General features: G+C 58.3%; 2 protein-coding genes across 8 annotated transcripts; both read left to right on the top strand.

The window, feature by feature from the left end:
* Positions 1 to 11,894: 11,894 nt before the first annotated feature.
* On the top strand, positions 11,895 to 98,201 carry SPECC1L (sperm antigen with calponin homology and coiled-coil domains 1 like). 7 transcript variants are annotated; one of them, XM_052654513.1, is made up of 16 exons: positions 11,895 to 11,972; positions 35,161 to 35,350; positions 39,147 to 39,300; positions 42,749 to 44,385; positions 45,281 to 45,488; positions 56,979 to 57,052; positions 58,205 to 58,380; positions 61,111 to 61,274; positions 62,496 to 62,587; positions 63,996 to 64,086; positions 69,358 to 69,441; positions 71,571 to 71,727; positions 74,128 to 74,230; positions 93,241 to 93,357; positions 95,443 to 95,502; positions 96,525 to 98,201. In XM_052654513.1, the coding sequence occupies exons 2-16, from the start codon at positions 35,198 to 35,200 to the stop codon at positions 96,612 to 96,614; spliced, it is 3,360 nt and encodes a 1,119-aa protein (XP_052510473.1). In that variant the 5' UTR covers positions 11,895 to 11,972; positions 35,161 to 35,197; the 3' UTR covers positions 96,615 to 98,201. The 7 variants fall into 7 exon arrangements, with proteins under 7 accessions (XP_052510473.1, XP_052510475.1, XP_052510474.1 ...); XM_052654514.1 differs by lacking the exon at positions 11,895 to 11,972 and adding an exon at positions 12,693 to 12,881; XM_052654516.1 differs by lacking the exons at positions 11,895 to 11,972; positions 35,161 to 35,350 and adding exons at positions 36,895 to 36,945; positions 37,332 to 37,541.
* Positions 98,202 to 109,594: 11,393 nt separating this feature from the next.
* On the top strand, positions 109,595 to 117,506 carry ADORA2A (adenosine A2a receptor). The gene is made up of 2 exons (XM_052654891.1): positions 109,595 to 109,920; positions 116,660 to 117,506. Exons 1-2 carry the CDS (start codon positions 109,595 to 109,597, stop codon positions 117,504 to 117,506), a joined length of 1,173 nt encoding a protein of 390 aa, XP_052510851.1.
* The last annotated feature ends 9,717 nt before the right edge of the window (positions 117,507 to 127,223 follow it).

Below are 127,223 nucleotides of genomic sequence, written 5' to 3'. Positions count from 1 at the left end.
ATCGGGAGCTGCTCCGGAAGTCTCCTGGGCACCCGGAACTGGGGGGGGGAGGTTGGGAACAGGCCGAGGGTGGGGGCGCCTGCCCCAGAGCAGGTAGAGGGACCGACCCCGCCCCGCGCACACACTCCACGCCCCTGTGCTGAAGCCAGCACGTGGCTGGTTACCCTCCCGACCGTCTGACTTAGAAGACAGAACTGGGGACACCTCTAGGTAGTTTGAAGACGTGCGTCTGTGAAGAATTGCATCGCTTCTTTCTAAGAAGGGTGGGGGCAAGGAGAAAAGAAACAGGCCAAGCTTCCAGGCTGGACTTGCGCTGGGAGAGAGGATGCGCTGAACGAGAGGAGGGAAGCAGAGGCACCGACTCAGGAAAAGGCGTTGGTTTGCCGCACGGTTAGACCAGTCACGCGGGCCCCGTCCGGGTCCCCGGCGGGGCGGGAGGCTCTACCCGCGTCGTGTTGACGGGCAGAAGCTCCAGGCATGTGGGGGCCACGTGCCCCTCCTCCTGTCTGCTCACGGACTTGCTGACACGGGGGACAGAAAAGCCACTGGAAGGTCTTACGTCCTCGTCCTGTATTTATTCAGTCGTACTTTGGACTCGTGGGGAGAGCTGTGGTCCCCCTGGGGGATGAGGGTGTAGCAGAGGTCAGGGGGTGTGTCCTCTGTCCCCGAATGTTCTCTGGACCCGGTGGGTCTCCCGGCCTCCGGCCCCCGACCTCTTCTAGCCTGGCTTCCCGTCCCGTCCAGCCCTGCCGAGGGAACGCACTCTGCCTGGAAAGCCCTGGCCTGGTCTCTGTTTCCCTGGAGCCTTCATGATCTGCACCCATCACGTTGAAACTGGAAAGCCGTCTCTCAGCGTCTGCCAATTCCGGTTCCCTGCCGCACACCTTCCCCTATTTCAGTTTTTTCTTTACTTAGGATGCGCGCTGTTGCGTGGTGGGATGACTTCTTTCTTCCACGGCTGTCGAGGCGTTCCTTCACTGGCCCACCATGGCGGCGGTCGCTCTGAGTCCCCAGGCACCTCTGAAGCCGGTGGGCGGGTGACCGCCTGGGGGCCGGACGTGACCTTCCACGAGGCTCAGTGGCCGGACTCCACCTCGCCGCCCGGGGCCCTGCGTCTGGAGCCCGGCCGCACGCTGGGGCCGGTGGTGGGCCTCTAGGCGGCCGTGTGTCTTTGAGTTCCAGCTCGGCTGCCTCTCCCACCACAGAGGGTGGGGAGGGAAAGACTGCTGACGCTTTCATTAAAGTTCCTTGAGGCGACTTGCATCCGTGGTGGTGGCTGCCGTAGAAACGCCAGGACCAGGGGCACCCCCAACGGGGCCGATGGGTCAGGGCTGGGGGTGGTGTTGGGGCTGGAAGCGGCAGCAGGTGGAGTGGGCGGGCAGGCATCCAGGAGGCCGCCCCGAAGAAGTGGGCACCACTGCGGATGGGCCCGGCCCGGGGCGTCCGCTTGCCCACACGCCGCCTCCCTGCCAGGCGTGGGGCCGTTGGGTTTGGGGTGAACAGCTGCAGGGACACGGGCATTGTCCAGTGCCGGGGGCGGGGGTCCAGCCACGCCCAGCCCAGCCCTGCCCAAGCCCCTCAGCCTCGGTGGTTTCCACCGGTGCTCCCGGGCCCAGCCTTTGGGTTGTCGGCCACAGGGCATGGGTCTTCTTATCTGCCACCAGCCTTGCCTTCAGAAAAAGCCACCCAGTGTCCAGGGAAGCCGTGCCCCCCCATGGAGAAGGGCATGCCAGGTGGGGACCTGCATTGCTGTCCTTGACACCTGCCAACACCTGGAGGCTCCTCCGGGGTGCCTTCCTTGAGGCGTGAGGGTTGGCGTTCGCAGAGCTCCATGGACGCTGTGCTGCGGCCCTCCTGACGCCTGCTGACAAGGAGAGGGCTGCTGCGGGCCCCTACCTCGGATCTGACCCCTGGAAGGCGGTTCTGTGTGTGTGTGCACGCTCCGTTGTGTCTCCGAGACCCCCTGGCCTGTAGCCCGCCAGGCCCAGCCCCTCTGTCCGTGAGATTCTCCACACAAGAACACTGGAGTGGTTTGCCATTCCCTCCTCCGGGGAATCTTCCTGAAAATCTAGTTACACCTCTCTCTCCCTGCCTTCCGGGTCCTATTCGAAACCCTTTAATGAAAAGAAAAGCCCCAATGCGTCTCTCTCATGAGGAATTGATTTGGGGACAAGCTGACAGTTCCCCATTGTTCCTGAGAGCAGGGGCTTTGTCCAGCCGCCCAGGCCAGTGGCACAGCCAGGGAGTGGGGCCGTTGGCTGCTGTGGGGTCTGAGGCCTTAGACCTCAAAGACCCTCAGAGTCAAGCCCTTTGCTTAGTAGGTGGGTAAACGGAGGTTGCACGGAGGCCCCCCCACCCCCGCCGTCTCGGCTGTTTGAAGAGCAGAGACAGGCTGGGGACCCGGTGTCTCCACGCTCCCCACAGGCCAGCTCCCTCTCCTCTGGGCTAGACGTGGCCAACCGTGCTGGCCTCAAATCGAGGCCTGGCATCACACATGGACGCCAGGCGGATGAAGATGGGCAGGATTTTGTGTAGAGACCTCAGAAGAGCCTGTACTCACCCCCCCCCCCAAAAAAAAGGCCCCAGTGGCCTTAAAAGGAATTATTTCCATGATGGGGCAAATGATGGGCTGTTCCCAACAGCTCTGAAAAGATAAACAGAAAAGGCGAGGGGCGACAGACACAGTGGCTGTTGAGGAGGCCCTGATGGCCTCCTGGAGTGAATGCCCTGGGTCAGCGGGCAGGATGGGGGCCGCCCGTCACCCAGCTCTCCTGGGGCGGCAGGGAGACCACAGCAGGCACAGCGCGACCGGCATGCGGCCACGGTCACGGTCCCGCAAGCCGGGGCCCTGCTGCATCTGAGATGCCCCCAGGTTGGGAAGGGAGACTGCTTGGCGGGTGGGGGGGGCGGGGCACGGCTGCTCCTCCGGGTGTCCTCATACCACAGGCCACGTGTCTCGGGACAGACCCTCTGGGAGCCTCTCTGGCCCATTCAGCCAGATCACTGAGGGCCCGGTCTGCACACCAGTTCCCTTCCATTCCCCTCCTGTGGTGGGCCTGAACAGAAACTCTCCCTTGGGATTTTCAAGTCCCTTGGCGGAGGGGAGCTGGGCTGCTGGGATAAGAGCTCTGTGTACGTGCTAAGTTCCTTCAGGAGTGTCTGACTCTGCGACCCCCTGGACTTGGAGCCCGCCAGGCTCCTCCGTCCACAGGGATTCTCCAGGCAAGGCTGCTGGAGTGGGTTGCCACGTCCTCCTCCAGGGGCTCTTCCCAGCCCAGGGATCGAACTTGTGTCTCTTGCATCTCCTGCGTTGGCAGGCGGATTCTTTTACCAGGAGCACCCGCTAAGAAGCGCAGCTGCTGGGGAAGGGTAGATTCAAACGGGATTCTGGCCGAGGGAGGGGCCTGAGGGGCGGGGTTTACAAGGGAGCAGCCCACCCTACCCCCAGGGGCAGGCGTTGCCTGGATGGTGGCTGGCCCAGACCTGCAGCCTCCACCCCCGGGACTCCGGGGTGTGAGGCTGTGACACCTGACTTTTGTCTGTGTTCCCCCGTTAAGACGCTGTACCCCTGAGGGGCACTCCCCACACAGGGTGCTTTACGGTGACAGCCAGGAAGAGACTCTGGGGCTCGTGGGCAGTGCGCGGTGGCCACAGGCGCCTGTCCACCCAGCAGGCTAGCCTCTGGCCCATTTGAGTCTCAAGCCACATGGTGTAACCTCGCCCCTGACACCCACCCCCAACCCCGCACCCCGGGAGTTCCAGACTCCACCGCTGCAGGTGGCTACGGACGGAGCTGGGCTCCCAGCTTCGAGTGCTGAAGCCCTAAGGCCCAGCAGAGGTTGAAGCCCTGATCCACAGGCTTGATGGCTTCGTAAGAAGACGAGAGAGGGCTGCCTGGCTGTCCAGTGGTCGGCTTTCAGTGCTGAGGGCCCAGATTCGATCCCTGGTTGGGGAACTAAGACCCCCAAAAGCCATGAGGCATGGCTGGGGGGTAGGGGGGAGTGCGAGAGACCAGAGCTCCGCGCTGCTCACAGAGGAAAGGCCGTGTGAGGACACGGGGAGAGGCTGCGAGCCAGGAAGAGACGCCCGGGAGGAACCAACCCGGACTGCACCCTGACCTCGGGCTCCAGATCTGCGGGACACCCGTGCGGGCCGCGCGCGCCCCTGACCGCGGTTCTCACTCACGGCTGCCGGGGCCCACCGGACGGAGGCCTTGGGCTCTTCTGACCCCTGGCTGCGGACCCAAGCCTGGGACCCGCGTCCTCCGCGTGCCGCTCCGGGAGCACGGCCCTCTCGCCGGGCCCCAGGGTGGGCGAGGGCCCGCGTGGGCTCGGGGAGTGCTCCCCCCACCCCCGGGCCGGGCCAGGCCAGCGAGCCTCATGGCGGCCAAGCCCGCGGCTCCCGCCGCCCCTCGCCGCACGGCCCACGTCCCTCACCAGGCCCAGGCCAGCCTGGTTCTGGCCGGAACCCCGGGCCCCTCAGGGCCAAGCCGACCCACTTCCGGCCCGATGTCTCTGACCCACTCCCGGCCCCTCTTGCTGCCACAGGCGGGCCTGCTGACCCAGTGTTCAACGAGCCCCCCAGGACGCCTTATGTTTCCTCAACAGGCTGGCCCTTCCTCCGGGTCTTTCCAGAACTCCTCAGAACCGCCTTCGGGGCTTCCTGCAAACGCAGCGTGTTCACACACAGCCCTGGTTTGGGTTCCACACGGGGTAAGGGACGTACTCTTAGGTCCGCCCTCTTTACCCCTTTGCTTAAGGTCTCCCCAGAGTGAAAGCTACACTCACGGGGAGAATTTTTCAAAAAACGGGCTGCAAGCCCCGAGATTGATTCTCAAAGAGACACGGGTGTGTTGGGAGCCTTGGGGTGTGTGCAGGCTTGTCGGGAGGCTAGTTTGCAAGGGGGGCCCTGGCGGCTGAGGGCGGGGCCCCAGGGCCCGCAGGCCATGGCGTGGGCCACTCACATAGGTCCTTGGGCCTCACTCTCCTCACCTGTAAAGCGGGTTTGTTTTGGGGTTTTTTTGGCTGCATGGTGGCTTGTGGGATCTTAGTTCCCCAACCAGGAGTTAAACCCAGGCCCTCGGCAGTGAACGCGCCGAGTCCTAACACTGGACCGCCAGGGAGTTCACTCCTCACCTGTTAAATCGGGATTTAATCTGACACTTCGGCACGGGAGAGGGCCACAGGCAGGCGGAGGGACATGAGTGGAGGCTCAGGCACCTTTCCGTGGAATCCGTTGATCTGGCTCAATATCCTTCTGCCCTTTCTGTGTTGTTGTTTCTCGGGGTCCTCATGGAGGTGGAACCAGGAGGCTGGACCAGAGTGAGTGCTTTCTGTGGACGGGGACCCAAAGTTGAGAGACAGTTCAGTTCAATTGCTCAGTTGTGTCTGGCTCTTTGCGACCCCATGGACCGCAGCACGCCAGGCCTCCCTGTCCATCCCCAACTCCCGGAGTTCACTCAAACTCACGCATCGGTGATGCCATCCAACCATCTCATCCTCTGTTGTCCCCTTCTCCTCCTGTCTTCAATCCTTCCCAGCATCAGGGTCTTTTCCGATGAGCCAGTTCTTCACATCAGGTGGCCAAAGGATTGGAGCTTCATAGCATCAGTCCTTACAATGAACACCCAGGACTGATGTCCTTTAGGATGGACTGGTTGGATCTCCTTGCAGTCCAAGGGACTCCCAAGAGTCTTTTCCAACACCACAGTTCAAAAGTATCAATTCTTTGGTGCTCAGCTTTCTTTATAGTCGAACTCTCACATCCATACATGACTACTGGAAAAACCATAGCCTTGACTAGACGGACCTTTGTTGGCAAAGTCATGTCTCTGCTTTTTAATATGCTGTCTAGGTTGGTCATAGCTTTTCTCCCAAGAAGCAAGCATACGTCTTTTAATTTCATGGCTGCAGTCACCATCTGTATTGATTTTGGAGCCCCCCAAATGAAGTCTCTCACTGTTTCCTTTGTTTCCCCATATATTTGCCATGAATTGATGGGACCAGATGCCATGATCTTAGTTTTCTGAATGTTGAGCTTTAAGCCAACTTTTTCACTCTCCTTTTTCACTTTTATCAAGAGGCTCTTTAGTTCTTCTTCACTTTCTGCCATAAGGATGGTGTCATCTGCATATCTGAGGGTATTGATATTTTTCCCGGCAATCTTGATTTCAGCTTGTGCTTCTTCCAGCCCGGCATTTCTCATGATGTACTCTGCATATAAGTTAAATAAGCAGGGTGACAATATACAGCCTTGACGTACTCCTTTTCCTATTTGGAACCAGTCTATTGTTCCATGTCCAGTTCTAACTGTTGCTGCTTAACCTGCATACAGATTTCTGAGGAGGTGGCCTGGTATTCCCATCTCTTTAAGAATTTTCCACAGTTTGTTGTGATCCACACAGTCAAAGAGTTTGGTGTAGTCAATAAAGCAGAAATAGATGTTTTTCTGGAACTTTCTTGCTTTTTTGAAGATCCAGTAGATGTTGGCAATTTGATCTCTGGTTTGTCTGCCTTTCTAAATCCAGCTTGAACATCTGGAAGTTCTTGGTTCATGTACTGTTGAAGCCTGACTTGGAGAATTTTGAGCATTACTTTGCTAGTGTGTGAGATGAGTGCAATTGTGCGTAGTTTGAGCATTCTTTGGCATTGCTTTTCTCTGGGATTGGAATGAAAACTGACCTTTTCTAGCCCTGTGGCCACTGCTGAGGTTTCCATGTTTGCTGGCATAAAGGAAGCATTTCCGGAGCCCTGGCGTGTGCCAGGCTCTGCCCTTGGGACACTGTCTGTCTCCAGGGCCGCAGACATTACTGTTTACTAACCATGTGACTGCGTGTGCAGAGAATCACAGTGTGCAGGGGGTGCTTACTGAGGCGGGGACCTATTATTTAGTTCTCCAACGTCCCTGACCGGTGTGGGAATACTGGTATTCTTCAGGAAAGAACTGGAGGTGCAGAGAGGTTGAGGGCCACGCTCGAGGTCACGCAGCTGCCCCGCCCTTGAGGGCCACGCTCGAGGTCACACAGCTGCCCTGCCCTTGAGGGCCATGCTCGAGGTCACGCAGCTGCCCCGCCCAGAGTTTGGGCTCGAGTCTGGGGGCCAGCAGAGCTGTTACATAGACCCCTTCTTGCTGGCATCAGTCTCCCTGACTGTGAAGTAAGGGGCCTCTTTCTTTTTCTGGCTGAGCTGGGTCTCAGTGGGAACACATGGGATATCTTCGCTGCCACGTGGAGGACCTTCCGTTGAGGCGTGGGGGATCTGGTTCCCTGAGCAAGGATCAAACTCAGGCCCTCTGCACTGGGAGCATGGAGTCTTACCCTCTGGACCACCAGGGAAGTCCCTAAGAGGGTTGGTTTCATGCTCTCTGATCCTTGTGGGCCATGAGGAAGGGTGGCCACCTTGTCCTGAGTTGGCGTCCCTCCTGTGTCTCCTTTGGACTGCCCCCCGCCCCTCCCCACCAGGCTTCAGAGCATGGCTGCCGGGTACCTGAGTCCCTTCCAGGGCCACTGCTCCAGCTGCGGAGGCCAGGCAGCCCGTCTCGGTCTGCAGACACCTCTTCGCTCTGCTGACAGCTGCACATTTCCTGGGACGCGGAGCACCCCTGGCTCCTGGAGGGGCATGAGCGGAACCCTGGGCTTGCGGTCCTGGCACGCTAGGAGCTGACGATTTGCTAACTGCTGGGGACACCTGTTTTCTGATGAAAACTTGGCCTGTGGGCCCTCCCTGTTTGGCCCCTCCAGCTGTGGAGCAGATGGAGCAGCTGGGCCCGAGTTGGGCGGGCGGGGTTGGGGTTGGGCGTCTGGGGGAGCCGAGTCAGTAGGCGGGGAAACTAGAGCACAGAGCTCAAGGGGGTTCCAGGCTGCAGAGCTCCACCCGTCTCAGCTGCAGCACCGGCAGGGCCTGACCAGGGGGCAGTGTCTGCACCTGAGGCTGGGCATCGCAGCGTCCCAGATCCCGCCACTTGGTGGTCTGGGGCGGTGGAGGCTGCGCCTTGGGAGGGGCTCCCACGGCGACAGATGTTCTGGACAGCCCATGCTGCTGGGCAGCAGCTGCCCAAGTTGCCTGCTCTTTCTGCCCCCTCCGCTCCTGATCAGCCGAGGAGGAAGAGGGGACAAGGTGCGGTGAGGCCCAGCCACAGGCTGGGGTGAAGTCTGGCCAGGTCTGTGCACCCTACCCACAGACCTGTGGCCTCTCCTCTGACCCCAGTGCCCCGCCAGCCCTCCCAGCCTCTCTAGGTCTCCAGGCTCTCAGGCCCTGCCTCCCCATCCTGCACACGCCACGAGGCCAGTCTTCCTGAAGACGATCTCACCGCATGTCACTTCCCAGTCCCAAAGCTGCAGTGACCGGCTTCTGTCCACAATACAGAAGCCAAGTTCGAGGCCTAGTGGGGAAAGTGCTCTCTGCCTCAGATTCTCCTCAGTTGCCATCTCCTCCTGGAAGCCTGCTGAGGCCTCCAGGACACCTGAGCCCCATCTCACCTGATTCCGGACCAAGTTACACGGCTGCCTATCCAGAGAAGGCTGTTGGAGACTAGGGCCCTGGCCAAAGCTGTCTCTCACGCCCGCCCGCCCCCTGCACAGGTGTGCAGACCTGGCTGCTACTCGGGAAATGTCAGCAGCCCCTTTTGCTTTGGAATTTCAATGGCAGAAAAATCTAACTTCGTGGGTTTGACTCATGAAAAGTAATTTGCTGTGTATCAGAAGGTTTATGGGAACTTGACTCCTAATGTTAAAGGGTAATTTTTTTAAAAAAGTAAAATTGTGACTCTTATACAAATATAAAATAAACATATATCAAAGAGTCTACTGAACTCATTCATTAAGTGAGGGAACCAGCAAGATGTTACCATCAGTTGAAAGGAGAACTCCAAGGTCAGACACATTTACAGAATAGAAATGTTGAAATGAACTTGGAGGCAAAACTGGTTTTTCCACTGTGGGGGAGGGTTGTCCCAGGACAAGAATTATTTGTATTGCTATCAATCTTCTACTATATTGCAAAAGAGCTCAAAGACAATATAAGGCCCAGGAAGTGAAAAAGTGAGGGAATGTTAGTGGCTCAGTCCTGTCGGTCTGTTTGTAACCCCAAGGACTGTAGCCCTCGTGGCTCTTCTGTCCATGGAATTCTCCAGGCAAGAATACTGGATTTGTAGCCATTCCCATCTCCAGGGGATCTTCCGGACTCAGGGATCGAACCCAGATCTCCCGCACTGCAGGCAGATTCTTTACCACCTGACCCACCAGGGAAGCCCATAAGGCCCAGAGCCCCCCAGAATTCAGAATCAGATAACAGAAGGGTGTGCGCCAAGAATGCACATAGCTTCCCATTGGCGACACCAGGAATGTTTTTTTCCCGCTTAGCTCAGTTTTCATTCCACAGATAGCTCACAGCTGGAGACAGCTCAAATGTCCGGCAACAGAATAGCTGAAGCACGGTTCGGTAAATCCATGCGGCGCAGCGATACGCGTTCCGCACGCCGTCCATGCGGCGCGGCGATACTTCCGCATGCTGTCCATGCGGCGCAGCGATGCTCCTTCTGCACGCCACAGATGCACGCAACATGGTAGATCATCTTGGCGACTCGATGTTGAATGAAAGAGGGTGACACAGAGGGATACTTTCTATAGGCTGAGTACTGTCCCCTGAAGACACCAGTGCTTCCCTGGGACCTGTAAATGTCAGCTTATTTGGAAGGGTCTTTGGAGATGTGATAGATTAAGGATCATGAGATGGGGGGGGGGGGGGGGGGGTTTATCCTGGACGATCGGCTGGGCCCTAAACACCATCTGAGTGTCCTTATGTAAGAATCAAAGGGAGGGTTCACACAAACACAGCAAAGACCATAGTCCAAGGCAGAGGTTGGAATGAAGCACCAACAAGCGAAGGAGCATCAACGAATGCAGACAGCTGGCAGAAGGCAGAAGAGACAAGGGCCTTCCGAGGAGACTCAGCGCTGCTGACTCCTAGGGGTCGGACTTGCCGCCTCCACAACTGTGAGATGACACGTTCCTGAAGTTGTGAGCCACCCAGGTTGTGGTAACTTGTTACTGCGGCCCTTGGAAATCAATACGATAGAATTCCACTTGTTTAAAGTGCAAAATCAGCCCATATTCATCCTGAGTTAGAGGTCAGAGTGTGGTGACCCTTGGGGAAGTCGCAATGTTGGCAAGGGAGAGGGGAGACCTGGCAAACAGCCCAACCTCTTTTTCCTGGCCTTCAGATTCTTGTATTTCATTGAGTCGTATACTTATTTTGCATACTTTTATATTACCGTGTCTAGTATATCAGATTAATCTTTTATATTAGAATGTTTCGTCCTCTGTGCAGTTCTTACAGGGCTGGCGTTAGGTCTAAATGATGTTGAGACCTGTTTGAACTGTAAAGGCCAAAACGGATGCAACGTGAATGCCCTTCACAGTCACCAGGCATTTGCTGGCTGCTGGGCATCATGCCAAGCTCCCTTCATGCATTATCCCACTTAATCCCCAAAACCCGTAACAGCTCCCATTTTGTAGATTAAGAAACTGAAATCCAAAGACAAATGGTTAGAAAGTGAGGAAGCCAGGATTTAAACCCAGGCTGTCTGGTGATGAGGACCGTGACTCAAGTCCTACACACATGTTGAATTATGTCCAGGCTATTAAGCCATCGTGCCTCTTCTGATTTTTTTTTTTAAAAAGGTACAGACCATGTATAGTAGGCCATCAGGGAAGCCCATAGCAGACTACCATTTGTGCTATACATAAAAAGAGAGTCGAAAGAACCAATCAGGTTATTTTGGATATTTGCTTATATTCATAAACTTTTTTTAGGATATGAAGAAACTCAATGTATTTAGTTGCAACTGGGAAGAGGAACTACAGCAAGGGAGTTGGGGTGGAGAAGGAGCTTTCTGAACTTTTAAACATGTGAATGGATCAGAAATTTACTCAGAAGCAAAAAGAAACACAGATTTTATGAATGAAAACCACCAGAGCATTACGTGAACAACTTTACGCCAATGGCTTTGAAAACATGAACACTTTCCTGCAAAACTATAACGGTGTAAAAAATGATACGGGAAGACAAAGAAACTGTCTAGACTTAGAACGGTTAATGCTGTGCTTAACCGTGCACCCCATCTCTTCCAAGACCTCCGGGGAGTACCGGGAGGGCAGGGCTTCTGTTTTCCTCACTACTGTCCAGCTCAAGCCCAGCACTGTCCCTGGCACGCTGTAGATACGTGCTGGACCTCCGGGCTAAGCCGAGCCTCGGGACGGGATCGGGGGAGCGCTCAGGCATCACTCGGCCACGCTCCGAACAGCCTCCAGGAGCATCCACCACCCCGAGCGCCCGCGAGAAGCCTGACGCATGCGCACCGCTGCCCGAGGCCAGTCGGGTGGTACGGCGCCGGCGCGATTCCGGGCCGGGGGGAGGGGGGACGCGAGCCGGGCCGCGCGGGCGGCGCCTGCGCAGCGGCGCGCGTGGGCGGGGCCTGCGCCGCGCCTGCGCAGTCCGCGGCGGCCGTGGGGGGACGGCCCGGGGGCGGGCCCGGGGGCGGGGGCGCCGTGAGGGAGGCCGGGCCGGGCCGGGCGGACGGCGCCTGCGCAGCGGCGCGCGTGGGCGGGGCCTGCGCCGCGCCTGCGCAGTCCGCGGCGGCCGTGGGGGGACGGCCCGGGGGCGGGCCCGGGGGCGGGGGCGCCGTGAGGGAGGCCGGGCCGGGCCGGGCGGACGGCGCCTGCGCAGCGGCGCGCGTGGGCGGGGCCTGCGCCGCGCCTGCGCAGTCCGCGGCGGCCGTGGGGGGACGGCCCGGGGGCGGGCCCGGGGGCGGGGGCGCCGTGAGGGAGGCCGGGCCGGGCCGCGCGGGCGGCGCCGCGGGGTTGGCCGCCGCCCTGAGGCCGGACTCAACGGATTCGGGCCGCGCCACCGGGCGAGCTCGCCGCCCGGCCCCAGCCCGCGGAGCCAGCGAGCGAGCGAGCGAGGCGGCGGCGCGCGGTAAGAGCCCGCTCCGGCCCCCTCGGCGCGCGCGGCGGCCGGCGCGCCTCTTGTCGGCGCCGCCCGCGCGGCCCGGCCCCGGCGGCCCCGCGGACCCCGGCGGCCCGCGCCTGCGCCGTCCCCTCCCGGGCCCCCGGCCCGGCGCGCGCCTGCGCCAGCCGCTCCCCGGCCCCCGAGCCGCCCCCGGCCGCCCTCCCCTCGCGCCCCGGGAGCGGCCGCGGCCACCGCTCCGCTGGCCGCCCAGCCCGCGGCTGGCTCCCGCGCCCCCCACCTGCGCCCCGCTCTCTGCTGGCGGGGTCAGCCCGGGGCGGGCGGAGGGGTCCTTGATTCTCCAAGCCCGGTTCATTGCCTCCGGCTGAACGTGAATACCCCTGTGGTGTTGCCGAGGACGTCTCTGCGCTTCCCGCAGTCCGGTCATTGTGTGGCTTCAGTGGTTAACGCTTAAGACATCAGAGTTGGTCTCTGGGCAGCTCCCCTGGAGGTAGATGAGTTGGGAAAAAGAAACCAGCGTCCACATAGTTTCGGCCTGCTGAACAAAACCAAGGAAGAATCCCTGGGACCAATCAAACGCAAGAGAATCTGGGTTTGCTGATGCCCTCGGTAATTCGCCGGCAAGCACGCGAGGACCCGAGGGACATGACCATAAATTCGTCGTCCTGTATCGATTATGGGGGAAATGTCTTTTTTTTTTTTTTTAACTCATCTCCAGACATTGATAATGTTTCGTAAATTGCAAGAGATGCAAGAAACTACAGATAACGTTTGCTATCACCCCGGGAGCTGCATCTTGAGATGAAATCAGAGCCTGGGGGCTTGGTAGATACAGCAATCAGTACCTATGGATAGTTTATCAAATAAAAACATCGATGAAGGGTGTACGCTGTGAGGAGAAGTGGGGTATTGGCCTGGGTAAGATTTTTTTTTTTTTTTTCCCCTGTGAAGAGATAGCTGGTCCGCTCAGTTTTGTTTCCTCCCCTTTTCTCCTTTGATTGATTGCACTCCAAGCAGTCTTTAAAGACTCAGCTTGAGACAGCTGCAGGACGCTCTTTGCTCTTTAATTGCCTGTGCGCATTCTTGGTGTGTAGCGATCTTCTTGACATTCGTTTTTAGTGAGACAGTGACTGTTGGGCCCTGGTAAAGCGTTATCACTGCGCACCTTGGCAACAGTCCAGATACCCGAGTGTCCAGTCCCGCCTCATAGCGAGTGGAAAGTGATTACAGCGGCTGTGGTTAAGGTGAGGCCTGTATCAGAGTTTCTGTTTTAAACTCAACTTCGCGGGGTGCGTGTCTGCCTTGTGTCCTCCTGAGTCGGGATGTCTGAGGCGGAGGCTCCGTTTATAGGTGACTTGGCCCAGCGCATCTTGCGTTTCAGATGCATGTGCGCCTGGTCCGTCGTGTCTGCCTCTTCACGACCCCGTGGGCTGTAGCCTCCAGGCTCCTCTGTCCGTGGAATTTTCCGGGCGAGGATACTGGCATGGGTTGCCGTTTCCTCTTCCAGGGGATCTTCCCGACCCAGGGATCGAACCCCTGCCGCCTACATAGGCGAGAGGATTCGTTACCACTAGCGCCACCTAGGAAGCCCGGGTTTCAGATGACTCGGATGATAATACTGCTTCGGTTCAAAGCAGTTGTCCGGGTGGGGTTTCATAATGTGTAAGACCTGGTGTGCAACCACATACACACTTAAATCGCGCGGCTCACTTTTGCACGGTTACTATGCAGTAGAGGAAAGTGGCAAGGTGTCAGTAGGCGAGGTGAACTCTCTCTGTGGCTTTGGGCAACTCAGTTTTCCTTTCAGGGCATCCTTTCTCCATGTGTGAAGGTGGGATTTGGAAGTGGAGATGGAAAGGCTCTGCTTGAGGTGTCAGTTTTAATGTTCAGGGGCTCCTTGCCTATTTAGTCCTCTTCAGCCAGAGGTAGAACTGGGCGTTCTCACCAGTTCCATGACATTGTGGTCCTTCCTTAAAGATTGGAGAGGCGCTGTGGTAAAGCTGGTGTGAATAAACCTGAGGCTCTTGGTCAGGCTTCAGTGTATTAAAAGCAAGAACAATACAGAGAGTTTTTTGTAAAACTAAATTTATTCAATTAAAAGACTGTTCTTTCTAAACCTGTCATTTTCTTGATGTTAAAGCATCTTTTCTGGTATGATGGTGATAGTAAATGGTGGTATATGGGATGGTAAATGGCAACTACAAGGTTTGCATATCACAATAAGATATTTTTAGAAAAAAAGAGAACCTAGAATCTATTGTTTTGTTATTGCAGTAAGGGAGTTTAGGAAAAAGTTCCTGGGGCTTTTGGTGCTAAGAAGATTAAAATATAGATTACTGTTTAAGAGTAAAGAAGAGTTTACTTTGTGGGACTTCCTTTGTCACAATCCACAGGCTAGTAAGAAGGCTCTGTTATGTATTAAAGATGCTTCTATTCTGATCACCCTTTCTACCAGATATAAAATGTCAGGATGTTTGTGGGTGTGTGTGTGTAAGCCGAGGCAGGGGAATTCCTCCCGGTGGTTGGAATTGTTAGTATTGAATAGACTGGCTGCCGAGGTAAAGAACCCCTGTGGGGATTCGCTGTCAGCTGGGAAATCTTTCAGTATCGTGGCCCCAGTCTTTTGCTGTGAAACACCATGACCCTCAAGAAATTAAGCTGTGCTGATGGGAGAAGTGGCTGGCTTCATCTGTTTTAAAGGGGATGTGTAACAGATGACCTTTGTGTCCATGAAATCTTAAAAATTTTTAAAGATTTAAAAACTCTTAACAGATTTAGAGTAATTGTAATTTTTTTTTGTACTTACAAAACTGCAGTGTATAATGTGTATCAGACATGCATTTTTAAAGGTCTCAAAATATTATCTCTAATTCTTGAAATGCTCATTTTCGCCTTGGAGGACGGACTGCTCTCACTCACCTCTTGAGTGCTCCAGTTTCGGAGGAGAACGCGGTAGCTCTGTAAAGGACATTCGTCCACAAGAAAAGAGGGCAGATGAGTCTTCCTGACCTTTCCTCACGTCCTCATTGTTGCCCTGTCTTTATTTTTTTGGTTAAACCCTGAGGTTTGCTCCTGCCTGTCTTTCTAAAATGTTAATCTGCTCAGAGTTACTGCCCCTCCCTGGCACAATTTGAAATCCTTCAATGCGGGGGCCCCCGCCGGTACTCACAGTCAGATCTGTCTGTAGCTTGGTATCACTAACCATGCTCCCCCTCTGCCCCCGCCTCTCTTTAGCCTTGTTGAGCTCTTGGTCCCTGAGCTCTTGCCGTCTCCTGCTGGAACGCTCTTCTTTCACCTCGTCCCGCAAAACTCAGCTCAGAGCCCCTGGCCCTGTCTCCCGAAGGCCGGTCCAGCCCCCTCACCTTAGGGTTTGGCCCCTGGTGTCCGACGCTGAGCAGGGTGCAGAGACCCTCAGGCCTGGCCCCTCCAGAGGTCCACTGGCCTTGCCAGCCCTGCGATACCTCCCAGCCACGAACACCAACTTGCAGAGTCTGTTTAACTGCGTCTTAGCGTCTCCTTCAAATCCAGCTTCTTGATGGAGGAGACTCCGTGATGTCTGTTTCACCAGCAGAAGTGAGGCGGGCATCGTCTTCACTTGCTGCCTGTGTCTCCTTTCCCCCTCCTTGTGCGCCTTCTGCCTTGTGATTCTTTAAAATCTGATGTTATTGAATGGTAACATTTTAAGAAATGAAGATATCAGATTTCAAGTTTGTCTTTTGTGCATATAGTCCAGGGAAAACGGGAATGTTAAAGGGGAAAAAATACTTTATCTCTTAAAAAACAAACAAAACCAAACCCCATATTGCACTTTTCAAAAGAACTGAGTATACAAAAAAAAAAGGGAAATCCTGATTAAGTTTAGAAAACAGGCAAAGAAACTGGCGGCAGGGTTAAAATTTGTCAAGAAATACTTGTTAAAAATGAAAGTTGTCCCTTTCTTCCTCTCTCCCTTCTCGTGTACTTGGAGAAAGTCCCAACTCAGCCATTTTCCCGGGACACCTTGTCCCCCAGGAAGTCCTGAGGCAGTTTGTTAAAGCTGCTTTTTTTCCACAGCAGTCACAACTGGACTCCTTTCTCCCATGAGGGACCCCTTTCCTCCCACACAGGAGACGCCAGTGTCCTGAGTCCCACTCCTTTCTTTCCCTGGAAGCATCTCCCGGTCACAGCTTGTTGTGCTCACCAGGCCCAAGAGTTCTTGAGCAGGAGATACTGAGTTTTCTCCTTGCACACTTTTTTTAAAAACAAAAAACAAGACCTTGATGGGTTTGTCTCAGTCTTTCCCTGGCCTCACAGCTTGCCGGATCTTAGTTCCCCAACCACAGATTAAACCTGGGCCCCCAGCAGTAAAAGCACCAAGTCCCAACCACTGGACGCCAGGCGGTCCCATGGTTCAGGTCAGTCTTCACTCTTCCGTCCCGGCCTCTCGCTCTTCTCTCTCTGGCGTCGGCACTTTCTGCAGACCCATCAGGCCGTCACGCTTACTCAGCTGCGCTTCACCTCTCGTGTTGCACATTCTCTGCTGGACTCTTCAACCCTGGTTCCTTCATTTTCCTTCTTTTTTTTTGGTCGCACTGCAAGGTTTGCAGGCTTAGTTCCCTAGCCGAGGGTGGAACCTGCCCCCCTGCATTGGAAGCTCAGAGTCGTAACCACTGGACCACCGGGCGGTGCCTGGTTGATTCCGCTTTGGCTGTTACGGATAATGCTGCTGTGAACCTCCACGTACAGAGTTTTGCGTGGACAGGTATATTCTCTTAGGAGTGGGATCGCTGGGTCATGTCGTAGCAACGTTGAGCCTGACGCGTTATCACCAACTGTTCCCCACAGCTGCTCCATTTCACAGCCCCTCCAGTCCCCTGTCTCGTTCTGAGTTCTCCACTTCCTGATCAGTGCATGGGTGTTCAGGGGGTACTTTTAGAAACACGGGACATTTTTGGTCCTTCTGCTTTTTCTTTTTCTCACTCACTTGATACTTTTGGAAATTCTATTAAATTGGCTCGTACCATCCTGATGCATTATGATGAATGGCTTCATAGTATTGGTAATATTCCGTAGTGTAAATATGCTGTGTATTCACTCAGCTCAGCAGATAGTAAGAGGCTGCTCTGTGTCAGGCACCGATTTAGGCTCGGAGGCGATGAAACACGATGCCCTGTGCTCTTAGAGTTCACTTTCTAGCAGGGCTGGGGGGAGACATCAAGAGATAAATGGGCAGCACAGCCCAGGGTTTTACCAGGGCAGGCTGAGTGTGGCAGCTTTCTGAGGAGCGCCTGTGAGCTACCAAGGCTAGACAGCCCTAGATGTTGTCGCAGGTTACTTTAAGGAGAAGGTAGAACATTTTCGTAAAATAAAAACTAGAAAATAAAAGACCCAGCTGGTTAACGTGGCTGAAGAGTTCTGGGAGATCAACTGATCTGTGGCCAGTTGGCCATTGTAGGGGTCCTTGGTGACCGAGTTAGCGCATTTATGAATTGCATCCAAGTCCTCGTACTCCAATGCTTTGGCCACCTGATGTAAAGAGCTGACTCACTGGAAAAGACCCTGATGCGGGGAAGACTGAAGGCAGGAGAAGGGGACGATAGAGGATGAGATGGTTGGATGGCATCACCGACTCAGTGGCCCTGAGTTTGAGTAAGCTCCAGGAGTTGGTGATGGACAGGGAGGCCTGGCGGGCTGCAGTCCACGGGGTCGCAAAAAGTCGGACGTGACTGACTGACTGGACTGAGCCTCTTACCCTGGTGCTGAGTAACAGACGGCCCTCTGCAGCAGCCAGGTGAAGGGTGTGGGGCACTTTCGGAAGGGGCTGCGGAGAGGACTTGGGGGACGAGGCAGAACTTCACACCCCAGCCTTGTTTTCTTCTTGAACTTTCTGTATTTACTATGTGGCCCTTTGAATTGTTGAGGTTGTCCCTCCAGTAAAGCCTCCTCTAAATTACCCATGGTGAAGCCTAGGGAAACAGCTTGGATGTCTGAAATGGTTAGGCCTGGAGGGCGTCCCCTCCGGCGAGGGCAGCTTGGTGTCGACCTGCAGCCTAGCTGGGCCTGCACGCATCCTTCTCTGTTGGCTCTAGGGGTCACGCGGTTTGGCGTTTTGGTTCTGATTTTGTTCTTTTTATTTGACTTGAAGTTAGAAACGCACCTTTAGATGCAGAGCTACGCACCCTTCGCGTTGCCCATCCAGGTGACAGGCCGGCTCCATCACCGTGGGGCGCTGGTCATTTATGACTAATCAGAATGTCACTCTAATGAGTAAAATACTATCCCGCGGAAGTTTCTGGGGGCAGTTCAGTTACTAATGTGCCTTGTATTTTGAAAAAGCAACAAAACAAAGCACGGGCTGCAGGCTTCTGTTGAAGCAGTGTTTCTGGGGGTCTGGTGTGACCTGAGCGCCGACCCGCGGCTGTCTGGCTGTGCAGGGGCCCTCCTCCCCACCCCAGCACACGTGTGCTTAGTGGGCTTGGGCTCCAGCACTGTTGACGAGTTCGATTCCTAAGATTTATGAGGTTTAGGTGGTTAGTACGCGGAATCTAGTGAGTCTCCATGGCAGCGTGGTTGAAAACCCATACATTTCACCTGCACCTTTCACTACATAGGGTCCTCTCACAACAGATTTCAAAGTAGTTAGCACTACTGTTATTTCCCTTATTTTATAAATAAGGAAACGAGGTTAAGAATACAGAGTTCACCAGGGGCCACGCTCGACTTTGAGCCCAGGGTTTCCCATGTTCTTTTCACTGTAATCTGCTTCTCAGCTGGAATGCTCTGCCCTGTGGTTGAAGGAGCCGCAGTGCCCTCCGGCCTGGAGAACAGAGGGTGGGGCTGGGCATTGTTCCTCTTGTGGTTGGCCTGTTGGAAGAGCCTTTGCGTGGAAAGAGCGCTGGGTTGATTTTGTGTTGCTTTGGCAGGTCCCCTAGTAAACAATAGCCACTGTCGCACTGGCGTTCGGCTCCACGTGTGAGAACCTGCCCGAGAACTGAAGGGGCGCCTGGTGACGAAGGCCGCCGGGTGTGGTAGGACGGCGGGCGGGGGGCCTCACAGGCCCGCCCCGCTTCCTCTCCTCTCCCGAGCCTCGAGCCTCTTCTCCCTGCAGCCCCTCAGAGGCAGCGTGAAGTACGGGACGGTCACTGACAGTGGTTAATGATGACTGATTCATTTTTCTCACGTTTGCCATCTGTCTGCACTCCTTCCATGTTTTAAATCAAGTGACAGTCAGGTATGAATTCGGAATTTGTCTTTGTTTCTCCAATGCTGTTTCTGTAGGGAATTTTTTTTTTAACCTGGAAATAAAAATTGAAGGCGGGGGATCTGTTGTAGGAGAGTCTGCTGAGCGGCTGACGAAGGGTTTCCTTTCTCACCCAGGGTTTATCACTCTCAGAGCTAACCCCTCAAGGCCCCTGTGCCGTTCCACTCCTCGTCGCACGTGATTGCCCATCTCGTAGGCGCTGTGTTTGTCCGGCCAAGGCGTCCCGCAGGTGCGGAGAGGGTGGTCAGCCGCGGCCGCGTCTGTATCGAGGCCACAGAGTGGCTTCCGAGAAGGCTCCCCGTCCCTGAACCGCTTTGCAGGTGAAGCTTCAGAGCGTGGTGAGGTCGGGGGAAGGCCTGTCGCCTCTCAAGCCGCCGATTGCCTTCTGCGCAGCGCTTACTGCTTTGTCTTTTGTCTGCCTCATTGTCGGGAGCCTGGAGCTTAGACGTGCTTGGCCTGCTTCGTCGTCAGAAGTAAACCAGGGACGTTTCAGGTGACTGAGGCTGGAAGGGGTGGACGGGTGACTGCCCTGGAAAGGAGATTCCCTCAGGAAACAGGCCAGTGAGAAAGAGCCCGGCGAACTCCCCTGGGAAGTTCCCTGTGATGCTCACGAGAGCCGGTGACGTTCCCCCACTGTTCCCTGGGGCCCCGAGAGCTGGAGCGCGGTGCCTGTCCGAGGGTCTCGCTAACCCAGCTTAGTGCGGGAAGCCCCCGTTCACCTGGTGTCTGCTGGTGACCTCCCGGCCCGGCCCCGCGCGAGTGGGAGCCTTTGCTGAGCGGAGGGCCTGGCCGTGCGGTTGCCATAGGGGCCTCGCTGATTATTAGCTGCCTGGGAATCTGTTGCTGGATAACTTTCACTCACTAGTGCTCTTCCTGCCTCCTGCACCTTTTGAAGTTTGAAAACGGCTGTTTGGAAAGAGGAAGTAAGAAGTCAGGATGAGAGAATTCGCCTCTGTGGGGCAGGGAGGAAGTCTGTGCAGCTCACCCTCTGGTGGGACTCGGGGCCTCCGCCCAGAGGTGCGAGAACTGACTGCTGGACGTGAGCAGTGTGTCCAGAGTCGTGTCGCTAGCGCGTGGGGGAGCTGGCGCTGGGACCCAGGCCCCACCTGCGTGGCCCAGGCCCTCTCCCCTATTGCGCGCTCTCCCCTGCGCTGTGAAGCCCTTAGAGGGGTGGGTGGCTTAAAGCTGAAACAGTTGGGTGACTCATCTACAGTAAACCAGGTTAGATAGGCAGAGGTAAATCCAGAGATAGGACTTAGGCCTTTGGGGGAAATGTTTTGAATCTAAGAAATAGTTTTGGAGGAATAGAATCCAAAGACCCTCCATTGACTTGAGTTTGGGGTGAGGTGCTGTGCCGTTTATAGGGATGTCTCTTGTCCCTGGTGTCTGTCACTAGTAGCCCAGAGTCTGCTAAATCAGGGAACATTGTCCTCAAGTTTTACTTGTTAAGAATTAGAATGAAGTATTAGGAAGAAAGGTTGATTTCACATGTTCAGTTTTCTTGAAACACGATTGGTTGTGTCATTTTGAATTTCTGAAACGTGACTGAGTTTGGTGTGTGGGCGTGTAGTCGTTTCTCAGGCAGTAAAGACAAACCGCGTGATCCTCAGTTGGCAGCAGCGGTCGGTGTGATTGAGGCACATGGTGCGTCTCAGCGTCTCACAAGAAAGCAGCACTGTGACGTTGGGTCCAGAAGGAAGTGCTCGCCTCGCTGTCCTCTCTTTCCCTCCTGCATCCTCATCCTGCCGCTGACAGCGCCCCAGCAGAGTCCTTCACGCGGCTGCAGGACGTGGTGACGGGCCCTCTGTCACGGGGGTCTGGAGAGCGCTTCCAGGATTTCCCCTGACACGCAGGTCCTTCCAGCGGCGGATCGGGCCGCTCAGGTCCTGGCTGCGATTCCGCCTCTCGGATGTTCGGCCCCCCTCTCGCTGTGTGGCCTGGTGCCTCGCCTCGTGTGTGGGGCCTGGGGCCGGGAGAAGCCTGCCCGTGCTGCCCTCGTGTTGACGGTGCGGGAAGGCGCGCCTTCCTGCCATCCGGGGCCTCTGAGCCGCGCCTGTCCTCGGAGACTGCTTCCGAGGTGGGGGGCTTCTCACCCGGCGGACCCTGGACTTGGGGGAATGACGGGCCAGCGGGGGCGCTGTGCGAAGCGGGCGCCGGGCACAGCCCCGGCCGGCTTTCGAGGCTTGGAGGGGCCCCGGCGCGTGGCCTCGGACTCTGGGTCCGGAGCTCAGCGGAGGCCTGGCTGACGGCGCCTCGGCGAGCCTGTGTGCCCGGCTCCGGGTTGCCAGGTGAGCTCCAGGACACCGGCTGCACGTCCATCGCGGGTGAGAGCGAATGCTTCTAGTCCAGGAGCGTCGCAGAGGCTGCCGGACGGCGCGCGGCGAGGCGTGCTGTGGCCGCAGTGCCGCAGGACGGGCCTGGGGCAGGGGCGCAGCGCGGCTGCCGGGCAGCGTGGCCGCGGGCAGGAGTGGGCACGCCCTGCGCTGAGAGGCGGCTGGGGCGGAGACGGGGGCTCCAGGCTGTGCTGCCCTCCTGCCGTGGACGCTGGAAGAGGCTGCAGGAGGGGTGGGCACCGCCTGTCCTGGGGGCTGGAACCCGTCGCCCCTGGGGTTGGGCGTCTCGCCGCGCCTGAGACTGAGGAGGGCGGCCCGTCGTGGGGAGCCTGGCCGGCCGGCTGCGGGAGGCTCCCGTGAGAGTGGGGGTGGCCTGCTGCGTGTGGACTCCCCGGCGCAGCGCCCCGCAGGCAGGGGGCCCTCAGGGTTTAGTCCCCCGCCTTCCCTCTCGCCGGTGAGCTGTCGGGGGACTGGACCTGGTGGCCTTGCACCGTCCGTCTGGGGCCGTGGGTCTGCCCGGCAGCGAGCGAGGAGACCACAGGAGGCGCAGGTCAGCGCGAGCCCCTGCGGCTCCTCACACCTCCTTCTGGGAGATGAGGGAGAGCTGCCTCCGAGCGGCTGTCCTTTCCCAGGAAACGCGGTTGGAAATCAGGGGTGTAACTGGCCTGTGTCATAGCCGTTCCTGTTCTTCCAGCCTGCTCTGTTGGGTTGGCTTTCTCAGCTCAACAGGATGTCTGTGCAGATGAGACCCTATTTATGGTCTCTGCACAGAGACGAGCATCTTCCTTCCCTCCTGGGTTTGAACCAGGCTTTTTGTGCCAAAGTTTTTCAGCCTTGACGTGGTTGATTTTTGGGGCGAGGAGTGTCCTTGAATTGTAGGATGTTTAGCAGCATCCCAGCTGTGACAACCAACAGTGTCTCCTGACAGTGCCGAGTGTCCCCTGGAGGACGTGGTGACCACTGCCTTATCCTCCGTGGACAAAGAGAAAAGTGATCCTTTCGGGTTTCTATGAATTTTCATTTTATCTAATCAGCGAAACACTCACTGAAAAAAGATCTCATTTTTATTAAACTGAACTCAAGTTCTAATCTATTTTAACTTAATTTGGAAAGACTTTTTTTGTGCCATTGGCAAAACATTTCTCAAATCTAAAATTTTTAGCTTTTTTAAAAGGGATTTATTATATTGTTGCTGCTGCTGCTAAGTTGCTTTATTCGTGTCCGACTCTGTGCGACCCCGTAGACGGTAGCCCACCAGGCTCCCCCGTCCCTGGGATTCTCCAGGCAAGAACACCGGAGTGGGTTGCCATTTCCTTTTCCAATGCATGAAAGTGAAAAGTGAAAGTGAAGTCGCTCAGTCATGTCCGACTCTTTGCGACCCCATGGACTGCAGCCTACCAGGCTCCTCTGTGCATGGGATTTTCCAGGCAAGATACTATTGTTATATTTGAATAATTAGTGAATTACAAAAAATGTTTCTTTCTGTATTTCAGAGTTTAAAATGTTCAAATATATCGAATTGGCGTTTTTAATTAGAAGTGTGGCCAACAGTTAATTTTGTGAATACAGTAGTGTGCAGTTTTGTAACTGCCTGCCAGAAACCTGAGCTTAAAGCCATGGTTTGAAAGGGTCATGAATAAACATTTTCTTCTTGTAAATATTCAAAACCCTTGGCTGAGCAGGCAAAGGAGACTCAAATTTTCTGGCATTCTGGGAGTTTGAACTTTGGGAACTGATTTGTTTGGGACTGAATCTGGAGAAATCATCTGTGTACTATAGCCAGAAATTCTTTTAGGCTGTCTTTTTCCAGCCTTGTCACTTATCTGGAATGTTAAGTATTGGCAGTAGTTTAACGGTCTTTTAGCAGCTTATGTTAAAAAAAGAGAAGGTCTCCAGAAATGGATCTGAAGGGGTCTTAGTATACGATTAGGGTTTGTTTCTGTTTTGTTACTCTTTGCAAAGCAGTAAGAAGAAGACTTACAGTTCTAAGTTTGAAAAAATGCAGGGAGCTTCTGGTTGTTTCCAGATATTCCCTTGTGTTAAACCCTGCCGAATAACGGAAATCGTGAATTAGTATGAGTGACTTTTTCTGTGGCCAGAGCAAAGAGAGACAGATGTGCACGTTTGGACTTTTGTTGCTGGTAGTTGGCTCCTCTCCCTCGTGTCCTGTCAGCAGTTGGAGTTTAGTGACGAGCTCAGACTCAGGGCGACTGCTTCCCTACCTCTCTGGCCTCCGTCTCTTCTCTTCCAGGCACGCAGGGTGGCTTCTGATCACATGTGCTGGTCTGGGCAGCACAGCCCTGCCCCGGCAGCCCGCCCTGGGCTTTAAACAGCAACACCAGCAGAGCGTCTCCCCCGCCTCGTTGCTGTCTGACTCTCTGCCCTTCACAAAGCTGCATTTTTGAAATGTTCTTCATCCTTGTCTCCTACTCAGCCTTTTATTCCATTCCAGTGACATCTGACTTCTCTCCACCCTTCCCCGAGGAGCGGTGTGGGCCCTGCTTGCCGTTGCCCCTCCTGGTCGACTCCAGAGTCCACCCAGGCACGTGGCCCTGTGGATTTGCCCCCCAGACCCCTCCCCGCCAGCGTGGCCAGGCAGAGAGGAGGTGGCTCTGAGGGGCGGGGGTGGGAATGGGAGAGGGGCTGCTTTTTCGTTTCCCTTCCTCTGTGGCCAGGAGGGCGTTTGGAGGGGAGCGCACACTTGGTTAGCGGTGGAGGTGGAGGAGAGGCCCGTCGGGAGGCCGCCTCTCCGTGGGGCCCGAGCCTGCGTCTCTGGTTTCTGGGAGCAGGGAGAACACCTGCTAAACGTGCACATTGGCCGATGGCCTCACCCTGATTGTAGGCAGGCAGTAAAATCTGTCTTAAAAATGAGAAAGTGTCATTTTCTCTATCCTTCCCCTTCCCTCTCCCCACTGCCAGTCATGGTTGGTTCTCTCTGTGAGCCTTTTAAATGTTTATTTTTATTATAACATGGAGTTGCAAAGAGTCGGACATGACTGAAGCGACCGAGCGGCAGCAACATAGACCTTTAAAGACCTGGGCTCGCGATGCTGTACACCTGGAGTTTATGTAATGTTCGCGCTGAGTCGCTTCAGTCGTGTCCGACTCTTTGTGACCCCATGGACTGCAGCCCGCCAGGCCCGTCTATCCGTGGGATTCCCGGGCAAGAACGCTGGAATGGGTTGCCATTTCCTCCTCCAGGGGACCTTCCTGACCCAGGGATCAGACCCGCATGTCTTACGTCTCCTGCTTTGACAGGCAGGTTCTTTACCACCAGCGCCACCTGGGAGGCCAAGCTTATGTAACAGTAAGTGGCAACTTTGGCTTCTATTAACAATGGACTTGAAGGAACGTCTGTAGTGGCTCAGTGGACCAAAATCCACCCGGCAGTGCAGGGGACACGGGTTTGGTCCCTGGTCTGAGAAGACCCCATGCGCCGTGGAGCACCCAAGCCTGCGCGACCTGCGTGCGCTCCAGCACTGCTGAGCCCGTGGCCTCGGCTGCCGAAGCCTGGAGTCGGACTCGCTGGACTGCGGGGACGTCCCTCCAAGCCTGCTTTTTTTTATGTACGTCTTTACATGTACTTTCTGGTCGTGTGTGAGGATTCACAGAAAGATTGAAACACGGGCATGTTGAGGAATCCAGAATAGGAGGTCGTCTGCTGCATTGTGATGTATTTAATTAAAACATTTCTAATTGAAGTTCTTTTCAGCATTTTGTTTGATTTTGTAGTACTCATGATTTTATCAATTGGCTATTTGTTTTGATATATTTAGCAACATTTGCTCACAGGCTTCAATTTAGTTTGCTAAATTTCCGTTTTCCCTTGACAGTGATTCCCTCTCAGTATTTTAAGTCTGTTTTCTTAATTTAAAATTGTAATCTTCTTACATTTTGAATGTGGAGTTTGTGAAGTAAGAGAGAGAGAGATACTTAGATTGCTTGGATTGAAACCTTTTTTTGAATTTTAGTGGGGTGTTATCAATGTATAACATAAAGACGCCATAGCTAATACCAAACACCATGATTTAAACACCAAAGCAGTTTCCTTTTTTTCTTCAGTGGTTCTGATTTCTGGTTCTGGGAGTGTGAATTGTGAGACAGAAGGTGTGGATCTCTGTTGCTCCTCATCCATCCTCCTGGCCTTACCAACAAGGGCCCCAGAGTCAGCGTGACTTTCTCAGGGCTGTGCAGGCGGGTCTGGGGCCTCAGCCCTGGTCTCCTGATTACCCTTCCAGGGAACGCCCCCGCCCCCCGCCCACGTACTTCAGTGTTTCCTGAAATGTAATTTTCAGTGGGAAAGAACCAGAAGCAAGTGTTGTTTGTTGACATCTATGTGCCACAGTGTATAATTTAATGAAGTAGTGAGTGAGAATAATCTTTAGTCATTTCTGATGAAGGGTTTCTGTGACAGAGAGTCCTTTGAGTTGCTGCTTTTGTTTTAATAAGGCATTAGTCATACTTGGGGCGTGCAGTGTGTTGTTATAAATTATGACAGCTCACAGTTGTGCCATCCTTGCTGTGGGCCACCCTGCTAAGTACTGGGGGTTCATTACTTCATTTAATCCTCCCCAAATTCTCATCAGGTGGGTAGCATTATTACCATCCCATTTTATAGATGAGACTGAGCTTTCAGAGAGGCGGACTTACCTGCCTCAGGATACAGATTTGATCAGACACCGCAGGCGGGGCGGCCTCCCAGTGGTGGCGTCGTGGTCACTAAGGCATGTCCGACTCCTGTGAGCCCAGGGACTGTAGCCCTCCAGGCAGGAATACTGGAGTGGGCTGCCATTTCCTTCTCCAAGAGGTCTTCCCGACCCAGGGATCGAACCCACATCTCCCGTGTCCTGTATTGCAGGCAGATTCTTTACCAACTGAACCATCAGGAAAATCTCCCAATACTGTTTTCTTTAAATAACACAGCGGATTTAAAAAAATGATCTTTTTTAGGGACTCCCTGGTGGTTCAGCGGTCAGGACTCTGTTCTCCTGCTGCTGGGAGCAGGGGCTCGATCCCTGGTCCCGGAACTAGGAAGCTGCGAGCCTGGAGCCTTGAAGTGTGTCCTAAATAAATAAATCAATACAAACTATCAATTAAGTAACAATTCCGTTTTCTTTACTGAGCCAGGCGGCATGTGAGATCTTAGTTCCCCCAACCAAACACCAGGCCCCCCGCAGTGAAAGTGCAGCGTCTTAGGCACTGGCGCACAGGGAGGGCCCCACGTCCCATTTAAATAGTTGCAGATGCCAGCGCACCGAGTGTAACGGGGGAGAGTGGTTCTGTCCGGGTGGGGGTGGGGGGGACTGGGCGGTGCACAGAGCCCTTCAAAGGAAGGAGCGCGAGAGGTCAGGACCCTGGCGCGGGGAGGCCGGCCGGCCCCTGTGGTCACCACGCGGGCTCCTGGTGGGCGCCGAGCCGGGCCTGGCAGTGCCGCTTGCCAGGGGTGGCCTCAGAGCGCCCTCGTGGTTCCCAGGACAGTCCTCTCAGGGAGGAGCCTTCCTGATGCAGGGCGGTGACAGTTAAGGTAATTCTTCTGGCCTTTAGGCATTATTTCTGAAACTTGGTTAGTGTGTTTTCTATGGGTGGGCGGTTGGGGAGGGTGGAGTTTCTGAAGCACTGAGAAAAATTGCCATCCCCAATCCTGGGATCTTGCTACACTTTTCTGACCTTTGAGCCCTGGTGAGATAACTTCTAGAACAAGCATGGTGGGATTTTTGTTCTCTTCCTTGGTCTGCACGTGTTGTTTTGTATAGTAACTCTGTAAATTGGGTTTTATCAACTCTTCTTTGTAGGAAAGGAAGCAGCCCGAGTATGAGCCCCGCTGGAAGCCCAGCGCTGTGTGCTGTTTTGAGGCCCGAGCTTGGGGGTGTGGGGTCTGTGATTCATCCCCTGCCCTCACCACTGTTTTGCTCTCTGCCTGTGACGTCATCATCAGTTGCGAGAATTGCGTTAAACTAGAAGGATTCTGGAGTCAGGAGGTAACCGTCGGGATTCCTTAAAGTTCAGCCTCCTTTTGCTTTAGGTGAGGATCCTGATTGGACAAATTACGTAGACTGGAAACAGCACTTTTTACAGGGAGAACTAATGGGTTTCAAGTCAAAGTCAGAATTTCAGAACATCTCCAAGGCTGGACCTTCAGCTAAGTGTGACCAGATGGTAGTTTTAACAGGGGTAAGTGTGGGTCTCTTTCGGAATGTGAGTGACACAGCCTCGGAAAGGAGGACGGTGGGGCGTTCACTGCTCACTTCCTTCAGTGTGTCTGTGTGTCTGGAAATATTCATGCTAAAATGTTATTGGGGAAAAAGGAAAGCAGCTTAGCAGCAGTGTGTGTGCAGGGCCTTGTAGTGTTGGTGGCCGTGAGCTGAGCCTGAGCCTCTGGTGGCTCCTGGCCACGTGCGGCTTTTTCTTGCGTTAAGCGAGGCCCCGTCTGGAAGGGGAGGTGGGAGCAGGCCGGGCTCTGCTTGCAGGCCGGGCCCTCCAGCGTCTGGGAGGCAGGCGGTCAGCCCGTGAGGGGAGCGCATGCTGGCCTTCAGATCCAGGCGAGCCATGGGTTGGGGGCGCTTCTGAGCGTGGAGCTCGCTCCGGGGGCAGCGAGGCCCTTCCAGCCCCTCTCCCCGAGCCCCTCCGTGCACCCTTGACCTGCCCTGCACGGCCCCAGGTTTCCCTGTAGGAAGGACCCGTCAGGGCGGTGCCGCCTTCAGCCCTCAGCCCCCTTCTCTGTTCTGAGCAGACTCAGGTCTGTGGGGGCCTGTGCGGTCGCCACCTCTGCCCTGCACCTCCCCCCCTGCTCCCGCCTCAGCCGGCACATGTACAGATGGCGGATTTCAGTGGGATTTGTAAAGGTTGGCCCCTGCTCACTTAGGCACCTCATTCTTCCCCCGGGCTGTGGGCCCCTGAAAAGTAGGTGCAGGTGGAGTCATGTCCGCCTCTTTGCGACCCCATGGGCTGTAGCCCGCCAGGCTCCTCCGTCCATGGGATTTCCCAGGCCACAGTACTGGAGTGGGCTGCCATTTCTTTCTCTAGGAGATCTTCCCGACCCAGGGCTTGAACCCGGGTCTCCCACATTGCAGGCAGACGCTTTACCGCCCGAGCCACCAGGGAAAGGTAGGTGTTGGTGTCTTAGTCAGCTTAGGGTGTCCCTGCATTTATTTGTGCCTCGTTGCACTTGCTTCCTGCGGTGACCCAACGCAAGAGTGGATGACCCAAGGAGGGTCTTGGAAGGAAGGAAGGGAAAGCCCAGAGCCTACTGTCCTCCCCTCCCCCACGTTGTGACTATCAGTGTAACAGCGTCCCCTGCCTCCCCTCCTCCCCTCAGGGAGACGGTGTCTGCCCTGCTCGTCCAGTAGAGAAATGACCCGCAGGACCCCGTCCCGCTGCCTGTACGCCGGGTATGAAAGTGGACTGAGGACCCGGCTCAGCGGCGGTTCTCCCTTGAGCTGGCCCGCTGTTCTAACAGCGTCTCCCTCGAATAAACTCTATTTCCCTCTCATCGTGTCTTAGATCTGGAAAGTCTTTTCCAGCCCACGCCTGGACCTCGACACTTGGCAGAGAACTCGTGTGTGGCTCGTCTTGGCACAAAATGCAAGCTCAGTGCCTGTTGAGGAGCAGTGCCTTGCCTCCTGACTCAGTGGTCAGCACGTCCGCGCTCGGGCGGGGCGGGCCTGTGGGGTTTCCGGTGCGTGGCCTCCCGGAAACTTTGCATTTTTAAGTTCGTTCGACTTGCATGCAGTGTTTGATGCGCCACTTGTGGAAGGCGGGGTGGCTCTTTGTTTTCCTTCAGTGATTCCTGGTACCTGTAGAGGGCACGCCCACTTCCTGTGTGGCTGGGGATGTGTAATTAGCTTTAGGCCGGGCTCCTGGAGCGGTCAGTCCTGTCCGGGAACATCCTGGTGAGAGGTCTGGCCACCCAGGCTGAGCTCGGGCGCATTTCTATAAATGGGAGCAGTTGTCTCTCTGCCTTGCCTAGCAAAGAGTTCTTTTAAATGAAACAGCCACAGGTCTCTACAGATTAATAAGGTCGTGGCTCAGGTGTTTACATTTACAGCTGTGACATAACACACACTGATTTGGACCAGGTACTAAGTTTTCTAAAATCTCTCCGAAAGGTAGCTTTTATATTAAATAACGTGGTAATTAATTACGCCTTCAAAATGAAAAAGATGGGTCAAGAGTACCAGCACTGACCCCTAGGACGAGTAGACAGTCTGGAAGGGGCGGACCGAGGGTGTAGTTTCAGGATGTTGCGTCTTATTCATCTCTTGCAAACTCTTTGCCAGGATAAAAGCCATGTGTTCCTGAGGAGGCACTGTGTGTGGTTGTCTCGGAGGCCATCTGGGTGAGGGCTTGGACGGGGACTGCTGTTGCTGAAGAGTGGCTGGCCGGGGAGCCTCCCCGTCCGCTCCGCCTGGGCCTCAGGGACTGTGCTGGGCGCGGTGTTGCGTGGGTAGTGTACATATTCTGATATTTTTATTTTTAAGAAATGTTTGCTATTTTAAGAAACAGTACTTGAGAAAGGCAAGTGACACGCCTTGTGGATGACTGCTATTTGAGCTTGTCCTGAGCACATGCAGAGGCCCAGCATCCATCCTGCTCTGTGAGGAGAGTTGCTTTTTATTCCCCGACGCTTGACTTCGCTGGGTTGGAGCTGGTGTCGCCCTGTTGGGGGAGGCGCCTTGTCTGTGTGCGGCTCTTGGGTCCTGGCGGGGTGCTGCGTGTGTCTATGTGGGTGCTGCGTGTGTCTATGTGGGTGCTGCGTGTGTGTGTGCCACGTGTGTGCGGGGCTGCTGCGTGTGTGCGGGGGTGCTGCGTGTGTGTCTAGGGGGGTGCTGCGTGTGTGTCTAGGGGGGTGCTGTGTGTGTGCGGGGGTGCTGCGTGTGTCTAGGGGGGTGCTGTGTGTGTGCGCGGGTGCTGCGTGTGTGTGTGGGTGCCGTGTGTGTCTGGGGGGGTGCTGTGTGTGTGCGTGGGTGCTGCGTGTGTGTCTAGGGGGTGCTGCGTGTGTGCGGGGGTGCTGCGTGTGTGTCTAGGGGGGGTGCTGCGTGTGTGCGGGGGTGCTGTGTGTGTCTAGGGGGTGCTGTGTGTGTCTAGGGGTGTGCTGCGTGTGTGCGCGGGTGCTGCGTGTGTGCGGGCCTCGCAGCCTCTTTGCTGCTCACCTAGACCCCCCCAGACCCAGGCTTCCGGTGAGCAGTCCCTACCCCTCAGCCTGGTGCAGGCGGCCAGGGTCCCTGGTCACCCTGCTTTGGAGGACCCTTGCCCTTAATAGGGGTCATTTTAGAAAATTGTAGCTGGTTTTTTTTCCTGGCCTGTCTCAGCAGTTGGTGGACACTGCTGCATTTCCCAGGTGGGGTCCCTGGAATTCTAGGCGCAGCGAAGTGGCAGTTCTGCAGCATAAGAACTCCTCCTGAGACCTGAGAGGCTTGGGAGCACCTTGCTAAATTGTTTACGTGGATAGAAACAAACAAACTTATGACTGAGTCTAGAACCTTGCTGCACCAAGAAAGCTTTTTTAAAGTATACTTTTTTGGTCCATGTGGAATTTTCCAAGATCGCAATTACTGTAGACACTGAGGGGAAATTGTTCTGTTCTCAGCTTTTTGAAGTATGTTAGGATTCTCCGGAGAGAGGTGGAGAAGGCAGTGGCAACCCACTGCAGCTTTCTTGCTTGGAGAATCCCATGGACTCCCTGTCGGGCTCCGCTGTGCATGCGGCCGCAAGAGTTGGACATGACTTAGCAGCTAACCCACCACCACCAGAGAGAGAACCATCAGGACGGGAGCAGCCTTGCTCAAAGGCGCTGGCTTCCGCAGCGATGGGGGCTGAGCCGTCCCAAGGCCTGCAGTTGGCAGGCTGGGCCGCCCCGAGAGTTGGTGGCAGAAACCACCCGCTTCCCACCTCTCACCAGTGAGGGGGAGTTCTGTCAGACTCCAGCCTTTTTGCTCTGTTCAAGTCTTGACTTAGTCGGGTAAGGCCCACCGACATTAAAGAGAACAGTAAGCTTCCCCCACCCAGTGAATTCAATTATTGATCTCAATCAGAAATGCCCTTACACCCAGAATACTGTTCAACAAAATGTCCGATGCCCCGCAGCTTAAGTTGACAGATTAGCCGTGTCCCACAAGTGTGGTTCCCCTTCAGAAAATGACACTGTTGAGAGCGTGCGTGGGGGGCAGCGTGCGCCTGAGGCACAGGGCTCGGGCCCAGTTCACGACTGTGGTGCCTGTCATAGCGATGTAGCTCAGAGCTGTGGGTGTCTGACTGGTTAGTCCCTAGTATACTCTTGCTTGAACAGTTACGTGTCGAAATTCAGGTGTGTTTTACTATAAATCGTTTTCACATTGTTGGCACATTGTGTAGACGTTTTCAGAAAGAATGCGTGTAATGAGTAGGTTGTCTCTGGACTTCATTTCAGCAGTAAAGGTGTGCTTACGTATCTGGTAGAGAGAGGGCACCTGGGTCCGGCGGGGAGAACCGCGGGCCCGGCAGCGTGCCCAGACCCCACGTTGCCAGTCCCCCAGGCTGGTCTGTCCGCGTCTCAGCCCTGAGAGCTGCTGCTGTGCTGGTCTCCTCTCCGACGCCTGCACAGCGCAGCCCTCCTCTCTGTCTCGCCAGGCACTGCGCGGCATTGGGGTCTGCTGTCCAGAGGTTCTGGTTTGATGCCATCAGCCTCCCTAAAGAGTAGCATTATTCAGAAGCAATTCGCGTGCCACACAGCTCGCCCACTGAAGTGTAAAGTTCGGGAATTATCTGGCGACTCAGCATTTAAAGCTGCCTGCCTTCACTGCCGAGGGCCCGAGGTCAAGCCCTAAGCTGGGGAACTGAGATCCGGAAGCCTCACAGTGCGGCCAAAAAAAGATGAAAATTCAGTGGTTTTTAGTATATTCACAGGGTTACCACCGTCACAAGGCACGTTTAGAATGTTTCATCCTGAAGAGAAACCTATGCCCGTGAGCAGTTAGTCCTGTCTCCTTCCCCTGGGCACCTCTGCACAGCTTTCTGCCTCTGGGTTGGGTTTTTTTGGGGAATTTGTGTAAATGGGAGTCACAGAGTCCATGTTCACTGGGATCTGGCTTCTTTTATCTGGCACAGTGTTTTCAAGGCTCATCCATGTTGTGCCAGTTATACCCAAGGAATAAATAGTTCATTGGATGGATAGACCACGTTTGTGAGTGTGTGTGTGTGTGTGTGTGTGTCTGTCTGTCTGTCTGTCTCAGTTGTGTGTGACTCTTTGCGGCCCCGTGGGTCGTGGCCCACCTGGCCCTCTGTCCATGGGATTCCTCAGGCAAGAATCCTGGAGCGGGTTGCTGTTTCCTACTCCAGGGGATCTTCCCGACCCAGGGATCGAACCCACCTCTCCAGATGGATTCTTTACCACTGAGCCACCTGGGAAGCCGTTACATTCTGTTTATCCATTGTCAATTAATGGACATTTAAAATTGAAACAAAAAGTTATCTGGTATGCAGAAAGCATGTAAGCAGAGAACTGTATGATAATGTGTGTCCAGTAAGTAACAAACACATGTTAATAAGTAAAGAGTTATTTAAATGCTAGCAAAGAATTCTGTCCTGGTTCAACTGGCCATTTTTGAGGTTGTTCGGGTTTTTTCCTGTTTTTTTGACCATCATGCATAATATTCCCGTGGACGTGTGTACCTAAGGTTTTGTGTGGACAAACACTTTCCTTTCTCTTGGGTGCGCGTCCAGAAGTAGAGCTGCCGGGCCTGCGTTCAGCCCTCGAGGAGCCGCCAGGCAGTGCGTCTCTGCCCGCAGCCTGCGAGGCTCCAGTCACGCCACAGCCTCGCCAGCGTGTCGGCGGCGCTCTCCTCGCTCGTGGCCACCCTCGTGAGTGGGGAGCGGCTGCTCCCTTGGCTGAACCTCTGGGCAGAGGCGGCGGCAGTCGCCCTAGGCGGGTTTCGGTGCCCAGGAGCCATCTGTGCGCAGCACAGGTGGGCGCAGGACAGCTTCATTGTTGCAGTAAGTTCCCTTGGGTTGTGCAGACCAAGGGAAAATTTAGAGAGGGGAGTGGGGCTGAGTGGTGTGGGAAGGAGGGCTGCCCTGGAATTTGGAGCAGAGAAACTTCAGGGAACCACTGGCGAGAGACTTACAAGAGAGAAGGCGATAAAAAGGAAAGTGAGAGGCTGAAGGAAAGGTGCTTAGGATCTTGATTTTTCTGCAAAACCCACTTAGTGTTCTGTGCTCGTACAGGGGGACGAGCGGAGTCGCTGGCCGGCAGGGTCCGCATAGCCGTGTTGTGTGTGTCCCGGGAGGCGTCTGGGTCGCTTTCGGTGTCTCCTGGGAGCCTGGGGCCAGCAGCTGGTGGATCTGAACTTGAGGGAGCGTCGGCCTTGGGCCGAGTGCTCACGGGGTGCGGGAGAAGAAGGCTACAAGCTCGAGAGCAGGCAGGCGGTGATCTGATCCCCAAGTGCGGCATTTTCTGGAAGGAGTAACCGAGAAGCTGGGGGACGGCTGGAGAGGAGCCAGAGACCTCGCCGTGCTTTGCTTGTGGTGTCTGGTGTTAGTCACAGCGTTCCGTTTGCTCTGAGGCCTTACCGAGGAGAGGTGGAGCGGAGCCCCTTCCTCCTGTCTCGCTGTTCCTGCCGCCAGGCCAGTGGGTGCAATCTGTGTCAGGCCGGGCAGGGCGAATCTGGGGCGTCTGAGCGTCGTCTGGGTGAGGTGGTCGTTGAGGGTGTTGGAAGGAAGCTTTTCTCTTCCTAAAGGTTAGTCTGTAAGTGTCCCTTTATTTTTAATAGTGTGTAGAAACCTTCCTAAAACAGGCCAGCCTCTCTTTCGTGCTCAGCGTCGCTGTGTGTAAAGGCCCTCACGCTCACGGCAGACTTCCACTTCTGTTCATCCTGTCACTTTCTTTACCCAGACCCGGCCAACGTGTCTTTCCAGACGCGGTCTTACTGCAGAGACTGCTTTCCGGCTCTGCTAATAGAGAGACGCTGGGCGGTTGTCTGGCCACAGTTCTGTGTGCTCTCTGTTACTCCAGGTCCTCTAAGCTGTGAAATCCAGTCTGTTCCAATTAGGTGGAAGGTTTCCCTTCACGGTTCTTACAGGTGTATAGAATGCCCTTATTTTCTGAATGATACGTTGAGTCTTATGTTCTGATAAGGCATTTTGGAGCTTCCTCTTGATGAAAGAGATATGCTGGGAAATATATTTGGATCCTGATGTTGGAGTTTCTGGGCTGCTCTGCTGGTTTTCGTGGAATGCCACGGCCCACATTTGAGCCTAGGACTGTGCTGGATGATTTGGAAAGCGCGATCACCGTGGAGACCTGTGACCCGGCTCATTCTCACTGCCAGGACGGTCGTGGCTTCTCTGCAGGTGCGCAGTGGTGGTGCTCCCGTTGGAGGTCTGGGGTCTTCTTTGTACTGAGAGAGCTGGGGTGCACAGAGTAACTGCCGATCAGCAGGGCTCAAGAAGGAAGTGCGTTCTGGTAGTGACGTCTAGCGCTCAGAAGGAAGTGCGTTCTGGTAGTGACGTCTAGCGCTCAGAAGGAAGTGCGTTCTGGTAGTGACGTCTAGCGCTCAGACGTTTCCATTTCATGGTAAGACCCTTCTAAAACCAATTTCTGAAGCGCTCTCTTGCAGCCTTGCTCTCGGTGTAACGCCGTTTCTCTCCACAGATTTGCCTGTGAATGCATCCCGAGGAGGCAGCCGAGAATGAAGAGGGCAAGCAGGAGCGTCGGCCCAGCACCTAAGGCGCCGGGGACAAGCAGAGCACAGGCGGCAGACAGAGCCAGGCCCGAGGGCGGCTGCTCGGCCTCTGCGGGCGGCAGGCCCGCGAAGCCTGGGGCCGCAGCAGCGGTGCTGAAGGTATTTGTGTGGCGTGTTGGCGCTCGGCGGGTGTAGGAGGAGCGTGCCTCCCTGCGAGGCCTGGCCTCCCCCTCAAACGCCGCGTCGGTTCGGCCTCTGCTGTGAACGGTGTGAAGGGGCTCACGCTGTGAAGGGGCTCACGCTGTGGCGGGCTTCACTGGTGTTGGGCCCGTCGTTAGCAGCGACGCCGGGCGGCAGCTCGCCTGTGAGCAGGGCGCTGTGCCTCGGGGCAGGGCCCCCTTCCGGGAGCCCGTGAAGCGCGGCGTGGAGGCGAGTCATCTGCAGAAACAGCTCGAGTGCCGAGAAACGGTCGGCTGTCTGGGAGAGCTGGAGAGCGGAGCGCGCCCCTTCCAGGAGGGAGATGCTGCTTCTGCCTGAGGAGGCTTGATGGGGTGCGCACGCGTGCACGGTCTGGCCGGTCGGACGTTCCCGAGCCCCACACGGGTTCTCCCCGCCCCCCCCCCTTCATTACACCGCCACGAAGACTGTGCTGGTCAGGACTAATCCCGTGTAGAGCTGGGAGGTATTCGTGTAGTTAGAGCGTGACTGGTGTTCTCGTTACACCCCTTCCTTTGGAGGCTGGTTTGTTCCCTGTCAGTCATGGGGAGTGAGGTGTTCGAGCCCAGCTTTGGGGGCAGGCCGGCGAGGCTGGCCTTGTGCGCCCTTGGGCTGTGGTCAGGGTGCAGTGGGGCGCGGGGCCTGGCTCAGGGCCGGGCCTCTGTGAGCGACGGCAGCAGGGCTTCTACGGCTCAGCCCGGGAAGCGTCCCCGGCCCATGGCTCGTCCCTGGCGGCGGCAGCCTCCGCGTGGTGCTCCCGGTGTCTCGGGAGGCTGGTCCGGTGCTCGGCTCAGTGGGCAGAGCCCCGTGGCCTCCTCCAGTCCTCCTCAGGCCGGAAGTCACCATGCCTGTCCTTCGCTTGCTTGTCTCGGGGTGCAGGCTGTGCCTCTGCAGGAAGCGTGGAGCGCGCTGCTGCTCGTCTGACGGGGAGGAACCAGCGGCGCCCGAGACAGTCTGTCCAGAAGCCTCTGTCCACTCGGCTTCACGGACTGCGACTTAACTGTTTAAGAAGCGCCGCGCAGGGACAGCTGACGAGGGGCTTCCTTGTATGTGTGGAAGATCTCACAGGAGGTGCTAGTTTTTCTATCCCAAGGTTGTCGAACCTGAAGACAGACTCATCGCAGGGACTGGGCGATGTCCCCAGGTTTCTCCTCGCTGCGGCCCTGCTGAGGGCTGGGTGTCACCCTGTGACCCTGGGGCGATACCCGGAGTTGACCTTTGCCCTGCTTCTCCAGTCTGAATCAGCACACTGAGCCATTTCCTCTGTGGCAGAGCTGCCGCTCCTATAGGAGAGCCGGGGTTTTCTGCCGGCCACTCGGTTGCTGGGCTGTCCTTGCTCGAGTACTGTGTAGCTGGATGACCTTGACTTACGGGGCTGGAGGAGCAGGTTGAAGCATTGGCACGGGACGTGCACGCGGCCGGCCGGGCTACCTCCTCCTCGCTGGCAGGCAGCGTCTCTGCGGTTCACTCTGGAGCGCGCCCTGAGCGTATCAGGTCTCGAGAGGCACGGGCCCGGCGATAGCACCTGGTCTTGAGCAGTGAGTAGTGAGTGCTTCCCCATCGTCAGGTGGAGAGGGCCATGTCCTCGCCGTGCGCCTGTGTGCCAGTGTCTGTGGCCCGGGCCCCGCTCACCTGGCTGGCTCCTAAGTAGTCGTGTGTGTGTGTGTGCACACTGGGGAGGGGCGCGCGGGAGGCGATGCTGTTGGCGTGCGCTTTCTCTTTACTGCAGCAAGTGCTTTCACTCAAGAAGAAAAAAGGGTCGTTGAATAGAAGTTGCAGTGAAAAAGTAAGAAGGAAAGGAGAAAGTAGTGAAAATGGAAAAATTGGAAAAAGCAAAAGGGCTTGGAGAGCCCACGGGCCTGAGTGCCATTTATCTTTCCTCCGTGTTTCTCTGTGCTCCTCCGTGTGTGGCCACTCCCCACAGCCCGCGTCCATGCCTGTCACCGCTCAGCTCTGATGACTAACCCCAGGAAGGAGGTGTTCGCCTTTCAGTCACTCAAGTGCTGTGTGCACACACCCGCTCCATGGACACCCGCACGGGATCTCTCGCTGCCCAGCACTCACGGAACACGTGGCCCTGTTCTTGCAGTTGTGGGGTGTGGAGATGTGCCTTTCTTCTTTTTTAAGAAACACGGTATTCCTCTTTTTGCTGCCCTGGGTCTTCATTGCTGTGTGCAAGCTTGCGCTAGCTGCAGCGAGTGAGGGCCCTCTCAAGTTGCGGTGCGCAGGCTTCTCTTGTGGATTGCGGGCTCTAGGCCCCCCGGCTCCAGCAGCTGCAGCGCGGCTTCCGCAGGCGCGGGCTGCGGGCTCCCGAGGGCACGGCCGGCAGGAGTTTTGACATGAGGGCTCCAGCTCCTTCGTGGCCTGGGCTCTTCCCAGACCAGAGATGGAGCCCATGCCCAGGGAAGTCCTGTTTCTTTCTTTTGTTTTTGGCTGCAAACAAGGATTGAGCCCAACCCCAGCATGGGAAGTGCCAGTTCCCATCCACTGGACTGCCAGGAAGTCCCCAAGGTTTTGCGTCTCGTTGCTTCTTATTTCAACTGTTGTTTGTGGTTAGATCTAGTAAGATGCAGGGAAGGACCAGTTCACCTTAGTGGGCAAAACTTTTGGATCTTTGTTTATTCAAAGAGTGGGTTTATTTCTGGCTGTGGTTCGGGCTCTCTGGTGGCGGTGCGTGAGCTCCCTACTGTGGTGGCCCGTCTTGTTGCAGAGCGCAGGCTCCGCACCGGCTTCAGCAGCTGCAGCGCGTGGGCTCAGCAGCGTGGCTCCCGGGCTCCAGAGCACGGGCTTAGTTGCTCCAGGGTACGTGAGATCTTCCTAGATCAGGGGTCAAACCCCCATCTCCTACACTGGCAGGTGGATTCTTTACCACTGAGCCACCAGGGAATCCCTGGTTCTTTGACTTAAAAGCACATGGTTTTTGGTTTTTTTTTTTCCCTCCTGTAGATCTTCAGCTCCTCCGTGTTCTCTCTCATTTCTAAGAGGAGTAAAATCAGGTTTCTTCACTTTTTCTTCTTAAGTGATAAATTTATGCCCAACCTGGTTATCTAGAGTGCTTGTTTCCTTTTTAAAAAGCTCACATGTTTTTCAGTCATCTTCATAAAACATAAATAAATCAAATGGTCTTTCTCAAGTAGAATGGTCATTTAACCCTCACTGTGACCATAAAGTCTCTAGTGTTTTATTTGTATGTTATGTGGGCTTTTTAAAAAATCCCCTTCTTTCAATTTTGGCTTAGGCTACCAAAAAAAAAAAAGTAGATAAACGTTAAAAAAATAACCTTCCGAGAAACTTCTGTGAGATGTTGGCTCCATCACTGATCACGTCAGAGCAGGGGCCTCTTCCTCACCCTTGCTGCTGCCTCTCTAGAAACTGCCGGTGGCGCGCTGACTCCGCTGCTCCTGCTTGGTGAGCCACAGCCGAGACGAGGGGTGGCAAGTAGGGTGTCCTCGCTGCTTCTCACCCCTCACTGAATCTGGCACGGTATACGGCGGGCTCCCGTGACATCTTTGAGTCCATTGTGATTTTCATATTTTTAGAAAGGAGTTGCAGCTGTTTATGAGCCAGCGAGAAGGTTCCGCTTCTGCAGCGCCCAGGCATGAGCTGCCTGGTGGCTGCAAGGAGGTCTTTGCAGAGGCCGTGGGCTCAGCCTGAAAGTCAAGGGCTTTGGTTAGGGTCAGAATGTTGTTGAATGTCGCTCTACCTAACCAGCTTGTTTTTAATCTTTCGTTGCTTCTAGACCAAGAGCAGTGATGACCTCTTAGCTGGGATGGCTGGAGGGGTGACTGTGACCAATGGCGGCAAAGGGAAGAAGAACGCCTGCTCCGCCGCCGCGCCGCCCGCGCCCGCGCCCGCCACGAGCGCTGCAGAGAACAGGCCCAGGACCAGCACAGGTGCGCGCTGGGCAGGGCCGCGCCGCGGCGGCCTGCAGGGACTGCCACCCGGCCCGGGGAGCGCCCGACCCGTGCACAGCCGTCTGGCGCTCCATCTCCGCACGCCCGTCTCCCTGTCGCTCGAGGGCCGTGCTCAGCTCCTTGACGCCCACCTTCAGTTCCAGGTGTCATCCACACATATCTGATTATCTCTGAAGGCTGAGTGCGCTTTTTAAAAATACATTCACGATGCCCTTATCAGGCCTTAAAATTACCATGTTTCAAACCGTTAGTTGTTCAGTAAGTATGTAAATCTCCGACTGTCTCATAAATGTTGCCTACATGCACGCACTTCTTCGTTTGGATTAGGGTTTACCAGGACTCGCTGAAGGTCCACGTAGAGTGGTTGCTGGTGTCTCTTAAGTCTTCATCTGTAAACCTGCAAGTCCACCCCGCCCCGTTTTCCCCTCGCAACGCAGTCTTTGTAGAAACTGGCTGTCCGACCCGTAGAGTTTCTAGACTTTACTTCCTCCTCTTGGGCCATGCCACGTGGCTCGCAGGACCTCCGTTCCCACCAGGGGTGGAGCCGAGGCCTGAGCAGTGAGAGCACCGAGTCCTCGGCACTGGAGCTCCCGCGAGTTCCCTCTGGCGGTCTGGATTTTGGAATCGCGCTCCCGTGATGCCCGTGGCTGTGTTTCTGAGTTCTCTCTGCTCGCTGTCAGTGCCCCTGGGTTTAGAGCCTTGATGGGCAGATTTAGGCTCCTCCGCTCCTCTCACCTGCTCCTTCATACAGGACCGTCGTCTGTCCATCTGCCCGCGGTGTGGCTGTCTCCCGCTGCCTGACGTTAGCAGCCTCTGATAGTCAGTGCCTAGATCCATTCATTCCAGTCCTGCCGTTCTTTCTTCCTTCATTAGCAGCAGTTTTTCTTTTTTTAAGCTCTCATTCTGTAGTCCAGAGAGTAACACTTTCACATGTTGCTTCTTACACTGAAAGAAACACTTGGAAACTCGCGGCATCTTAGGCCACTGTGTGTGGCACGCGTGGGAAAGCAGATGCGCAGGAGCCAGAGCAGGCCCCTCCTCTCCCGCCCCCTCCTCTCCCATCCCCTCCTGCTCCCGCCGCCCAGGTTCCCGTCCCCTCCTCTCCCGTCCCCTCCTCTCCCGCCCCCTCCTCTCTCGTCCCCCCCTCGTGTCCTGGACTTCCTCCTCGGCTGGGCGTGCCAGCTGACCGCCCCCCCGGCCTTGACCCTGTGCGGCCTCTTCCTTCCACCAGACCCGGCCCACGCTGACCGCAGAGGTGCGGTCGCCAGGAGGGAACGTGGGCGTCCTTACTTGGCTCTACAGGTGTGACTCCGTCTGTTCCTCACCGCAGCCCCGGAGGGCGAGGCCATCCTCAGAGGTGTCCCTTAGAGGCTCTCAGCTCAGCATCGTGAGAGCCCCGCCCAGGCCATGCACCCATTCGCTCGGCGAATGCTTCCTGGGCGCCCGCTCTGTGCCAAGCCTCAGAGCTGGTGATGGAGCACCGTGGACCATAGGTCCCTACCCTGGGGCCCGACGGCACCACATTTACCGCTCCGGCTCGTGCACCGAAAAGGAGGCCCAGTACTCTGACCCCTCGTACCCCCTCCCTCCCTGGCCTCAGAGTCTCCCAGTGTGCAGGCGCGCGCTTCCCTGCCGCCGCCGCGGGCGGCCTTCAGTGGCCGCCCCGCAGGCCCTTTGCCCCGTCTCTCCCCGTCCCAGCCTCCCTTTGCAGTCGCTCCTCCTCTGCCTGTGAAAGGTAGCGCAGATTCCTTACCCCGTCTGCTCTTGCGGAGAGCTGGCTCTTCTCCGCGAGCGTGGCCTCCCTCCGCGTCGCTGCTCTGTCTGCCCACGCCTCTCCTGCTGCTCTCCCTCCTCCTGATGCTTCCCGAGGCGCCCTCTGCTTACCCTCCTCCACCGTGCTCGTCTGAGTCTCTTCCCTGCTCGGGGAGATTCACTGAGCATTGCTGCTGCGACTCCCTGGCTTCTTGCTGGCACTCAGGGCCCGTGGAAACCTTCCTCTCCCGCCCCACCTGCCACGTGGCCTTACTTTTCCTTCCTGCGTGTGATGCCGCGTCCACCACCTCGTCCCCGTCTGCCGAGGCCACCAGCACCCCCTGCCTGCACTTCCCCGAGCCGCGGCAGAAGCAGGGGCTTCCCACAGCGTCCCCCGTCGGGCAGAGCTTCCGCCCTTCACTCCCTGGTTAGCCTGGTGCTGACATGTGAAGAACCAGTTGGCTCGTTAAGAATAGTTATTGGTCAGGTCTATGACTTATTTTTCAAAGTAAAAAAAGAGTCTGATGGTTTCTTTAAGTATTTGTGGATGAACATGTTCTTTTTATGTTAGTTAAATACACGGCCCTGTCAGTTGTTTGCACAGGTTTAACTTTAGCAGTTGGTGACACTGTGGCTTGTTTGATGAAAGTGTCGCCAGGCCTTGGCGGCAACGCTGTGTCGCTTTCTAACACCGATAAAGGCCGAGCGGGTCCTGGTAAGTTGCAGGTTCTGCCGCACGGCCTGCCTGCGTTTGAATCTTGGCTCGTCCATATATTACCTGTGGGACATTGGCAGATTATTTATCATCTCTTTTTGGGTTTCTTCATCTGTAAAACAGGATGATGGTAATGAAGCCTGTGTAAATTACTGTGTATGCGTTATTAATACCTGTGTGTCGTGAGGATGAGTGCACGCTGCCTGTTTGAATAATTCTTGTTACTGGTGCTATTTGTGTGGCACTTCCCAAGTGGAAAAAAACCTGTCTGCCAGTGCCAGAAGCGCAGCTTCCATCCCTGGGTTGGGCAGACCCCCCCGGAAGAAGGGGAAATGGCCCCCCCTCCAGTATTCTTGCCTAGAAAGTTCCGCGAGCAGAGGGGCCGGGTGGCCGGCTACCCTCAGGGTCGCCAAGGACCGGCCGGGACTGAGGGACCGCGCCCGTGGCGTTCCTGATGTGAATGTTTCTTGCATTTTCTTTGATCATAGTTCTTGTGTTTGTTGTGGGCGGCTTAGGTTTTTGTTTGTCCAGAGGCTGCCTCTCCCTCCTGGTCACCCACAGTCTTCCTTCACTTCCTGCTTCTGCAGGTAGCTGGCTGTGTGACCGGCTGTCCCTCGAGGCACCTTCCATAGCCTCCCCCAGACACTGGGCTCCGGCCACCTGTTGAAATCCGTGGTTTAGGATTCAGGGCCATGTGTATTGAGATACGATCCGCATCCCATAAACTTGCCCCTTACGGCATGCAGCTCAGTGTGTGACATCTTTTTCCACTGATAAATAAAGGGTGGTTGACCTTCCTGTTTGCAGGGAGCTGAACTTGACAGTAACCAGACTCTCAGGCAGGGCCAGTGTGGCAGTCTCTGTGCAGGCCCTGAGACCATTGCTCGTCCCCTTGGGGCTTAACCGGGTGCCTGCCTCTTGCTGATGTTCTGCTTTAAACTCTTTGTCTTAATCTTGTAGGCACGAGTTCTTCAACCAAGCGCAGCACTTCCACAGGTAATAAAGAGTCCGGTTCTACTAGAGAAAGATTACGTGAACGTACCCGACTAAACCAGAGCAAAAAACTACCTTCTGCAGGTCAGGGGGCTAATGACGTGGCGTCGGCCAAACGCTCACGCAGCCGCACGGCTGCGGAATGCGACGTCCGCATGAGCAAGTCCAAGTCGGACAATCAGATCAGTGACAAAGCTGCTCTGGAGGCCAGAGTGAAGGATCTTCTCACCTTGGCCAAAACCAAGGATGTGGAGATTTTACATCTGCGGAGCGAGCTCCGGGACATGCGTGCTCAGCTGGGCATCAGCGAGGACCCCCTCACCGAGGGTGCCGAGAAGTCCGAGGAGAAGGAAGGCAGCGTCGCGCACCAGCCGACTGGCGTGGCGTCCACCTTGCTGCAGCTGCAGGAGCAGAACACGGCCGTCCTCGAGGAGCTCAGCCAGCTGAAGAGCGAGAACCGGATGCTGAAGGACCGGCTGAACGCGCTGGGCTTCTCCCTGGAGCAGAGGCTGGACCACTCCGAGAAGCTGTTTGGCTACCGGTCCCTGAGCCCAGAGATCACCCCTGGTAACCAGGGCGACGGCGGGGGGACGCTGACCTCCTCGGTGGAGGGCTCGGCCCCTGGCTCGGTGGAGGACCTGCTGAGCCAGGATGAAAACACGCTCATGGACCGTCAGCACAGCAACTCCCTGGACAACCTGGACAGCGAGTGCAGTGAGGTGTACCAGCCCCTCACGTCCAGCGACGACGCCCTGGACGCGCCCTCGTCCTCGGAGTCAGAAGGCCTCCCGAGTGTCGAGCGCTCCCGGGAGGGGAGCAGCGGGAACGCCAGCGAGGTGTCTGTCGCGTGCCTGACGGAGCGGATACAGCAGATGGAGGAGAGCCAGCACAGCACGCGCGAGGAGCTGCAGGCCACCCTGCAGGAGCTGGCCGACCTGCAGCAGATCACCCAGGAGCTGAACAGCGAGAACGAGCGGCTCGGCGAGGAGAAGGCGATCCTCGTGGAGTCCCTGTGCCAGCAGAGCGACAAGCTGGAGCTCTTCAGCCGGCAGATCGAGTACCTCCGCTCCCTCCTGGACGAGCACCACGTTCCCTACGGCATCGACGAGGACGTGAAGAGCGGCCGCTACATGGAGCTGGAGCAGCGCTACGTGGACCTCGCTGAGAACAGCCGTTTCGAACGGGAGCAGCTCCTTGGCGTCCAGCAGCACCTAAGCAACACCCTGAAGATGGCCGAGCAGGACAACAAGGAGGCTCAGGAGCTGATCGGGGCGCTCAAGGAGCGCAGCCACCACATGGAGCGGGCCGTTGAGTCCGAGCAGAAGGGCAGGGCGGCCTTGGCCGCCACGCTGGAGGAGCTCAAAGCCACCCTGGCCAGTGACCAGATCGAGATGAATCGCCTGAAGGCCCAGCTGGAGAATGAGAAGCAGAAAGTGGCGGAGCTGTACTCTATCCATAACTCTGGAGACAAGTCTGACATTCAGGACCTCCTGGAGAGTGTCAGGCTGGACAAGGAGAAAGCAGAGGCTCTGGCCAGTAGTCTGCAGGAAGACCTGGCCCGCAGCCGGAATGACGCCAGCCGGCTGCAGGACGCCATCGCAAAGGTACCGATTCAGTAGACAGAGGGCTCTGGGGCCGTGCAGAGCGGCCGTGGTGCACGCACGCTGCCCGAGAGCCGGCAGCCCCGCTGGCGTGCCGCTAGCTCCTCCTGAGGGGACCTGTTTCTAAGCGGCTGGTCTGGGGAGGGAGTGGAAAGCGTTCTTGTGACAACGTCACTTCCACTCTCACTCTTTGCCTGTGGTCCTGCCTGTGGGAGGCCGAGGCTAGAGTCACGCCTGACAGCAGTTGCCCCAGCTCTGGGTGTGCCCAGGGGAGCGCGTCAGGCCGGGCCACAGCACCCTCGCGGCTGCAGGTGGACGCAAGAAAAGCGGAGAGCCAGCGTTCCAGTCTGTGGGGCCAGCAGCGTCTGCCTCCTCTTCTCCTTCTGTGGTGTGCTTTTTCAGGTAGAGGTCTAGGAGTTTGGGTTAAGCTGCTGTGCAATCTGTATGAGAGTCTGTTCTTAATAATGTACATCTTAATTTTTTAAGGATGACTTTCATAGATACAGTTTAGGAGATATATTTGTTGGCGCGTACGTGTTGGGGCCCCCATGAACTGACAGCTGGACAGTATTTGAGAATTTCGGTTTCTGGTTTTAATTTGATATGGAAACTGTCAGAAAGCAGACATCATTTTTGTGGGAAAGCATGTTAATCGTTGATGAGATGCATGCCTTTAGTCCAAACTTTGGAGAAGGGGAAACTTCAGAAACCTCTTCGTAAGTACTGTAGCAAGGTTCAGTGTGATGTCAGCGCGACGCCCACAGTGGTCACACGGCCCTCCTCACTCTCGCAGAGCGGTGCCCACTTCGCTCCCAGCCCAGGCGGCCTGTGCCTCTGTCCTGGGACTTAGCTCAGAACAGCACTCACTTTCCTGATCTGCACCATCGATTCCACACAGGTAGAAGACGAATACCGAGCCTTCCAAGAGGAAGCTAAGAAGCAGATAGAAGATCTGAACCTGACCTTAGAGAAACTACGGTCAGAGCTGGAAGAGAAAGAGACCGAGAGGAGTGACATGAAGGAAACGATCTTTGAACTGGAGGACGAAGTAGAGCAGCACCGGGCGGTGAAGCTTCACGACAACCTCATCATCTCCGACTTAGAGAGTAAGTGAGGCCCCGCCGGGGACAGTGCAGGCCCGTCTCCGAATCAGAGAGTGAGGCCCCCCACCCGTAAGTGAGGCCCCGCCCGGGGGACAGTGCAGGCCCGTCTCCGAATCAGAGAGTGAGGCCCCCCTCCCGTAAGTGAGGCCCCGCCCGGGGGACAGTGCAGGCCCGTCTCCGAATCAGAGAGTGAGGCCCCCACCCGGGGGACAGTGCAGGCCCGTCTCCGACTTAGAGAGTAAGTGAGGCCCGCCCACCTGTGGGGACTGTGCATGCTCAGGACGGACAGGTGGGGGTCTCTGCCTGGGCAGGGCTCTGGGGCAGCAGTGCTGTGGCCGGGCAGACATGTGTGGGCTGGAGCCTCATGGCACCACCCGTCTCCCGGCTGCTGTTTTGCTCCTGAAGGACTTAAACAGAAGCATCTCTTTAAAACTGCTTAACTATGAAAAGTCATTTCAGTGAGATGTTAATGAGGCTATTAACTTTCTAGATCTTAGGAAAAGCCATTTATCATCAACGTCTAGTGGTTGCAAGTGTAATGAGACCAAAAACTTGATCTTTAGGCCTACAGCACAGGTTTTTGTTTATCTCCTTAATTTTCCTCCTTTCCATGAAGATATCGTCAGGTAGATTTGGAATTCGGATTTTGAGTTGCTCTGCTTGCTTTTTTAAAATATTTTTTAAAACTATTTTGTAACTATTTCAGACTTATAAAAAAATTTGCAAAAACAGTGCAAGCATTTCTGTGTGGAAAATGTGGTGAAGAATGGAGATTTGCCTGGTCTTGTAGCAGACTGTGTTCCGCTGCGAGTGAGGAAACAGATGTGCCGCGGAGCAGCTGGGCACCACTGATGGGCACGCGGATGCGGCCAGGCCACATTCTGGCTGAGACGCGGCGTCGTCTAGTCACAGAGAGACACTAAAGACAGAGATGAGCAGTGTTGTAACGAAAGGCCTGAGTGGTGGTGTGTCCCCAAAGATGCCAGTGTCATGAAGGGCCGAGGCTGAGGGGGAGTCCCAGGCTGCAGGACTTGGGACGGGCCAGCCCCTGCTCCCTTGCCTGCTGGGCCCCGGGCTGCCCTCAGGCTGTGGGGACAGACGTTGGCATAAACGCATGAGGTGGACAGCCCACGGTGTCTGAGTGCTGGTAGGGACCACACACTGCATTATGCTGGGGTGAGGGACGCGGCTTGTGTCCTTAAGAAGGAAAGATGGGCACAGGCAGACGGGCAGGGAGCGGAGACGGCAGAAGATGGAACACGGTACACCGTCAGGGAGGCAAGGCTGAGCAACAGGGACATGGGTGCTCGGGACCTGGGCCTTGGGTTACTTCTCGTATCTTTTTATAACTTTCAAGTTATTTCCAAATGATAACGTTTTAAAAGTTCTTATGTACTCTTTACCTGGATTCTCTGAATATCAACAAATTTTAAGTTGTAAGCCTGCTAAGGATGGCCTGGTGGGGATGGGGAGGATGGAGATAGCCTTTCTGGATGCCTTGGAGGCTTTCCAGTCACCCATTCATGTCTGACTCTTCGTGACCCCATGGACTGCAGCATGCCAGGCTGCCTTGTCCTTCACCGTCTCCCAGAGTTTGCCAAAACTCGTGTCCATTGAGTCAGTGATGCCATCCAACCATCTCATCCTCTGTCGCCCCCTTCTCCTCCTGCCCTCAAACTTTCCCAACATCAGGGTCGTTTCCAATAAGTTGGCTGTTCACATCAGGTGGCCAAAATATTGGAGCTTCAGCTTCAGTCCTTCCAGTGACTATTCAGGGTTGATTTCCTTTAGAACTCACTGGTTTGATCTCCTTGCTGTCCAAGGAACTCTCAAGAGTCTCCTCCAGCACCACAGTTCAAAGCATTAATTCTTTCCCGTTCAGCCTTCTTTATGGTCCAACTCTCACATCCATACATGACCACTGGAAAAACCATAGCTTTGACTAGATGGACGTTTGTGGGCAAAGTGACATCTCTGGTTTTTAATACGCTGTCTAGCTTTTCACCCGAGGGGCAAGCATCTTTCAATTTCATGGCCGCAGTCACCGTCCGCAGCCGTCTGGGAGCCCAAGGAGATCAAGCCTGCCATGCGTCCGTCATGGCTTCACTTCTTGCTTCATCTGTTGGCCGTGAAGTGATGGGACCAGATGCCACGATCTTAGTTTTTTTGAATGTTGCGTTCTAAGTCAGCTTTTTCGCTTTCCTCTTTCACCTTCATCAAAAGGCTATTTATCTTTAGTTCTTTGCTTTCTGCCATAAGCGTGGTGTCATCTGCACGTCTGAGTTTATTGAAATTTCTCCCAGCAATCTTGATTCCAGCTTGTGCTTCATCCAGCCCGGCACTTCACATGATGTACTCTGCGTAGAACTTAAATAAGCAAGGTGACGCGTACACAGTCTTGATGACATAGTCCTTTCCCCATTTTGAACCAGTCCGGTCGTTGTTCCATGTCTGGTTCTAACTGTTGCTTCTTGACCTGCATACAGGTTTCTCAAGAGGCAGGTAAGGTGGTCTGGAATTCCCGTCTCTTTAAGAATTTTCCAGTTTGTTGTAACCCACAGTCAAGGCTTTAGTTTAGTCAGTGAAGCAGAAGTAGATTTTGTCTGTGGTCCACCGGATTTAGCAGTTTGATCTCCGGTCCCTCTTGTATGTCTGTACATCTTGTAAATCCAGCTTGTACATCTGACAGTTCTCGGTTCAAGTGCTAATGAAGACTAGCTTGAAGGATTTTGAGCATTACCTTGCTAGCATGTGAAATGACCGCAACCGTGTGGCAGTTTGAACATTCTTTGGCCCTTCTTTGGGATTGGAATGAAAGCGGACCTTTTCCAGCCTTGGCTAGAGCTGTTGAAATTTCGGGTCATGCTTCTTTGTGGACCGACAGGCAGATGCAGCGTGGAGCTGGAGCACCTGTGCCGTGGGTGCAGGGGTTGACCTACTGCGTCAGCCCTCCAGGTGTCTGGTGGCGATTCTGAGCTCTGGCTGGTTGACCCAGCCTTTGTAGGATGACCTCAGGGCTATTTATTCCAAAGTGTGAGGATACTGAAGTGGCTTGTGGGAACGCATTCCTGAGAGACATAGTGATGCACCTTTTCATCTAAAGTTTTAGAGAACTTTTAGCTTAACATTTGTGTCCAGTTTGTATTTCATTGTCTGAACTGAGAGAGTTACTGCATTTTACTTCCTAAATACAGATGGTTCTAAAGTTTGAGATTAACTTGGGAGCTCAGTGTCTTCTTTTAGTACAGATAATAGCCTTTTTCCCTTGCAAACCTTTTGCTTTGAATGTGGAAAGAGTGACACCTTGTGGTAATTGGGGTGATAGCTAGAAAAATGTAAGAGGTTTCCAGGGACAAAATTTTCCATATCAATGCCAAAATAAAAATTACATAAACAGGGTACGAATTTTAATTATAAAATGGCTGAAAATCCTTAATAAAATCTTCTTAGCCATGTAGTTTCTCTCCCCAATTTTTAAAAAGTGTTTTATTTTGTATTTGGGTATTGCCAATTATGGAAACATTAACAGGCTTTATTTTCTTGGGCTCCAAAATCACTGTAGATGGTGATTGCAGCCGTGAAATTAAAAGACCCTTTCTCCTTGGGAGGAAAGGTATGACCAACCTAGACAGCATATTAAAAAGCAGAGACATTACTTTGCTGACAGAGGTCTGTCTGGTCAAGGCTGTGATTTTTCCAGTAGTCATGTATGAATGTGAGAGTTGGACCATAAAGAAAACTGAGTGCTGAAGAATTGATGCTTTTGAACTGTGGTGTTGGAGAAGACTCTTGAGAATCCCTTGGACTTCAAGGAGATCCAACCAGTGAATCCTAAAGGAAATCAACCCAATAGTCACTGGAAGGACTGATGCTGAAACTAAAGCTCCAATACTTTGGCCACCTGATTCGAAGAACTGACTCATTGGAAAAAAACCTGATGCTGGGAAGGATTGAAGGCAGAAGGAGAAGGGGACAACAGAGGATGAGATGGTTGGATGGCATCACTACTCAATGGACATGAGTTTGAGCAAGCTCCGGGAGTTAGTGATGGACAGGAAGCCTGGCGTGCTGCATTCCATGGGGTTGCAAAGAGTGGGACATGACTAAGCAACTGAACTGAACTGATAGCTGATTAATGGGCTTCCCTGATGGCGCAGCGGGTAAAGAATCCGCCTTCAGTGCAGGAGACACATGTTCGATCCCTGGGTCAGGAAGATCCAGTGGAATAGGGAATGGCAACCTGCTTCGGTATTCTCGCCTGGGAAATCCTACGGACGAAGAGCCTGGTGGGCTGCAGTCCACGGCGTCGCAGGCAGGTGGACGCGACTGAGCTTGAGCACAGAGACAGCGGCTGATCAGCAACGTTGTGAGGGTCCCAGGCGGACAGCAGGGGCTCAGCCACCCGCGCGCATGCGTCCCGTCCCAGCCGTGCGGACCCCCGTGCAGCACAGCGCAGAGCTCCCTGCGCCGCACAGGAGGCCCTTGTTGGTTATCCATTGTAAATATAGCAGTGTGCACATGTCCAGTTTTTTGAAATAAAAAGCTGGAATGCGCAGAAGCGCCTGGGGAGTTGTGTGGCGGTTAGCACCTCTGCCTGGATGCGGCAGTCGGTAGCGTTGTGTAGCGTTTGCCTTCTGAGTGTGTGTTTAGCTGGACCAGTTGGCAGTAAGCTGTGGACACTGGCCTCTGGAGTATTTCAGCACGTTCTCCTTGTAACCACAATGCAGTATCACAGTCAGCAAAGCTAGGCGTAAGTTCTTAGCATCGTCGAATACCCTGTGCGCAGGTTTCCCTAGCTGACCCCAGAGTGCCCTTTATAATTGTTTGATCGGATCCAGGATCCAGACACATTTCCTGTAATTTATTGTTATAGCTACATAATCTGATAGGAGTTAGTTTTTTCTTCAAGAATTCTAGCATTTGGGATGTGTGCTAAGTCAGCACTTGATTTAGGGGAGTCCATGAAAGGGAATACTGCTAACTGGGAAATGAGGGGTTTTCCTGTGGAATGAAAGCATCCCCATAGTCACTTTTAGAACCTTTTTAATCACCACCCCCTCCAAGGCAATCCGGCACCCATTAGTAGCCACTGATCATTTACCCCAGCATGGTTCTGACTTTTTAATAGACAGGATTTCAGAACAGCTCTTGTGAATGTACTCGGGACCTGGAGGAAAGCGTACTCGTCGTGATGAACAAACAGCAAATCTCCAGAGGAGTAAAAACTGCTAAAATGGAAGCTAGTGGGTATTCTGGAAATGAAACCTTAGACAGCACACACAGAAAGTTACGGAGCCATTTAAAGTGCAAATCAGAGATGTGGAAGAGCCACTGACCTTGAACGCCAACCCGTAGACATTAGGGAGAAAGACGGCTGGAAACAGCGAGCAGGGCACCCGTGGTGTCTGTGGGGCACCGCGGTGTGTGTGTGGTCAGGGGTCCACACGGCCCCCCGGAGAGCTCAGCGCCGTGTAGACCTGGAGGGCGTGTCGGGCTGGCCTGGCCTGCGGTTTCCTCACCGCACCGGGACGCCACATCTGAGCCGGGAAGGTCTGAGCAGCAGCTCTCCCTGTAAATGCTCTTGAAGACTTCCGGCTCAGGACGATGGCCTGAGGCCACATACACCGCCTTTCCCTCCCACAGTCCCAGGGACACGGCGGGAGAGACGTGAGAATACTCAGAACAGTAGAGCAGAGAGACGTCGGGAAGGATCCCGTCCGCAGGCCAAGAGTTCTGAGCAGTCTCTGGAAGACTTTCTGTAAAGCCGATGGACTTGGCCGTGGGCATCAGCGGGAATAGAGAGGGCTGCGGCCTAGAGAACTTTGCACCTCTCAGTAGTGACGTCCTCACCGTGCCCTGGGGCTGAGGGCAGCAGTCCTCCCTGTGGGCTCTGAGGCCGAGGCATAAGGCACCGGGGGTCCTTACACCCCCTCCTCTGTTGGGCGCCGGCTCTGCTGTTGGCCCGACGCTGCTCCTGGGCTCATCTCTGTCTAAGGAAGGTGGGAATATGGGCCCAGGCGCCCCCAGCACCACGCCCTTCGTACTGTGCCTGGGTAACTGCAGGCTGCCGTGTTGTCTTGAAAAGGAGACCACACAGGGCAAGGCAGCTGGGCCCTGCAGTGAAACGGGCGCGTGTACCCCTGCTGCCTCCGCAGAAACCGCCTTTTCCCTCTTGCTCGTCCAGAGTGTGTCCCCCCACCCCCACCAGCGGCTCCTGTCATCAGCAGAGCCTGCCTTTAGCCGGTGTTCCGTCCAGAAGCGTGCAGGAGTCTCTGATGCGAACCATTCTTTGTAAGTAAGAAAGACCAGCCAGGACTCACTAGACGTTTTAATACCTTCTTGTTTAGTCAACTCCGACTCTTTGCGACCCCATAGACTGTAGTCCTCCAGGCTCCTCTGTCCGTGGGATTTCCCAGGCAAGAATGCTAGAGCAGGTTGCCATTTTCTTCTCCAGGGGATCTTCCTGATCCAGGGATCGAACCTCTGTTTCCTGCATTGGCAGGGAGATTCTTTACCGCTGAGCCATCAGGAAAGCACCTTTTAACATCTTAGAAGAGCTTAGAGGAGAATAGCAGAAAGAAACAGCTCAACAGAGCCTCCAAAATAAAGCTGCTAATGTGCCGAGCAAAACACAGCTGACTGGTATCAAGAACAGTGGCACCAGCAAGGCCTCAGGCCCAGCTTAGCCACGACCTCCCCTCCCATTCGCTGTCTGCGTTACCCTGTTCTGTGCACACTTGCAGCTGCGCTCTGCCCTCTGCAATTCCTGAGGTTCAGGCCAGCTAGGGCCTGGCATCCTGATACTTGGAAGTTGATGACCATGGTGAGCATGGGTGGCTCGAGACCAGAGAACGGGCAGGGGTAAGAGGAGGAAAGCTGTGTCTTGCTGTGATGAGACGGCCTGGAAGGCACGGTACTGGGGAGCCTTCGTGGAGGAGAGTCGTGTTGACTGTGTATGATTAAAACTTTCAGTTCAGGGAAGTCCCAGGATTATTAATAAACGGCATTGGGAGATTATTTGAATTATATATCAAATATGTAGAGAGGTTCAGTAAGACTAGAGTAACCCGTTAACCAAATGATGCGTATGAATAAGTCAGAAAAAGATACAGGAGGATGCTTGACTTCTGAAAAAAGCAGTGAGATTCAAGATGGGGGTGAGAAGAATTTAAGAGAGCTAACATGTAAGAGAGGAGAAAAGGGTCCTTTCTGGAGTAGTGGTCAGAATTTTTACAAGTGTAACAGTGCCATAGCAACCTGCTTGCAGAAATCGGCTCTTCAGAGACATCCTTAAGAGTTTGCAGCTATCCACACAGATGTGGATGCTCCCGAGTCGCAGGTTACTAGAGACCAGGATTTTTCGGAGAAGGTGATGGCACCCCACGCCAGTACCCTTGCCTGGAAAATCTCATGGATGGAGGAGCCTGGTGGGCTGCAGTCCATGGGGTCGCGAAGAGTCGGACACGACTGAGCGACTTCACTTTCACTTTTCACTTTCACGCATTGGAAAAGGAAATGGCAACCCACTCCCGTGTTCTTGCCTGGAGAATCCCAGGGATGGGGGAGCCTGGTGGGCTGCTGTCTATGGGGTCGCACAGAGTCGGACACGACTGAAGCGACTTAGCAGCAGCAGCAGCAGCAGAGACCAGGAAACGACCTATATTTTCAACAGTTGAGTCCAGTTAGAAGCCCGTGGGCTTGGTGCGTCCCTGCCACGGCCGCCCTTTCACCAGCCGGGGTGAACATGCCCGGTCGGCGTGCGCAGGCCAGAGAAACGTGTGCATGAAAGAAAGCACGCGCCAGGGGATGAGCCGGGTGCGTTGCCTCTGTGATGAAGACCGTGGCAGTCTTACTGGAGCATCACACTCAGACTGTGGCCAGCCGTAGTGCTGTTCCTGAAGAAACACTGATCTCAGTGTATTCCGTCCCGTAAAGGCTCTAACTTGGTGACTTCTCAGAAAGAATTCTGTATTCTGGAGCGCGTGGGTTGACGTGGGCCCTATTGATGGTTTCAGGCGGCCCTTCAGCGCCTCCTCCCCCTCTGCAGGTGTGTCCCCAAGTAACACCTGAAAAGCTGGAGGCGCTCAGAGTGTTTCCGAGAAATGCTGGAGCCGCTCTGACTGGCTGCTGACAGGGGGCTGCTGAGACAAACCATGATATTTCCAGTTGATGGAGTGTGAGTGTGGCCATCAGAATGGTGCTGCGGGTCCGTATTTATTGATAAAAGTGTCCAGCGTCTACTGACTAGGGGGAGAGCTTGCAAAGCAGTAGAAATAGTATAATTTTTTTCCCTGTAAACGTGTCTTACTTTCAGAATCGGGGATAAAAGTTAGCCACATTTTGGTGGGAGGGATAAAAACGAGTAAAATAAAAAGCAATAGGGACTTCCCCCGCAGTCCACTGGGTTAACCCTGCACGCTTCCGAGGCAGGGGACACGGCTGCCCCTGGGTGGGGGGCTAAGACCCTGAGTGGGGGGCTAAGACCCTGGGTGGGGGGCTAAGACCCTGCGTGCTGTGCAGCAGGGCCAAAAGACAGGCAGAAGTGGTAGGCGGCTTCCTCTAAACTCACGCAGCCTCCTACATCAGGGGCTCTGTTTTGGGGGTACAGCTGTGGCCTGGTGGCTGTCTGCCCGCCGCCCCACCCCTGGCCCTGAGGGGTGCAGCTTTAGCTGACAGGTGGCCAGGTCCTTCCTGCCTCTGAAAACGGTGCCTGACGGCCATTGGCAACACCAGCCAAGTGCAAAGCCGGCTCAGCACTGGGCATCTTCTGGCATCGGAGGGCAGGGGGGCTTGTGGGGACTTTGCTCCCTTCACATCACAGGGGTCGTAGGGGGTCCCGTGGCGAGGTCGCTGCTCACGGCGCCCGCAGGAGGGCAGGCCCGCGGCTGGAAGGGGCGCGGAGGCCCAGCTGACGGTTCGTCATCGATGTTGGGTCTTGCCGGTGGGAAGGTTGTGACTGGGCCTGTGCCGGTGCCCAGAATTGTTCAGAGCAAGCTTGGTCCCGTGGCAGAGGGAACAGAGATGCGCCGAGCTCTAGAGTAAAGGCGGTGACGTAGAGCTAAACCCGGGGCAGGGGGCCGGTGCAGCTCTGCTCTTCGACAGACGGTGATGCTGCGTGTGGCGTGGGGGCCGCAGGTGGCGGCGTCCCTCCCACTCAGGGCTCTGAGGCGGGAGCTGTGTGTAGAGGCCCCGGGGTGGCCGAGCCCCACGCTGCCCTGTGTGACGGGCACTGCCCAGCCTCCTCCCAGCGAGGACTGGACCGCCGACGCCCGTGTTTCCAGGGAGGAAAAGCCTGTTGTCACTTCCGTGCTTCTGTAGAGCGTAAATAATAGAATTCCCTAGAGGCTGTTGAAGTGCTTTATCCAGCCTGAAGGGGTCCACTGGCCATCAGCGCCCTTCTGTTTACGTGGAGGCGCAGCAGCAGTGGGCACGCGGCGCTGAGGGTAAGGGTGTCCCCTGAGAGCTGCGGCCTGTGAGCCCTCTGCCGTGAACGCCGAGGCTGCTGCGGGAAGAGGGTGGGAGCCGAAGGAGGGAGCCTGAGACGGCCGTGCGGCTCACGTGCCGCCGGAGGGTCAGGGCGCTGAGACCTGCGGTCGCACACCCCACGTGAGTCCCCTGCATGACAGGCCGTCTGCCACCAGAAGGGAGCCTGAGACGGCCGTGCGGCTCACGTGCCGCCGGAGGGTTAGGGCGCTGAGACCTGCGGTCACGCGCCCCACGTGGGTCCCCCTACACGACAGGCCGTCTGCCACCAGAAGGGAGCCTGAGACGGCTGTGCGGCTCACGTGCCGCCGGAGGGTCAGGGCGCTGAGACCTGCGGTCGCACACCCCACGTGAGTCCCCTGCATGACAGGCCGTCTGCCACCAGAAGGGAGCCTGAGACGGCCGTGCGGCTCACGTGCTGCCGGAGGGTCAGGGCGCTGAGACCTGCGGTCACGCGCCCCACGTGGGTCCCCCTACACGACAGGCCGTCTGCCACCAGAAGGGAGCCTGAGACGGCCGTGCGGCTCACGTGCCGCCGGAGGGTTAGGGCGCTGAGACCTGCGGTCGCACACCCCACGTGGGTCCCCCTACACGACAGGCCGTCTGCCACCAGAAGGGAGCCTGAGACGGCCGTGCGGCTCATGTATCGCCGGAGGGTCAGGGCGCTGAGACCTGCGGTCACACGCCCCATGTGGGTCCCCCTACACGACAGGCCGTCTGCCACCAGAAGGAGGGAAAGCAGTTTTCAGCAGAGGAGAGATACACAGTTTTTTGTTTTGCTTGTTTTAACTGTAAAATATTTTTTGCCCATAAGCGTAGCATAAAGGAAAGGTGTGTGACCCTTAGTGTTTTCCACGCTAGAAATGTTACAGCTTGTCCTTGTTCCTTGACCGTGTCTGCTGATATCACCAAGACCCTGATTTCATCCACATGTAGGTCAGACAGAGCCCAGTTCCCTCTGGTTCCAGAGTCATCCTCACCTAGGGGGTACTGGGTTGGCTGCGCACCTGTGTTCCCACTTTGCCCTGAGCCAAACGGGATGGCCCGTTTGACCCCTAAGTTTCCAGGTGAAGTGAGGTCTGAAGCAGCTGTGTGGAGACAGACTGTTAAAATTTAATCCTTTGCAATGAAAGCATCCTCTTTTCTGTCTCTGAAAGGGTAGAAACTGCACCTTTTTTTTCGTTTCCTTACATCTCAGGCACCTTGTGCAAAAATTTAACACAAAAGAGGGTACTTATTAGCAGTTTCTTGAATTACTGAGTAAAAGTAATTAACTTTTTATTTCGTAAAAAGCTGACTTTTTGGAATAGTGGAAAGTGATTTCCCTGTGCCTGCCTGGGTCCTAGGATGTGGCCTTGTCTGCGCGCTTATCTTCGCAGCCCTGGTCTGTCTAGAGCGGCCTTTGCACATTAGCGGTGCTCATCAGATGTTCACATTGCATGACGTGGTTTGGAGCAAATTCACATTATGCAAGAAATAACTTGAGGAGTATTGAATTACTTAATCCTTTGTGAAAAGACTTTTCTGTAGAATTAAACAGCAGCTCCCCAAGTTATTAAATAATTAAGTTTGTAAAAAGTTTAGCAAAGTCACGACCTTTCTGGAATCTATTCCAGTGTGCAAAGTTAAGTTATGCTTGTAAAAACAGGTTAATAACCCTTTTGATTAAAAGCCCCCATTTTAATTGCAGTCAATGTTGTTTTGCTTGGTTATGAGCCAACAGTGTGTGTGTGTGTCTTAACAATTGATTTAACTTAGCTTTTGGTTTCAGAATTAGGACGCTGCGGAAGGAAGTCATCCAGAAGTCGCAATTTAAATTTGATATTTTCCTCACAGAGTCATACTGATTTATACTTAGACTGGAATTCCTTTTCAAGTTTTGTATTAAAAATAGAATGTCTTTGGGCAGGATGACTTTTTGAATAGCATATATAAGTACCCCCTCCCTTTCTATTTTTCCTTTTAAACGTGGTTTAAGAATAAATAGTTAAACTTTTGTGGTCTTTTCAGATACGGTTAAAAAACTCCAGGACCAAAAACATGACATGGAAAGAGAAATCAAGACCCTGCACAGGCGACTGCGGGTAGGAACGCGCGCGGCTCCCCGAAAGCTGCGCCCGCCACCTGCCCCCCGAGCCGTGGACGCGGCCGTGGCCCAGAGCCACCAGGCTGCGGGTGGGCAAGGCCGTCCCCTCAGAGAGGGGCTGGCACCGTGTTGACGAGATGCACTTAGGGAGCAGGGGTTATATCCTGGGAAGAAGCGTCATGAGTCCTAGGTGATGAAAGGCCCCAGGCTGCGCTGACTTCCGTGGGCTTTCTGCCTTCTGTGGGTTTGATCGGTCTGCCACGGCAGTGACGCTCTGACGCAGAGGGCGGGGGAAGCTGGTCTCGAGGTTTGGGTTGACCCTGCAGTGCGGGAGACCCGGGTTCAGTTCCTGGGTGGGGAAGTTCCCCTGGAGAAGGGAATGGCAACCCACCCCAGTGCTCCTGTCTGGAGAATCCCACAGACAGAGGAGGCTGGCAGGCTGTGGCCCGTGGGGTCTCACGAGTCGGACATGACTTAGCGCCGTCTTCCTTCCTTCCTTCCTTTTTTCCTTCCTCTCCGTTGCCCAGGCTGTGAGGGGTACTGGGCGCTGCCCCTGGGGTTGGCGGCCGTGACTCCAGGAGGCTCCTGCGTCCTCCATGGCCGTGGGAGGCCACACAGCGGACAGTCCTGGGCTCCTCCTCCTGTGTGTTTTGTCTGCTGAGATTAAATTTAGTGTTTTCCTTCTGGCTGCCTCTTCCTTTCTGATTTTTTTTTTTTTCCGGTTCGTTTTTGATGTCAGGATATTTATAGTTTTTCACTGTAAAATCTTCCAGTGTAGCTCACACACCATATATCTACCTGCTTGAGCTCTTCACAGGCATATTTTGGAAGATATGTTTATTTTCACAAGACTAACTTTGAAGCTTGCCACAGGGAAGGGAGGCCTGACCTGATCATCCTTACTGAGCAGTCCAAGTGCTTGCTGCCTCAGCAAGCAGGTCAGCTGGCAGCTTTTCCTCACCAGGAACACCGTTCACTAAAAGTAATTACGTAGTCTATTAGAAATAGGTAATAGCAGTTCTCTGGGATTTAAAAGTCATCAGTCATCACTTGAGACAGTGCATTACAGCAGTCTAATCATAAGCACATTTTGTTTTAAAATACGTCTTCATTGCTCTTTTTGAAATAAAAACGTAGTTTTTTAATGCAGGAGGAATCAGCGGAATGGCGGCAGTTCCAGGCTGATCTGCAGACTGCGGTGGTCATCGCAAATGACATTAAGTCTGAAGCCCAAGAGGAGATTGGTGACCTGAAGCGCCGCTTACATGAAGCCCAAGAGAAAAATGAGAAGCTCACGAAAGAATTGGAGGAAATAAAGTCACGCAAGTAAGTTTCGGGAAGCCAGCTGTGCCCTTCAGTCTCCATAGGGAGCTTGTGAGCCCTGGTTCTGTGACGCAGCTTCACCGGGAGGCTGTGCGTCCTGACGCTGCTGTCACTGAGTTTGGGTCCAATGGAAGTGGCCCGAGTCCAGGCTTGTTCCACGGGCTCCCCAGAGCCTGCCGGTCCTCGAGTAGCCCCGTACAGTAGCACGGGCTCCGTGGCCTTTCCGAGCTGCCGTCAGCGGCCACAGTCCCCGACTCTGGAGGGGCTGGAGCGGCCGCCGCACGTGGCCCATTGCGGTTCCCGCCCCAGCCCCTTGCTCTTCCTGGGCTGTCGCCGTCAGGGAGGGTGCAGACCCTGGAGACAGACTCGGCCCCGTGCAGCTCTGCTGCTGCTGGTCTGGGGGCCGCTCGTCTCTGCGGTGGACACGGTGCTGCTTCCATCACAGGGTTGTGGGGCTGTAGTGAGACGCCTGGGTGCTGCTCGCGGCCGCGGCCAGTGCCCGTCGGCAGGTGGCTCAGAGGCTCGAGTGGAGGGTGCAGGCCGACTTCTCTCTGCTGCTCGCGTGGAGAGTGTCTCGTGCTCCTGACCTGTGGGGCTTCTCCCATTTAACACAGACGTCTTTGGAATCCTGTGAAGAGCCTTTGATGATGTGCCCCCAGCTTCTAGGGAGACTGTCTGTGAGGGGAGAGACTTTTTTGAGGTTTTTTCCTTTTATTAAGTATAAGTGAAGTGAAAGTTGCTGAGTCGTGTCCGACTCTTTGCGACCCCATGAACTATACAGTCCTTGGAATTCTCCAAGCCAGAATGTTGGAGTGGGTAGCCTTTCCCTTTTCCAGGGGATCTTCCCAACCCAGGAATCCAAGCCAGGTCTCCCGCATTGCAGGAGGATTCTTTATCACCTGAGCCACCAGGGAAGCCCCAAGTATCTCTAAGTATCAAAGTTGGAGGTTATTATTAAGAATTTGATTGTTCATTATGTTGAACAATTCTTAAATAGCCTTAGGGAAAAAATTGAGAAAATATTTAACAGGCCAACTTGAAAAGGCTGCTGACTTTCATCGTTGCCCAGGTCTGGTGGACAGTCTTGGTGAACTGTTTTTCTTTGACGTCTTTACTAAGCAGAACATGGAGTGAGTGGGCAGGTCATTGCTTCTTCACTTGTACACACCCTTCCTGCTCAAAGTTCGGACTTTTTACAGGAACGCTGACGCGCGGTTTGCCCTCCGCACTGTGCTGCCGTTAAGGAGAAGGCAGGCGTGAGGTGCCGGGGGACTCAGGCCTCGGCTCCCGGCTGTGTTGCCCGTCCCAGCCACTCGCATTTTCACGGTGCAGTTTCCCTTCCAGTCCTCGGTGCAGCAGGGAGTTGCCCCGTCCCTTGTCCCGGGCCTTGAGGTCCAGGTGGGAGTCACGTTGCCGCAGTCATGCACCAGTGTGGAGGGGGCTGGAGGAGAGCCCCGCGTGTTTTCATGCAGGGAAAATCCTTACTTGAGAATGACTGACTCCAGCTGTTGGTATTCAGATTCTGGTGTTTGGTGGATATTTCTTGAAAATGATTAAAGGAGCCTGTCACTTCAAGGAAACAACTGACAGTGTTTGGCACCAGTGATGAAACGTGGGCTTTTAAGTAAATGTTAGGATTTTGGAAAACTTGCATCTGCTGTTGCAGGCTCAGCAGCTCCCCATGAAGGGTTTCCCGATGAGATCACCAGTGATGCTAACAAGAGACTTTAAAAATAACCCGTGTAACGCCAGGCATCAGCGTTCGGGAAATGCGTGCAACTCTGTGAGCTGCTGTCTCTATATGGCCAGTGCAGTATCATTAAAATACTTTTCCCTTTTCCAACTATGTACCCATGAGGCCGCTTTTTTTTTTTTTTCGTATCGCAGTAGATTGAATACAGAAGAGATGGGAACCTGGCCGTCGTCTTAACCTAGACATTAAGGAGGTGTGCGGAAATGAGAACCTGGCCGCCGCCGTAGCCTAGGCTTTAAGGAGGTGTGCAGAAATGAGAACCTGGCCGTCTTCCTAACCTAGGCTTTAAGGAGGTGTGCGGAAATGAGAACCTGGCCGCCGCCGTAGCCTAGGCTTTAAGGAGGTGTGCGGAACCACGGAAACGCTGCCGGTGTTGTTTGTTTGTTTTGTGGCTTACTGACTCAGTTGTGCCAAGTCTTCGTGACGCCATGGACTGTAGCCCACCAGGCTCCTCTGTGCTGGGATTTCCTAGGCACAAGTACTGGAGCGGTTGCCGTTTCCTCCTCCAGAGGATCTTTCCGACCCAGGGTCTCTTGCACCTCCTGCACTGCAGGCAGGTCCTTACTCCTGAGCCACCGGGAAGCCCGGTGGCACTGGATGGAGCCAGACTCGCCCTCCTGGGGCAGGACAGGCCTTCCCAGCAGCCCAGACGCTGACTCCCCTGTTCTGAGTCGGGGCCTTCAGCCAGACCACCTCCCCTCTCACTGCTAATTGATTACCAGTGTTCTCACCTACACTTAACACAGATGGAAATGGAAGCCGATGGTTACTTAACCTAATTAGGATAACCTGATATAAAAACTTTACTATCATTTCCTGGAATTCACGAATCTAATAAGATTATCAGACCAGGTGATTTACTGAGCTCACGTGATACGATTGTTTTTAGCTGATGCTTTCTAATGCTTCTCAGCTGGGAAAGGGAGCGTGTGTTCTCTAGGGCATGTCCAGAAGTGCCCTGACTCGTGTGTTGCTTTCAGGCAGGAGGAGGAGCGTGGCCGGGTGTATAACTACATGAACGCCGTGGAGCGGGACCTGGCAGCCCTGAGGCAGGGCATGGGGCTGAGCAGAAGGTCCTCCACGTCCTCGGAGCCGACGCCCACGGTGAAGACCCTCATCAAGTCCTTCGACAGCGCGTCTCAAGGTAGCTCGTGTGCCGTGCTGGGCGGCGGCGCGCTCACGCACACGTGTGCTCTGCACTGGCTGGCGCGCCTCAGCATTCTGCTGTGAGTCTCATCGCACTCCACGCTATGTCAGGGAGTCAGTCTTCTGCAAGCAGAGTCTCAACAGGAGGTTTGGGGTCTGTTCGGCCACAGAGACCCTGGTGTCAGACTCAGGCTGACCCCACGCAGGGGTCAGGTGTCTTCCCGGAGCCAGGCAGCCTCCAGGTGTGGACTTCAGGCCCGCTCGTCCTCCAGGCCCCTCAGGCCTGTGCACTCAGGTGCTGCCTGACGCCGGCACCCGGTGGCTCCAGGTGTCATCCCTCGTCCAGAAGCAGACCTGGCCCCTCAGCTGCCGTCTCTCCCTGTGAAGGCAGCGCCGTGCCGCCCATTCCCAGGCCAGGAGTTTTGCAGCCTCCCTCCTGCTTGCCCGGCGCCAGTCTGCCATCAAGCCCTCGTGCCCAGCCTCTCGCACACCTGCCCTGCTCTCTCATCTCTGGGAGTGCAGTTGGCGGCCAGCTCAGGCCACCATCCACTGTCATTCAGTGGCCCCTTTTTACTTCCTAATACAGATTTTTTTCCTTTTTTTGGCCACGCAGCATGCTGGGTCTTAGTTCCCCAACTAGACACTGAGCCTGGGTCCCGGCAGTGAAAGCACAGAGCCCCAGCCACTGGCCCCCAGGGATTCCTGGAAGCCACCTTCTGAACAGTTCATTCCAGAGAGGGAGGTTGACACGTGAGCAGCTGTTATACACTGTGCGTCGAATGCAACACTGTGGAAAGCCACGTGAGGGGACATGCTGAGCCCCACGAGGGAGGGGAGGAAAGCTGCTCTGAGCCTAGCTCCCCTTCATGTAACATGCCAAGAGCGTCCACCACGTGCCCAACCTCTCACCCGATGCAGCCACAGAAGCGCTCCTGAGGTCTTTGCACGTGGAGCCCTTGGCTTGTGGGGGTGCTAACCACGCAATTAGACAGCAGCAGCGAAGTGACCGGTACAGCCAGGCCTGGAAGTCAGCACCGCTTGTCTGGGGAGCACACTGTCCCCCTGGCGGCAGGGCTGCTGGGGCTGAGGAGGTGGGGTGGCAGCTGTTCCCGGGAAGCCCCGAGTGCTGGCTGATCGGTGCTCCCTGGTGGGGGGTGTTTGCGAAGCTTCCGCTGCACTCCATCACGGCCTCGTTCACTGTGTGTTTGCTGTCTTCCAGTGCCCAGCCCTGCCACAGCAGCAATCCCTCGAACGCCTCTGAGCCCCAGTCCCATGAAAACCCCCCCTGCGGCCGCTGTCTCCCCCATGCAGGTACGTGCCTGTTGCTTTGTGTTTGCATGTCCGTAGGAAGCGTCACACTCTCAGTTTGGAAGGAGGGCAGCGGAAACTCCATACTCTATCTATAGGGAGCTTTTTTCTTGCACTCTATTAATCAGATTTTTTAAAGGCATGAAAATATAAATGAAAGCAAATAAAGGCACTAAGGTATAATAAACTTCAAATAAGGTGAAGTTTCTCTAAATAGTGGTTGCCAGCTGAGGTTTAATGCTCATGATGTCAATTTGTAAACTTTTGTAAAGATAAGTTAAAAAATCTCATCTCTACCTTGGAAAACACACTAGTAATTATTAATAGAAGCCACAGTCAGCAGCATTTTAGGTCTTGTTTAGGTAGCACAGGCTTCTCAAACCTGATTGTGCACGAGAGTCGTGTGGAGTTTTGAACACACAGACCCCCGGGCCTCCTCCCACTGAATAGGCATCCCCGGGAACGGGAGACAAGATGAGGAGAGGTGGCTCTTCAGGCCTCGGTGAGGCCGTGAGGGGTCCGGGCTGGGTGCCTCTGCACCACGGGCAGCTGGGAGGCCGGACCAGAGGCTGGAGGCAGTTCCATTCAGACATCGTCGTGGGGCTGAGATCTGTGGTTGAGAAACGGGCTGAGCCCTGCTGCGGGCCAGGCTGCTCTCCGTGGTGAGCAGGGAGGCTGCCTCTGGGGCAGCCAGGAGGGAGCACGAGGGCTGGGGTGGGGGCGCCCAGGGCCGAGAGCCATGTGGACAGGCTGCAGCCCACAGGGCTCCCCCAGGCCCTGGCCGAGGGCGTCTACACGCGCAGCACAGGGTGGGCCCAGCCGGCCGGGTGGGGCCCGCTCTGCAGGGAAGAGCGGCTCCTGGGGCTTCTCAGGGTTTGCGCGGGGCAAGGTTCGTTTGCTTCTGCTACTCTCCCCACCGTGGGAAGTCCTCTCTGAATCCTTGGAGCGTTCATTAGGGGCCCTCAAGGGCCACACCGAGAAGTGGAGCTAAACAGCCCTGCCCTAAACGACCTTAGAAGCAATGGGCCAAGGAGATCCCTCAGCCACGGGGCAGCGGGCTCTGAACTGCCCCCGCAATCCTGGCCTCCTCTGCCATGCTCGCGTGTCATCTGCCACTCCCGGGGGGGCTGGGCTCGGTGACTCGCTTCTGATGAGCAGAGTGAGGCAGGGTGATAATGGTGGGGAAGACTCGGTCCTGTCTGGGCGGCTCCTCTCTCTGTCTCCTCCGCGGTCCTGTGGAAATGGATGGTTTCACGTGGTTTGTGTGGGAACTTAAAAGACCCTGAATATCCGAGGCCTCTGGGAGGGGGCCGGTGGGGGAGGAAGCAAGTTTGGAGGGCGTCCCCTCCGTGATGCCAGCACTTGAGTGACCACACAGTGCCGTCTGACGCCCTTTGTCCTGTGGTTTCAGAGACATTCCATCAGTGGACCGATCTCCACGTCTAAACCCCTGACAGCCCTCTCAGATAAGAGACCAAACTACGGGGAGATCCCTGTTCAAGGTACGGCTCGTGCACCGCGTCTCCTTTCTGTTGTTAATTTCCATCTGACTCTTTCCCTTTGTTCTTGACATTATTCCTGCCACCCTGGTATACGTCTGTGTCACAGCTTTACTAAGGACGTGTCCTGATTGCAGATCGGGAAGTAGTCACTGGCAGACGTGTTGGAATGCGATGCTGCTGGTGTCACCGTGGGCAACCGGAGTCTGCACATTGCCAGGCCCTGTTCTCACAGTGCTGTGTGGGGCGGGGCGGCTGTGGAGACACCTGGCGAGCCCCCGCCGGCCCTCCTGCCTCCTGGGCCCGCACAGGTGTGGGGGCGGGGGCGGTGGGGCCCAGGGCAGGCTGCTGCCGCCTCCACTTCACCCGCCCAGGGGACCCGAGGTCTCCCCTCCGCCCGGAAGGGCCTCCTGCCCGGGGAAGGCGTGTGGTGGTTTAAAGGGTCCCCTCCTGGCCCCCGGGTGGGTCTGGGATTGTGTGTGTGCTCCCAGGCCCCGGGGCTGACCTCTTGACGCGGCTTCCTTGTGTGAGTCAGGGGTCACCTGGCCCAGGGCCTTCTCTTCCTCCCAGGCTCACAACCCCTGCGGTCAGCCTCGCCCCCTCCCCTGTCCCCTGAGCAGCCCTGGTCCACGGTGTCGGCGGCCACGGGCTGCACCCGGTCGTGCTGAGCGCACGACCCCTCTCCTGTGTGTGGTCGCTCTGTAGCTGCATCCGAAGGGCCTCTCCCCTTCAAGGCTGCCATACCGACTCATCTTGATCGGCTCACAGCAGCACGAGGTTATGGGGAAACCTTGCTAGCACCAGCACTGTTTATCAAACTTACCTGTTGGTGAGCTTTACCTCAATCACTCGATAAAATGTGGACCCCCGGGCCTCACCTTCCGTGTGCTGGCGTGGACACTTCTTCCCACAAGCACCCGAAGTGGCTCTTAGGGACGGACGAGCCTGGGGAACTGGACAGAGATCGCTGTCGAGTCCCCCTGTGCCCTGGTTTTGTGGGTGGAAAGTGGGCGTATCAGCTCTGTGGGCCAGGGTTACTGAGGGCCAGGCTAGTGTGGTGAGTGTTTCGGGGCTTTTTCTGGCTCCCTTCTGTTTATCCCCTGTTAACGGTCGGGTGATGACGCCACCGGGCACAGGGGTCTGCGGTCCCCCTGCGAGAGCCGCCCTCACTCTCCACGTCTGTCTGCTCTGATGCCTTTACTGGGCTTGCTTGAAACTGGAAATACAGAGAGCAGGAAACACTTTTGGGTGACTTCTTACCCAAAATTTGATGATAGTGTAGCCTTTTATCTTAAATACTCACCAGGGAAAGAAACCACTTACAGAACTCAGAGCCAGCAGCTGGGTCTCAGTCCTCAGGAGCCACTGTGGCTCTCCAGGCCGCCTGAGAGGGGAGGCCCGAGTGCGGCTGCACCGCGACCGCTGTCCGGGCGTGACTCAGACGGCACAGTCTGCCCTTGGCAGGGTGAGAGCCCCGAAGCTCGGAAGCCCCAAAGTGCCGCCTCTGTCCACTGTGCTGAAACTGGGGGTTTCTCCCGTGAAGCGTGTTATAGAAGACGTAGCTGTTCTGTCCTCTCCTTCGTCATGCTTGTATGTCAGACACAGGAAGGTGTTTCAGACCAGAGATCTTGGCCTAAGTAGACTTCTGTTGGTACGGTTGGCAGTTGAATTCGGTGGTCTGGGCCATAAGAGGCGGGCCTTTGTAGACTGCATGTGAGCTCGTGTTTCTAGCCTGAGCAGGTACGTGGATCCAGGTAGTTGGGAGGGTCTTTACTGCCCTCTTGTACAGTGATCTTTAAGGTCCACAGTCAGGCGGAGATGTTGGTTGGTCAAGCAGATGGTTGGGGAGCTGGGGTTGCCCAGGGTCGGCGTGGCCTGAGGGTCGTGTTGGTGTCATCAGCTCAGACGTCCAAGAAAGCGGACCGGTGCAAGGATAGTCACCTTCTGCAAGGAGAGTCTTGCTGTGACCATCCCACTGAGTTGTGTTATTTGCGGACAGAGATGTAAACCTTTAAAAAAATTCAGTGTTTTGAAAAAACTGATTTATGGTGAGGGCATACATAACAAATGTCACACGAAGTTCAAAGGTTTCGCTAGAAAGCCGAGTCTTTTCAGTTAGAAGGAGAAGAAAAGTTACTGAAAAGTTTCACAGCAGTTTCCCTTCTCCAGAGGGTGGACCCAAGCCCGATTCTGGCCTCGCCAGCGCAGGGAGCTTCGCAGGGAGCCGTTGCGAGAGAAACGCGCCCTGCTGTTAGCACCCTGTGTGCGTCCGTTCACTTCTGAAGGTGGTTCTTGCTGTCTGTCTTGATAAACCCTGTCTAGGCTCTCATATTTTCTCCAGCATATTATCATGAAACATTTCAAGCACGCAGAACAGTGGAAAGAAGTCACATAGTTCGCTTTTCTCACGGCCCTGCCCTGCGGCACGAAGGGTCTTAGTTCCTGGGTCAGGAGTCTGACAGGTGTCCTGGGGGCAGCGCAGAGTCCTACCCTGGGCCTCCAGGGAAGCCCTCGGCTCCTGGTTTTAAACCCGCTGCGCTGCCGGTAAGTTTGATGAGGGAAGCGGGGACAGCTGCCCTGCCAGCCTCAGGCGGGAGGACCAAGCAGCGGGCCGTGCGCCTGCCTCGAGGGTGGGCGGGGGTCTCTGTGCGGAGCGCTCCCGCGGCCCCCGCCGCCTCTTCACCTCGCACACCCACCGCTTCCCCGCTCCGCTCAGCACGCTCGCACCTCTCCCGTCTCCAGCGCCTGCGGCGGCTCCGACCCCGGCCACCGTGGCCTCCTGCCACCAGGTCGTCCCCCTCTCGTCCGCTGGGCGCTGACAGAGCTGGGCGTGTTCAGCGCTGTCCCCGGAACGCGCCGGCCGGCGGCCCTGGGCGTCTCCCGGCCTCTCAGTGCCGCGTGTGCCCCTCTCCCCTCCCACAGCCCTCCTCCTCGCGCATCTGCGCACAGGACCCTCCTCTCTCAGCCGCTTGTCCACGTGGTCAGCAGTCTGCGAGTCTGCCCCTGAGCAGCCTTGAGCCCGTGTGTCCCCCTGCCACCGCCCGCGTCCAGGCCTCCCGCTGTCTGCCCTGCAGTCCGCTCGTCACCCGCGTGCACCGCGCCCTGCCCCCTGCACCCCACCCCCGGGACGGAGGGGTGTCCGCCCGGGACTGTCCCCGACGCCCCGCCCCTCAGCCCCGCCCTCGCAGCCCTGCTGGTCCCGGCGTTTCCAGAAGCCCCTCCTGCGCCTGCGTGAAGGCCGCAGGTCGCCGCCCTGCTCACCGCGGCATCGCTCCCCGGGAGGCCTCTCCAGGCTCTGGGCAGCTCTCAGCCCGGCGCCGCTGCTTCCCTGTGCCCCTCGCACGCGGTTGTGTCTCACACGTCCTACTTCCGCCGTAGACTCAGCTCCACGAGGGCAGGCTCCTGCCCGCTGCCCTCCTTGCTGCAACCGCACGTCGTGCCCAGTGGTTTCGTGTAGCGCACGGGTTACAGACGAGGTTGCCGAGGGCAGACCCGGTCACCGCAGCGTCTGCGGTCTCCTGCCTGCCTCCTCTGCCGTGGCGCGCTGGCAGTGCGCGTGTACTCTGACCCACGCGGCAGGGCGGAGGGGCTGTGCGCGGGCGCCGCCCTGGCCCGCGGGAAGGTGCCTCCTCAGAGTGTAAGTGCCAGCCTCTGCTGAGCTGAGACGACGTGGGTCCTTGGGCACGCATGCGCCGGCGGCAGCGGCGGGCGGGCTTCTGTGCGCTGCGCCCCCGTCGTGTGCCCGGGGGCCCTCGCCCTGCGCCCGTGTGCTTCTGATGCCTGGTCTCACCCTCGTCCCCTGGGAGATGAAGCCTCTGGGACAGGACCTGTCTTGTAGCTGTGAAGTGGGCGCTTGGGCTCCGTTTAAAATGCTGGCTCTTGTTTCCTGCGGCTTCCGCGCTCCCCCGGCTCTGCTGAGTCCATCTTTGTGCACGATGCACGCTTCTGTGAGGGCGCGTGCAGCCGCTCGGGGCTCAGGGTGTGTCGGTTCAGGACGAGGAAGGGGTGGTGGCTCTGGGCTGGGTGGGCCTGTCTTCACCCGCTGCCCTGCCTCCCCTCCAGGGCTCCGTGTGGGCATGGCCTCACGCGCGTGCCTTCCACACTCGGGAAGTGCAGGTCAGAGTGAGAGATGCTGTCCTGGAGAGACAGCTGACGCCCTGGTGGCTGAGAGGGAGAGTGTGAAGCGGGCGGTGCGCACGGGCTGTCTGTCAGTCGCTCTCTCCTTTCCCGTCCAAGTGTGTTGCACTCAGAAGAGGTGAGCAGTCTTCACTAGCCCCACCTGGCACGCGTCCCGGGCACATGCAGCACGTCCGGCCCTCCTGTGCCCGTCCTCCCAGCCTGACTGCAGTGGCGCCGGGCACGGAGGCGAGCTGGCCTGGGTCTGGGGCGCCCACTGTGGGAAGCAGGTGCCAGGGAGGGGGTGTTGGAGCTTGGCCCCAGGGTGGTGAGATGGCTGGGCCAGGGGCCAGGGGACCTGCTGCCCCAGGGCTGGGGACTCCAGAGTCCCCCGACCCCGCCTGGTATAGTGGAGGGGGGGACAGGTGAGGGGGGAGACTGCTTCTGTCCTCCCTGGGGTCCTTGCTGCCCCCAGACTGAAGTCCACACAGCGGCCAGGGAGGCTGTCGTCCTCCAGCCGCACCGCCCCCAGAGCCATCCCCCGAGGCCATCTCTGCTCTCCACCAGCCCCAGGCTCAGCGGCTGGGACTGTGGCCCCTGACCTTTGCGGTGTGTCCTGGGCTCAGTGCTGCTCCCCAGCCTGATATCCAGCAGCATAGCCGGCCAGACAGGGTCTCGTCAGAACGCTGCTGAAGGCTTCCGGCCGCCCCAAGTCGTGGTGGGTGGCCTCTCCCTCTGGCTTGATGACCCTGAATCGTCCTGTGCTCCCATGTGGTCCTGACTCGCCTCTGGCTGTGGGCTTGTGTGCCCCCGCCACACAGCCATGCACTGTGGGCTCACAGCAGGGTGTGGACCTAGTGCCTTTAGACCCTGATGCAGCAGAGGGTCTTGGGCTTCTGTTGAATTGCATCAGACAGAAGTAGCTCTCAGTGGTTTGGAAGCGTTTGTTTGCACTGAATGTCTCATCCCTGGAAATACAAGTGAATGAAATGGCCCTTGTCGGCAGGCGGTGTTTGTGTCGGGGACTCTGGGAGCTGTCGAGGGGCCTGGACGAGAAGGAGGGACAAGCCTCTGGGGCGAGAGGAGACCTTCCTGCTCCCTGTGCCCTTGAAGTTCGGGGTCAGGTCTCCTCACTGTGGCATTTTCCACCCGGTGCAGAGCATCTGCTGAGAACGTCTTCGACCAGCCGACCTGCTTCTCTGCCGAGAGTGCCTGCCATGGAGAGCACAAAGACCATCTCAGGTACTGCCCTTCGTCTGAGACGGCCTTTAGAGGTGCGTCTGGAAGGTCTGCTGATGGACTTGCGCTCCTTCTCTTTAGGCTTGTTTATCCTTACCTGCCTCTTCAATTGACTGTTTTTCACTCTGAATTTCCCCATTGTATCTTACAGATTTCATAGAAATCATATTTCATGGCCCTGATTTCAAAAATAAAAAGAGCTAGATAGTTCCGTTCACTTAACAAATGTGGGATCTGCCCAACCCAGTGATCAAACCCAGGTCTCCTGCACTGCAGGCTGATTCTTTACCAGCTGAGCCACCAGGGAAGCCCAAGAATACTGGCATGGGTAGCCTATCCCTTCTCCAGAGGATCTTCCCCACCCAGGACATCAACCGGGGTCTCCTGCGTTGCAGGCAGATTCTTCACCAGCTGAGCTACCAGGGAAGCCTGTAGTCGAAGGTCGGGATACTCACCGCAGGCTGTGCTGTGACTGTTCTGGAGGTTGTTTCCAAGCACACCAGAGATCCTCTGAAGCCGGGCGTCTGCAGTGTGATTGGCCGTGTGACGGTGCTGTGTCTGATGGGCACATGCTGGTTTCCTTGAGCTAACATTTCATTTTTGTCAGCGTCCTTATTATTTTCCTTTTGTGGCTTTTTTTTAACCCTCAATAGCTCAACTAGAAGTTGGACCAGCAAAGGAGAGGTTCCTTAACCCTGCCTCCTGTGGGCACCATCCCACGTGGATGTGAATTTCAGTTGGTACAGTTTTTGGATACCTTAGCTGAGTGGGAAGTCCAACCAAAGTCTCTCCTGCAAAGCCAAGGTCCAGAGCCTTTTCCTGTAACAGGGTTCTTCCCCTGCAAAGCCAAAGTCCAGAGCCTTTTCCTGTAACAGGTTCTTCCCATTCTTTCTTAGTCTGTTTCTTGTGCTTCATATAAAATTATGAAGGTTTCTCATCCAGTTTCCTAGCACAGCGCTCGAAAGAAACTGCAGATTTATACAGAGATTTGACAGTGGAAGAAAAAGGCAGAATGATTATAAAACTATGTCGGACGCTCAAGCGCATCCTTTTCCTAAGACCTTGTCGTAGAAAGCACGTCTCCTCCAGGCCTTGGAGCCCATCACTGAGCCGACGCAGAGGTGCAGGCCCTCCACCGCCAGGAGGTGCTAGCTGGCTATATGGGGGGGGGGGGGGGGGCGGGGTGACGGGTGCTGGCAGGCCTGCGTCCCAGCCAGCCCGGGCTGGTGCCGCAGTGCTCCCACACCAGCGCCTGCTGAGGAGGCCCGTCCAGGGTCAGGGCCTGGCCTCGTGTCTCACGGCTCACGTGCGCAACCCGGTGCTGTGAGCACCCGCTGGTCCCCTGCGCCTTGTGGACGGAAAGCCACCTCCCCTGGGGACCTGTTGTCAGGGGCTGCTTCTACCTCCAGTTCGCAGGGCTTTCTACGGCCAACACGGCGCGTGTGACTCGGTCGGACTCTCCACGTAGGACTTTTCTGACGCTCCTTACTTCTCGGTAGTTGACTGGACATGACGTCTTCTGCTGTTTCGTCTCACTGATTCGTTTTTCTGAACTTTGGCTTGACCCCCAATCATGCGAGGCCCCTGTCTTTCCTTTCCGTCGCCTCAGTGCTTTTGGCCAAGTTCAGGAGGGTTTTGTTGCTTGTAGTTGAGAGCAAGTGTTGCTTTGGCTGGGTCGTGTTTGTGACTGAACCAGGTTTGGTGGGACTCACTGTGGGCCAGGTGTGTGCTAGGATGCGGGCTTCTCTGCACACTTCAACAGCTGTCCCTTTTCTACGGTTTTTTTGAAGTGAAAAAATAAAATCCTTTCACATTATCAGTCAGATAAAGACAATGTTAGTTTTTCCCCCTGCGTAGCCCTTTCTGGCCTTCCCCTGTGGCTCAGAAGGTCAAGAGTCAGCCTGCAATGTGGGTAGGACCCGAGTCTGATCCCTGGATCAGGGAATGGCAGCCCGCTCCAGTATTCTTGCCTGGAGAACGCCAGGACCGAGGAGCCTGGTGGGCTGCAGTCCCTGGGGGGCACAGGGTCAGACACGACGGAGCGAGTAACACACGGCAGTTTCTGCTCTGTGGGGGACCTGCTGAATGAGAGTCTTGAGCTCAGTTTAAACTGCTTCTGCTCTGACCTGCAGTGTCCAGACGAAGCAGCGAGGAGATGAAGCGTGACGTATCCGCTCCTGAGGGTGCATCGCCCGCCGCCCTCATGGCCATGGGGGCCACCTCGCCGCAGCTGTCGCTCTCCTCCTCGCCCACAGCCTCCGTGACCCCCACCGCCCGGAGCCGCATCAGGTAGAGGGCGCGTCCTGCGGGGGCGCTGCCCCCGGGCCGTCCCGGGCCTTTTGAGAGTGGACGATCGGGCTGTGAAATAGTGGGATTCGAGCCCTGGTGTGTGTTCTCTCTTTGTGGGTTGAGTGTTTTCTGATCCACTCTTCTATGCCCAGAGTGGAGAAAGATGACAAAAAGTGCAAAAATAAAACAAAGTTACAGAGAGAATTACTTCCCCCAAGCAGTTGGTGTTATTTTTGTTTTTTTTTTGTGGGTTTTTCTCTCTTTTTTTTTTTCCAGTTTTGCTTTTTTAAAGTAGCAAACAGCTGAGTGCAAAAGTGAGCTCAGTGACGCTGGAACGCCGCCTGTGAGTGGAGAGCGAGGAGGCTGGAGGCGGGGGCCTCGGGCAGCTGAGGGCCGAGGGCGGGGAGCAGGGCGGGCGCTGGCAGGCCCCAAGGCTCAGTGCGTGCGCAGGCGGAACCCGAAGGGGGCGGCAGTGGTTTTGGACCTTTCCTGTTTATTGACCTACGGGTCTGAATAAAAGTGGACTGTCTGGGCTCTCAGACTCAGATTATACACTCAGGTTTAGCGCCCTGCCTCTCGGGGACCGGCCTCTTAGAGCGGCCCCGGGCGCAGCGAGCAGCGGCGGCACCCACCTCTCCGGCCGAGCGAGGCGAGCGCCATCCGCCTGGGCTGTGTCTAGCGCCCCAGGCGGGGGCGCGGCCTGTCCCTGGCCCTTGTGCGGGAAGCCGTGCGCCTGCCCGGGAGCGCTCCTGGCCCTGGCTTCCTTGCCCGGCAGCAGTGGCAGGAGACACGCCTCCCGCTCGGAGGCCCCATTCTGCAGCCCCCAGGGCCCGTGGGCTGCACTGTGCTTCGGTGCTGCTCTAGGCTGTCTCTCTAGCAGGACGAGTGGGAGCTAGACTCAGCCTCTCACGGTGGTTGTCAGTTTTGTTTTCCTCTTGGCTTGCTCTTTTGTTCTGTTCACATCTCACCTTTATCTTCGTTCTCGTTTCCTGTGTTCGGTGCTGTTGTGACAGACCTCTGAGCGCTTTCAGCTAGGACAGGAGTATGGTGAGCCAGCGCATGCGTGAAAGTGCTCTTTGAGACGGGGGTCTGACTGCAGGTTGGAATACTTTCGTAGTTTACTTTTGGTTCTAAAATAAACAAAGATTGGTGCTATGTCAACACACCTCTCACCTGGAAGAACTTCGCTCTTCGGGCATGTCTGATGGCCTGTCCTCCTCTGTAGGGTGAATACGAGCAGAAGGGTCCCGCGCCGCCTGTGACATCTGGGACACGGGCTGGCCTGTCGGATGTGCGGTTGTGGGGCTGGAATCTGCTTTCCTTGCACAGTCATTGCTGGAAATCAGACCAGCTGTGCAGAGGGCCCTGCTGGCCAGGGACGGCTTGTTCTGCAGAGCCCCGCTCTCCGCAGGCTTCTGCGTTCTGTCCTGCCCCTGGAGTGGTCCCTGGAAGGAGGGGTTGGTGCTGGGCTGGGTGGGTTCGGGTCTCCCTTGCTCCATTGCCACGCTGGCCACAGTCTCTTTAGATTCATTGTCGGATCTGGGGCAGGATGTTATTCTGCCCCCAAGCAGGTGGCAGTGCCCTGAAGTACCCCACATAGAATCTTTGGGGATGACTCCTGGGTGGTGGTTGAGCCCTCCCCCAGCTCCAGCGTGTGTCCGTCCCATAGGGCGCGATGATGTTCCCTGAGGGGCGGGCCGGTGTCGCCCGCCGCCCAGCGCCTGCACGTGGCCTGACATGGTCGAGCCTCGCAAGGGGGTGCCGAGTGAGTGAGCTTACAGAAGAACTCTATTTTTATGCAAGGGGAAATGCTGATTACTTCCAGTCAATAAAGAACGTGCAGCTCAGCAGTCAGGACTTGGAGACGCGCTGTGGGTGGTGTTGCCGCTTGCTGCTCTTTTGTCCTGTCTGCTTCCCCAGTTGTGTGCTCTCGGGAGGCAGGAGTGATCCTCCACCTGGGTCAACCCTGTCCTTTGTGATTGTAGTCAGTGCTTTAAAAAGAAGGTGAAGTGACCGAGGACATAGACGTTGCGTGAGATGAAACGTAACGGCAAGGAAGGCCGAGGCCCAAGGGGGAGGAGCCGTGCGGCCCTCACTCGCTGCCGGTGTGGCCGCTGCGCTCCGAGCGTCCCAGGCCGCGTCGCGCCGGCCCTGCGCACGGCGTCCCTGTGGGTGCCGGCAGGGCCTCCCTTCAGGTGGCTGAGCCCCGACAGCGGTGGGTCTGTGGGACCCGCAGAGGTTGGCAGGAGTCAGACGCGTGCAGATGCCTCTGGCCGCTGCCCGCCTCCCAGGAGCATTTGCTCTGTTGAGGCGCTCCGTTCTGTTCTGTTGGCTTTCTGGCTTGGAGGGGCGCTCTGATAAGGAACGCGAGCTGAAACGTCTCTTCTCTCCACTCCCCAGGGAAGAAAGGAGGGACCCTCTGTCCGCCTTGGCGAGAGAGTACGGGGGGTCCAAGAGGAACGCCTTGCTGAAGTGGTGTCAGAAGAAGACCGAGGGCTACCAGGTAACCGTGTCCTTCCGTCCAGGGGAGCCGCTGCCGGCGCGGACCGCTGAGCAGCGCGGGCCTTCCCGCCCGAAGCGGTGGACCGCCACGCTGCCCCCGTTCAGCTGCCATAGCATTTCTTACCTAAGTCCTGGTTGAGTGCTCTGTGGAGGCCTCACGGGACTAAGAGTGAAAATATATCTCTCTGTAAATGAAGCTGTTGCTTATCTCGCTTACGGTTTTCGCTGCGCTGAGCTGTGTCTCTGAGCATTTCCCCTTCCCCGTGCGGGCTCTGCGCCCAGGTCAGCTCTCAGCCGGGCTCTTCTGCAGCCTGCCCCCCGGCCCTCTGTCAGCCTCTGTCTGGTGTTATTAGCCTGTCTGTAGAAGCTGAAGCATGACTGGTTTGTGATGCATTAGTTTCAGGCGGGCAGCAGAGTGACCCTGGGGCCCGTGCAGCTCTTCTGCATCACAGGCCCCTACCCGGTGCTGCGCGTGGCTCCCCTCGCTGGGCAGCAGGGTGTTGCTGTCCCTCTGGCTTATACACAGTGGCTTGCGTCTGCTGATCCCACGCTCCGGTTACACCCTCCACCACTGTCCTCTCTGCTGACCATACGTTTGTTTTCTACATCTGTTAGTCTGCTTCTGTTTCATAAATAAGCTCATTTGTACCATTTTTTTAGATTCCACCCATAGTGATAGCACATATGTGTCTTTCGCTGGCTTTCTTCACTTAATACGACAATCTCTGTGTCCGCCCACATTGCTACAAATGACATCATTTCATTCTTTTCTGTGGCTGAGTAGTAGCCCGTCATGTGTTCATACCCTGCGTCTTCATGCACTCACCTGTCCATGGGCGTTGAGGTTTCTTCCGAGACATTATGCTGAACTCAGGAGTACAAATCTTAGCTGATTCCCCTTATATGAAGTCCCTAAAACAGATTCATGGTGACTGAAAGTAGAGTGGTGGTTGCCAGGGGCCTGGTGTCACAGCAGTCATCGTTTAGAGAGCAGAGTTGCCGTCATGCGTGAAGAACGTTCTAGAAACGGAGGCTGGTGATGGTTGTACAGCAGTGTGAATGAATGTACTCGACGGCACTGGACTGTCCACTTAGAAAACAGTCGTTCAGCAGAAGAAGCAGAGCGGTGAATGACTGGGGTACAGCCTGACAGGAAAGCCTAGCCACGGACACGGGACCCAGACCACATTCAGCACTCATAAACTGTGTGCTGATCAGGCGGTGAGCTGTCTCGCACAAACTGCCCATCAGCAGCAAAATGCACACTCTTCTAGGGGCCCGTGTGCTGAGCAATAAAGCCAATGTCGGTAAGTTTTAAAGCGTTGAGAGTGTACAGAGTGCCTTTTCTGATCACAGCTGGATGAAGTTAGAAGCTAATAGCGGAAGAAATATTCACGACAGGACGTAGCAAAACTGTGGGAGGCGCTGAAAAGGAGCTCCTAGGGGATTCCTAGCTGTGAACACCAACCTTGAGAAGGAAAATCTCGAATCAGTGGTCTAACCTTCTACCTGAAGAAAGTAGAAAAGGAAGAACAGACTCAGCCTAAAGCAGAGGAAGGGAATAAAAAGATTAGGGCAGAAACAAATCGAATCAGCAGAGGAGATAATCAGTCGCTTCTTTGACAAGATCAGCACATATACAGACCTTTGCCTAGACTGACAAAGAAAAAGAGGAGGCTGAAATTGCTAGAATCTGGAATAATAACAAGGGCTTTACTAAATGGCCTTATAGAAATGAAGAGGATTAAAGGGAGTACTGTGAGCAGCGCACCAGCGAATTCCTGAGCCTCGATGACTCTGAGTCCTTGCAATATACAAGCTATAAAAAGCCGGCTCAAGAAGAAAGAAACCCCGAACAGACCTATCGCAACTGAAGAAACAGAATTAGTAATGAAACAGTTTCAACAAAGAAAAGCCCAGGGCCATAGGGCTTCCCTGGTAAATTTTACCAAACATCTACAAAGAATTAACAGCCGACTTTGTCAGACTCTTCCAAAAACAGAATGGAGAACATGTTCTCCTTCATTCTGTGAGGCCAGTATTACCGTGATTAACAAAGCCAGAAAAAGACATCACAAGTAATGAAAATTGGAGACCAATATTTCTTATGCAGAAATCCTTAATGAAATACTGACGGAATCCAGCAGCAGATAGCAGGACTTGTGAGCCGTGACTGAGCTTGATTTATCCCAGGAGTGCAAAGCTGGCCCAACACAGGAAAAGTAAAAGGAAAACACCCTGTCATGGAATAAAAGGGAAAACCCATTCATGATGAACACACCAAGCCTGTTCTAGAAGGGTGCTGCCTCCAGCTGCCCAAGGGAGACACCGTTGAATACACACACTCGCCTGCTGGTGAGCCTGAGCAGGAAGGGTGCCTCCTCACCGTCTCAACTCGAGGTTCACTGCAGGGTGTGAGGAAGGGAGAAAAGGCATTGGAAAGGAAGAGGCAAACCTGTGTGTGTGCAAGGGACCTGAAGGCCACGTAGCAGACCGCTAGGGTTCACAGAAACGCTGGTGGAGCCAGGGAACAGATTCCGCAGACAGAGGGTACACTTCAGTCGCTCAGCCGTGTCTGACTCTGTGACCCCATGGACTGCAGCACACCAGGCCTCCCTGTCCATCACCAACTCCCGCAGTTCACTCAAACTCAAGTCTGTTGAGTCGGTGATGCCATGCAAGCGTCTCATCCTCTGCCATCCCCTTCTCCTCCCGCCTTCAATCTTCCCCAGCGTCAGGGTCTTTTCAAATGAGTCGGTTCTTCACATCAGGTGGTCAGAGTATTGGAGTTTCAGCTTCAGCATCAGTCCTTCCAGTGAATGTTGAAGACTGATTTCCTTTAGGAATGACCGGTTTGACGACCTTGCAGTCGTGTAAAAATTATCTGCGTTTCTCTATACTAGCAGTGAAAACTGAAAATGAACTTCAGAATTTCCATTTATAGTAGCATAATGTTGCTGCTGCTGCTAAGTCGCTTCAGTCGTGTCCGACCCCAGAGACGGCAGCCCACCAGGCTCCCCTGTCCCTGGGATTCTCCAGGCAAGAACACTGGAGTGGGTTGCCATTTCCTTCTCCAATGCGTGAAAGTGAAAGTGAAGTTGCTCAGTCGTGTCCGACCCTCAGCAACCCCATGGACTGCCGCCTTCCGGGCTCCTCCGTCCACGGGATTTTCCAGGCGAGAGCGCTGGCGTGGGGTGCCTCTGCCTTCTCCGAGAGCAGCATCATGAGGAGTAACATCCAGGGGAGCCCCGAGCAGTCCGGTGGCTGAGGCTCTGCACTCCCGCTGCACGGGACACAGGTTTGGTCACTGGCCAGGGAGCTAAGGTCCCACATGCCTCTGGAGAAGAACGTGGCTCAGAAGGCCACACACGCCCCGGTGTGCGCCGCAGCGCTGTGTACAGTTGCCGAGACATGGAGGCAGCCTAGACGCCCGTCAGCAGACGAGCGGGTGAGGAGGGGGCAGCGTGTGTGCGCAGCGGCGTTACCCAGCCATTAAACCAGTGAAGTGATGCCATTTGTGGCGACTTGGATGGGCCTGGGGATTATCATGCTTAGTAAGCCAGGAAAAGACGAATGTGGCATCGCTTATGTGCGGAATCTCACACAGTGACACAGTGAGCTCGCTACAAGACAGGGACGGACTCACAGACTCAGAGAAGGCGCTGCTGGCCACCAGGGGGCCGGGGGTCTGGGGCAGCACACACCAGCGTTCACAGCAGACAAGCAACAGAGCCCGCCTTCCCGTGCAGCAGACTCTGCGCAACACTGGCCATCCGGATGGAAAAGAGTTTGAGAAAGAATGTGTACACCTGTGTGTGTGTAATTGAATCACTTTGCTGTACACCTGAAATTAACATATATGAAGTAAAACTCTTAAAAACCAGTATAACACTTACAAGTAAATTAGCCAAGGGGGCACGAGGTTTGTTTGCTGGAAACGGCAGAGCACTGGGAAGGAAACTGAAACCTAAGCAAATGGCGAGATCCTTTCTTCGATGGATTGCGAGATGTGCTCCGTGAAACGACACGGGTGAACCTTGGAACCATCGTGCTAAGCGAGAGAGAAGGCAATCCTGCACCCTGGCAGCGGGCCGGGCCGCGGGAGCGCCAGCACCCCGGCTCCCAGCTGAATCTCGGACCAAGACCTTGAGCATGAGTCCGCATTGCCCAGCCTCTTATGTTTTTTCCTTTATGTCGATTTTTATCGAGCTGTACTTCCCGGGAGATGCACTTCACCCACTTACAGTTGTGCCTTGCGTGTGCGCAGAGCTGTGCGCCCATCACTGCAGTCGCTTTCACAGCATTTCCGTCAGGCTGAACGGAGGTCTCGAGCCCGTCGGCAGCCACTCCCCACTTGGCGTGGGCCCCAGCGGGTCTGCCTGCTGCCTCTGTTGGCGTGCCCCGGGTGGGTCGTGGCGCTGCAGCTGGGCAGCGCATGGGCGTCTGTGGCTGCCGCTCTCCTCGGGGCCACGCTTCCGCGGTTCGCCCGTGGCGTGTGAGCCTCCGTGGGCCACTCCTGCGGCCGCACTGCGGTCGTCCCATCCATCTCCTGCTGATCGCGTTTGGTGGTTGTGGGCGTTAACATATGACGCTGAGGCTTTGCGTGGACATGAGTGATTTTCTCATCCTCCTGTCCAGCTTCTTCGCTGCCGAAACGGTTTGAAGTCTCCATCTGGGTATTTCTCTGTCAGCTGCTTCCCCTCTGCCATTTGGTTAAAGCCCCAAATCCTTCGTGTGGAGAGCAAGGCCTCTGGTGGTTGACCTGGCCTCTGTGTAGTCTGGTCGGCTCCTCCACCGCCTCACCTCAGCCCCTGAACCCCCACCCTCTCACTGCGCCCCCTCCATCTGGGGAGCATCCACCCCTGCTGCTTCAAAGGCAGCATCTGTGCGACCTTGCTTCTGCCCTGCCCCGCCCCACGAGGGGTCATCCCTGTGGGGGCCCACCCCCAGCACCCCTGGAGCTCATGCTTCCTTGTCTCATTCATCCAGTCCAGGCTGGGCGCTTCTCTGCATTTCAGGGCATGTTTGGGGGGGCTCTCTGTATCTATAGTTCGTTTTCCCCAGTTAACAGAACCCTGCCTGCCAAGTCCTGAGGGCACTGAAGTGCCAGTGTGTGTGGCTTCTTTTCTAGACTCTGAGCTCCTTAGAAGGGCCTGTCTGTGCCTCCCAGCGTCCAGCGGAAGGCCCTGCACACGGCAGAGCTCAGTGGCTGTCTGAACTATATCGAATGTCGTGGGAGACGTTGGAGGTTCATTTTTAGAATAGCAGTCCTCAAGCTTGCCTGTAAAATCCTGTGAAGCCTATGGGGAAAGCGCAGATTCCTGAGAACCAACCCTCAACATCTGTAATTCGAGAGGCGCTTAGTGAGACTCTGGACTCTGCATTCCTATAGGCATTGCGCTTGATCCGTAGACCATGTGGTGATGGTCACACATAGACTAGTGATAAAGACCTTGGACTTGAGGGTCAGGTAAAGTTTGCCTGTCAGCTCTGCCTGTTACTGTGTGACCTTCTACAAATTACTTAGCCTCTCTGGGCCTCCCTTTTCCTCCTAAACTCCATTCCCTTAAAATGGAGGCTTAAGTGAGGAAGTGTACACATTCTAGCATTTGCTACATGTTTAATAGATTTAAAGTATTATTTTTCTGTTACTTTGTGTCATCTTGTAACATGAGCTTTAAATTTTTCTAGACCATTACATAAATGGACTAATTTGAAATAATTAGAAAGTACCTCCCCCTAGATTATGGAACTTTGCCATATATCAAGTTGTTTAAAATTTTAAGTAACCAAGTTGATTGAGATCATTCAAGCATTAAATCAGTGACTTGACTAATGGCTCTTGCTTCCTTCCCACTTAAATTCTCTGATTCTGTGATTTTAAGGTACATTGCCTTAGGTTAAAAAAAAAAGCAAATCACTGTTAAAATCCTCCATTAGTAATTTTTTTTTTCATTTCCTGCGTACTTAAAATGCAAGAGGAAATACAGTGCAAAGCAAAATGGGTCACTGTACATAAAGTGAAGCCCTTTTCTACGCTGGACAGTCTGTGCTGCAGACGTGTCTCCCCTCGCTTCCTATGCAGACTTCTGCAACGGTGGCTACATACGGCTTCTCTCTGTCTGGCTTTCGTTTCCTGTGAAACTAACATCTGTTTCGCTGTGTAAAAATAAGGTAGGATGCTGGTTTTGTTTTCAAGGCCTGTGAGTTAAAATTGGGTAGAATTTTGTATCATAATCCTTTTAAGCTGAGAGATGGATCTGATAGAGCTCCTAATTTGTCGAGAGCCATGTCGGACGTGCCAGAGCCCTCTCTTTATCTGACCGTAGGTACTGATGAGCGTCCGCTCCCTGACGCCCGCCGCGTGAGACCCACCCTGCGGTGGCCGGGTCCCGCAGCCGGCAGCAGCAGGGCTGATACGTGACCGGCAGCACGCGCTCCCCCTCAGGTCCCGACTGGCCTGTGAGCGGGCCTGCTGCCCGTCATGGGCACTGGCCAGTCAGCTGGGGCAGCCTCCCCAGCCGACACTTAGCTCGCCTTCCGCTCACCCTCCTGAGAGGCGTCCTGCAGTGACCGTGCTCATCGCTGTAATTTCATTAACTGTCCATTACACTGCAAGCCCTTGTGAGTTTGCCTTTTATCTAACACATTTTCCTCTGTTAAACTGCACCTGCCACCAGCTGTTCACTGACGTTTTTAAATATGGGAATATCAGCGGGGGGGGCTTGCTGTCACGTTTGCAGACGAGGGCCTGAGCCCCCCACCCCCACCCCCAGGGACTGGGATAAATGACTCCCTGAAGGTGCTTCTGAACCATTGCGCTACAGGTTCTTTTCTTTTTTTCTTCTAGTCAGCACCTCAGCTTGTAGACAATTGTGTTTTAAAGCTAATTTAAGTCCACAGTTAATTCCTTAGTGCTCACAGAGGGAGGCGGTTACCCCCCACCCTCCACCATCGCCCGGGCGCTCGGCTGCTTGGAGTCGCCGGGCCCAGGGCTCTGTGTCTCTTTAGGGACTGGGTGTGAGCTGACCGCAGCAGAGGAGCCGGGCGCCGGGGACAGCGCGCCCTCTCAGTGTGCCCCGCTTCGGCCTAAAGTTCACGCTTAACAGCTTCTCTCGCACCATTGTCGTCTCGCTCTTGGAACACCTAATTGAACAGAAAGAAGGAGCGGCTAAAGGGCAATTTAAGAGAGCTTTACTTTGAAATCTCATTGTTTTCTGATAAAATGCCAGGCCTGGAGATGGATTAGTTAATCCAGAGGATAATGAAATCACTTAATCTACTACAGAATAGTTTTAATAAATGAGCAGAAGCTTTTAGTTCTGCCCGAGGTAATTTAATCTCAAACAGTAAGGATACACAGTTTTACTGAAGGATTTGCTCATTAGCACTTGGACCGAAGAAGGAAAGACACTGTGTTTCTGAGTGGAGGTTAGCGGAATCAGAATTGATGGGCTTGAATGGTTTAACAGGGATGTGTGCTATGCTTTACTTGCCTTCTAGCAGGATTTCCCAATATAAAATTAAGTTATCAGATACATACTAAGCCCTGTGCCAAGTCGTGTGCTGGGCATTGAAACAGGAATCAAGAAGTAGAAAGGCAATCCCTGTCTCAGGAAGCTTGTGAGCTACAAGTCAGTAATTAAAGTTCTGTGTGGACTTCTGTGTGTTACTGACAGATTCTCAGATCAGACTCTGCTAAGAACTTCTATTCTGTGCAAAAGGCAAATGTTATTTAACATAAAATACAAATGAGTGCTAGTTCCCAAGCACTGAAGCGTTTTCCAGAGAGCTCTGTGTCGATTTCTAACTTAATTGCATTGTGGTCAGAGAACGCACTCTCTGTAACTTGAGTCGCTCTCAGATTTTTCGAGACTCATTTTGTGGCCCAGGACATGGTGTGTAGTTTTTAAAGCTGTTGCGCTGCTGTCGGAGGCCAGTTAGAGCCGGTGGTTGAGTGCCATCCGCGTCCTCTGGCTTTGTCAGCTGCTGAGTGAGGGGCGGCGAATCTCCGCTCGAGCTTGCGGGCTTTCCGTGTCTCCATGCAGGGCTGAGGGTGTTTGCTCTGTGTGTGCTGAAACCGTTACTTGGTACATAGATGTCGAGGATGGAGGAACTCCCCTCTGTCATGAAGCGACCTTCATCCCTGCCGCCCCTCTCTGCCCTGAAGTCCTCTCTGGCCGACAGCCCCAGCCCGGCTCTCTTTGGACTGCAGTTAGTTCGGCGTATGTCTTTCTAGGGTGTTTCTGATAGGGAGCGCAGAACCAAGTGTTGCCATGTCACTATTTTAAGTTATTTTCCTAACAGTTGCTCTAGAGATTACAAAATACATCTTGCCACCGCTTACCTAAGGTTTTTCTGACTCCACTTGGTAAACTGTTGCAGGCTTGCTGCAGTGCGGCCCCGTCCCCTTTCTTTGTCCTCGTTGTCCTGGGCGTTAGATTCGTGTTGTCCACCCAGCCGTGTGGCGCTGCAGTGAGCTCCTGTGTGCAGCGGCGCTATTTTAGGAAGCCTGAGAGAAGCGAGTAATGAGGGCGACTTCTGGCGGGGCGGCTGTCTGCTTTCTGCTCTTCCCTGACATTTTAGCCCCTTTTCCTGAGTAATAGTCTTAAGTTATTTCCTTAATTTACTTCCTGGAGATCAGTCAGCTCTCCAGAGCCCTGAAGTGGTTATTTTTGACCAGTTTGTGTTCAGTCCCATGTTGTTTTTCAGGAGAGGGTTTGTCGGCCCCTGCCTCACCACAGGGAAGGTCTCCCAGCGTGCTTCCTTTTGGGTTCTTCTTTATTCCCAACTGTTTTTCACTAAGAAGTAGCAGACTCTCCCAGAATTGTATGTCCCTGTGGATTGAGGACAGTCAGCAGAGTGAGAGCGAATGGACAGATAAAAATAGCCAGGCCTTCCTGACTCCCTTTGAAGCAGTGTACAACCATTAGGCAGAGTAGGAAAAGGAAGTTCCTTCACGGCTGCGTGCGTTCACTTGGAGCAAGCTGGCGTCGGCCCGCACAGCCCCCAGGCCCTGTTCGTGCCCCCCTGGTTCTGTACAGAGACACCCGCTCCAGGCTCTATTCCACAGCCGGGAGCTGCAAAGACAGCTCTCCTGCTCCAGGCTGGCCCCAGAGGCCCAGGTTCCCTGTGGTGTGTGTTGGTCACCCCATGCTGGGGGCCGATGGGGGAGGGGAGTGGGGGGGCCAGGGAGGGAGAGGCGCGCCCGTTCCCACGCCTGTCCTTGTTCTGTGGGAGGCCCTGGGTCCCTGGGAGACGCTGCGAGCGTCCCTGCCCCATCCGCTCCCCTCCGTCCTAGCCTCATCTCCAGTGACTCAGGGCGGGAGGCTGGGAAGGCTGGGGCTTCTGTAGTCTAGAGGCTCCTGGGCCAGGCTCAGCGTTGGTTCAGTTTCCTCTGCTATATCTGGAGGCTTATGTCACAGGAATGGCTTCCCAGAGGTGAAAATCCAAAAGGTGCAGGCTGCAGATAAGGGTTTGATCTGAATCAAATTGAGGTTAGAAGTCTGAACTTTTTTTATTGTACATTGTCAGTTTGCATGGAAACTGGGTTCCCATACAGAAAGCTCTCATTGTTTGTAAATATCACCGTGCCCCAGGGCTTAAAATGCTTGAACAAAGGGAAGCGAGTGGCCACATTTGTGGTCCCACCCGTTCTTTCTGTGGACTCACACATTCTCACAAGCTCCCGCCAGTGAAGCGGTGGAAACTGCTGGTCTGACCGTCCTGACCTGGTGACTTGCCGCCTTGGTCCGGAGTGGCGGCTGGGCCAGGGGCTCACGCGGCCCCAGCAGGCTCTGCGGCCCGGGCTCGGCTCGGCGCGGCGGCTGCGGTGGGCGCGTGGGCTGCCCCTGTGTCCAGGGGCACTCTGCATGCCAAGCACAGCAGCTGGAGACCAGGTTTTCCCAGAACCGCCACGCACCTCCAGCGCTCTGTTGTTTAGCCGTGGTTTGACGGCAGCTGCTAACATGTGTTTCCGAAAAGGCCAGGGCTCTAATTTTTAAATTGATTGCTTAGTCAGCATTTTGATAAATTAGCTTGATCATCGTTTTAGTGTGAGGTAGGTGACAGTGCTCAGCCAGATACCCCATGGCGCAGTTAGGGTTTCCCGCACCCTGCGCGGGTCGGGGGGCCCCTGCAGCCCCGGTTGAGCCCCAGTTCCCGCTTTCCTAACCAGGCGTGTCCTCCAGGGCCTGCGCACTCAGGAAGGTGCTCAGAAGGAGTTACTGTCCCCCGGCCAGGCAGAGCCTCTCAGACGCGCCTGCTGAGGCTGCTCCGGCAGGAGGGGTCCGCGGGATCTTCGACTCCAGGACTCAGGGTCCCGCCCCTCGGCCTTCCTCCTCTCTTCCCACGGAACTCCACGAAGGCAGAGCAGCTGCTGGGGCTGGCTGACGGCCTGGCCTCCAGCGCTCGGTCAGCTCGAAGTCTCAGGAGTGCGTGTGTCCATCGGAGCCCGCGCTGCGAAGGCCACCCCTGAGACAGCCCTGGGAATCGTGATGATTTGGCCCCTGCGCTTGCCCTGGGGTCTCCCGACACCCAGCCCCAGGCTTTTCCCGCCAGGCAGTGCCCTAGGCTCCAGGAGATTTCCAGTAAGCAGGCCTTTTTATTCTATGAGGAATGCTGAGAAATAAGAGAGAAATCAGATAAGCAATGTTTTCAGGAGCTGCGTAATTTTTTTGCTAAAAGCAGAACCATTAAATTGTCTGGGTCACATAATCTTTATGTATCATCTCCAGCAGCTTGCACGGTCCTCACTCCCTTCCATCCTGAGAAGCCTTTTTCCTCTGTGCTTCAGTGACTTTGCACAGGAGGCCAGCATAACTGTGGAAGGCCACAGAGGAGTCAAGGTTTGACAGGTTAATTTCATCGCACGCGTGAGTTCAGCCTGAGGTCCGTCGGGAAGTTTGGGATGAGCGCTCCATTGGTGGAAGCCGCTTATTTGTGGAGGTGCTTCACGGCCGTGGGAAGGGTGGTTATCCTCCAGGCGCCATTGGGAGGGGAGCTGGGTTTCTTGCCAGCGGGCTCTTCAGTGCAGGGCAAAGCAGGCTGGCCGTCACCCAGCCAAGAGGGGGCGACGCAGGCTCGCCGGCATTGACGTGGCTCACGCATGCCCGTCGGTAGCACGCAAGGGGCACGGTTCTCTGCTCTGTCGGAAGCTCCCTCCCGCACACGTCTGGGTGGACCCTAACCGGGGCTGTCGGTGGACACCTCCCTGTGGCCAGGGCGGAGAGGGGGACAGGTAACGGCCCCTTGCCTCTTGTGACCTGGCGCAGGGGAGGGACGTGGAGCCCACGCTGATGGGCAGCGAGGCTCTGAGGGGGACTCAGGGCAGAAATACCGCCAGGCCACTTCTCAGGAGTCTAGGCCGTCTCTTAAGGAAGCGGAGACACTACTCATGCGACGCGGACCCCAGGTGAGAGGGGCCTGGGCAGAGCCTGGGTCAGGGAAGAGGGGAGGGGCTCTTGCCACGCATGCAGGGTGCCTGCGGGCTCACTGGGCCCCCCCAGCAGCCAGTAGGCAGCGCCCGTCAGCTCACAGCCCGGGGCTGGCCCTGCTGCAGTTTAGGCTGTGTTCAGTCACAAAATGCAAGATCCTGGGGACGGGCTGCAAAGGTGGGAAGCTGTGAGCCCGTGTAGAGCCTGGATCTGACTGTGGGTGTGGTCTGGGCTGCCCTCTTGCCCTTTAAGCAGATGTGCTGAGGGTGGGGTTGACCATGGCACAGATAAACGTCAGGTGTGTGGCGTGATGGTCTGACTACGCACACACGGAGTGTGACCACAGGAGGCTGAGCAAGCCTCGTCTCACATAGTGCGGAACAGAAAGATGTTCCGTGATGAGAACTGTAAGGGCCTACTCTCAACTTTGAGGTACAGCATACGGTGGTGTTGGGTCCCTAGGACCTGTTTATCTCCAAACTGCAGGTCTCTGCCCTCCGGTTCCCCTCCCCCACCCCACCTCTGGTGACCACAGATCTAATCTCTTTCTCCAAGTTTCTTTGCTCGTTTTTGAAGTACAGCAGCCCCACCGCAGCGCGAGGCAGGGCTCGGTGGCTCGGTGTCCTCGGCAGTAGTGGCCACCCCTGCTGCACGTGCTTGTCTTACAGCTTGCTGACCTTGCGTCCATGGACACGCCCCAGGGACTGCCCCCGCGCCAGACAGATGCCTCTCGCCTCAAGAACGTCCTGCCCTTGCCCTGCTGCCGCTGCAGCGCCTGCGTTTCTCTTGATTCTGTGTAAATGGAATCTCGGTGTGCAGTTTGGGGAAGGGTCTGGCTTTTCTCATCGAGCGTAATTGTTCTGAGATTGGTTTGTATTGTTCCGTGTCAGTAATTCATCTCCTTTCCCGGAGACTTGTCGGTTTACGGCTGTGTCCCCGTTCGGCTGTTGGTGGACACGGGGCTGTTTCCAGCCATCGTTTGTTGTGAGGAAAGGCCCCCTGGACCGTCTGTGTGGGCGTGTGTGGAGGCGTCTGAAAGTGGTGGTCTGAGAGGGTTGTGGACCCCGGCCCTCCCTGTCCTGGCCAGGGCGGGGCTCGGGCGGCCTCGGTCCTGTCCTGGCCGGGGTGGGGGGCATGGGTGGCCTCGGTCCTGTCTTGGCCCGGGGCGGGGTGGGGGGCTCTGGCGGCCTCGGTCCGGTCCGGTCCGGTCTGGTCCTGGCCTGGCCTGTGCTGTCCTGTCCTGCATGTGTGGTTTGGTTTCGGTTCTGCGGATGCCTTTGAGCCCGTGATGTTGGGTGTCTTTCCACGTACTCCCTCATGACACGTCCAGGACCCTTCTCCCTGAAGTGTGCATTGCGAGGTCACTCACTGCAGGGGAGATGTCATGCCGTCTGGATCGTGAGCCCTGCTTCAGGGAACTTCCAACATTCGTTTTGAAACAGCATTTCCATGCCTCTTACAGCGGTGCCTTTTCCTGGGCGATAGGCCGCCTTCGGAAGACAGACTTGTGGGCCTGGCGTTCAGACTCCTGCAGACCCCACCTCCTCCTCATGGCCCTCAGCCTCTCTGCCTGCGTCCTGACCCCTGTTACACCAGAAACCAACCTGTGTGCAAACTGAAACCAGGATGGGGGGCGGGGAGCGGGAGCCCTGCGGGAGGGCGCAGGCGAGGCAGGATGCCCCGCCCCACCCCACCGAGGGTCCCGGGAGCCACGCCCCTCTGGACGGGGCGTCCTTGGTCGGTGTAGAAGAAAGAGCAGCGGTTGCTGCCGGAGGCTGTGAAGGGAGCTCCTGACCAGGGGCGTGTGCTGAGCGGTTCTGTCCCCGCGTTGCCGCCTCCCTTGCGGCCCTGAGGGCGGCCTGGTCAGACAGGAGACCCCGGTGCTTGCAGGCCCCCTCCTCCTCGCGCGGCGTTCTGAGCGCGGCCTGGCCTCCCCACCGGGCCCAGGGCTGTGCTCGGAGCCTCTGCTCTTCTCTGGCGGCTGAGCCCTGGGCCACTGCCTTGCCTGGACTGTTTCTCAGATGTAAGGTGTTTGAATGAGCCCAGGTGTACGTTCTCTGTTCTGTCTTTGTAAAGTGGTGTCTTATTTTCAGCAGCCTTCATGTTCAGAAGATGAAACTTGTGTTGTAAAGCGCATTCTGTACTGAAGCCTCTGGATCCTCTGGCCTTTTCCCCTGGATTCTCCCTCCTTCCCTTCAGGGTGCTCCTAAGCCAGCCCTGGAGCAGCCTCTGCAGAGCCTGGCCCGCTGCCTGGGGTCGGGCATGCCATTTCCAAACGCATCCAGCGTGCAGCACGTGCCCCTCCGTCCTGTGGGTGTGCCTGTCTCGCGCGTCTGTTCCGCTCGGCAGGCGATTGTGTCGCTTCCGCTTCCGGCTCTGGTGCTGCTGTGAACGCTGCCGTGGGGGCTCGTGTCCATGCTGTCTGGGCGTGGCCTTCCCGGGGCCTGTGGTGACGCTCTGTGTACGTGGCCAGGGGTCATCTCCCTGCCCCGCAGCAGCTAGGATGGGGCTCTGGCTCCTCCTCGCCATCCCCAGCTTCTGGGGGTCCAGCTCTCAGGGCGCTGTGCAGCCGTCCCCAGCTTCTGGGCGTCCAGCTCTCAGGGCGCTGTGCAGCCATCCCCAGCTTCTGGGGGTCCAGCTCTCAGGGCGCTGTGCAGCCGTCCCCAGCTTCTGGGGGTCCAGTTCTCAGGGGTGCAGCCGTCCCCAGCTTCTCGGGGGGTCCAGCTCTCAGGGCGCTGTGCAGCCATCCCCAGCTTCTGGGGGTCCAGCCCTCAGGGCACTGTGCAGCCATCCCCAGCTTCTGGGGGTCCAGCTCTCAGGGCGCTGTGCAGCCATCCCCAGCTTCTGGGGGTCCAGCTCTCAGGGCGCTGTGCAGCCGTCCCCAGCTTCTGGGGGTCCAGCTCTCAGGGCGCTGTGCAGCCGTCCCCAGCTTCTGGGGGTCCAGCTCTCAGGGCGCTGTGCAGCCGTCCCCAGCTTCTGGGGGTCCAGCTCTCAGGGAGCTGTGCAGCCGTCCGAAGCTTCTGGGCGTCCAGCTCTCAGGGCGCTGTGCAGCCCGGCGGGGGAGGCGGTGGTGCAGGACAGTTCTGGCCTGGGGCTCCCGGGTTACCAGTGGTGTCCAGCTGCTTCTCCTGCGCTGCTGGTGGTCCGTCGGCCGTGGAGGCGTGTTGGCTCAGGGCCTCTGCCCCTTTCCGTGTTTGCGCCATTGGATTGTTTGCTGCTGAGTTGTATGTTCGTTTGTTTCTCATGGGAATTTTCAGATAATGACGCGCTTAAGCAGTGGCAACAGTAAAATGACCCTCGGGGACACGCCCAGGCCCAGGTGTCCTGGTTACTCCCCGCACCCCCAGGATTCCACGGAACATCGCCACTCATTTCGACACCATCCCTGTGGCTCAGGTGGTAGAGAATCCGCCCACAATGTGGGAGGCCTGGGTTCCATCCCTGGTCGGGAAGATCCCCTGGAGAAGGGTATGGCAACCCACTCCAGTATTTGTGCCTGGAGGATCGCATACAGAGGAGCCTGGTGGGCCACAAGAGCTGGACACAACCGAGCGGCTAAATGTGCACGCGCGCACACGCCTGTTCAGAGTTCCCAGTTGAATCCTGGTTAGCTTTACAGTTGATTTGCTTGAATTAAGATCCAAATAAGGTTCGCACATCGCCTTTTTTCCTTTCATTGTCTGTCTGGAAGGAGCTGGACAGTGTGCCCAGTGGAGCGTCTGTGTCTGGGCTTGGGGAGGCTAGCCCTGCAACGCTGTCCGGGGGTGAATTGGCTGGATCTGCCCCTGGCTCAGGTGTTGGGCAGAAGCCCCTGAGCTGTGGGGTTGAGTCCGTCTGTCCGTCCAGGCGGTGGGGTGGGGCCGGCGCACAGCACGGTTGCCAGATGGAGCTGCTCCAGCTGCCTGGCCCGGGGAGCCCTCTTCCCAGACGGGCTCCTTGGTGGCCGCCTGTCCCCGCTCTCGACCCTGGCCTGGCTCCCCAGCGGGCGGCGTCCCGAGTGGGGTCCGGCTGGCGACGCCCCCATGCTGCGGCGTCCTGCCGCTCATGCTTCTAGCCGCTTTGGTCTTCGGGGCAGTGGGCCTGCCTCCAGGCCACACGCTGGGGCCCCCAGACCTTGGAGAGCTGTGCCCAACTGACGACTGGCTCCCTGGGGCTGGGCAGGCTGGGGGCACCTGCACGGGCCTGGCCGTCCGTGCTGAGGCCTGGTGAGGGGCCTGGGTCCTGGCTGCCCCGCCTCCGCTTCACACACGAGTCCCGACGTGGGCGTTGTGACGAGCGGGCCTCCCTCCCTCCCCCGACCCGGAGCAGAGCCTGGCCAAGGGCCCGGGCAGACATGCACGGGGCACCACGGGCTGCTTCTCCGGGGCCAGCGGGGCCTCTGCTGACTGTCACTCGGGGGTCACTGGGGAGCCACAGAAACCGCCTCCTGCCAGCTCACCCTCTTTGGGCCCTGCCTCCCCACCATCCGCACCGAGGCTCTAACATCCCCAAACGCTGCCCCCCACCCAGGCTGAGGCCTGGAGGCCCCTGGGCAGGGGCTTGTCTGTGGCTCTGTCCTGCCTCCTGTCACCAGGCAGTGTGGTTGGCGGGAGACCCGCCGTGATGGCTGAGCTGGGGGAGGCTATGTGTTGCAGAGGCTAGCCACAGGCTCAGGCCCTCTGCCTTACTGCCTTAGAAAGGAAAAGTGTCAGTCGCTGAGGTGTGTCCAGCTCTTTGCAACCCCTGGACTGTACATAGCCCGCCAGGTCCTGGAGTGGGCTGCCATGCCCTTCTCTGGGGGACCTTCCCGACCCAGGGACCAAACCCACGTCTCCTGCATTGTGAGTGGAGTGTGGCTGTCTGTGCCGCCACCATGTGACGTTCTGGGGTGCGTTTGTGGCCCTTAATTAAAAGCCAGACAAGTGGCATCATGTTACGATGTCCTCTGACATAAAACTGTTCGTGTAGCTTCTTGAGCCTCAGAACCAGAGGTGGGTCCCGCCCGCTGCAAGGGACAGGCTGCGTCTGAGGTCAGGAGGGCCGCGGGTGGGGCAGCACCACGGGTGAGTCTGCGGAAGCTGAGACGGCAGCGGGGGCCCAGCACAGGCGGGCCGGCTGCCCGCGGGGCCCGGCGATGCTCCTGGGGTGGGCAGAGCACCCTGTGTGAGTCTGTGCCCAGGGCTCTGTGAGCTTTCACTTCGGCTTGTCCAGTGACCCCTCGTGTTTGTCCAGACTTAGACGTATCTCCACGGCAGGAAAGCCCCGAAGAGACAGCCCCGCAGGATCTGCAGTCGTTAATTACAGCTCGTGATTACCGTGTGAGTGTGTCTTCCGGGAGCACCGTTCCTCCTCGGAGGGCGGAGTGGTGAGCGGGAGGAGCTGCTCTGTTCCCCTCAGAAGGCGCGGCCTGGGGGCTCGGCGCTACAGTGTTTCTGGGGTGGGTCGACCTGCCAGGAGGAGGAGCCGGGCTGTGCAGGCGGGCCCTCCTCTGCCCTTGACAACCGTTTCCTAAGATGAGGAGCCCCCGTCAGACGGCTTGAGGAAGTCAGTGCAGGTCGCGAGGCCGTGCAGGTGGCGCCCCAGCCCTGCCGCGTCGAGGGCCCCTGTCTGCCGCACTCCCCCCACGCCCTCTCCCTTGGGCTCCTGGTTTGTCTGCCCGTGGGCCCTTCCCCGTGTCCGCTCAGGGCAGGTGCCCGCGGCCCAAACGCCCAGGAGCTCTGAGCGCGGACGAGGGCTGGCATGTCCCACCTTGTTTCTCAGCCCCAGGGGCAGCGTCATCTCCCTGCTGTCCGTGCTCTGGCTGTGTCGGTTCACATAGTGTGACTTTTCCGCCCCAAACGTGAAGAGGCGGACGGTGAGACGCAGCACAGGTGTGGCCTCCTGCCCCGTCTCAGGGCGTGGCTGCCTCCCCAGGGTCGCTGGTTGGGCCTCTGGCTCGTAGGGGCCACAGTGGGGGTCTGGGCTTTGGTCATTTCGATACAGAAGTTGGTGGTCAGCGCCCTGGGACCCTTGTGTCCACGGGCTTTGAAGGCTCTGGCAGGCCTCGTACCCGGTGCTGCCTGACCGTGGGCCCAGCCGCTTCCTGCGGAGCTGGGGTCTGCTGCGGCCGCTGAGGCCAGGCACGTAGGCGGCTCTGCCAGCCCGGCCGGTCGCTGGGCAGGAAGTGGGGCGTGCTTCCTCCAGGCCTGCGTGAGTGGCCGGGGCGCAGCCTCGCCTGTGCGGAGCTGGACATGTCGTCAGGCACTCCGTCTCTGCTGCCCACAGGCCGCCCGTGTCCTGGCTCCTGGTCGGGGCGCTGCACCCCCAGGACTGGGTAGAGGGATCCCACAGGGGTCCTGTGACCCGGGCCTCCGCGGGGAGCACGCGTCAGTGTGTGGGAGCGTGGAGACCCTGCCGTGGGGGCCCTGCCCCCTCAGGGGCCATGGACAGGTGGCCTCCTTCCCATCCTGGTTTCTCCCACTGGCTGCATCCTGAGATCCCCGGGAGGTCACGGGGGCAGGTTGGCCGTGGTGGTGACTGCGGCGTTGCAGAGCAGAGGCCGTGAGGGCGGCCAGCCCGCCGGAACTGTCGTGTGGTCCCGGTAGGGGCCGGTGCCACAGGGCTCCCGGGCCTCGGTGTGGGGGGCTGGCTCTGCCCTTCGCTGGCCGTGGCAGGCCCACCGCACGCTACCCCACTTGCCCTGGAGCTCTCGGCAGGTCTGTGCCCCCTTGGCACCTCGACCTGGTCACTTCCGTCAGCACAGTCTACGAACAAGGCCTGCAGGCTGGCTCGTCACCCCCAGCGGGCAGGTCTCAGTGCCTGCAGTCAGCGCCCGACAACTCCTTTTGGCAACAGCTTGTGTCCACCCCCCTGTGGCTTTGTCAGGAGCCCTGCCCTGGGCCCCGGGCCCCGGGCCCCATGTGGGGTCACGACCTAACCATCTGCACAGGGGTCGGTGGGCAGCCTTGGTGGAGCTCCCTGCAGACACAGGGCCAGCTCTGTGACCGCTGCTCAGGGTGCGGGGCGCGGTGCCCTGGGCATCCCCTAGGAGGGCGGCCCTGAGACAGCACCCAGGACGTTCCGGGCTGGGGGCACTCGCTCTTCAGTTCATGGCATTCTCATAAAGCATGTGCGTTTCCAAATGTAATCGTGAGTTTCTGCTTCAAAAGGATTCTTGCAAATAAGGGTAAAGGCTACTTTCTAGCTGACCTGCTCTGCCATAAAGTAAGAGGCTCTGAGGGGCGTGGCGCGTCTGTAGTCGGGACAGTGCAGCCTGGACATGGACTTGGGTGCTTGTCGGAGCCCAGCTGACCCTTGGACACGCGCCGCGGGGGCCTGCCGCCCGTGTCATCGGCTCCGGGTGTCCCCACTACAGACTGGCGCCGTGCCCTCACTGTGAGGTGGGGCGTCCTGTGAGTCGTGGGGTGCGGGGCGGCTGGACACAGCTCTTCCGAACACAGAGGCGCTGCCCCCGGGGCCCCTGACACCAGCTGGCCCGGGCCCAGGCCCCCAGCCCGCCTGCCGGGACTCAAGGCCTCCGCGCCCCCCCCCCACCCCCCACCGTGACCTGAGGAGCCCTGGGGCGGGGGGGCCACTCACGTGTTTTCTTTCCCTGCAGAACATTGACATCACCAACTTCAGCAGCAGCTGGAACGACGGGCTGGCCTTCTGCGCCCTCCTGCACACCTACCTCCCCGCACACATCCCCTACCAGGAGCTCAGCAGCCAGGACAAGGTGCCAGCACGCGGCCGAGGCGGAGGGGCCCTTCCAGGGTGCAGGCGGTGGGCTCGGAGCTTGGCGAGGAGAGTGGTCTGGGCAGCACCACCCAGGCCAAGCCAGGCTCCTCCCCATCCGGCTGGGGCCAGCTCAGTGCAGCTCAGCTCACTCACTCAGTCGTGTCCAACTCTGCGACCCCATGGACCGCAGCACGCCAGGCCCCCCTGTCCATCACCAACTCATGGAGCTTACTCAAACTCATGCCCATCGAGTCAATGATGCTATCCAGCCATCTCATCCTCTGTCGTCCCCTTCTCCTCCCGCCTTCAGTCTTTCCCAGCATCAGGGCCTTTTCCAGTGAGTCAGTTCTTCACATCAGTTGGCCAAAGTATTGGAGTTTCAGCTTCAGCATCATCCCTTCCAGTGAATATTCAGGACTGATTTCCTTTAGGATGGACTGGTTGGATCTCCTTGCAGTCCAAGGGACTCAAGAGTCTTCTCCAACACCACAGTTCAAAAGCGTCAATTCTTCATTGCTCAGCCTTCTTCACAGTCCAACTCTCACATCCCTACGTAACTACTGGAAAAACCATAGCCTTGAGTAGCGGACCTTAGTCGGCAAACTAATGTCTCTGCTTTTTAATATGCTGTCTAGGTTGGTCATAACTTTCCTTCTAAGGAGTAAGCGTCTTTTAATTTCATGGCTGCAGTCACCATCTGCAGTGATTTTGGAGCCCAGAAAAATAAATTCAGCCACTGTTTCCACTGTTTCCCCATCTGTTTGCCATGAAGTGATGGGACCAGATGCCATGACCTTTGTTTTCTGAATGTTGAGCTTTAAGCCAACTTTTTCACTCTCCTCTTTAACTTTCATCAAGAGGCTTTTGAGTTCCCCTTCACTTTCTGCCATAAGGGTGGCGTCATCTGCGTATCTGAGGTTATTGATATTTCTCCCAGCAGTCTTGACTCCAACTTGTGTTTCATCCAGCCCAGCCTTTCTCATGATGGACTCTGCATAGAAGTTAAATAAGCAGGGTGACGATATACAGCCTTGACGTAGTTCTTTTCCAGTTTGGAACCAGTCTGTTGTTCCATGTCCAGTTCTAACTGTTCTTGACCTGCATCTAGGTTTCTCAAGAGGCAGGTCAGGTGGTCTGGTATTCCCATCTCTTTAAGAATTTTCACAGTTTGTTGTGATCCACACAGTCAAAGGCTTTGGCATGGTCAGTAAAGCAGAAACAGATGTTTTTCTGGAACTCTCGTGCTTTTTCCATGATCCAGCGGATATGGTGGCTCAGAGGTTAAAGCGTCTGCCTCCAATGTGGGAGACCCGGGTTCGATCCCTGGGTCGGGAAGATCCCCTGGAGAAGGAAATGGTAACCCACTCCAGTATTCTTGCCTGGAGAATCCCATGGACGGAGAAGCCTGGGAGGCTACAGTCCACGGGGTCGCGAAGAGTCGGACACGACTGAGCGGCTTCACTGCTCACTACTACTCACTAGCAGATGTTGGCAGTTTGATCTCTGGTTCTTCTGCCTTGTCTAAAACCAGCTTGAACATCTAGAAGTTCAGGTTTATGTACTATTGAAGCCTGGCTTGGAGAATTTTGCGCATTACTTTGCTAGTGTGTGAGATAAGTGAAATTGTACAGTAGTTTGAAGGTTATTTGGGGTTGCCTTTCTTTGGGATTGGAATGGAAACCAACCTTTTCCGGTCTTGTGGAAAGGGATTCGATCTGATAGAGCACCTGAAGAACTATGGACGGAGGTTCGTGACATTGTACAGGAGGCAGGGATCAAGACCACCCCCCAGAAAAGGACAGGCTCAGTGCACCCGAAGCCTTCTGCCCCCAGCGCCCCGCCTCGGGGCCCCTCCTGCCCTTCAGATGACTTTGAAGACCCCCCCCCCAAGGGGAAAACTATTTCACAAGTGTTTCTTATTAGCTTTGGGGGTGTCCAGGCAGCTCAGGTCGACCTTGTTTGGGGGTCACTGCACAGCTGTGAGGGCAGGAGGGCCCAGGGCGGCAGTCAGTGCGGCAGGTGTGGGCAGGCTGGTGGCCCTGCCCGGCCTGCTCACACGCCCGTCCCGTGGCTTTTCTTCCAGCGGAGGAACTTCACGCTGGCCTTCCAGGCGGCCGAGAGTGTCGGCATCAAGTCCACACTGGTGAGCCCTCGCCCTGAGGGGGCGGCTGCTGGGCGGGGCCCGGGGCCCTGCGCCAGCTGCGGGGACTCCCTTGGGAGGGTGCGGACGGCCCCCCACCGTGCACCCCATGCCTCACACTGAGCACCCAGGGCGGGCCCTGAGCTGGGGTGGGCAGGGTCACCGTTGGAGGCGCACCCCAACAGCCCGGCCTGTGCCACAGTGGAGGGCGGGGCCCGGGGCACAGGGCGCCCGGGGCCGCCCTACTCAGGGCAGACTTTCCTGTGGGGGCTGCTGTCTCATCAGCAAGTCTGACTTCAAGGGAGAAAACGCTGTGTCCAAGTACAAAGCCTGCCCCCCGCACCAGAGACACACAGCTTAGTGTGTCCACAGAGTGAGGGACCCCACAAGGCCAGGTCAGGAGCCCCCAGGGCTACCTCCCAGTCCAAGGGTGCCTGCTGCCTGCCTTATAGCAACCAATGGCTTTGAACGAGTGTTCACACTCGTCTTTACCCTGCAGAAGTGTTTGCGCAGAGTTCCATAAATATGTCTTGCAAGCTCACAGAAGCATGTGGTTTTGAGTGGTTTCTGTTCGATTGTAAACGTAGAGACAGAAGTCACAGTTATGCAGTGGTTCCCTTGTCTGGGAGGTTCACGCCACGTGTAAAGTTCTGATGTCTAAGAAGCGGGCAGTCCCCACCCTGAAAGCTTCCCGTTGAGGCTCTTCCACTGACCACGCCGTGCTCCTTCTCCCCGTCCGGCTGCCCCATACTCGTCTCTGCCCTGCATCCCCGGCTCTCTGGTGGGGGCCTCCCACCCGCTTCCCGGCAGCATCGTCCACACCTGCAGGCCCCGGGGTCACGGCTGGGGGCTGTGCAGTGGCCTGCAGGGCACACACGCGTGGGGGTGAGCGCTGTTGAGCCTTGGGCGGCCCTGGGCCCGGCGGGGATGGAGCAGCGTCCTGCCCCCTGGCCTGTGTGACAGGTGGGGCGGGGCCCGGAGCCCACGGGCCACCCACGTTCTAACGGAGGCATCCTTCCCCTCAGGACATCAATGAGATGGTGCGGACCGAGAGGCCCGACTGGCAGAACGTGATGCTCTATGTGACCGCCGTCTACAAGTACTTCGAGACCTGAGCGCCTGCGGCCCATCACCAGGGCCCAGCGCCCACCGCTCCGTGCCCGGCAAGCTTCCTGCACTCCGGCCGCCCGCCCCGCGGAGACGTGGCCTGTGGCCCGACCCTCTCACCCGCCTGGGTCGGAGCCGTGGTGGGAGGCTCATCCTCCGCCAGCCGGGGCATGTGGCTTCCTGCGCCTGCAGCTCTGGGGAGCACCTCGGCCACCCACCCGAGACCCGGAGTCAGGAGCCTGCCAGGACCTGCCCGCCTCCAGCCCCCAGGCTCCCGCTCACAGACGTGTCAGCTGCCCTCCAGCTCCAGGGGCCTGGAAACCTGGTGCCAGCTTCAAGGTCCTAACAGATGCATCCTCCACAAGCAGTTCTTGAGTTAAAAAGTGTTTTTCTTAGCAATACTGGGGGGAAGAGCTCCTGTTCTCTCAGTACCAAAGTTAAATCGTTTTACTAAGCATAGCGATGAAACAGCATCCGGACATGAGGCGGTGAAAGCCAGGACCAGCGTCGCGAGAAACCGGAGGAAAAGCTGAGCGAGCCGAGGCCCAGACACTGCGACTTCAGCCCCTGCAGCGCTCGGACATGGCCTGCCTCCAGCAGGTGGACAAAGTGCCTTAGCTCTGCAGGCCAGGCCGCATCCTGGTGACCAACCTCGGCCCGTCCTGGGGCCCGGGAGCTGCTGGGGTGACCTGCGTCCAGAACCCAGACTGGCAGGCGGAAGGGCGGCCCGCATCCCGGGGGCTTGTGGTGAGGAGGCAGCCGGGTGGCGGGCGCTGTGGCTCCGTGAGGCGGGAGGTTCTGGACCAGGGCACAGACGGGCTGCCAGCCGGGCAGACGGGGCCGGGATGGACTGCTGGCCTCACTCGGCAGCTCCGTCTGGGGAGGCTCTGGGTGGAGCACCGTTGTCAGCCGTGAGCAGCGCCTGGCCGGAGCCCAGGGCCCCGGAGGACACCTGCCGGCCGCCCTGCCAGGCCTCGCGTCTGCTTTGCGGGCACCGCTGGTCCTGCCTGGTGGCCGTCGGGGAGAAGGGCCGCGCTGCACGTCTCTCCCCTCGGCTCCTCCCTCTCCCGCACTCGTGGCAGCCTGCGTGCCCGGCCTGTGGCTGCGACTGAGTCTTATTTATTAAGTGGGGGCCACTTTCCTGTCCAGCGGAGACCTCCCAGGGTCTGCAGGCCGCTCACTGTCCCTGGCGGCGCCTGCTGCAGGGCCTGGGGTGGGGGCCCCGGTATCCCCTAGGGGAGGGCCCGGCTTCGGCCCAGGGCTGGTGGGGCTGCAAGGGGGTCTCCCGGGGCCCCTGCTGCCTCCGAATACAGCCCGTGTGGCCCGGCTCTCGGTCCGCACAGGGGTCCCACGAGGAGACTGCAGGAGGCCCGTCGGGACTGCCGGCTCTCAGGGGCAGTCTGGACGGCCTGGTCCCAGACGTGCCGCCAGGCCCAGCCTGCCTGCAGCCAGGGCGCCAGGGGCCAGCTGCTTCTTCCCACCAAGCACAAGCTTCCTGCAAAAGGACCCGTGGGCTTTTTCTTGACAACAGAATTCTGCTGACGACACCCTGAGTTTTGTTCTATTAAATACTCCTGAATGTATTAAAAGTGCTGTAAAACCTCGGCTTGGGCTCTTCTGGGTCTCTGTGAACAGGACGCTCGCTGCTTCCGGGGTCTGGCTGTGCCGGGAGCACAGCTGACTCGGGGCCCGTGGGCAAAGAGGTGTCCTGGGGCCCATGGTGGGGCTCGGCCATCTGCCTGCGTGGCGGGGGCCACGGCCCGAGCGACCCCCGGCCTGGGCAGGCACCACACCCCCACTATGGGCAGATGCTGCTCCGCTGGGGGAGGGCGCCTTGAGGCTTGCTGGGTGTTTTCAGAAGTGTATCTTCTTGAAAATAATCTTGAGAACATTTAAAATTATAAAGAAACAAATGAAGCCAACTCTCCGTGGCGCCCAAGCAGTCAGCCTTTGTTCCTCGTGTGGAGGGGCCGACTGCACGGCCCAGCCGCAGCATGCCACCTGGCACACGGTGCGGTCCTGTTGGTGCGGGGCGACGTGGGCGTCCCTCCCTGGCCCGCAGCCCCCTCCCCAGGTCAGAGCCTCGTCTGCTGCTGCCCCGCCGGGGGCCGTCCAGCAGCAGCCAGAGACTGCACTGCCCGCAGACCCTGCTTGAGGCAGCAGGCGGAGAGGCGCCACCCTGGGCGGCGGGAGGCAGACACCCACCCGCTGCCGTGCCAGCCTCCTCCACGGGGCTGGGGGGCGCGGGGCACCCTGGGCTCGGGGAGGTCTGGCTGTCGCAGAGCTGGGGGGTGCGGGGTGCCCCGGGCTCTGGGAGGCCTGGCTGTCCAAGGTGGCCCCTCAGTGGGGGCTCCGAGCCTGCAGGCCCTGGATTTTGTGGGGGGTGAGTGGGGTTCTCACTGGGGCCCAGGTCGCTAGGAAAGCGCTGACAGTGTCAGGACGGGGCTCCAGGCTTCGTGGTTCTGAGACCTGCCCCTTGGTTGGGAGCGCTTGGGGTGTGGAGGAAGGGCCAGGAACTGGGGGGCTGTGGGGGAGGTCTGGGGGCTCTTCCTGCGAGCTGTGCCAGGCCCGGGGCACTGGGGCCCCCAGAAGGCAGCATCTGCGTCCTTTGTGTGTCTAGGGTGGTCAGGGTTTTAAGGAGGGAGCCACCATGAGGTCTGTAGCCTCAGCTGGCCTACCAGGAGGCCTGGGGAGGGGCCTGTGGCCACAGGTCGCCAGCACCTGTCAGGCAGGACGCGGGGACACCCATTTGCCCCCAGGTCTGCCTCCATCTCCCGGGGGGACCGCCTCTGCAGCAGGGTAAGCCCGGGAAAGGCCCCCACGGACCCTGCCCCCCGTGAAGCGCAGTGGGGAGCTGGCTGCTGGGGGTGGGGCAGCTTTGATAGCCTGGCTGCTGCTGCGGGCAGTGCCCAGGCCACCATTGTTCAGGAAAAGGCCCCGCTCCACCTGGCCTCAGGTTCCCCGCCCACAGGGACGCGCCCAGATCCTCCAGAGGCTCGGGGTTCCTGGAGCGCTCATCTCCTGGGCCTAGCCAGGCCAGGGACTGCAGTCACCTCCACAGTTCCGGAGCCTCCCCCTCGCAGAGGAAGGCCTCGTGGGCACTCGCGACGGCCTGGCAGCTCTCAGGGACCCTGGCCCCGGCACCCTCCGGGTGCTTCACCCCACGTCTGGCCTGCTGCTGCTGGTGCAAGCCTGCCGCCCCAGAGCCGGCCCAGCTGGGGGCCGGAGGCCGTGGAGCTGCATCCTGGATGGGGACACACAGCCCATGGGAGTGGGCTGGGGGGAGCCCAGCTGGCCCCCCGCCTGGCCTGAGCAGCTGGGCCTGGACGGAAGAAAGGGTGGGTATCTGCAGCTTCCACAGGCTGGCGTGGGGCTGGGCAGGAACACCATGGCCCACGAGGGGCCTGCCGGGCACCCCGCCCCCGTCACCTCGGTGCAGCTGCCGGCTCGCAGGGCTCCCCCTGGCCCGGCACAGCCCCGGAGGAGCGCGCTCAAGAACCCCAGGTGGCGGGCAGCAGAGGATCGCCACGGGGACGCGAGACCTGCTGAAGGGCCCCTCTCTGTGCCTGCCTCCTGTCCACTCCGGGCAGAGGCTCGTGGCAAATGACACAGGCCCACTGTAGCAGAGGCCCACCCCCCACTTCTGCCGGAAGCCTGGGGACCCTGCTGTTTCCAGGGCAGGGGGGTCCAGTGCCTGGGGAGCTGGCTCTAGGGCCGGAGTCCCGCCTGGCCCAGCCGACCACCCCCATCTCGAGGACACAGCTACTCCAGGCCTGGGGCACCCACACAGAGGAGGGGCTTCCCACTGGGCCCTGCGGGTGAAATCCGAGGGCTTTGCCCCTCTGGCCCACGCTGGCTTCAGCCCCTGGGCACTGGCTGGGGCCAGGCCACACCTGCGGAGGTCTGGGTAGGAAGGCCATTGGGACCCGGAAGGGAACTGGGGACCCACGCTGGGGGGCTCGGGGGTGAGCGTGACCTGGGGTCGGCTGAATGTTGGTCGCCGCCTTATGAACCCCCGCCAACCCCAGGTGACTCTCAAGCAACTCCCAGGATGTTTGCTGAGTGAGGACTTGAGTGAATGTGGGCCGAAGGGTTTTGTCCCCGCTGTAGGAGTTTGTCCCACCGGAGGGCCTAGAAGCCGGGGAGGGAAGCCGAGCACCTGGAGGGTGGTCCTTCATGGTCTGAGTGGCACAGCTCCGGGGGCGGCAGGGCAGAAAGACAACAGCCCTACTCTACAGGTGAGGCAAGGGGCCCCCCAAAGCCGGCGGGAAAGCCACAGCACCAGGGTCCCCACTCCCCAGCCGACAACGGTGAGTGCGGGGGAGGGGAGACAGAGCCAGCTGGGCTGGACCAGAGCCCCGGCTGGGGGGTGGGGCGAGGGGGCTGAGCCCAGGGGTCATGGGCACGTGCTCCCACGCCTCTCCCTGAGGCCTCAGGGTCCCATCCTGGTTCCCCCAGCCCTCCTCCTGTGCCTCCCTGTGCCTGGGGAGGGGGCCCCTGGACATCAGCGGAGACAGGGAGCGGGGGTCCCCTCTGGCTGAATGGGGCGGGGGACGAACTGGGGAGGTTGCACCCCCAGAAAGAGGAGCCCCTGCTTCCCTCCTGTGCTTCCCCCGAACCTGTGGGCTTGCTGCAGAGACAGCTGTCCCCCTCAACCCACCCTCCACCCCCGGGGCCAGCAAACAGCACCCCTACCCCGGGGTTCCTGCGAACCCTTGGCTGTGACACCCTGGCCTCAGAGCGGCTTGTCCTGCTGTGCTCAGAGCTGGGGTGGCCCCGTGTCTGTCCAGAGTCGGGGTGGAAGGGGGGTCCCCTTGAGTGGCTGAGCTGGAGACGGATGGACGTGGAGCGTTCCCATTCTGAATCAACACAACCTTGGATCTGTGAGGTGGGATTCCAGGGGGTCGAGGAGGCCGAAGGTGACTCCTCCTCCTTTTGCTCAGAGAAGTTGGGGAGGGCTCAGAGGGGTCACTGGAATGGGGGCGGCTTCTTAGGGGCCAATCTTGGACCAGTGCAGGGCTGCTGGGACTCAGGGAGGGCGGGCAAGGCTGGGGACCAGCCCCCAGGACCCTGGTTTGAGGCTGAGCTTTCTCCTTCCGGAACCGGCGCCGCGGAAAGGACCGAGGGGCGCCAGGCACAGGGCACTTCCCGTTGGCGACACGGTGACACGGGGGCTGGCGCGCCTGGGACTTCGCAGAGGAGGGGAGCCAGTGCGGGCCTGCGCCCCGGGCCGAGAGAATCGTCGGAGGGGACGGGGCAGGTGGCCTGAGCGGACGCGGCAGCCGGGAGAGCGGAGGGCGCGCGGGGGGCGGGAGCCACGGCGCGAGGCTCCCCGGGCTCGGCGCGCGGCGGGGCGGGGCGCGGGCCGCGCGGGGCTGGGAGCCGCCGGCGGGGGGCGCCCGCGGGCGGAGCCGGAGCCCCGGCGACGCCGAGCCCGCGGGTGCCGGCGCTCGAGCAGCAGGTCAGTGGGGGCCCCGGGTCTGGGGTCGCAGGCGGGCGGCCAGGGTCGTGGGGCCGAGAGCGCGGGCGGCGCGGACGCCCTGCAGGCGCTCCGCCGCTGCGTCTCTTCCCGCCGCTCCGACAGCCGCTTCGAGGGCTGGGGTCCGCGCCCGGCCGGGCGCGCCGCCGGCTCCCCAGCCCGGTCGGGGGGCGCTGCGCCGACCCCTCCGGGCCGCCCCGGCCTGGACCGCAAGGCGCGCGGGGCAGGCGGTGAGAGGCCGGAGCGGAGCGCGCGGCCCCCGCGGGCCGGGACTTCCACCGGCGGAGCGCCCGAGCGTCCCGGCGTCCCGGGAGTCTGGGTGAGCGGACGGCATCGGAGCGCCTAGGGCGCGGCGAGGGACGGAGCTGAGCGCCGGCCGAGCGCGGGCGCGTCCGGTGGGCGCTGGAGGCGGGAGCCGGCCTGGGGGCCCGCCCCGGGGGAGGCCGGGGTGGGGACAGTCCTGGCGTCCCGCCGGCGCCGCCCTGAGCCGAGGCGGGACTGGCGGGAACGGTGGCGGCCCTCGAGGGGCTCGGCTCCAGGTGCCCAGGGATGGGAGGGCCCCGGGCCAGCGAGGGGAGGCGTCTGCGCTGGGGCGCGGCCGCTGCGATTTAGACTTCAATTTCCCCGACTACAATGGGAGGAAGGCGGGGGCCGAGGGCTCCGCGGGGCAGAGAAGCTGGGCGCGGAGGGCGTGTCCCCACCCTTTTTTCTCCGGACCGCAGCTGACCCCCGGGGGACGCCTCCTTTTCCCCATTTCAGGCGCCCCGAGCCTGCTTCCACCCGCGGGACCTGTGCCCCTTTTCCGTGGGGATCCCAGGCTGCTCCCGTCCCCTGCACCCGCTGTTAGATCCTCCATGTCACTGCCAAGCCCAGCAGGGCTGCCCCAGGTGTCCGGCCCAGGGCCCGCAATGGACAGTTCTTGGGCGCACAGCGGGCCGGGCAGGTGGGGTGCTGTCGGGGGCTCCTCCTCCTAGGGTGGGCTGGAGAGGCTCTGCCCCTGGGGCCGGGCCCATCCCGGGCTGTTTGCTGCTCCTCGCTCCGCCCGGGGCCTCTGGAGGTCCCCGGGCTCTCCCAGGTCTCTTGGGCCACTGGCCCGTCCCCTTAGAGCAGACCGTGTTCTGGGCTGACCCGGCCTCCCTCTCCAGCGCTTCGGGAAGGCCGGCGGGAGACGAGACTTTGGCCAGGTGAGTCTGTGGGCTCGCGCATTTCCTTTCTCCCGGGGGCCTGGGACGTGCAGGCCCCCAGCCACCCCCCTCCCACCCCCGTCTGCTCCTTAGGAGCCCACCGCTCTCGAGGGCCGTGGGCGGCTTCAGGAGCAGCCGGGATTGAGAGGCCCGGACATCCAAACGTTCTGGTCTGGATCCACTCGCTGGGCTTCCTGCCCCGGCCAATCTGCCTTCTCATCCTGTGAAACACGCGGGATGGTGCGCGCAGGGCTTCATGTTCGGGGCTGCGTGTGTTGGGTGTGGGGGGTGGGCAGACTGGGGCCAGTGCTTGAGCTGGGAACCCCCGGAGAGAAGCTGTTAGGCTTGTAGGGCTGCGGGGCCATCACAAGAGACCACTGTCAGCAGAGGGCCAAGTGACTAGTGCTGGGTGGGGAGCAGGCGCTTGGCTCCAGGGCGTCGTACCCTGCAAACTGTGGGGCCCCGCGGCGGCCTTGGGCAGCGTCCACCATGCAGGGCCGTGGCCCTGGGGGGCTCGCAGCACTGATGTGAAAGCTGCCAGCAGCTCTCGTTCCATCTAACCTGCCTGACTCCCGAGCCCCCTGCCTCTGTGAGCTGGGACTGGTCTTGTGGGCTCTGCCTATCTGCTGAAATCTGTGCACCCGTGAGAGTTCAGGGCGGCAGGGCCAGAGGGCAGGCAAGGGCTTGAAGGCTGGCTTGAAAAGACGTTCTGGGCGGTGTGTGGGTCCGGCGGCCCCGAGGAAACCGCGGGCCTCAGGTGCTGAGCTTCAGAAGGATGAGCTCCAGCCCCCTGGCCTGGGGAATGTGGGCGGCCACAGGAGGGTTTGCCCTGGAAGCGGGAGGGAGGGCAGGAGCTTGGAGCTGCGATGCGGGGAGAAGCCCTCCCAAGAGACCGCTTGCCTCCTGGGCGGGGCTGGGAGGGGGCCGGGGTCCCCCCATCGCCTCCCACAGTCGTGGGAGGGCCCCCCTGGGCGTGGAAGCCATGCGATCCTGACAGGGGCGGGAGGGGCTGGGTGGAGGGGGGCTGCCCTCGCTCCAGGGGCAGAGGGGGTGGGGGTCGGGGAGGCAGGGTGCTCCAGTTGTCCAGCCTCCCCCCAGCCTTCCCTGACACGCCTCTGAGCCTCACCCGTCCCCGGAGCGCTCTGCTAGACGGTTCCAGCTGGCACCGCTCTTGCAGGACAGGCCTGAGTGAGAAGCTGCTGGGCAGGGTCCTTCTGCGGCTCTGACCTCGGTTGCCACCCCCGTTGGTCCAGCTGTCTGTCCCCTGGAAGAGAGATGGCTTTGGGGTGTGCCAGGTGGAGGCAGGCAGGGGCCACCCGGGTGCCTCCCCTGCTGGCAGGGCGGTGGTTTCTGCCCATCTTCACAGGAGTGTTCGCCTCTGGCCCCTCAGTAGCCTTTGCAAACTGCAGGCGGGGACGGGGGCCACTGAGGGGTCAGGGAGCCAGCCGCTCTGGCCCACCCACCCCCATCCACCCCCAGAGCTGTGTTAGCACCTCTCCATGCCTTCGGAGCCCAGAGGTGGGTCTGCCTCCCCCATCCCCTGTGTGGACGTCTCCGCAAGCCCCGGGCACCGCCCCTTGAGCAGGTCAGCCCCCATGCCGGGCCCCCTATGGTCTGTCCCCATTTGGAAAGCACCCCCCACCTTGCCCTCTTCAAGCACAGGAGCTGGTCCTGCCAGTTGAAGATTCGCCTGGGAGGGCTCTGGGAGCCAAGAGCCCCCAGGGATGTGCAGAGCCTGGGGGACACCCCTCACTCAGGGTCTCGGAGCGTGAGCTGGAGGAATGGGCACCCAGGGCCCTGTGTGAGGAGTGGCCCCTTGGAGGGGGTGTTAGGGAGGTGACCCATCTGAGGCCAGCGGGCCGGGCCTGCAGCCTGTCCAGCATCTGGCCTGGACCCGAGGGGACGGAGAGGCGGCCGAGGTCCCCAGCAGGGAGAAGGGCCCTGTGTGTGGCCCCAGGGCCTGCTGGGCGGAGGCCCCGTGGGGCGGGCCCAGTGCAGGGAGGCCCTCAGCCCTGCCCCGCCCACATCCTGCCCTCAGGCGCCAAGAGCGGCGGCTGCACCCCAGGGCCTTAGGGGAGAGATTGCAGGCGGTGCCCGCCGAGGGGTTGCCCTTGCCGAGTTCCTCAGGCTGGCAGCCGTGCAGGGCTGGAGGGAGGAGGCCCCTGGCTCCTCCAGGCAGTGCTGGAGTCTCTGCTCTGCCCCTGCTGATGCTTCTGGAGAGGGGCCGGGTGGGTCCCCAGGCCCTGGGGGTTTGGGGGAGGCACGTGCCCAGACTCGGGGCCCCCCAACGGCCAGCGAGCGGCCTGCGGTTGGAGAGGAGCGCAGCTGCCCACCAAGCCCCACTGTGAGACGGAGGTCGGCGTTGCCCAGGCCACCTCAGGCTCCGGCCTCCTGCTCTGCGAGGCCTGCGTGACGGTTCTCACCGTGCCCTCCCGCCCTGATGCTCCCGGCTCGTGTGCGCGTCTGTCCGTCAGTGGTTCCTTTCCCGGGCTCTCATTTCTGGTTCGTGTCTGCCCGCCCTTTTCGGCGTTGCTGGGAATTTTCATTCTTTATGGACGCCTTTCTTTTCTCTCTCTGACGACCCTAAGTACCTTTGACCGTTGTTTTCGGTTATTGGACTGCCTTCGTCTCTTCTGGAACGAGTCTCTGTATTTCATCCACTGGTTGCTTATCTGTCTCACCCTTAGTTTTCCTCCTGTGCTTTAAAGCTGTGCTTCTCAGGCTCTCGGAGTGGAGCTGAGGTCTTGGAGGTAGGGCGTGACCCGCACACCAGGCTGGGTGGCAGCGGTTGGGTCGGCCTCCCGAGACAACAGTGCCTTAAGACCCCGGCCGTGGGCTCGGGCCAGGCAGCGGTTGGCAGCGGGGTGCTGCTGGGCACAGGGTCAAGTTCTCAGAAACACTTGCTGAGAAGCTAGTGCAGGGGTCTCAGGCTGGGGCTCTGGAGCCTGGGAAGAGGCCCAGCGTGGCTGCGACAGGCCCAGGCAGTACCCCACCCTTCGCAGTACTCAGGGGCAGGTGTGCAGGGAGCTGCGTGCTAGCTGCCAGGCTCCTCCGTCCAGCAGACCCCGGGGGCCCACCCGCCGCCTGTACACGAGCACAGAAAGCCTCGCCGCTGGGACAGACAAGGAGCCAGGAAGCGTGTGCGTTTTGATCACACAAAGGCCAGGCTGGTGAGGGTGAGGAGGAAGGTGGGACGGAGCCTGTCTGCTGGGGAATCCTGTGGGGCTGCCCTCCCCAGGCTTAGCATGCTGCTCCCCGGCACGTGATTCTGGCCTGCCATGGGGTGGCTTCTGCCCTCTGCCCTGTCCCCGGCCGGCGACAATCACGAGGAAATACTGCGTCATTAATACTTAATTGCCCCCCTTGGCTAGTGACAGATGACTTAAGGATTAACGAGGGCCAACAGAGAGGGGTAGGAAATTACCAGATCCGGGTCCCAGCCCCAGCCCCAGCCCCAGTCCCTGGGCCTCCGACCTTCCTGTGGCTTTGGGACGCCTCCAAAGGCGGGGCGGCGGGGAGGCGCCCAGAGGCCCCAGGAAGCCTCCTTGCTGCCGTTTTCCATGGGCATTTCCCCAGAAAGCTTCATGGGGGCTCTCAGGCCCCTGCACCCTCCTTTCCTGAGCTCCTCAGCAGGCTGCCTGAGCCTGGGCTCTGGGGTGGAGTCCGGGGGGCCCCAGGGACAGCTCAGGTCTGGGTGGTCAGCGGCAGGCTGGAGCCTGGTTCTCACCAGCTGTGCGCGTTGATTCCTGGTTCCTGTCAGTGACACATGACTGGCTTGAAACAGGCCGTCACGGGAGCATTGATACCAGCAAAGTCCAGCAAAGTGCCCAGGCTGACTTGGGTCTGACGGCCGGAACGCTCTGGCCGCCTCCAGCCCGCCTGCCCCGGGCGGCCCTCGGGCACTCCACTCGACGCTGGAGAGCCGGGTCTGGCCGACACCTGGGTGGTCTGTGTGGCCGGGGCTGTGCTCGCAGCTGAGGGAGGCAGACGGTGCCCGGGGCACAGGGGCACGCTGGCTCCTCGAGGGCCGACCTGGGTGGGAGGGCACCCCCGGCTCCTGGTGGAAGGCAGGAGAGCGGCTCCAGTTTAGAGGCCTTGGCGCCCCGGGTGCAGAAGGTGATAGGGAGGCTCTGCGGATTAGATGTCCTGGGAGGCACTCACCGGAGGGCTTGGCTTAGGGGCCCCAAGGCCCTTCCGTGCCAAGCACCCTGGCTCTTGTGGGGTCAGCCAACATCCGGGGCAGGTGCTGGCGGTGTTCCCCCATCACTGGGGCTCCGGACGGGGCCCAGACAGTCCAGCTTCAGCTCCCCAGAAACATGGTACCAATCTGGGTCAGCTGGCCCCGGGGCCCTCAGTCGGGGAGATGGGCCGGGCCTGAGTCAGACTTCCAGCGTGGGCCATGTGCCGCCAACGCAGCTTCCCCAGGAGAGCCCAAGGCAGGGCAAGAAGGATGGCAAGGCGTCAGCAGGAGGCCGGCAGCTCACTGATGGGGGGACACAGGTCCCGGGGCCCGGTGCGGGACCCGGAAGGCCCCCCAGAGGGGAGCCTGCCCCTTCGCTCCAGTGGGAGGATGGCGAGACCTGGACACGGTGCTTCTGCAGTCAGGCGCCCCAGGGGATTGCTGCTCCTGGCTGCCGGCCGGAGGCACCAAGGAACACCGCGTGGCCAGAGGTGGCACCGGGAGGCTCGGTCCGCCCCGCCTCTGCCACCAGCCGGCTCTGTAAGCCGCTGCACAACAGGGGCTCGGTGGGACTTGTTTGTGGCGGCTGCAGGCCTGGGAGAGCCCGTAGGCTGCAGGGGCCCCTCGGTTTGTCAGGGGCTCCGCCTCCTCTCTGCTGCTCCCTGCTGCTGCGTCACGGGGTGCCCACCACTGGCTGCAACTGCCAGAGGCAGGGGCGGAGCTGTCAGAAGGGAGCTGGGGGGTCCTCTGTCGCAGCGCCACAGCACCTCCTGGACGGGGTGAGAGGACCCGGCACTCTGAATGCAGCTAGGGGCCATGAGCAGCCTTCTCCCAAGGTGGCCTGTCCATCCGATGCCTCGCGTCCTGGAGGACAGACGGGCCAGGCAGCCCCCAGCCCACATGCGGGCACCTTCGGGCTTCCTGTCCCACATGCACCTGGGCCCCCGGCAAGGGGAGCTTGGGGCGGGAGGAGGGTGGACTTGGCACAGGGGACCCTGCCGGGCAGCACGGTGGAGTGTGGCGGAGAAGCCTAGGCGGTGGGGAGAGGTCTGAGTGGCGGAGGAGCGAGGACCGTTCCACCAACTCAGGGGCTCCCTGGGAGCCGGGCAGCACGAGGGAGTGTGGCGGGGAAGCCAGGGCGCTGGGGAGAGGCCCGAGTGGCGGGGGAGCTCAGGGGCCCCTGGGAGGTGGGCTGCTTCTGCAGAGCTGTCTCGGATTCTTGACACCAGGGTATTTTGACTCAGGTGAAGGGGGGGAGCTGTTTCACGCTTGCTCATTTCCTGCTCGTAGAACCACGGGTGAGAGCGTAAATGGCCCCCAGAGGCGACTGGGGTCCAGCCTTCCCACTGTGTCAGTGGGGAGACCGAGGCCGGCTCCGCTGAGTCCTGGCTGAGCACCCCCGCGGGCGCAGGATCGGCTGGCAGCGGGCGTGGGAGGAGGCAGCGGGCGGGGCTGGGGAGCACCCCGCCCAGACGCGCCTCTGCGGGCGGGGGCTCTGGGGGCGGTTCCCCTCCGAGCGCTCCAGCACCCCGCTGCCCTCCCAGTGGGGCGCCCCGCAGGGCAGCTCCCGGCTCTCAGGGACGCAGCCGCCGGCTGAGCGAGGAGGGTGGTCCCGGCAGACCCACGGGTTTCCAGGAGGGGGGTGGCGGGGCTGCCACAGAAGGCTCGAGAAGCGAGCTGAGCCCTGGGGGCTACAGAAGCGACTCACCTCTGCGAGGTCTGGGCTCCTCTGGGAGAAGAGCACTAGGGCTGACCGGAGGGCCGGGGCACGGTGGGTCGTCCTCCGGCCGGCGCCTGCCTGTGGGGGGGGCGCTTTGGGCGGCGGGGGCCGGGGGCTGCCCGGGTATCTCCGGCCGTGCCCGGAGGTCCAGCTCCTCACGAGGCTTCTCCCCTGGCAGGTGCCTCAGGACCTGAAGCAGAGCTGAGAGATGCCGCCGGAGCGCCTGCAGGGGGGCTGCGTTCTGGAGACGCGCCGTGGGCGGTGAAGAGCGCTGGGGGAGCCCCTCGACCGACGGCAGGGTCGCCCCGGCTCCCGCGAAGAAGGGGCTCGGGGCCTGGGCAGGGCCGGCCGTGCCGCAGCTATGGACCGAGCGCTGGCGCGGCCCGCGTCCTCGCTGAGCCCGCCCGCCGGCCGCCGCGCGCGCCATGGACGGCTTCTCGGCGTACATCGCGGTGGAGCTGGCCATCGCCGTGCTGGCCATCCTGGGCAACGTGCTGGTGTGCTGGGCCGTGTGGCTCAACAGCAACCTGCAGAGCGTCACCAACTACTTCGTGGCGTCGCTGGCGGCGGCCGACATCGCCGTGGGGGTGCTCGCCATCCCCTTCGCCGTGACCCTGAGCACCGGCTTCTGCGCGGCCTGCCACAGCTGCCTCTTCTTCGCCTGCTTCGTCCTGGTGCTCACGCAGAGCTCCATCTTCAGCCTGCTGGCCATCGCCATTGACCGCTACATCGCCATCCGGATCCCGCTCCGGTGAGTCCCGCTCCCGGGTGCCTCGTGCGGGGGGCTGCACCCATGAGGGGCTGCGCTGGGGGTCAGGGTGAAGCCGGGGTCAGGGTGAACCGGGGGTCAGGGTGAACCGGGGGTCAGGGTGAACCCGGGGTCAGGGTGAACCCGGGGTCAGGGTGAGCCGGGGGTCAGGGTGAGCCGGGGGTCAGGGTGAGCCGGGGGTCAGGGTGAACCCGGGGTCAGGGTGAACCCAGGGATCAGGGTGAACCGGGGGTCAGGGTGAACCCGGGGATCAGGGTGAACCGGGGGTCAGGGTGAGCCGGGGGTCAGGGTGAACCCCCGGGGTCAGGGTGAACCCGGGGTCAGGGTGAGCTGGGGGTCAGGGTGAACTCAGGGGTCAGGGTGAAGCCGGGGTCAGGGTGAACCCAGGGATCAGGGTGAGCCGGGGGTCAGGGTGAACCCCCGGGGTCAGGGTGAACCCGGGGTCAGGGTGAGCTGGGGGTCAGGGTGAACTCAGGGGTCAGGGTGAACCGGGGGTCAGGGTGAACCGGGGGTCAGGGTGAACCCGGGGTCAGGGTGAACCCAGGGATCAGGGTGAGCCGGGGGTCAGGGTGAACCCCCGGGGTCAGGGTGAACCCAGGGATCAGGGTGAGCCGGGGGTCAGGGTGAACCCGGGGTCAGGGTGAACCGGGGGTCAGGGTGAACCCGGGGTCAGGGTGAACCCAGGGATCAGGGTGAGCCGGGGGTCAGGGTGAACCCCCGGGGTCAGGGTGAACCCAGGGATCAGGGTGAGCCGGGGGTCAGGGTGAACCCCCGGGGTCAGGGTGAAGCCGGGGTCAGGGTGAGCTGGGGGTCAGGGTGAACTCAGGGTTCAGGGTGAACCCGGGGTCAGGGTGAACCCAGGGATCAGGGTGAGCCGGGGGTTAGGGTGAACCCCCGGGGTCAGGGTGAACCCGGGGTCAGGGTGAGCTGGGGGTCAGGGTGAACTCAGGGGTCAGGGTGAAGCCGGGGTCAGGGTGAACCCAGGGATCAGGGTGAACCGGGGGTCAGGGTGAACCCCTGGGGTCAGGGTTTGGTCTGGTGTCAGTGTGTGGGGACGGGGCCGTGGGGCTGCCCAGGGCTTGGCACGGCCGGCAGTTGTGCCATGTTGGCTGATCGCCATGGGCGTGGGCCAGGCTGGTCCTCCCCAGGGCTACCCGGGAGAGGCTGCTGTGCTGCAGCTCTTGGTGACCCTGTGTCCAGGCCTGGGGGTGGCTGCCTCTGGGCCTCCCGTCACAAAGTGTGATGCTGGGGTGGGGTGGGCCCCACGGGAAACCACAGGCCTCAGCTAGAAGCTGCCTTCTTCCAGCCCCTCCGGGCGAGCCTGCACTTTGCAGGTTAGGAAAATGACCCTGAGGGGAAGTGACTGGGCCAGATGCCTCCGTGAGTCACTTGGACCTCTATGCAAATTGTGCTTCTCGGCCACTGCAGGCTTCGGGTTGGTGGGGTTTTCCTGGTGGGACTTGTGAAATGACTTCAGGCAAGTGTCGTGGAAACAAAGACTCTCCCCGAGGCTGAGTTCACTTAAATGCAGCCTCCACCTACACAGCCACTAGCCCAGCCGGGCTAGGAAGCCGCCCCTCCCCACCCCACCCCCAGAGGGGCTAGGGGGCTTCGGCCCTGCCTCCCCGCCCCTCCGTTCTGGGGCTGAGCCCCACCACCTCGAGGGCGGCAGGCCCGAGGGAGGTGGTGAACACTGACAGGTGGGGCCTGCTTACGGAGCAGCCCCACGCTGGGTTGAGGGCGCCCTGGCCTGTCTGCGGAAGAGGCTCGATGAGCAAGTGGAAACATCGAGTGTGGGACCCGAGGGCACGCTTAGAGGTCGTTTCCTCCGTCATCTGGGTGGGAAAAGGAGACTGAGAAGCGGCAGCCCGTGGGGCCACGCAGCAAGCTGGCAGCACAGGCGGGACGTGTCTGGGAGGAGCCGCCTGCCGCCCGGTGACTGCGGTCCTTCGCGGGGTTGCTCACACGGCCGCCCCAGGCCCCCAGCTCAGGCAGCCGTTACTGCCCCCGGGCTCTCGGGGGACAGCACACGCCCACGTCCTGCTGCTCAAACAAAGGAAGACGGGCCCTGCGTGGTGCTCCAGGGATGCCGTGTCCCGGGAGAGCCTAGGGCCCTGGTCAGAAGGAAAGGCGACCCCGGCCCCAACCGAGGACCAGCCTGAATGGCGGGCTGGAGTCCACGCTGGTCCAGGACACAGAGGTTGGTCTGACTGACGTCCCTTTCCAGGCCAGGGCCAGTGTGGGCCTGATTCAAGCAAGGGACAGTGGATCTGGGGGCGATCAGGGATAGCCACTGATCCAAGAGAGAGGCCTGTGGCTTCCTGTCTGCTCTCTGAGAGTCACACAGCCCAGCCTCTCTCCCTGGTGCAGGCGGGTGGCCCGTGCTGTGTGACTGGGGAGTCCGCTGCCCCTTTCTGGCCCCTTTTTCATCTGTCCCAGGGGCCGAGTGTTTTGAGGGCCCGACGAGTGGACTGGAGTGGTGGGGCCCTGCGCAGGATGGCGGGAGGGTGGATGGGGATTCAGACCTTGCTGAAGCTGCCGGAGGCTCAGAGCCATGGGCCTGGCCACCCCTCCCCAGCCCTGCCTGCCTCCCGGGCCCCACGACCTTCAGGAGCAGGGCCTAGTCCCACCCTGACCTCGGCCGTCTGAGCTCCTCGAGGCAGGGCTCTGGAGGGGCCGGCCTGGCTCCCGGGTCAGGCGGCCACGGACTGACGGTGGAGGTGATGTTTGTCCCTCCGGGGCCGGGCGCCACCACCAGCAGGATGTGAGCTCACGTCTCCGCTGATCCCTGGCCGGCGGCGGCTGTGACCCTCCTGTTACGCAGGAGGATGCCAGCGGCTGCTCCGAAGGCAAAGTGTCTCCTGACCCTGGGACTCAAGGGCCCTGGGACACGAGGGCCGGGAGACAAGGCATGGGACAGTGTCTGCTGGGGCCCCCGAGAACAGGCCAGGCGTGAGGGGGATGAGACAGAGGCAGGCGGGAACCTGGAGCTCCTGGCAGCTCCGGGCCACCGCCTGGCTCGGGACAGCTGTCCTTGCCCCTCCCGCGGAACACCAGCCCGGCCCGCGTGCCGTCTCCTGCCCCACTCAGGAGGCCCTCTGGCTGCTCTGAAGTCCAGCCGCTGGCGACGCTCTAAGGAGCCCGTCCCCAGGCCTGCACCGTTCACCGTTACTTTCTCTTTAAAAACGAAGACTCTGCAGCTTCAGAAAGGTCTCCGTGCGCCTCCCGTGTGCCCGGGCCCTGCTGAGCGAAGGCAGGGCCTGCCCGCGGGCGGGGACGGGCGCTATCCGTGTCCCCAGTGGACAGACTCCCAGGGGATCTCCAGGGCCGCCTCCCTCCTCTCTCGTTAGCCCCCGGTGACTGCTCTCTGCAGACCCTGGGGAGCAGCCTCCTCGTGGGGCAGCAGAGTCCCGGGCCCGGGTGCTGGATTGCCCCAGAGGTCAGATCCGAGCGCCCTGGCTTCTGAGTGGGCACTGGAGAGGGCGCTCCCTGCAGGGCGTGACGCCAAGCCTGTCGGGGCACACCGGTGTTGGGGGGCAGGTGTCACGGGGGGGCCCACCTGGACGGACACCCCAGGGAAGGAAGGAGCCTGCGGGTGGGCCCTGGGCAGGGAGACGGGACAGGTGACCCACGGGGCTTGTGCAGCGGCTCAGGCCTGCCTGCGCCTGGGAGGGAGGGTGGGTTCTAGCCGCGGGTGCCTTTGGACTACTGGGGAAGGCTCTGCTTTCTCCTGGCCGAAGGGCAGGTGCGCAGCGAGTCTCACCGAGAACTGGGGGGGGCATGACTGGATCAGAGGGCAGTCCCCAGTGGGAGAGACAGGGCGCCCCAGAAGGCTCAGCAGCACAAAGTGTGGGGTGCCAGCTCCCTGCGACGCCTCCAGGCCCCCAGGGCCACACAGCGCTGGCTGGCCTGGGCACACCTCCGCCCGGCAGGCAGGCAGGCTGTCTGAGGCCCCGCGGGGCAGGCTGAGACTACCTCAGTCACACACACAGCCCCAGGGCTGCCACTGGGCCAGGCTGGGGCGCGGCCGTGGCTCCCCATTTGAGCCCAAACGTTGACCCGGTCCCCTGGGAGCCTGGGTCCAGGGCTCTCGGCCTAAGAGGCTTTCTTTTGAGTAACAAGATTAATCTGTCTGGGCGCTCCTTAAATAAAGAACTACACGTATTAAAACATCAAAAGGAAGAGAAGCAAGCATGGTGAGGAGCTGGGCCTCCGCCGCCTTCCGGGAAGGCAGGGCCGGGGCTCCTCCAGACATCCTCTGCCCACGGACGAGTGGCATCAGTCCGCTCCTGCCCCCAGGAGGGGCTTCCTTTACAGCACGCAGCGGCAGACTTCCTCTCCTGGGCCTCCTCGTCTGCACGGAGATAGCTGGACAGCGTGGGCTTTTTAAACCGTGTCCCCAGCAGCCTTCACGCTGGGCCCCAGCTTCCCCCCACACCCCCCAGGTTCATTTACTCAGGGAATATCAGTCAGCCTCCTCTTCCTCAGCAGCTACACTCGGGGACTGCAGGTGAGAAGGTTTGCTTCTGCTTGGTTGCCTCCAGTGACAGGAGGGTCACCCCTGCCCAAGGCAGCCCATGTCTCCTATGAACCACGACCCACCTGCCTGCAGCATCCACCCACTGACCCTCTGTTCTGCCCTCATGAGAGTGCTCCAGGCCCCGCATTCTTAGCCCCATTTTACAGACAAGGAGACTGAGGCTCAGAGTGACAGAACGTGGCTAAGCAAGAACGCAACAGGGCTAGAACCCAGAAAGGGGCATGCTTTTCTTCAGAAAAATGTCAACATTAAAGCAGCCCCCTATTCAATGAGATTATATAAATTAGCTTGCGGAGTACTAGAAACAGTGCCTAGCACACAGCAAGTGCTACGTAAGAATTAAATGGGGGAAAAAAAATTACCTCTGACCTTACACTGGAAGCTCCAGAACCGAAATAGGGCAGTGTAGGCTTTCTGTGGCTTGGGCGAACTGGGAAAGCCCGTGACCCTCTTCCTGCTGGAGGCACCCAAGCCCGCACGGACTGGGGCCGCAGAGCTCAGGAGAGTAGGGTCCTGCTCGGGCTCAGAACTGACAAACTCATCTTGGCCTGAGTAGCCTCCGGGCTCCTGGCATGCCCACGGCAAGGCCACGCCTCTCCTGGGGTCTCAGGAGAGGGAATGAGGGCTTAGATGGGAGGTCAGAGGCTCCCAGGTTTTCTTTTCTCCTTAATGGGAATCAGCTGACAAAATTTAACCCGTGGGCAATTTTACCCAGAACAGCCGGCTCCCGGCCCCCGAGATCCTGCAGCGCCGGGCAGGCATGTGTGGCGGTGGGGGCGCAGGGGTGGCTGAGGGGCGTCTGGAGCCTCCTGCACACTCGGTGACGTGCAGCAGCACGCTGGCCTCGCACCTGTGTGGCCTGCAGGCCCCCGGGTCTGCTCCGCCTTGATCGAGTGTCTGCAGGTACTTCCAATCCTGGAATTAAGGGAAGCGAACGTCTCGTTGACACCTGTTACAGCCTGTCTCAGTGATGGTGATGCAGAGGACACAGGCTGGGGGCCCAGCTTGGGTGGGATTCGTTGCGCTTGATACCCCTCTGGGAAGACAGCTGACCTGAACTTTAAAGGGATGGGTTGGGTTTACTGGTAGAGGTGTTGGGGAACCAAAACCCTGAAGTGCAGCTCATCCCTTGGAACACTGAGGCCGCCCTTCTCAGTCTGGGAGATGAGTTTTTTTGACTGCCTGTTCTTCAAAATCTCTGCCGTCTTTTTTTCAAACTGATTTATTTGGCTGCTCCGGGTCTCTGGCACATGGGATCTAGTCCCCTGACCGGGGATAGAACCCAGGTCCCCTGTTTTGGGAGCTTGGTGTCTTACCCACGGGGCCACTAGGGGAGTCCCTGCCATCTCTTTTCGTTGGCATCAGCTTCTGGGCCTGCGGGTCCAGCCTCTCCCCGAGTGCGGAGCCCTCCAGAGTATGGAGCGATTTGGGCCAGATTACTTCTCTCTGGACCTTAGGATCTCGAGCAGCTGCGTCCTCTTGAATGTGAAAGTGAAAGTGAAGTCTCAGTCGTGTCCGACTCTTTGCGACCCCATGGACTGTAGCCCACCAGGCTCCTCCGTCCATGGGATTTTCCAGGCAAGAGTGCTGGAGTGGATTGCCATTGCCTTCTCCAGGGGATCTTCCCAACCCAGGAATCGAACCCTGGTCTCCTGCATTGCAGACGCTTTACCGTCTGCGAAGGCTGCTGTAAAAGCGTTCAGACATCCTGGCCTCTCTCCAGAGGGCTGTGGGCAGACTTGGAAGGGAGGTGAACATCTCATCCGGCTTGGGGCCTGCACCCTTCCCCTCCCCGCCTGTGCTGCCTCTCCCTGGGGGGGCTGCTGGGGACCCCAGGTCAAGTAGGAAAGGAGCAGCAGGGGGCACAGGAGGTGTGACCTGCCCACCGGCCGGATCTGGCTGGTGCTGTCCCCAGCCAGCGGCCACCCTCCGGGGCATTCCCACGCTACAGGGAAATGCATTCTTGCGGCGCCTAGGATCGGCGCGGAGGTCATAACTCCTCCCCTCCCCCTTCCCAAGTCACATTAGTCCCTTCAAACCAAAACAAGTCAAGGACTGCAGCCATCAGAGGACACACGGAGGCCGGGCGGCCGGAGGCGCCTGGTCCAAGACCTCGGAGCCCGTGGACGGGCCGGGCGGCGGGTGCCCGGGCTCCTCTCTGACGCGGGTCCCCTCTCGCAGGTACAACGGCTTGGTGACCGGCTCGCGGGCCAAGGGCATCATCGCCGTCTGCTGGGTGCTGTCCTTCGCCATCGGCCTGACCCCCATGCTGGGCTGGAACAACTGCAGCCAGCAGGCGGGCCGGAACGGCTCGCGGGCCTGCGGGCAGGGCCGGGTGGCCTGCCTCTTCGAGGACGTGGTGCCCATGGGCTACATGGTCTACTACAACTTCTTCGCCTGCGTGCAGCTGCCGCTGCTGCTCATGCTCGGCGTCTACCTGCGCATCTTCCTGGCGGCGCGGCGGCAGCTGAAGCAGACGCAGAGCCAGCCGGCGCCGCCGGGCGAGCGCGCGCGCTCCACGCTGCAGAAGGAGGTGCACGCCGCCAAGTCGCTGGCCATCATCGTGGGGCTGTTCGCCCTGTGCTGGCTGCCGCTGCACGTCGTCAACTGCTTCACCTTCTTCTGCCCCTCGTGCGGCCACGCCCCGCCCTGGCTCATGTACCTGACCATCGTCCTCTCGCACGGCAACTCGGTGGTGAACCCGTTCATCTACGCCTACCGCATCCGCGAGTTCCGCCACACCTTCCGCAGGATCCTGCGCAGCCACGTGCTGCGGCGGCGGCCGCGGCGCGAGCCCTTCAAGGCGGGGGGCCCCGGCGCCCGCGCCCTGGCGGCCCACGACACGGAGCGCGTGGGCCTCCGCCTCAACGGCCACCCGCCCGGGGGCGCCTGGGCCAACGGCGGCGCCGCCCGGCCCGACGGCCCCGCGCTGGCGCCGCCCCGCGCCCTCCCGGACGCGCAGCTCCAGGGCCGGCGCCCGGAGTCCCCGGGCCCCGGGGGCCCCCGGGCCGGGGCAGGAGCGTCCTGAGGACCCGCCGAGCCCACCCCCTCTGAAGGGAAGGGGCTCTTTCTCCTCCCGCTTGGGGGGACCGGCCGCGCTGGGAGCAGAGTGCATGTGCGGAGACCCCCTTTCTCGCGGTCGGTTCCCACTTTGGGCCCAGGAGGGCGCCCCCACCGGCTGGAGCGGCGTGAGGCCCAGCAGGAAGGGTCTGGAGCCCACGGAGGCGGCCCTGCACCAGGCCAGGGCCGGTCCCCAGCCGCTGAAGCGCCGCCCAGTGCCGCCGTGTCTCCGCAGAGCAGGCTGGCCGGCCTGAGGCTGGGAACGGCCCCACAGGCCCCCCCACCGCCCGCCACACTCACCCCGCCCCCGGGCTTCCAAGGGCTCAGAGCTGCTATGCGTGGTGGCGGTGTTGGACTGGTTTTGCTTTTCCAGGAGGAAACGAAAGCCCGAGGAAACGCTTTTCATTTTACCTTCCCTCCCTGGCTGCTGGCTCCACTTCAGTCCTGCTGCTAACCCGGCTGCAGGCGTCCCCCACGGCCCTGAGCGGCCGCGCATCCCCTTTGAGGACAAGGGTTGTAGCTGAGGGGGCCAGGGCGTGGGTGCAGGGCGGCAGTCAGGGCCGGCCGGCAGGGGTGAGTCTAGGTGGCTCGGAGCTGCCCGGGCAGAGGCCCTCTCTAACTGCCTTGCCTTCTGAAGGGAATATTATTTTGTTGTTCTTTTCTGAGACGAAATAAAAATGAGCCACATTGTGTTTTAAGCTTGTCCCGTGAGAACGGCGTCTGAGTTCTTTCCCTGCCCACAGTCAGGCCTACCACGCACCTAGGGGTCTCTGTTGCAGGTGTGAGGTGGACAGCCTGCCTGGGGCCGCGGTGGGTGGGTGGGCTCCGGGGCACCCCTCTCCCTCCGGAGCGGGCTGTCTGCTTGCAGCAAAATCTACAGGTCCGTGTGCAGCCCCAAAGGAAGGAGGCGCCCTCCCGGGCCCCCTCAGCGTGGGGAGCAGGCTCCCGCCTCCCCAGTGCCTCTGCAGCCCTCTTCGTCCCCCTCCCCAAGGCCACAGAGGAATCTGGAATCGATGGGGGGTGTGGATAGAGGCCACACACCCTCCCCCTGCTCCCACCAGGGGGGTTTCTTGCTCCGACGCTGTGTCTGGGCCCTGCCCCCTCCACCAAGGAGCAGGTGCCCCCCTTCTGTTCTGGAGAAGCCTGAAGCGGGGTTGCCCCAGAGAGAGCCAGGCCTGGCCTCAAGTCGCAGAGGCACACTCGGGGCAGAGATGAAACAGGAGAAGCCGCAGGCGGTGCTCACGCAGCCCCGGGAGCCCCCTGTGCAGGAGGCTGAGCAGCAGAGGGAGGCTCAGCACCCGTCCCCGTCCCCAGCTTGCAAACAGCAGAAGGGAGCTAAAACCCAGGTTTATCTGACCGAAAGTCCAAGACCTCGATGAACTGTCTCAGCCAAACTGAAAACTGTGCAGTCATGCCGTGCTCCCCCCACGCTGCTGAGGACATGAGAGGCAGCCGCCCGCTCCTCGTGTTTCACCCTGCTCCCCGGGTCTCACGGCGTTGCCCTGCACATCCTCCTACTCCTACCAAACAGATGTGTGTGTGAGGACCCCAAGCCAAGCTGGGCTTGCGTCGGCACTACGTTATGGCCCCATCCATCAGAGGTCCTCCGGGCTGGCTACACAGAGGAGACGCAGGACGACCCCTGAGCCCCTGCCTCAGAGATGCGGGTGGACGCGGGCAGCGGGGCTTCCCAGGGGCTCTCACAGACAGCCAGGACCGGAGCCGTAGAGACCAACGCACAGCCCACCCTACCCACGCGGGCCCCTCCACCCCGCACGCGCTGGCATGTGCTGGCTGCGGGCAGAGGGCGGAACGGTGGCCAGCTTGGGGCCTGAAGCGGCCAAGAGCGCAAAGGCTCTGAGTCCTCCTGACCAGCTGGTGGGGAGAGGCCACCGAGAGACCCACAAAGGCCGGGAAGGAGAAAGCCTGTCTCTCCAGCCTTTGCTGAGGCCTTGGGGGAACAGAGGTTTGGGCTGGGGAGGAACAGAGCTGAGCCTCAGGAGACGTTTCGGGTACCACTGAGCCCGGGCCCTCGCAGGGGCAGTCCCGGGGCGATGGGACCACACTCCCCCGGGCCCCCAGAGGGCCCCGTGCCCTTTCACCACACGCACCTGTGCAGGCTCGTGGGAGCCAGGCTTGTGCGTGCGTGTACACAGACACAAACAGACGCGTGTGTCACGCCCTGGCTATACAAGAACATACACACGTGTGTGCGCACGAGCGCACATCTGGGCAAAGTCGCCCCAACAAGCAGCACCAGCGAGGCGTGAGGCCGCCCAGCCCTGGGGCTGCAGAGGCGTGCCGGCCCCGCACCGGGCGGCTGGGGGTGGCTTCGCGGCTGCTCGGAGCCCTGAGGCTCCGGCCCGGGGCCCCTCGGGCCTCTCCTGGCCTTTCCTGGGGGCCGAGGGTGGGCAGCAGGCTTCTCCCAGCCTGTCCGAGGCACGGGGTTCTATCAGAGACCAGCCCTCTCTGTGGAGTCACCGGGATTCCCAGGGAAGCCTGTGAGCAGAGGCCCGGCTCAGGCTGGGTCCTGGCTCATCACTCGCTCCGAGAGGTGGGCCTGCTTTCCCCTTGAAAACCCACCTCCGCGAAGCTCCCCGTTTGTATTAAGGCCCCTTTCTCTTACCTAAAACAGCTGGGTTCTCAGGAGCCTGCTGTGGGGGGGTCAAGCGGGGCAGCCCCAGTTCTGCACATAACACTGGGGGGCAAGCTCCAGAGACAGACCCCAGCAGCTCAGGGATGAGGGCAGCCTGGGAAGTGAGAGGAAATGAGAGGCCACCCCGTGATCTACTGGGCTGGGCCAGGGGACCCCAGAGCTGGAAGCGGGCCTTCTTCTCAACTGTGATGGAGAAACAGTGGCTCGGGGGGCTCGTGGAAGCCAGCGGCTTGGGCAGGAAGAGCAGTCCGTTGCAGCCTGCCTCGACGCCGGTCCCTATGGGAAGGCTCTCTGGGCCGAGAACACGCTCCTGGCCCGTCTCGCACGCACGCCCCCAGCGTGGCTGGTCCTGTGGGCTGTCAACACGGTGAGTGCTCTCCCCGAGCCCCCTGCCGGACCCACACACTGCCTGAGCTCTGGGACAACCTGTGCCCATGGCGGAGGCTGCGTTAGGGGAGCAGGAACTTGGGGAGGCCTGAGGTCTGCGGTGAGGCAGGTTGCACCCTCAGGGCCCCATCTCCTCTGGAAAGTGGAAAGCGTGGTACTGGAAGTCGGATTCCCATGGCCCCCTCCTCCCTTCACCCACCCCACCCTCGTCATAAGGCGCCCCTCACTGCACCGAAACTCATCATGGGCAGCAGCTGTCACGCTGGGACAGCCCCCGTTGGGCTGCAGGGCTGGGAGGGGAGGGAGAACGTTGGATGACTTCGACTCTGAGGAGAGGGCTGGACACGCAGAGCATGGAGCCTGGGTGTGCAGGCACCTTCTGAGGGGCTCTGGATACACCCCGTCTTTTGCCAGAGGGGAAAGGGCAAGTTGGCAGAGCTCCCCAACAAGCTCACTGCCCTCCCGTGAGTTGGGCTTGGAGAGAGGCTCCGGGGTTGGGGGGACAGGTGACAGGTATGAGGATTCCGTCTCCTCTGAGGGAAGGATTTTTCTTCCCCGCCAGTAGGAAAGGCTGGATGCAGAACCATCCATGCGTCTCTCTGCCTTGCCCGGGGAAGTGTGCCTGTGTGTTACAAGCCACGCAGAGACTCGCCATCTGGACCGGCGTCTAATGGCCAGGAAGCGCGCAGAGCGGGCTGGGGTGGGAAGGAGCCCACTTCTGGCTCTTCCTCTCAAGCACTTCCTGGGCACCTGCTGGTGATGCTGGGCAGGGGCAGTCGGGGGTGGGCAGGCAGAGGTGCTGTCAACCAGGGCAGCGGAAGGTGAGGCCGCCATCTGGACACAGGCCCCGGGAGTATGCTGGGCACACTGGGCGTCAGGCCGGCCGATGTGGGTTCATCTTTCCAAGACCCACGGTCGCGTCCAGGGATGTGCCTTCCAGGTGTTTGTCAAGAGCTGCGGAGGAGGCTGAGCAGACACACGCCTGACTTGCATCTGCCCACATGGGATTACGCCTCCCATTTGCAGGCAATTTTCAAGTTAAAATGTTGTCAGAGGCTTGTCACAGTTTTGATCTTTCTTTTCTGCTCCTTCTCAATCCACCCACACTCTCTAGTTGGGTTAGAAAGGAGAATGAGGGTGATAGAACCTGGTTTAGATTCAGAGATTTTTTTTTTGAAATATCAGATAAAAATTATAAACTTTTATAAAATTATAAAAATTATGTAGTTTTCTCTTGAGAAAATTCATGCCTAGAGCCCGTCATAACTGTTAGCAGCTGCAGAATCTTTAGGGGACTGGAGAGACCGGGCCAGGCCTTCTGCGGTCATCCCTTGCCTACCTCTTGGAGTTTCAGCTTGACTGTCTTTTCTGCCTCATCCAGAGATGCCAAAAAACCCCCCGGTTCACTCCTGAAACCACCACCCTGCCTCACACAGCTCTGCATGGGGGTCAGTACCAGGTTCAAACGGCCTTGCCACTGGCTTCTTCGACTGCGGGCGAGTCCCTCTTTGACCTGCCGTGCCTGCTTTTAGACAAAGCATAATAGATGTGGAAGTGCTTTGGAAGGTATGCTCCACAAATGCCCAGCCACGCTGAGGTAAAGAAACGTGGCAAACTTCTCCGGTGGTGCAGTGGATAGGAATCCGCCCGCCGCTGCAGGAGACACAGGTTTGATCCCCGGTCCAGGAAGAGCCCACATGCCCCCAGCTTGTGAGTCAGAACCACCGAGTCCACGTGCGGCGACCGGAAGCCTGGGTCGCAGAGCCTGTGCTCTAAACGAGAAGTCTCTGCAGCGAGAAGCCTGTGCATCGCAGTAGAGAAGAGCCCCCGCCCTCCACAGCTAGACACAAGCCTGCACGCGCCAACAAAGGCCCGGTGCAAACGGGACTCAGGAAGGCGGCAAGTGCGGGTTTAAACCAGGTGCCTGGAAGCCTCCGGTTCCCGTGGGGGCTGGGGGCTGAGAGCAGACACCGGCTGACCCCCTCAGCAAGGAGCACAAACAGTGGGTCACCGGGGGTCTGCGCCCTCTCCCGTCCCGTCCAGTGAGCGTCTCAAGTCCAGGGGAGTCACAACTTAACACAGAGGGAGCAGAGAAGGGATACCTTAAGTGTCTGGGCTGACCAAATCGGGGTTCAAAATGACCTCAGGGGGCCAGGCAGAGAAAACTGGGCAAAGATCAGTGGAAATGAGTGACAGTCCTGTAGCCAGTCCGAAAAGGCAAGCGTGCAAGGGCAAGTGGGAAGGCACAGCCCAGGCAGCAGGGCCAGTGCCCGCCATGACAGTGGGCGCTGCAGCCGCTCAGGTCAGCAGTGGCGAGCTCTGTGCAGAGCACCCCACGAAGAGACGGCTGCAGCCTCCAGCGGCCTCACGTGTCGCGGCCTCACGTGTCGGTTGACGGAGCCCCAGGGAGGAGGAGCTCCATGGCGTCTGGGTCCCAGCTCAAGGCAGGAGGGTCGTGTGGTCTCAACACCACAGCCAATCGTCAGCAAACTCAAGTCCCCAGTGCGGACGCGCCAGCCCGGAGAAGGGAGTCTCAGCGACACCCGGCGCAATTAACAAGTGACCGCAGGAAGGTGCTCAAGACCTCGGCGGGTGGGAGGGCACTCTGAGGACACCCCCGCCTTGCTGGCCTGCAAGGGACACGCCGCCGGATCCTCTATTGTCTCCAGCCCCATCCTGTCTAGCACAGTTAGCGGCTCGGAGCCCGGGGAGCGAAGGCTTCTCTGAAAGGCAATTCTGTCTGGTGAGGTCAGCACGTGGACGTCTGGAGGAGAAGCCTGAGGAGCTCGCCCGTAGGGTAGGGAAGGCATCACGCAGCGGGGTTAAGCAGACTTTGCCAGTTTATGACGTACTCCACCTAGCGGGTGCCCGAGGGTGCAGAGCGGAGGGTCCTCACCCACCCCGCCTCCTCCCTGCCCAGTTCTTCCTGCTACTGGGATCCTTGTCTCCCCAGACCCAGTCTACGGTAGCCTGCCAAAGCCTCTTTCCAGACGTCTTCTGAATCTGTTCCATCCATCCTACCTCCAGGAGTCCCCCCAAAGTCATGGCGTTGGCGAGGCCTCGTCCTCTCACCCACCTGGACGAGCTCCAGACCGACTTCTGTTTCTGCTGTAGCTGCTTCGGCCCCTACAGTCACACTGCCCTTCCCGCAGCAGCTCCAGGACGGCACTCCCGGTCACGCCAGGCCGCCCTCAGGATGCTGTGTCGGCCGAGCTCCGACTCGTCCCCCAGCTGCCCCAAATGAGCCAGCTGAGCCGCTCCCCCAATCCTAACCCACTCCCCGTCTCTCCTTCTCAGGGAGGCCTCTGCCAGGAAGGAACGCGGACCTTCGGAATCCCCCTACTTTCAACACAGCCCATGCTTCACCACGACCTCCTCCAGGAGGCCCTCCTGACCCCTGCTGGGAGCCTCTTCGCCCTCCAGCGCCAGCGCCTGCTCTATGCACCGGACACCTACTCCTGCTGAGATCTCTTCTGCTACGGTGACTTAGCTCCTGGGGAATGTGCTGGTTTCCCCCGGGGCGTGCTCTCTCTCTTTTAGACCGTAACTGCTCATCCCCACCACACGTTTCCAGACAGTGCAGTGGGAATGGTTGCCCCTCCAGCCCAGGGTCGAGCGCGGGGAGCGCCTGCTACAGCGTGGCGCCCGGGTGCGGTGGGGCCGTGACCACGAGAGACCCAGGGCCTGAGGCCTGCGTGGGGCCCAGCGGGCTCCCGTGACTTGAAAGTCGGCGGCCAGCTTCCTTCCACCATGCAGAGTGCCCTTCCAGCTCTGGGGCTCCCCGAGTCTGTGTGACTGGGGGCTGACCCGGCCGTCAGCCTGGCTGAGGAAGGATCGACAGAGGCTGCAGACGGGCCCTCGGAGGGAGCGAGGGAGCAGGAGGGACGGGAGCTAATAGCTCTGGAGGAAGGAAGGACACGCTGGGCTAATGGGATAATTGGATAATCCTCCGAGCAAGGGGCTGCCGGGCTGGGGCCAGCTGTTAGAAGCAGACACAAATAGCAGGCGCAAAACAAGGGCGCTGGTGCAGGAAGCAGCTTGCGAGAGATACTGGGGGAGGGCTGGGGGCTTAGGGCTGGGGGAGGGCTGGGAGGGAAACTGCAGCCCCGTTGTCAGGGGGCGGCGAGGACAGGCCCTCAGGGACCGTGCTCTGACCCTGTACAGAGACCCCACGAGGGATAGCCTTAGAGACCCCGGACTTACTCCGGCCTTGAGGGTATCCCTTCACCCGACAACCCTTGGGGACCACGAAGGCCTCCACCCCCCCCCGGCCGCTGGAGTGGCCGCTCAGACAGATGCGCTCGAGCAGACAGGCCGCTTGTCTGACATGCCTGTGAAAATACTGCTGGACTCCTATACAGTAATCATTTCGCATGTGGGTCTCAGGGTTCCCTTCACTGCAGGCTGAACAGTGGATCTGTCGGGGGGTTGGGCAGAGAACAAAAGTAACTCGGAAGGGGCTCTGGCCTAGGAGTCAGATGCCTGCTTCCAGCCACGTGATCCACGATGTGGCGTCCCTGGTTCTCGGCCTTGAGTGTGGTGGTGCAGCTGCTCAGTCGTGTCTGACCCTTGTGACCCCGTGGACTGCGGCCCGCCAGGCTCCTCTGTCCGCGGGATTTCCCACTGGGGTGGGTTGCCATGCCCTCCTCCAGGGGATCTTCCTGACCCAGGGATCGAACCCAGGTCTCCTGCATTGCAGGCGGTTCTTTACTGACTGAGGGCCAATAAACACCTCTCTCCCTGCAAGGCTGCTATAAAGACAGAGTAAGGCCACGAATGGGAGAGAGACTGGGAATTCATAAGTGCTCTGCCAAGTACTTCAGTCCCAGCTCTGTTTGTAACTCTATATAATTTTGGAAAGGCATTTCCTTTCTCTGGGTTCCAGTTTTTCCGTCTCTAGCGACATGATCGAATGAGCTGCTCTTGAAATTCCCCTCTGATTCTAATGGCTCTAACCCTCATAAAAACAGTTTGTTTACACCTCTCTATACCGTAAGTATGAAAAGGAAAACTTGAGACCAACATTATCCACAAATTTAGACACAAAATACTCAGCATTAGCAATGTATAAAAATAAACCACGACCCATTGGAGTTTATCCCAGGAATGCAAGGGTGGCTTAACATTAGATAATCAGTCGATATTATTCACATTAGTAAGTTAAAGCAACATATCTCAATAGACAGAGCAAATTATTATGATGTTAAAAATTCAACATCTTTTCATAGTCAAAACTCTTTGTAAACTAGAAATATAAAAGCATTTCTTAGCCCAATAAACAGTATTTTTTGAAAACCTACGGCAAACATCATACTCAGTGGTGAAATATTAGAAGCCTTCTCTTTCTAGTAAAGACTATTCAATATTATAATGAAGGTCTGAGCGGTCACAATAAGCATGACACTGATGGAAGACCGGGAAAGGAAATAACGTGATGGTATTTGCATTAACTCTCTATATTGAAAAATTCAAAAACTTTCTTCGGAGATGACTGTACTAACAAGAGTGCCTCAAGACTGCTGGCTAAAGGCCGATGTTATAGAAATCAACAGCCTTCCTTTATACCATCGAAGACTACTAGAAGAGGACTTCCCTGGTGGCGCGGTGGGTAAGAATCTGCCCGCCAATGCAGGGAAACGGGTTCGGTCCCTGGCCCAGGAAGATTCCACGTGCCAAGGAGCGACTAAGCCAGCAGCCACAGCTGACGAGCGTCTGTGCTCAACTACTGAAACCCCCGGGCCCCAGAGCCGGCAAGCCGCAGCCAGAGCCGCCCGTGAGCCCGCGCGCCTCGAGAGAAGCCCGCGCACGGCAGCTGGAGGGCAGCTTCCACTTGCCGCAACCAGAGAAGGCCCTCGCGCGGCAACGAAGACCAGGTGCAGCCAAAACGACGAGAAAAGAAAGAAGTTCAAGCGACGATAAAGTTAAAAGCCATTCTAAGAAGCGATTTACAAAAACATCATTCACAACAGCAACAGAAACTAGAGGGTACCTAAGAATAAAGCCAACAAACATGTGCAGAAAGAGAAGGCTCCAACCGAGGCAGGGACGCGCCGAGCTCGTGAGCGGGGAGAGTCGATATTATAAAACTGGCAATCATTCCCAAATTAATTTGAAATGAAATACAGACCTCTAAAAGAGCCCAAGAGAGTTTTCATGAAATTTGACAATCTGGACTGAAAACAAAATCATGTGGGGGGATAAAAAGGATCAAAAGAGCCAAAGCAACTTTCCCCCTTTGGAAGCAGGTGAAAATGTTCCTTAACAGACATATAAAGAGAAAAGCTCAAGGCAGACGTTACAATAGGCAGACAGGCAGACAGACAAAGTGGGTGGGATCTCAAGGTCGGAGACAAATGCGTCTTGCGTGGGCATCGTCACGCAGCAGCGGTGACATTACAAATCACAGAAGGACGGAGTGCTCGTTAAATGGCTCTGGGACAACAGAGCTTCTTAATGGAAAAATAAGACTGAAAACAAATACACGTGGCTAAAAAACCCTTTAGCTCTTTCAACAAACAAGAAACAAACAAAAAAACAAAGATACCTTTATGATCTCTGGGGAAAGACGGATTTCTTAAAACACAAAAGCTGCAAGAGAAAATACTGCTAAATCCCCTTATTGAAAATTTTTAACTTTTTTTC

Source organism: Budorcas taxicolor, chromosome 17, assembly GCF_023091745.1.
Source record: "Budorcas taxicolor isolate Tak-1 chromosome 17, Takin1.1, whole genome shotgun sequence".
NCBI lineage: Eukaryota > Metazoa > Chordata > Mammalia > Artiodactyla > Bovidae > Budorcas > Budorcas taxicolor.
Note: the sequence above shows the minus strand (reverse complement) of the source record. Positions and strands in the feature narration are given on the sequence as shown.

Bases quoted from the DNA above. Each gene is read 5' to 3' on its own strand.
- SPECC1L (XM_052654513.1), top strand. From the start codon at position 35,198: ATGAAGAGGGCAAGCAGGAGCGTCGGCCCAGCACCTAAGGCGCCGGGG. The intron at 61,275-62,495 runs GTAGCTCGTGTG...GCTGTCTTCCAG, and splicing joins CTTCGACAGCGCGTCTCAAG to TGCCCAGCCCTGCCACAGCA. The intron at 93,358-95,442 runs GTGCCAGCACGC...CTTTTCTTCCAG, and splicing joins AGCTCAGCAGCCAGGACAAG to CGGAGGAACTTCACGCTGGC.
- ADORA2A (XM_052654891.1), top strand. From the start codon at position 109,595: ATGGACGGCTTCTCGGCGTACATCGCGGTGGAGCTGGCCATCGCCGTG. The intron at 109,921-116,659 runs GTGAGTCCCGCT...CCCCTCTCGCAG, and splicing joins GCCATCCGGATCCCGCTCCG to GTACAACGGCTTGGTGACCG.